Below are 144,179 nucleotides of genomic sequence, written 5' to 3'. Positions count from 1 at the left end.
GCAGTAGTATACAGAAGAATCTATTGAAAGTTCGCGTGCAATACAGGAAATATGTTGTAATGTAAAACCCAATAAATTGGAGTGTTGTAATGTATTTGCATTTATTAGCAAAACTTTAAGATATGACGAAGCCACAGCTCGAATTTTAATGAGCATAAATCTGAAGAACCGAAAGTCCCTACCGAGAATATGTTTGATGAACATATTAAGACAAATATAAAACTTAATCAGACTTGTCATATTGCGGCAAAATAAACGTTATTAGAACATATCCAACAAAATTGATATCAACATGTCAGATTTCTTTGAAAAGACAAAATATTTACTCAAATACGACTTTTTAATAAGAGATCATTGAAGACTAGTTTTTGGAATCATGAATATGACTTATACAAGACAACATTTGTTTTGTAAAACTTTGAAACAACTGTTATGGGAAAAAATGATTAGTTTAAGACTTCTGATTATGTTTTCGGTGTTACTTGGGACCGTCAACATTGCACAGGGAACCAAAAGGAAGGGGCCTGGGTGTAGCTTTCCATCCTCAATGTGCAATTTTGAAGATTCAAAAATTTATATTGACAGTACCGGCGCCGGCCACGTCCTTACGGTCATCGGGGAAGGGAAGGAATGTTGGTGTGACATCCGTTGCTACTAGACACCGTGTGTACCTCCGCATCCCCACGGTTATCACAGGAAGGAAGTTTGTTAGTGGGAGGGGATAGATAGTTACATAGATCTGGATTAACATTGGTAAGCGATGTGAGCTATGCAACCTTTGTTACATAGGTTAAAATTCCCGGTAATAAACAAACAAACAACGACCTCTAGGCTCTCTTCCTAACCCCCTTGAGCCCCCTGAAAGCCCCTGAGATTTCCAGTTACCCCCTAAGACATCTTGAAGCGCTCCTGAGGCCTCCAGGTACTCCCCTGAAACCTTCAGGGCTCTTGAAACGCCACTGAGACCCCATAGAAGGCCCCTTGAAACCCCCTGAAACGGCCCTAAGACCCTGACGTGACCGGAAGCGCCTTTTAGAGCCCCCATTGATCTCCCTGATACTTCCTGAGACGACCCTGAAACACCACAAATGTTCCTGAGACCTCCTGGTACTCCCTGAAACTCCTAGGGATCCCCTTGAAAAGCTCCTGGGATCTCATGGTACCCCATGCCTTGGCAATTGGCCTCCTGGCTGCATTTGCCATATTTCGTTTAGAAGAAAAGGGAAAGCAATGACAAGTTTTATCATTGCAGTAGAATTGGGAATTGCAATATTGAGTGTACAAAAATATATCAATGAGTTATTCTCTTGGCCAGTGGCGTAGCTGGGAATTTGTGGGCCACCATAAAATTACGGATGTACAGTGCATATTTTACAATGATAAATCTTTGCATTTAACTCTCGAATGATCGCGCTGTTGTATTTAAAATCTCGCTTTGTAAACTCTGTATTAGTGTGTTGCTGGCAGTGGTAGACAGCTGACTGACGGAAGGGTAGAAGCATTTTATACATCCCGGAGTTTTTTTCTAAGAATTATGCCGAAAAATCCATTAACGATTTATTTAGGAATTTCACCAAGCATTATTAGATATTTCTTAAAAAATGGCTTTGTCGTTTTCCTTAAGAAATCTTTCTTGAAGAATAATTAGTCTTCAAAAATCGTTTAAGTACAAGGATGTCATTTAGTAACTTCTTCATGAATTCTTGTCTCTGAAGATGTTTCCACAAATACTTCAGAGTACTTCAAAGGATTGTTAAAAAGGCTTCACCAAGTATTTCTCGAAATATTTGTTCATGAAGTTTCATGATTCGTCTAGAAAATTATCCAAAAGTTCTTAAGAAATTCCAGAAAAAGATACTACAAACAATTCTCTAATGAATCTTTCGGAATCATATATTTTCCAAGAAATTTCAGAACTCCACCTAGTAGTCCTAGTAGTAGTAGTAGAAATTCTTCTAACATTCTTTCATGGTTTCTCTCAGGAGATTTCCAAATATTCCTTTAATGATTTTTCCACGGAAGTCAAGTATTTCTGTAAAAAATCTTCAAGGATTTCACAATTATTCCCTCACATCACTCTTTCAAATATTTATCTTGGAATTTCCTCAAGCATTCACCTTGGCGTTCCTTTGAAGATTTTTTAAAGAATTCCTTCAGAAATTCCTCCAATTGCTGCAACGATTTCTTGGAAAAATTTCTGCCAAGATTCTTCAAAGAGTTTCTCTAAGAATCCATTGAATAATAATTCAAAAACACCTCCAAGGATTGCTATATAAGTTCCTCTAAGAAAACCTATAGGAATCCCTTCGAAAATTACTTCTGGAATTTCTCCAAAGATTTTTTTATTTCAGTACAGGGTGCGGCAGGAAAAAATGCAAAAATTTCAAGGCACTATTACACCCTAAATATGCGATATATATGACTATTTTTTCATGATAGTGTATCAGTCAATGTCTATATTCTAGCACTACAAAATAAAAATGAATATATTTGATGTTTAACATGTGATAATATAAGCCTAAAAAGTGGGTATCAAAAAACTGCGCGCCCAATGGTCATAAAACAAAATGGCTAAAACAGTAAAAAATTAGCTTCATTTCGATGAAAAACCAGACCATACTGATCCAGAGCCATGTAGTTCTACATATGTACTAGATGAAATAAGTACATATATATGATGATATTGTAGAGAAATATATATTTTTTTGCTTTATGAGATATGAAATTAGGCGACCCGTGTACTTTTCTGTGGTTTAAAAAAATTGATTGTCTTCAGCTTCAGGCGCCTTCCTGTAAAGGTTAGTGACCAAAATGGGAAAATTTTTATTTCATTTTTGAGAAAACTAGCCTGTTAGAGATCATGGAACGTTGAAACATAGATTGGTTATCGTCATGTGGACGAAAATGAGGTTTGAAGTTGAAAAACACTTTCGCCTTTTTTCCTGCCGCATACTGTATACTCTAGGAGTTTCCTCAAGGTTTCCTTTGAAAATTTTTGCTAGCATTAGTCAAGGAACTCTCCTCAGTTCTTTTAAAAAACGTTTGAAAAATCATTCTAAGTTTACATGAAGCATCTCAGTCAAAAAATTCTTCAGGATTTATTGATCTTTCCTCAAGAAATTCAAAAAAAATCGTTTAAAAAATTTCTTTGAGGATTTCTGCTAGGGTCGCCGTTCCCTTAATAATCATACGATCCCAAATTCATCTCGTAAATAAAGCTATTATGGCACCGATTGGTTCATGCAGATAATACGAATTTAAAAAAATAGAAGATAAAAAAAATAAAAACAGAAAAGTAGCAAATACCCGATCTTAACAAAGATACAAATAATTTCTTCATAAGTTTCTCCAAGGATTCCTCCAGAAATTCCTCTTAAAACTGTTTGTCACTTTCTTCAGGAATTCTTTTACCTTTCACTTGTGTACTTTTTACATCAGCAGTCTTGCAAGAATTTTTACGGGAATGGATTACTTGAGTATTTATTCCAAAAAATCTTTTGAAAATTATCCAAAGATTTTTTCAGAATTCCTTCAAGGATCTTGTTAGAAACTCCTGCGAAGGTTTCATCAATGGGATAAGGCATCCTTTGTTTAAAGCAGCGTTTCTCAAACTATGGGTCGCGACCCATTGGTGGGTCGTGGGCAGATTTTTAGTGGGTCGCGAAGGTTTGGGAGATATTGAAATAAATGCCTTAATAGGTCTTAATTAACTTTAACTCTTTATTAACATCGAATCGGCAGAGTTATTTCTAGATACAATGACACATATTGCCCATTTTACTGGCACTTACCAGATTTGCTGATATGTCTGAAACATACTGGAAAATCTTGTAATTAGAAGGCACGAAATGTTGCTAATTCAGTAACAAATTTTGAAAACGACGTATAATCAATGCTACACCATTGATTACACAGCGTAACAAAAATTAACTTTTGGTCTGTCTCAAGAACAAACTTATGTGTCTCTGACAGATTTTGGGCCGCTGAATCCGAATCCGGGCTCAGATTTGCTCTAACACGTCACAATTTTGAGCTATACTTCAATTTATAGGGCAAAATATGCGATTTTGGGCTTTTTTGACTGCAAGTTATTAAGCATGGAAATATTTTTTTTAATCAATCAAAAGGTTAATTGGTCAATTAACATCTAAATTGACGACTCATGCTAAATATTTCGTTTTACCAAATCGAATTTGATAGATACAAGTCACCCTCCAAAAGTTGCATGCAAGTTTTCATACTTACATAAAATGATTAAATCTATCAAATTTGATTAGGTAAAACGAAATATTTTGCATGAGTCGTTAATTTAGATGTTAATTGACCAGTTAACCTTTTGATTGCTAAAAAAAATATTTCCATGCTTAATAACTTGCAGTCAAAAAAGCCCAAAATTGCATATTTTGCCCTATAAATAGAGCTATAGCTCAAAATTGTGACGTGTTGGAGCAAATCTGAGCCCGGATTCGCATTCAGCGGCCCAAAATCCTTCGGAGACACATAAGTTTGCTCTTGAGACAAAAAAATGTTGCGCTGTGTTATACGTCGTTTTCAAAATTTGTTACTGAATTGACAAATTGAGAGATGAAATTTGTGAAAAAAAAAATCGCGTTCTGGTGGGATTCGAACCCACGACTCCGTATTCGCTAGACCGGCGCTTTGTAGTTAGTGGGCACAAACAGGAGTGTGTTGTGGGTTGACATCTAAGCCGAAAGAGAGAAAAGTTTGTGAATTAGGAGTGTTCAGTCAGAGTGTAAGTTTGGCTTTCTATTCCGCAAAACCTTTACCTGTTCTGTGGTTTAGTTGGTTGAAGCGCCGATCTAGCGAATACGGAGTCGTGGGTGCGAATCCCACCAGAACGAGATTTTTTTTTCACAAATTTCATCTCTCAATTTGTCAATTAGCAACATTTCGTGCCTTCTAATTACAAGTTATTTCTAGATATTCGGTTTTCATTGATTCTATTCAATTTTTGCCTTTCTCGTACACCAAGGTGTACCGAAAGGCTATATGTTCACTCCAAAAACGAAAATTTGATAGAGCCCCCGGAGGGGTCAAGTATTATATACCAATCGACTCAGCTCGACGAATTGAAGTGATGTCTGTGTGTATGTATGTGTGTGTGTGTATGTGTACAAAAAGGTCACCTCACTTTTAGATAGTAAATATGAACCGATTTCAACGACCGATGGTTCATTCGACGGGGTACATTGTCCCATTGTTTCCTATTGAAAATAATTCAGATCGGTCCAGCCGTTCCGGAGTTATGGCCATTTAGGTGTTCCGGACCGGTACCCCAGGAAGGGGCCAGATATGAAAATGCAACAAACCCATGCATGCGACCCATCAAACCACGGCATTTACGATTATCTGATGAACGGGAAGTAGGAAAATAGTCTATATCTGAACCGGTAGTGTTCCGGAACCGGTTCCGGGTGTCCCGCCGGAAGTGGCCAAATAAGAAGTGAACATAACCCATGCATAATGCATGCGACACGTCAAATAGCGGCTTTTTTGATAACCAGTTGAATGGTAAGCAGGGAAATAGTTTCAGACCATGCTTGAACCGGTAGTGTTCCGGAACCGGCTCCGGATGTCCTGTCGGAAGTGGTCAATTAAAAAAGTGAACCAAACCCAGGCATGCGACACATCAAAGACCGGTTTCTTCGATAACCAGATGAACGGTAAGCAGGAAAATAGTTTCAGACCTCGTTTGAACCGGTAGTGTTCTGGAACCGGTTCCGGATGTCCTGTCGGAAGTGGCCAATTAAAAAAGTGAACCAAACCCAGGCATGCGACACATCAAAGAGCGGCTTTTTCGATAACCAGATGAACAGTAAGCAGGAAAATAGTTTCAGACCATGTTTGAACCGGTTGTGTTCCAGAACCGGTTCCGGATGTCCTGCCGGAAGTGGCCAGTTAAAAAAGTGTACCAAACCTAGGCATGCGACAAATCAAAGAGCGGCTTTTTCGATAATCAGATGAAAGGTAAGCAGGAAAATAGTTTCAGACTATATCTGAACCGGTTGTGTTCCGGAACCGGTTTCAGCTATCCCGCTGGAAGTGGTCAATTAAAAAAGTGAACCAAACCCATGCATGCGACACATCAAAGAGCGGTTTTTTTCGATAACCAGATGAACGGTAAGCAAGAAAATAGTTTCAGACCATATCTAAACTAATTGTATTCCGGAACCGGTTCCGGATGTCCTGCCGGAAGAGGCCAATTAAAAAAGTGAACCAAACCCAAGCATGTGACACATCGAAGAGCGGCTTTTTCGATAACCAGATGAACGGTAAGCAGGAAAATAGTTTCATACCGTATCTAAACCGGTTGTGTTCCGGAACCGGTTCCAGGTGTCCCAGGTGTATTTAATGACCAATTAAAAAACTAAACCAAACCCATGCATGCGAAATATCAAATCATCAAAAATGTTCGTTAACCAGATAAACGGGCAGCAAGAAAATAGTCTCTGACCACTCTTAAGATTACCGGCAGTGTTGCAGAATCAGGATTGGATCCATTGCTGAAATTACGCAGGTGAACAAAATCGAGGCAAGCGATTAATATGTGTAAAAGAACAAAATCTTGATAAAAATTTAAGCGATCCTGTCAAATTACATCATTATAGATTCTTGAGGCGTTATTATGCAGTAGGATGGATCAACGTTGTATGGAAAAATTTAAATTTCATAGCACCAATCCCCTTTTGCGTCTAAAGTTACTGCGAACACTTTTGATGCAACTGTATCTCTTTATTGTTGATATTTCTCGGTTCATAAGTTTCCAAATTCAATTAAGGCTTTGATAAAATTCTTGCTTTTCTGAATAAGGCTGACACAAATTTCGATTTTCTCTTATGGTCCCCCCTTGGAAATTTTGGTCGGAATTCAACATTTTGAAGAAGGGCAAAAATAAATAAACCAATATTTTTTTTCAATTTTAAAGTGGAATTAGAGTCTTCCAGAAATTTTTTTTATCAAAACCGATGAGTTAAGCGGTTTTGCTTAATTTTTTGAGATTTTTTTCATCAAATACATTTATTATTTATCAACTCCACCCCCCATTGACGAGTCAACGAGCACAGTGACAAAAGAAGAAAATGAGATTCATTCCGTTCAAGAGTATTCTCAGGATTCAGGAACACTTCGGCTTATGGCAGGAAAAATATGTTGAGTACATATTCGTTGAGAAAGGCACTATCACCACTAGGTGGATTAATCTGGGTTTTTTTATTACCACTCTTAGTCTGGAACTATATTGAATATTGAAAATAATGTCTGAGTTTTGAAATTGATTCTGAATTTGAGTTTTTAAACAGAAGGTTTAAGATTGGGGTTAACTTTAAGATTTTACTTGTGTTCTAGAAAATAATAAGTTCAAGTTGTTGTTAGCAGTTTGCATTTTCAGTTAGAATTAAATTCAAAAGTGCAGTTCAAATATTCAAAAAAATTTGAAATACCAAATATCAGCAAAAAATTATGAAACTCACCTTTACCGTACTTCAGTAAAGCTAAACTTTGGTAAAATTCTGCTGGATGTCGATAATCTGAACTTTTACAGAAATCAGAACAAATGAATAGTTATTTCAATAAATAGAGAAATAAAATAAGCGTTTATGAAGATATGACTTAAAATTTCAAGTGGATTCGTCTGTCCATCCAGCAGTATTATTATTCTAAAAAACTCTACTTGATCCACTCACTGTAGATATTTATAGCATTTTCAACCCAATCTTTTATTTCAAAGACTTCGTAAAAATGCATGTTTTTTGTTTATAACTAGAATGTGTAAGAGAATTACTGAAACATGGGCTGTGTTGCATGAATCTACACTCTGTTCCATAACTATAGATCCATCCAAAATTTATTTTCTATTTATTCAAAGTGCAACTGATTATTTCATGCACTACACCATAATGATTACTCATGTGCCTTACACACACTACCATGTAATTTCATTCATGCACATGATGTATACACAGATAAATGAAAAAAACTAAAGTCCCTTTGTTTCATGACTATAGATCCAATACATGTAAGTGATTCGTTGTACCTAACCAACGTGTTGTTTTAGGTGCTGTGCTTAGTTTTATTTCGGCGATTGTTACGTGTAAACTTCAATGTATAATATGCCGCATGCATAATACATATCTGAAGCTGAAATTACTTAAATTGATGGTTGATATTACTTTATCTCGATATCTCCCTGTGTTTATGCGATCTCGATGGTTTTTTTTCTAGATTTTCTTTCGATTTGTCGATATATTTTTTTACCTGGTTTCCAAGGTGCAAACTACTCTAAGAAGGTGAAGTTTTATCTGTTTAGTAAAGGTTATTCCTAGTTATAGAGGTTTGAAAATTGGTTCTTCATTTCGATCTCTTTAAAAATTACAGTTCTCTCTGCGCATCTCGATATTTAAGAGACCATCGAGATAGGGTACGGCCTTTCAAGATGCAGAGACCCAACTGTTATTTGATTAAATATTTATTTGATTGGCTTCTTAAGACATATAAGTATCTGCCGCCATTTTTTGCAGCAATGCCGTTAAAAAAAAAATTAAACGTTTCATCAAGATAATACACCTGTTCACACGGTTTAAGGAATCATGACTTAGTTTCGTGAAAAGCATATTCAGATAAAGGAATGGTCAGTTTCTTATCCTGACCAGAATTCAATTGAGAATATGTAGGGTTGATTATAAAGTAGTGTATGAATAAAATAAACCGTACGGAAGTATTCCATATCTAAATCGTGCAGTTGTTTGAACGTGGAATAAAATCCAAGCATCTGCCCATTAAGGTAAAGGTCACCAGCGTTCACTTTCCAAACAATCGTTTTGATCTAAAATTACTCGGTGCTACTCGGTGCTCAATGTAAGTGAGCAAGCAACAAGTAGCATTTTCAGATCAATTTACCTGACGGATCACCGGATTTGTGCTCCAGAAATTCAGAGAAAAATTAAAAGTAGTAATTTTAACGGCAATCTTTGTACTCTAGCAACCTCGTCCTAAAAGTTGATTTAAAATATTCTGGATACGCGGTTTGAGCTTATTGAGATCAAAAGAGAGCCTACTCGTTATTAATATGTTGAATGTATTGCGTAGCTTTAATTAACTAGAATGAATTCTCGCTTGGATCTATTGTTATGAGACAAGGGAGTTTATATAAGGTTATAATCAGATTCCGAGAACACATGTAATATCGATATTATTATTTTTCTCATATCTACTCAAGATAACGAATTAAACAAGAAAACAATATGAATCGAATTCATTCTACATATCCGATTATTCAAAAATATTGATTGGATCTATAGTTATGAGACATAGTGTAGACTGGTTAAATATATTAGAAATTTGGAAACTTATTTCAAATTATTTAGATTTTAGAAGAGTTAACTGCAGCTGAATACTTGAGCACCTTAACCTTACTAAGACATTTCCGAAAATCGCAAAAAGCATTGGTAGAGATTTTTAGGGCGAGTCTGATTTTGGGGCATACACCTAACGATTGGTGTCAAATCCGGGCTGGCTTTATTCAGAAAGCAGGAAAGAGAGATAAAACCAACCCCAAAGCATTCAGACCTTTTATCCATTCGACCTATTGACCTTGACCAAACTGAAGTATTATCGGAAGTCGGGTCAACCTAGGGTCAAATTGTTTCTAGTTTGGACCACTGTTGGACCCATAAGTATTCAGATGCCTGCTTTTTGACCAAATGTTCATTCGACCAAATGTACTATGAGCTTCTGGCAGAACTTCCGTGTTACTTGAGAACGGCACAACAGCTCTATTTCCTCATGGGCTTTAATTCTCCCTAAAGAGTTGAGAAAATCTTGGTAAACTCTTGAACTAGCAAGTAAAAAAAAAACTACAGTTGCAATCGACCGATTTGTAACAGCTGCATATCCAAAATGACGTTTCTCACTTTAGCTATAGTCATAACTAGTGCAATTGTTGGGTCCATAGGTGTCCAAACTTTTTTAAGCGCGATCCACCCAGCAGTCAAATAGATTTTTTTGTGACCCACCTATCATAAAAATGCTTAAAGTTCAACTTCAGTATAGCCTACGAGTATGGAACTCAAGATAATCTTATCAATATTTTATTAGATTTATTTTTTTATTTTTTTTGCAATTCCTTCGCTGATGATTCGCGACTGCCCTTGTTGAGTCGCGACCCACTGTTTGGGAGTCTATGGTCCAGACACATGTCTGTCTAGCAGCGAACACTTTTTCCACCTGATCAACGATTGAAAAGAAAACATTTTCAGCCGCAATCAATTTCCAAACCCCTAACGATGCAATCTTCAGCGGCGTGCAGCTCCTCAATCACACACAACTACTGGCGGAGTTTGGCGAAACATTCGATTCGATTCGTGGCGCCGGCCGCAGCTGTTAGGTTCGATTTTTCTGCAAAAGTTCAGTCACTTTCCTTTTCCGAAGCAATCGTGCAACCACCGCACCGCCAGTGCGATTCAATTTCGTGGATGATGCAGCCTATTATAAGCGGGAAGGAAAAATTCACTTTCCATCCACTACTGCACTGCACTGTCTGACGATGGTGGCAACAAACGGCTGGCTGGCTGGAGACCGGTGGTTGCCCTAAACTTGTTTCTATTTCCATTACCACAGGCCAAGATTAGGTACGATTAAAGTGGCAAGACGAGTTAGCTTTTTAATACATAATATTTAATTACGAGACGACAGATCAATGACTTCTTCTTCTTTCTCTTCTTTATGGCTCTACGTCCACACTGGGACTTGGCCTGCCTCGCTTCAACTTAGTGTTCTTTGAGCACTTCCACAGTTATTAATTGAAGCGCTTTCTTTGCCTGCCGTTGCATGAATTTGTATATTGTGAGGGCAAGTACAATGATACTCTATGCCCAGGAAGTCGAGAAAATTGTCCCGACCGGAACGGGAATCGAACCCGCCGTCTCCGGATTGGCGATCCATAGCCATAACCACTAGGCTATCTGGAGACCCCAATAGCCCAGATCAATGACATTCGGGTAATAAGTGTTGCACACCTGGATCTGGTTGTATTATTAAGATGAAGTAAGGGAAGATTATCTTAACTATTTCTGATGATGAATAGCGTACTCCATTATGACGATTTTATTTGATCGACTATAAATCAACTGTTCGGGTTGCTGTTCAGTCTAGCGGTAAATCAATACAAGTGCTATTAGTTGAATATCCGACATTTCGGCCATTCGACTCACCCTTCTTCAAGGTATTTATTAACCCTCCAACGCCCAAAAAGGAACCAATGGAGATAAAAGATTTTTTTTGAGTGGGAGGTGAATTATACCATTCATTTCACCAAACCGGTTCATTTTACCGGTTCACTTTTGAACCGGTAAAAAATATTTGTCCCGATTAGGAATCGTGCAGTTTTTATAATTTATTCTCATGGGAGATTGAACACTTGTATAAAATATGTGTTTGTGTGAACCGGTTTTCTCAACCGGTTCACTTTTGAACCGGTAAAACCAATAATTTCGTGAAACTGGTATTATGCTGATGTTCTACATATTATGATGATAAAAGAGTGGTGAATCTATTATTTGTTGAACCGGTTCGTTTAACCGATTCATTTTTGAACCGGTGAAAATAATTTAATTATCTCGCTTGGCGATAGTTGAAGTTTTATTACTTTTGATGGCTGACCTTCCAGAAAAATAATAAAATAAATGATTTGAAAAACCGGTTCGCTAAAACGGTTCATTTTTGAACCGGTAAAATCAAGAATTTCATCCCACTAGTATTATGGTGATATTTTGCGTATTACGATAATAAATGGCTGACCATTCAACAAGAAAACATGATTTTGGGAACCGGTTCATCAAAATAATAAATGATGAACCGGTAAAATAATTTTGCTGTCCCGCTTGATAACCGTTGGAGTTTCATGATTTATTTTAAGAAAAAAGATTAAACATAGGACCAAAAAAGTGATAAGGAAAACCGGTTCGCTAATCCGATAAGCTTTTGAAAAGAAAAAAAAAGTTCCACTTATGCTGTGTAAATAAAAAAAAATGAAGAATGATAGATCAACGAGCTAAATTATTCTGCAAACTGGCTGGTAATACCAATCTAGTTATGAACCGGTTAAAATATACTATTGTCTAGTATGAGAAACGATGAAGTTCTCTAATGGATTTTTTTGTAATTGTTCATGCGACAAAACTAAATGATCGGAAGAACCGGTTCGTTTGACCGATACACTTTTGAACCGACTTAAGACTATATTTTCACTTATAACTACAGTATCGGACAATAGAAATGCATAAAGGCCGTTTTCCCTTACAAACTATGTGGTCAACTGTTTTGAGGTTATGGCTTTCAGTCTTGGGAAAAAAAACTCAAAAACGGATTGTTAAGTCTTCATCCGACGTTTCGGTCACTATATTGTGCCTTTCTCAAGGATTTAACTATGCTCCGTTCTCTCGTAACATAGGCCCACAGCATAGGTCAACTTTAGATTCCACATTTTAATCTTCAAAAACTATTGAAAAATTTCGATGTTAACCATTGATGCAAAAATCACAGTTAGGTTGAATTTTGACAATTAAAATCAATACAAAAAAAAAAAACAAAAGCAAAAAATTGTTTTGTCTTATCATTATGGTGTTCTCGGCAAATTTGTTCCTTGTATGATGACGAATAAATTTGATAAAAAATAAAAGCTAAAAAAATACCATGAATCAGAAATTATGCTTATGCGGTTCGTTATAACGGATACCTACAACAGTCATTGCAAAATTATGGGTCACTCTGTAACAATAATTAGTCAGTCAGTTCGCCATGCTATTCAAATGGAACCGACCCATAATTGTGGGTGTATTTAAAATTTAATTGTTTAAATTTTTAGACTTCAGCTAGTTAAATTTTTATCCAGTTAGTCAGAACAGTAACGTACATAAAAAAAAATACGGACACGATTAATGCTTCCAGTGAGTTATTCAATCTTTGAAAGAAGCACGATACTAGACAACGAACTAACTTGCAATGCCCAGTGGCACAGCCGAAATCTTTTCCTACGGCTGCGGCCGGAATCGAAACCATGCTCCTCAGCACGATGCGACTAAAGGCTTGCTGACACTAGCCTCACGACTACGAGGCCCCGAACTTAGTTTCGAATTGGTGGGAGATTGATCGTTGAAATAAAAATAATGATGAAAACTGTCAAAGCCTTTGTCACGTGAAAGATGTTCCTTCTTCTATGAAATGAACAAAAAGTAACTGATAATGCCCATGGGTTTGCCAGTAATTCAACTATACGACTATCTGATCGATTATGTACTCGTCATAGTGTGAATTGTTGGATCAAATCAATTTGAAAAGAATCAGGACATTCTAGTTATTTATTAATGAATTACCCATGTTTACGGATATTCTGAATTCTCTGAGGACCAAACAAGTACAGTGGTCACAGGTTTATGAGTCGAAACACCCACCAAGTAAGAATTCAAATGTGCTTTTGATCGTTTTTTAAATGTTTATGAATGTTCCACCTACTCATATATAAGCCTCAGGGGTCACTAATAAATCAGACGGAACATTGTTTCCTTCCTTAGATTACTAAAATAAATGAGTTTGGAAAATATCGTAGCGCTCTAGCACAATTTTCATATATGAACTATTTTTACGGATGTTCCGGATAACCCAAAGGTAACCCGTAACGTGGGTAGATCACCTTAGAATGGTGCGTTGCGGTGTAAGATCTATCAAATCAAATTTTGATCTTGATATTTACCGTATTTATAAATATTCCAAGATCAAAGCTTGATTAACTATTTTTTGTGTTTTGTAGTTTATTTTGTTTTAGTGTACTGCTAATTAATATTTTATTTCAGCAGGATTCAGGTAAATTTATCGTATGATATAAATCATATTACAAAAATATGTAACTGTGGCGAGCGTATCACTAATATGTAGCTTATTTGACGTACGATGTTAATATTATTTTACATTTCAGATTACCAACCGAAGAATCTAGTAATTCAACCAAATACCATCAAGATGACGAGAAAAACAGGATGAATTGGCAGACAACTGATTCGAAGCAGTCTAACAATGGTGTGCCTGAACGGTGACCAAGCGTATCCTTTGGAGTTTACCCTTTCACTAACAACACCCAAATTCCCGTGACATTCAGGCCTGAGAGATCGTAGAGTTGTCTACATTTTTCATAGGTGTCCAAAACTAACCATCCTTTCCCATTCCTCAGCAGTCGCAAGGACGTGGCCAGGATAGTGCTCGATAATAGGAGGATTGCGTCAGTCTTGTCTAAGAGTCAGAGATTAGTCCCAAATCTTTGTGCTTTGGTTCGGTCGGGAAGGGGGCAACCCTCATAACAGCGGTCTAGGACTGTAACACCTACGAATTTGTGCGACTCGCTTAATGCTAATGCTAATGCTTATGTTCCGGATAACCCAAAGGTCCATCCAGTGGCCACTTTGATTTACAAAATTCTCACAAAAGTGATTTTATTCTTAGATTATTGAAACAAATATGTTTGGAAAAAGTCGCGACGCTCTAGGACAATTTTCATGAATTGACCACTTCTACGGATGTTTCAGATACCCCAAGGGTCCATCAAATGGGTCCTCTGACTTATTAAGCCATCACAGTCATAATTTCATCCATAGGACTTTCATACAAAAAAGCGTTACGGAGGGGGTAGGGGGTCTTCAAAACCAGCAAAAATCGTGCCACTCTAGCATATTTTTTTTTATGAATTGACCACTTTTACGAATTTTCTAGATAAACCGATGGTTCAACCAGTGGTCTTTTCGATTTATAAATCAGAAGTAATATTGATTTCAATCTTAAATTGCTGAAACAGATGAGTTCGGTAAAAAAATCGCGACAATCTAGCACAATTTCAATCTAGCACAGTTTTCATGAATCGTCCACTTTTACGGATGTTTCGGATACCCAAAAGGCCCATCCAGTGGTCACTCTGAGTTACTAACTAATCGCAATATTCTTAGATTGCTGGAACAAATGACTTTGGAAAAAAAAACTGCAACGACCTAGCACAATTTTTATGAGTTGACCCTTTTACGGATGTTTCAGATAACCCGAAGGTCCATCCAGTGGCCACTCCGTATTTTGAATCAGTCATTATATAGATTTCAACTTTTGGTTGCTAAAACAAACGAGCTTGGAAAACACTGCGACACTGTAGCACAATTTTAATGGTTTGGCCATTTTTACGGATGTTCCGGGTATCCCGAAGGCCAATTCAGTGGCCACACAGGCTTACAAACCAGTCGCAAACATGATTTCATCCTTAGGTTACACAGCGCAACAAAAATTAACTATTGGTCTGTCTCAAGAGCAAACTTATGTGTCTCCGACAGATTTTGGGCCACTGAATCCGAATCTGAGCTCAGATTTGCTCCAGCACGTCACAATTTTGAGCTACACCTCAATTAATAGGGCAAAATATGCGATTTTCGGCTTTTTTGATTGCATGCCATTAGGCATGGAAATATATTTTTTAAGCTATCAAAGGGAAAAAAGGTCAATTAACATCTAAATTAACGACTGATGCAAAATATTTCGTTTTACCGAATCAAATTTGATAGATTTAAGCATTTTATGTTAATAAGTAAACTTGCATGCAATTTTTGGAGGATGACTTGTATGGGAAATATTGTACCTAACATAAATCACTTAAAAGTATAATATTTGATTTGGTAAAACGAAATATTTTGCATAAGACCGTTCGCAATGCTGTTTTATTTTGTATGGCGAGTTTTAAAATTTTTAAAACTCGCCATACAAAATAAAACAGCATTGCGAACGGCCTAAGTCGTTAATTTAGATGTTAATTTACCATTTTACCCTTTGATTGCTTTAAAAAAAAATATTTCCATGCTTAATGGCATGCAATCAAAAAAGCCCAAAATCGCATATTTTGCCTTATAAATTGAGGTATAGCTCAAAATTGTGACGTGCTGGAGCAAATCTGAGCTCAGATTCGGATTCAGCGGCCCAAAATCTGTCGGAGACACATAAGTTTGTTCTTGAGACAAAAAAATGTTGCGCTGTGTTATTGAAACAAATCAGTTTAGAAAAAATCGTGACGCTCTATTACATTTTTTGTCAATTGACCACTTTTACGGATGTTCCGGATCTTCCGGCGGGTATCATATTGGCCATGTTACTGACTATGCTGATCCATGGTGTATTCTTGCACTGACCTAGCTTATTAGCAACGAAATAAAATTGTTTTGGCTTTTTTGCACTTAACAATTGAATATAATCACTGCTGTTTGACTGAAAACACGTTAGGTACTATTTGGGGGCTCCTGGAATCGGTTCCAGGTACCAGAACCATAGCGGCAGTGGCCATTTATGATTTTTCTATACATCCTATATTCAATATGCATCGCTTCCTGCAGTCAATATTTTGAAACAGTTTAAATATTTTGCTCAGTAAATTTAATTAACGAAAATTTTCCAAAACTGATAAAATCGGATTATTGAGAACATACTGTAAAAAACTTTCAACTACACCAGATAAACTTGAAGCACATCTAAAGTCAATATAAATGACGCTTAGTTTGAATCATAATGTTATTTCGTCTTTGTGTTATGAAAGGTTATAGAAAATTGCCTTATTCTGCTTCTAGTCGATTCCCGGTGGCCACTCCGGATTGACCTGGACCACTTCTGCCAAAAATCAAAATAGACTAGTATAGCTTCATTTAAAACCAGTTGCAAAAGATTTGATCAAGGATTTGAATTTTAACAATCAAAACAAATCAGGTGTCACCTAGAGGTGACACTGGGCGTTGGAGAGTTAATTTATTTATAGAACATAAAAACTAACTGTTATCTACTGTTATAATTATAAAGGTGTACTGTCCAGGTAAAGAACCTAAAAAATATATGACAACTCAGCGCAAAGCTTTTAGTAGCATACGAATACGAGGGGCGATGCAAGTTTATGAGATTTTTTTTCTGGCCAAAGTCTACGCTCCATACAAATTTCGAAAATTTTGTACGAACAAAAGTCTACGAGGGGGGAGGGGGTGGCCTGATATGACCGAAAAAAAATCTACGTGCCCACCCTCATGGTGGTCCAATTGGTTCACCATAATAATGCGATCGTTTTGGAACACTCGAATACTAAATATGGACCATCCTACTATCCATTTTGGGCCACCGAAAGGCTGTTTTTGGGCCACTTTAATGTAGATTTTTGATGGAAGTTCAACTCTAGTTGAAACGACATCAATCAAAATAAAGCAATTATGGGGCGGATTTGGCGTTGATGGTTAAAACACTTGACTATCACGCCGAGGACCTGGGATCGAATCCCAGTAAAGCCTGGGGTTCCAAGGGGGTCTAGAAATCTCGATAAATACAGATAAAAAAAAGCAATTTTATCTTTTTCTGAAACAAATATATGCACTCCAAAATGCACTGATGGGGTAAAATGGCCCAACTTATAAAATCAGTTTAAAATGTGATTTGATCATTACTAAAGGTGAATGGTGCCAAGATATGTTTGCATAAAACATCCTTCTGGATATCAAGGCAGGCAAACGCATGGAAAATCTTTTGATTTCCCAATGGAAATTAGCAACTTCCGGTTTTTCTTGCTTGCAATCAAAGTTTTATGTTGATTTTGTTATTAGTCGCAGTTTCCAAAGAGATCAAGAAACACATGGAGGCGCATGACCGTTGATGCCAACGCTATCCATGTTAGGGATCATTCAAATATGATGACCATCGATTAGGGGGGAGGGGGTCTGTAAATCGGAGAAGTAAACTGAACAAGCAATAATGCTCTACAAAGCACTACGATCCCCAGTGAAATGTTTGGGTTGGGAATTACTACTATGGACATGTAATAGAATACTTCCCCATAGGAACTAATGTTAAATTAACCACCACGATTTTTAGCGGGTTTCCGAGACGTCTCATAGGCATCTTCAGGAGTTTCAGGAGCGTTACATGTGATTCGGGGCGGTTTTAGGGGGGTTTGGAAGCATTTCAGGAACTTTCAGAGGATTTTCGGCGGCTTTCTGAAACGCTACAGAGACGCTACTTAGAATTTTTCGAGGTTTTCGGTGATATTCAAGTGCGTTACATGGGATCTTAAGGGGGCTTTGGGGGGATTACGGAGGCTTTTGAAGAAGCCTATCGGGATTTTCGGCGGATTTCAGAGACGTTATAGAGGCATTGCAGATGCGTTTTTGGGGGTTTTAGAGGGTCTCAGGTGTGTTACAGGGGGTCCGACAGGATTTCAGCAAGATTGAAACGCCCCTAAAATCCCATCTGAAACATCCTGAATCCCTCCGAATCCCCCTGAAAGTACCTGAAATGCACCAGAAACTTCCTGAAACGTCCTGTAACCCTTTGAAACGCTTTTGAAACACATTGAACCGCTCCTAAAAGTCCCCGCGAAACATCTTGTTGCCCACAGGAACACCTGATACCTCCTTAAACGCCTCTAAAACCTCCCTCAAACGCCCCGCATTTCCTTGAAGCTATAGCTGAATATATTCAGAAACGCCCCTAAAAGCCCCCTGAAACATCCGGGAACCCCCTGAAATCTATATTTTTTTATTTTTAAAAGTTTTTCACCATCTTAGGGTTTGTGGTAAATTTGGAGGCTTTCAACAGAAAAAAAATAAAACAAAATCAATGTTCAAGGTTTTTGGATAAACAAAATTATATGACATTGATGTAGATAAGCCGTGAATGTTACCTACAGTGTACAGGGGATACTCAAAATAACTGGGATAGGTAAAATTTTCACTTTTCTAAAAATGTTCAACTCGCTGTAACTTTTCGAAAAATGCATCAAATATTCTCAAATTTTTACTGTAAGTTCATCAACTTGTTGTGTATCAGTGGCCAAAATTTGGAAAAGATAGAGCCATTCTACACGAAGTTATAAAGATTCTAGAAAAAAGGTATAATTTACCGATAGCCAACTTTGAGCTGTTATATCTCCGGATTCAATGAACCGAATGCAATGAAATTTTGATCATTTATGACTTATATAATGAGCTAATAAAAACATTTGACTAAACTTAAAATTCTTTACACGAAAGTAAATTATTACGATTGGATTATTTTTCTAATATACCACCAATTTATCCAAAACTTCATCATCGTTTCAAAATTCGAGATAATAATTATAGTTCATTTAAATTCCCTCTAATTGACTTCAATATGAATATGTTTTGAAAGGAAGTAACAAAATACTCGGCATTAAATTGAAAAAGTAATGAGATGCATATGAAAAATAGATAAATTTACTAAAAAACATACTTTTATTCTAACCGCCATAACTTTTTTTCTTATTCATAATTTTAAATTGAGTAAACTGTTTTTCAAAGTTCATTATATGAGTCATAAATGATCAAAATTTCATTGCATTCGGTTCATTGAATCCGGAGATATAACAGCTCAAAGTTGGCTATCGAATAATTATACTTTTTTCTAGAATCTTTATAACTTTGTGTAGAATGGTCCGACCTTTTCCAAATTTTGACCACTGATACACAACTAGTTGATGAATTTACAGTAAAAAATTTGAAAATACTTGATGCCCTTTTCGAAAAGTTACAGCGAGTTGAACATTTTTTAAAAAGTGAAAATTTTACCTGTCCCAGTTATTTTGAGTATCCCCTGTATTTTTTTTCTAACAGTCTTTTAAATATCTTAAAACATCTGCGAAGGCATCATTTCAATTCATACCTTTAACCTTTATCGAGTTGTTTTTCTTTTAGTTTTTTGAATACGAAAATTGCATTTTCTTCATATGCCCTTTTTCTAAATTTAGATAAAGAAAATTGCAAAACATAGACCAACATGTAAAAACGGCGTAACAACCATTGCAAAATTCTGCTTCTCCCGTCCTTCATTCGCGTATCTCCAATTGTTTTGTTTTTTAGTTTTGAAAAATTTAATTATTTTTTGATTTATACACTGAAAGACGGCTTGCGGTAAAGACCAACATAAAACTGTTTTTAAATTTACCACGGCAAAACGTGATTATCGACCAGCAAATGCTTCTTGTGTGCGTTTTGTTTCCTTCCATTTCAGCCGGTTCGATAGCTGAGTAGTAGCGTGCGAGCCTGGTGATCTCAAGGTTTTTGGATCGAGTGCGGTTGCCAACGGAAACATTTTTAATTGCAAATTGGGTCCGATAACATTAACCTGTTGAATTGAATCGAAACTCAGTCTGCACAAATTTAGTGGCGTTGTGTATTTATCAAATTGACCCTCAGAGTAGTAATTTCAACCGCGAGCCGTCTTTCAGTGTACGAAAGAGCACCTTTTTCTGAGCCACTATGATTTTCCGCCCTTTTCACATGTTGGTCTAGAAATGGCTTATACATGAGCAAAATTTCATTTGAATTGAAAAGGGGGCTACACGATTCCTGCGTTGAGCTGGAAATGCTCTGCATATTTTTAAAGTATACACAGCATACTGTAACTTACAGCCTGTAAGCGTGAAACTTCACCACGCCTTTAGTTATACAACATGCATGCCTTGCACGGAGCCAGAAATAAACCCAAGTATAGCTTCATTTCACGTAGGTACCTAGGTATACCTGTTTTCTGTGCGATACGAATTTGGCAAAAGTCTGATCCCGTCATTTCTTACCATCTCATCGCAACTTTGTTTATACTCTGCATTGACTTAAAAAAAAACACCTAGTAGGTTGAAAACGACTAAAACTTGTATAAGCTCCGTTGCAGAAAGGTCGCCTAACTCTAACCTGGACTCTAACAACTGTGTGTTTGATATAAATTCACTTCAACGCACTATGGGGCAGCTCCATATAAACAGGTGACCAAATATATGTTAATTTTATAATGTCTTGCTCCTATCAGGCTTGACAGAAACTCCCTCGCGAGAAAATGAGGAAGCGATTTTGGCGATTTTCTGAGGAGTGAAAATAAAACTCAGAAATCACAACGCAAATCCTCAACAGCACCGAGCGCGAGCTTGCCGCGCAGCGAGGAGTTCGTCCAACACTCATAATTTCTTGTTGTGTTTCTCACGTCCACTCACACTCAAAAAGCTCTCGCGAGTTCCACTCCCATACAAAGAAAGACTCTCGAGGCGAAAATCGCACTCAAAAACCCGAAATAATCATCGGCTCTTTTTTCGTTCCCCTCTTCCTCGCTCAGTTTTTATTGCCTCTCTGTTTGGGGTGCGTTCGCTCCCTCGCGACGAGGCAAAAGCAAAACACCGCTCTAGAGCATGTTGCAAAACTCTTTTGATTTCGAGGAGGATTATCAAGCCTGGCTCCTATTCGTAGGGCTTATGCCTTAAATACATGAAAAACACACCATGAACACTTTTAAGGTCTCCAAACTCCTTGGAATTCAGTCCTACTATATCTACAAAAGTTGTATCGATATATGTTCTTCCCAAGACCGACACGTGATAATCACCTTAATGTGTCGAAGACAAAGTACATGATGGAAAAGGGCTCCAGGGAGGAATCACCGCGCCCGACACCCCGAATTTATATCGACGGTGATGAAATCAAGGCAGTTGAAGAATTCGTGTACTTTGGGTTCACTGGTGACCGCCGACAACGAGAAATTCAGACACGCATTGTGGTAGGAAAGCGAGCTTGCTTTGGGCTCCACAGAATTCTTCGATCGAATAAAGTTCGCTTTCACACGAAGTTAACTATCTACAAAACGCTCGTTAAACCGGCATGGACCCTACGTGCAGAGTACCAACGCGCCCTTGGAGTTTTCGAACGGAAGGTGCTGCGTATTTCCAAAATCGGTTGTAGAGTATGAATCAAGGTATCTCCTAATTTTTTTCCAGATGGAAAATGTTTTTCGTTTTTGAAGAAACCATTTTTAAACAAAATTTCACAAAAAAAAATGGTTTCTGCAAAAACGAAAAATGTTTTCCACCTGTGCACGAAAACCGGTTTTGAAAATATTGCTAGTTATTTTATAAAAAATCAAAAACCAAAAAAAAATGAGGAAATGCTTACAGTTTCGCCTAAAGGAATTGGGTTTTAAAATTAAGAAAAAATCAATGATTTCTTATTTTTAAACGAAAGAGCACCTTTGTTTCTGAGATGAACCAGCCTCGGGCTGAAAATCTCATAAATAAAGACACAAAAAAAAGAAAGTGCACCTTTTTCTGAGCAGCTATGATTTTTTTTCAGACTTTTAGAACTTTATTTTGGTACCTAAAATCAATTTCAAAGAGATTTTTTGAAATCACCTTTTGACAGCTGGGCAACTGCTTGACAGCTCTGCTCAGTACAAAATGCGACGAGGGGTGGTTCGATAAATCGCTCCCATACAAATTTCAAATTGATTTTTAAATAGGTTCCCGGGCACCAAAATTGATGAAAATTTGGATTTCGGCTCGGTTTGGCATGCAGATTCAGAATATGGAATTATCTCAACACCACTAAAGAAGCCAACTACGGCAAAATTCCTCCCAAAATTACTCAAGGAACTCCTTCAGGAATTACTGAAGGAACTCTGTCAGGAGTTCCTTGATAAATTCTTCCTGGAATTCCACCAGGAAGTTCTTCAGGAATAAGAGGAATTATTTCTCTAATAATATCTTCAGGAATTCCCCCCAAGAATTCCTCCAGGAATTTCACCAATTCAAGGAAACCTTCAGAAATTTTTCAAGAAAATACTCCTGCACTCTTACAAAAAATCATGTAAATTTAAGTTCACTTGGATGCACATAAAAGGAGCGGCTCGTTTGACACAAATTTACGTCTTCTATCACAATAAAGTCAAGCTAGCAATCGCTAGAGCCGAAGCGAGAGATAAAACATATGTAAGTAAAATAATGAACTGGATTCGAACTCGGGTCCGTTGATTCAGAGGCACGTACTATGCCTCTCGACTGTATCACCGACTTGACAAACGATAAATGTAAAACTGCTTCTACCTATTTGGTCAGATAGGTTTGTTGACATCTTGTGCAACCAACTCGAACTTACATGATGGATGTAAAATTGAGTCAAATTTGCCATTTAGTCATGAAATGTTTACGTACGTTAATGGTTTACGTCACGTGTAAATTTCTAATTTTTTAAGAGTGTGGGACAACTCCAGGCACTCCTCCGTGGAACTGCTCCGAGACTTCTTCAGAAATTTCTCCAAAAATTCCTCCAGGATTTTTTCCAAGAATTTCTTCATTTATTCCTAAAAAAACTTCTGCTAAGAATTTCTCCAAGAATCCGTCCAGGAATTCCTCCAGAAATTCTTTCAGGAATCCCGACAGTAGCTCTGTTAAGAATATCTCTAAAACCTGCTCCAATGCTTCTGTCAAAAATTCCTCCAAGAATCCCTCCAGGAATTTGGGCAGGGAATACCTCTAGGGATTTTTCAATAAATACCTTCAGGAATTCTTCCAGAAAATCCTTGAGAAAATTGACCCAGAAATGCCCACAGGAAATTCCCCAGGGATTCCATCAGGAAATCATCCAAGAACTCCTCCAGGAATTCCTCCAACAATCCAGAATTCCTGCCAGAATTACTTCCATGAATTACTTCAGGAATACCTTCAAGACTTCTTTCAAGAAATCCACCAAGATTTTCTCTGGGAATTTCTTCAGGAATTCCTTGAAAATTTCTTTCTGGAATTCCTCCAAGAATTCCTACAATAATTCTACCAGGAATTTGTCCAAGAATTTCTTGAAGAAATTTCTGTATAAATCCTGCAGGAATTCCTGGAGTGCTTTCTGGAAGAATTCATGTGGTGTGAAGGAATTTTAAAAGAACATCCTGGGGGAATTCTTAGATGAATTCCTGAAGGATTTACTTGAAGAAGTCCTGAAGGAACTCCTGGAGAAATTTTCGGAGTTATTTCTTTATACATAATTTTTATCTCTTGGAGTAATTTCTGAAATATTCCTTGTAGGAATTCCTGCAGTACTTCCTGGAATAAATCTTGGAGGAAATCCTGGAGAAAACTTTGGAGTGTTTTCTGGAGGAATTCCCGAAATATTTCTTGTAGGAATTCTTGGAGTATTTCCCGGATTAATTCCTAGAGGAATTCCTGTAGTAATTCCAGAAGGAATCCGTAGAGTAATTCCTGGAGGAATTCGTAGAGTAATTCCTGGAGGATTTCCTGCAGGAATTTCTGGAGTACTTGATGGACGAATTTCTGGAATATATCCTGGAGGTATTCCTGGGCGGATTCTTGAAGAAATTCTTAGCAGAAGTTTTGGAGGAATACCTGGAGACATTTGATGGAGGATTTTATGGAGAAATTCTTGGAGAAGTTCCTGATGGGATTCTTGGAGGAATTCTAGGAAGAAGTCTCGGAGCAGTTCCTGGAGAGTTTTCTAAAAAAAAATCTCGGAGAAATCCCTGGGATTGAAAAAATCCTTGGATATATTCCTGGCGAAAAACCTGAAGGGATTCTTGGCAGTAGTTTTAAAGGGACCCCTGGTGAAATTCTTGGGGAAGGCCCTGTAGGATTTTTTAGAGGAATTCCTTGAGGGATTCTTGAAATAATTCTAGCCAGATGTCTTGGAGGAATTCCTGGATAAATTCTTGGAGATAGTCCTTGGGAAATTCTTGGAGGACTTCGTGGTGGAGTTCCAAGAAGAATTTTTTCCAGGAATACCTGAAAGAGTTCCTGGAGGAATTGCTGGAGTAATTCCCGAAGGAGTTTCTTGAGGAATTTCGGGAGGATTTTTTTTTGCGTAATTCCTCAACAGTTTTCGGAGGTATTTCTGAGGAAATCCCTGAAGGAATTTTCGGACGATTTCTTAGTGCTATGTGAGGACTTTTTTTTGAGGATTTACTAAAGGTTTCCTGAAGGAGCCTAGGGATGTTCATGGAAGAATTTGTGGAGGAATTTTTGAAAAACTTTCCAAAAAAATCCCTGGAAGAATTCTACGAAGAATTCCTGCAAAAGTTCCTGGAGGATTTCCTGAAGTAATTTCTGTTGGAATTCCTTGAAAAAAATTATTCACGAAATTCTGGAGGAATTTCTGGAGAAATGCCTGAAAATAATCTCGGATAAACCCCTGGAGGAATTTTTGGAAGAGTTTTTGGACGATTTCTCGGAGGTTTCGGAAGAAATTCTTTGAGGGTTTTCTAGAGAAATCCCTTGAGCGCTTCTTAAAAAAACCATAGTGGAATTCTTGGAGGAATTTCTGGAGGAATGTTTGGAGAATTTCTAAGCAGAAGTCTATGAGGAATTCCTGGAGAAATTAATGGAGGAATAACTAAAGGGATTCTTTGAGGAAATCTTGGCAGAATTTTTTAGAGTAATATCTGGAGAAATTCTTGAAGAAATTCCTGCTGGAGTTGTTGAAGAAAGTTCCTGGAGGGGTTGTTGTAGGAATTTCTGGTAGAATACTTGGAGGAACTCCTGGAAGAATTTCGAGGAATTTCTTGAAAAATTCTTGGAAGAATTCTTCCAGGTTTTCGTGGAGGAATACCTGGAAAAATTATTTGAAGAATTCTTGGCGAAAGTCTTGGAAGAATTCCTGAAGGATCTTTTGGAGGAGCTACACCGATAAAGTAAAGAGATTCAGTAGAGCTTGTGGAGCTTGAAGGTCTTTATTCCAGAATAATTAAAATGAACTAGATCACCAAGTGAATGTTGCTAAGTTATCAGAATTGCACTCCGAGTCTCTAAGAGTAGCACAGATTATATTCCACGAGCATTCGCTACAATAAATATATCATAAGATTTACGGAGGATATTGCGACCCATACTTCAAAATACATTGGGTCTATTTGAATACCAGTGGACACCCAAATTGCAACACATAGAGATACTCGCAATATTATGAGGTGCAACAGACACAATCGTGAAAGAATTATGTCTATAGAATGAGCAGAAACAAGAGTAGAGCCTGTAGAACTTGAAGGTCCTAATTGCAAAATAGTTTGGTAAGCCTGGAATACCCCATAAATGTACCAAAAGCATTATAGTTGTGCACTGAGGCTCCATCAGTAGTATAGACTACATCCCACGAATATTTTTTACAATTAAAGCATGATACAGTATATCGAGTAAAGTGGGGCAAAAGTTCGAGTAGGGCAAGAGTTTCTTTTGAAGTTTTTGAGCGCAATTCAAATTATTTCTTTCGGGTGTCAAGGTTGTTCGAAACCTTTTTGAAAAAAAATCTTCCACTCCAAAAATTATGAAAATTGATCAATGTTTCGAAAAGTTATGGCAAATTGTTGATTTTTGATCAAAAAAATGTAATTTGCGATGGTCCTTCCAATGCATGGATTGGAATTGTAATGCAGTTGAACTCGGTCCTTTATTTTGGGGCGTAACTAGGTATATTCTGAAGATGCTTTAGCATGCATAACTTTTTGCAAAAAAGATTTGGAAATCATATTTTACCCATAGTGGGGCAAAAGTTCGAGTCATATGGCAACTTCAGGTAAAAACCTAAAATTGTGTAAAATGTACATATTATCTCTATAAATGATGTAATTAGTGAGAAAATACGATCAAAGTTGAAAAACAATGTTATTTTATCTAAATTTGGCGGAAAACTACTAATTTTTGGTGTAGTAAATTTAACCCTGATTTGGGTAAAATCCAGATCGAACTTTAAAGTGTATTCCAGTTCCAACATCAAATATCAATTGGTTTCAATTGTTTCTATTACCAAAGTGTCAAAATAGTGTGCTACGGTTAGCGAAATCCCACAAACACTAGATTCGAACTTTTGCCCCAGCGGTGGGGCAAGAGTTCGAAAAAGACGCACACATACAAAAGGTGTTGTAACTCAAAATTGAAAAGACATTTGGCGTAACTTTTTTCAGCAAAAAATTAGCTCATAGATGGTAGAATAACCACACGGTATTCATTTATTTTTATTTGCTTCGACTTTTTCAAAAAATTTGAATTTTCAACTAGGGTCGAGCTTTTGCCCCACTTTACTCTAGATATCGTAACCCAAACTTCAAAGTATTTTGGAGGCCATTATTATTTCACGGAATGTTCAACTACCACAATATCGAGTTGCTCGTAGCATTGCGAGGTCTAATGGACATCAACGTGACTAAATTTCATGTACAGAGTGAACACAAATGATGGTAGATGTTGTAGATCTTTAGAAAATGAATTCCAGAGTAATTTGGATGACCTAGATCACCCAATTCATGTACCATGAATATTCTAGGAGTGATTTGAGGCTTTCTTTCGTGCATAAAATTTGGTATAGGATGTTGGATTTGTCGCACAAACTTCGGAGTACTTTGGAGGCCTTAGAATAGCTCTGGGATCAAAACTTCAACAGACTATGATGGGTAGTAATACACTGCATGTCAAGGATCAACGAAAACTATTGATACTTTCTAGGTTTAATCACCGCATGACTTTATCATAATTGAATTTTATTGGCTTTTCTCGGTGAACTTAATACTACTCAAAGAAGGAGGGAGTAACGAAAGTAATGAAAGAAACGGTGATTAAACCTAGAAAGTAAAATCCAGTTGGCAAGAAAGAATGAAACTCGGTTCGAATAAGATCATTTGGACACAATAGGAGCATACGAGATGAAAGCGCGAAAATCAAATAAGTAACGTTCGCTCGATATGAATCTCTGAACAAGTGTCACAGATCGATAGAACCGAAAGCAAAGCCGAACAACATTTAACAGATCACAACCACGATCTTTTTGCCTGTCTAGGGCTAGTAGTCATCATCAAACTACTAGTACCTAGCCGTTCAACACGAGAACGTTAGGCAAAGGGGTCGTCGTTGTGATTGTGTTGTTCAATTATGGCCCTCTGTTAATTTTCAACTTCTATTCAATTTCTCTCGTCGCACACTTGCGATTCTATCCACCGTTTCTTTCATTACTTTCGTTACTCCCTCCTTCTTTGAGTAGTATTAAGTTCACCGAGAAAAGCCAATAAAATTCAATTATGAAAACTATTGATGCTTGGCAAAAAGATGAAATTTGAGTATAATCATGTAGAATTTATAAAAAATACAAAGAGCCACGTATTTTCGACTATCACAAAAAGGGGGAAGGGAGCAAAGGGGGGAGGTACCACGCATTTCTTAGCACAACTACTCCCCTTGACTATAAAAAAAAATCCAGGGTAAAATGTTGAAAAACAAAGAAGATATTGCATTTCTGCCAAAAATAGATCGTCCGGGTGTTTACGGGTTAATAGAGTTAATAAACTATAGAGGACGAATGTCGCTGGCTGAATTATAGCTGTATTAAATATTAAAGATTCCAAACTACCAAAATGATTAAAACTCAAATGATTGATTGAAACCAGTGTTCTGCTTAGTCAAACGATGCTTCTAATCTCAATCTGTATTCCATTGATCCAAAAAGAAATTGATCACGTATTTCAACACAGCTTTAAACAATCCGCTCCAAAAACCACGTTTGTTTCGTCCACCAGTTTCCAAGTTGGCAACGTACTGCCGGACGCGTTCCAACAGCTCACTATCTTCCGATACTTGTCCAGTGGTTCGGTACATCTCCAAAACAGCGGTGATGTCCCGTTGTAAATCATCCGGAACGTACTGCAGCGACCACTCGAGAATGTGATAATTGATACGTTCTTTCAGATCGTCCGACAAGGTTCCATCATCGCTGGTTTCCAGCTCGTTGGCCACTTCCTGGCGTATCGGTTCCGGCACAGAAGCTGCGACTAATTCTTCGAGCACTTCGAGGGATCCGTCCGGTTGCGGTTGACTCGTTGCGGCGTAGATGTCTTTCAGAAAGTCGGCGCTCTGTTGGCGTATGACTATGTCTACATCTCCGATGTTGGTGTCAGGGGAGACATCTGGGTTCGGTGCAGCAGCTACGGCAAGGACTAAAGCCATAGAGGCTACAATTGCTCCGTACAGTTTCATACTGTTTTGGAACATTGTTCCAAATGTATACTAATTGGGTCAGTACGTCTGCGCGATTTTATATAGTGCAAGTGCTTGATAAAACTACGTTTCAAGTGACGAAACGTAACATTTATCGAATACTTAAGATAAATACAAAATTGTACCGCAGAAAGTACCGGTTGAAATGATAATATTTGAAGAAATTCATGCAAACAAACCAGTTCAAGTGGACTCTGTGTAGAGCAGACTACACAGTTGTAAAATAGTTCTCTGTGGACTGCAAATACCCAGATGTGAATGAAAACTGTGGCTTCGTGGTCGTGCGGCTAGAGTTATGTCACCAATCATTTAGTCGCATTGTGCTGAGGAGCGCGGCTTCGATTCCCCCCGTAGCTGTCAGGAAATGTTTTCGGCTGTGCCACTGGACGTTGCATGCTAGTCCGTTGTCTAGTGTCGTGCTTGCTTCAAAGAGCGAATAGCTCCCTGGAAGCATTGAACGTGTCTGTGTTTTTTATACTTTAACGCACTTGCGGCTGATAACCGTTAACGAGGACTGTTCTAAAAAATAAGTATTTTATATGTCTTCTTCTTCTTTATGGCGCAGGGTTCGAACTGAGCCAAAGTCTGTTTGCAGGTTAGTATTCTATGTGCACTTTCCCAATTATTAACTTAGAGATTCTTCTGCTAATAACCATTCTGCATGTGTGTATATTGTGTAGCTGGCTCGAAGACATTCTATGCTCAAGAAATTCATGCAAATTACCTGTACGTGAAATTCCTGGAATGACCGGAAATCGAAACCGTCACCCTCATCATGGCCAGGTCATGCTGCATACCCCCATTCTTGGTTTGGTTTACCTAAAAAGATTCACTGACACGTTTAGTACTTCCAGTGAGCTATTCGCTCTTTGAAGGAAGCACGACACTAGACAACGGACTAGCATGCAACGCCCAGTGGCCCATCCGAAAACTTTTCCTGACAGCTGCGGCGGGAATCGAACCCGCGCTCCTAGCACGATGCGACTAAATGCTTGATGACACTAGCCGCACGACCACGAAGCCACTCATAGAATGTCTTCTCAATATCTCGGCGTCTGGTTCGACTCCAAACGCACCTGGGGGAAGCACATTGTGTTTCTGATACAAAAATGCCAAAAGCGAATCAATTTTATGCGAACTGTTACCGGAACATGGTGGGGAACGCATCCGGAAGATCTGATCAGGCTGTACCAAACAACCATTCTGTCGGTTTTAGAATACGGTAGTTTTTGTTTTTAATCCGCGGCGAAAACACACTTGCTGAAGCTTCAACGAGTTCAGTACCGTTGCCTTCGTATCGCGTTAGGTTGCATGAACTCGACTCACACAATGAGTTTAGAGGTACTTGCTGGTGTACAGCCTCTGACAGACCACTTTGCGGAGCTGACGTTCCGGTTCCTCATCCGATGCGAGGTTGTGAATCCATTGGTCATATAAAATTTCGAAAAGCTGCTCGAACAGAACCCTCAAACTCCTTTTATGAGTGTGTACTACTGGTACATGACGCTGGAGGTGAGCCCATCTCCGGCTAATACCAATTGTGACAACTTCTCAGACTTCGACAGTTCCTCTGTGGATTTTGCTCTGTCCATGAAGGATGAGGTCCATGGGATACCAGAATCTTTTCGTTCCATGTGTATTACGCAAATCTTTGCAAGTAAGTTCGGGCATACCCGGGTAGAGCGAAATGGCAAATGAAGGGCAAATTTTACCATTAAAATAGAATGTTTGAATGGCAAAATTTGCTATCAGTTTGTTTGAAATAAGAGTTAAAATAACAAAAATAATAACTGAATTTCTATGGCATAACAACTAAAGAATAAGAGATTTTGCCATTGTAATAACAAAATGATAGCAAAACGAATGTCAAAATAATAACATATTTTAATATGATGGTAAATTTTGTTATTGTTTTGATATTGTGGCAGGAAGGTATGATAGTAACATTTGTTATTATTATGTTATTATACTATTTAGTAATAACTCGTCAATTACAAGTTTTACAATGACAGCATATTTTGTAATTTATGTGTCATTCTGAGCTATTCATAAAGAACTAAAGAATTGCAAATTTAGATATGATGACAAAATAAGTTATTCTTTAGTTATTGGTTTGTTATTCACCTCTACCCGGGCATAGGCGGGGACAGACAGCTCTTCACAGATGGTTCAAAGACAAATGATTCGACTGGTTTTGGTGTCTACAACGATTTTCATAGCGCCGCCTTCATACTTCAAAAGCCCTGTTCGGTATACGTTGCTGAGCTAGCGGCTATATACTACACCTTAGAGTACGTTAGCACTCTTCCACCTAAGCACTACTTTATTTTTACCGACAGTCTAAGCTCTTTGGAGGCTGTTCGGTCAATGAAATTGATGAAGCACTCAGCGTACTTCCTGAATGGAATACGCCAAGCCTTGAGTGATTTGTCCAAACGCTCATACACCATCACCATAGCTTGGATCCTGTAACATTGCTCGATTCCGGGCAATGAGAAAGCGGAGTCTCTGGCTAAGGTGGGCGCTAGCGAAGGCGATATTTACCACTGAGGATAACTGACACTGAGGAAGATTACAAGTGGTAGTCGAAATACGCGTATCTGTCAAAGGATAAGCAATTAGGGCGGAATTAAAAGGTACGAAACTGATTACACTCATTCGAAGAGGGTATTCTGCCTAGAGGGTTCGAAAAGTCGGTACAAGATAAAATCACTGTGTTTTGCACTCAGTACTCCACAAATTCATTTTTATATGTAGAATTTTGTGAAGAAATCGTTCGTGCTTCGGAAGTGTGTTTTACGCGGTGGTTAGACTCGCTCGCAGAGTCAACCATGCTGATGGCGGCCCGTCGAAGCTGTCGTCAGTTGCTGGATGGTCGTCGTTTATAGTAAATATTGAGTAACTACCGAATGCGGGTGGGCGATTGCTTGCTTTCCGCGTGAAGCGAGCAATCGCGCTGCAGTCTGCATGTCATGATTCAACTTCAAAAGGTCATATTACTTATCAAAGTGAATCCAGACCCAACGAAACCCTCCCGAATAACAAACATTCCATCCTGCCTTTGGTTGAGTCGCAGCGGTAAACGCGGTCTTTTACAACAAAGGTTGCTACTAACATTCTTTCCCTCTCACAACTTGACTGCAAGGACGTGGCCGGCGCCGTTATTGCACCATTAAAGAGAGCCTCTGAAGCGTGCACAGTGAGAATGTTGACCACTTCCAGTCAATTGTTCAGTTGATTCATTGTGCAACTGTCATTGGTTCGGGTCTATCACGGAGTAGCAACCATAGATATGTGCAGTCAGTCTAAGCTAAGCTATGAATTTTGTGAAGAAATCCATATGCTCATATAAAAATTCAATCTAATATATTTCACAAGGCTTCTTTTATCATGTTAATACTCCTAAGATTTTAATCTGGATTTATTTTTTAAAATATGATGTGTTTATCAGGGCACTATCAAAGTAACCCCAAAATTGAAAATGCGATTCTTGCTCATATGAAAAATTAAAAGTCACCCAAAATATTTCAAATTATTGGATCTTTCAATTGCAATTAAGAACTGATAACCCAGTACAGTCAGGTCTTTTTTTACGCGGTTTTCATTTACGCGGCTGCGTAAAAAAAACTCCATACAAAAAAAATTTCATCGTCTTATTTTTGCATGATTCGTCGAGAAATGGTGAGACTTTTTTTCACGCGGTTTTTGAATTTTGAACTGAGTTTATTTTTTACGCGGCACGTATCCCCGCGTAAAAAAAACCTGACTGTACTTGTTTTAAAAATATAAAACTAGGGAAAGTACTGTTACATGGAAAAATATTAAGAAAATTAGCTGAAAAAATATCAAAGTTACCCTGTTTCACGGTAATTATTGACAAAGTCATAGAAGATTAAAGATAGGGTAAATGCTCCCTTAGTGGAGGTAGTATCAATAGTGGTGGTAGTGGCTATTAAGCACTATTTCGTCCAAAAAGCTCGCAAATGACCTTTTTAATAGATGCATTATACTTAATTAATGACATTAATTCGGTTTTGTGTTCAGGAATTGTCGAAAAACCTATTTTAAACAATTATTTTCTTTAATTTTTTTTGCTCCTTTGCACCTATAGTGGCGGTAGTGTTCTTATAGTGGTGGGTCCCATAAAAATTCAATGGGATGCGCCACTATAGAAACCAATGTTAAATTTTTCCAGCACAATAGGATTTATTAGAAAAAAACTGAAATAAGCGATGGATTTTATAATTTTCCTAGCAAATATAATTGAAAAACTACCGATTAACGTTTCAGACTTTTTAATTTATGGTATTATGTACCAATTTTATTCAATAGCACTATTGGTACGTTTACACTAACGCATTTTGGTAGCTAAACTTTCCTCTTTTTTTCAACTTAGCATGTGCATATGTATTAGAGTGGGTCAACGTTGTATGGAGGACCTTTTTATTTGATCGTATCAACCCAGAACAAAGCTTTTTCAATCTATATTAGCGTCCAAAACAATTGTGCAAAATTTTGGAGCGTATTCCGCTTTGCGATTGAAATTTGTATGGAAGTTAGTATGGGAAAACGTACTTTTTTGTATTTTACTCATAAGCTGAATTCTTTTGTCTAATACATTGTAACTAATCACGTTAAAGTGTAGCCTAGGATATGCCGAAAAACTTTGCCGAAGACCGCAAAGCGCCCCGACGCTTGTGTAAAAAGTTATTCGCCTGGTAATTTAGGCCAAAAATTGAGATTTTATTATTGATGTTATTCCTTTACATGTTAAATGTTAAGCACCACCCGGCAATCTGTACGTTATAACTTTTTTCACAAGTGTCGGATCACTTTGCGGTCTTCGGCAAAGTTTTTCGGCATACCCTAGGCTATACTTTAACGTCGTTAGTAAGATCGTTTCTGACGAAAAATTGAAATTTCTGAGAAAAATGCAAAAAGCACGTTTTCCATACTAAATTCTATACAAATTTCAATCGCAATGCGGAATACGGAGATGCAACCAATCGCTCCCAAATTTTGCACAGTTGTTTTGGACGCTAAAATGAATCGAAAAAGCTTTGTTCCGAAAAATCGACTTTGTTGACCCAGTCTAATATGTATATGCAAAAATCCACATAGGCTAATGGGTGACCCATTCCAAACTCAAATGCTAACAGCCAAATACATCGAACTTATTAGTTAGGGTATGTGTGCCATCAGTAATCTCATGCTCCCATATTCATCCTATTCGATAACAAGCGAATACGGCACCGATCGATTCCGTTCTTTTCGTTTTCATGGGTGCTCACTTCTAACAAAAAATACAAAAATAAGAAACAAACAATGCTTCAATCCTTTGTTTTCCGTAGGATGAAATTGGGAGCCACATGCTTAAGAAGGAAACCAATACCCTATTTAACTGTTTTTCGTATCGTTTTGACCCATATTCTGGATGACAGTGATGCGGAACAGGCGAGAACCGGTAATTTGTCCTTGAAACTAAATTGCTTGCTTAGTTAATGGCTCCAACCACTGCATCTGGCACTCTATCTGGTTGCTATATCAATGCACGAACTTTTTCATTGCTTGGCAACAATAAAGTAAAATCAATCTTAGTCCATGACGGAATGCAGTTTCAATAAACACTGCCTTCACCAGTGTGATGTGATCACTGATCTAACTATGCACAACCAGCGCAGTTTTCCAATAAGTCGTTGGGTTGATTTTACGTTTTCGAGCATGTGTTTGCTAAACGACCTGTGTTTAACAACGGTCGACACGGTACGTCAATCGATTTTAATTGTCGTATACGTTCGGCTGTTCGGTGGTGGTGTCATTGAGCCGGTAAAATCTTCATCTCATACGTGATGATGGTAGTAAAGATTTCCGTTGCTTACTGACAATTATTTGAAAATTAACCTTGGTTTTCGTTCGGCGAAGAACATCCAAGAATCGTACTGTCACCACATTTTCAATCGGAAACCCCAATCAAATTTTATTGCATCACCATAATTGGCTATCAAACGGCTTCCCCGTCACTAGGTAGTGGACCACCGTAGCACCGTAGTTTAGTTTCATCAAGTTGGGCTAATGCAGTTTCATGAAAGGCACAATGGTACAATGGGTCTAGAAATGTTGGTCAAAACAATACTTCTTGATTTCAAAAGTAAAAACATGGTACACTCTGAAGAAGTTCTTACTAACTGACCATACTTCGGACTGTGGGCTTTGCAGTCTTTTGGAGGAATCAAAAACACTAGTTTATGATTTTCCCGACGTTTCGGTTCGTATGGGACCTTTCAATCGGCCATGGTTTCCTACACTAAGAAAAATCCACATCTACTTTCCATGTGCTCACACATATAATTTTGCAATCAAGCTTTGCTCTCGAAAAATAAATGCTCCGCACATAAACTCAAAGAACGCATCTGAAATATATAGGGGTAGGCGGGGCATAATGAGCAGCCTAAGCATTTTGCCACCAAATCCAGTAAATTAAGCGCAATCAATGTGTAATTTTTACGTATAATCCTCATTTGAACCTTAACTGACAAAAACTAATCGTTGAAATTTTGAATAAAGCTATAAATGTTGCAAAATTTAATGTTTTTAAAATCGTATAAAATCGTGGATTGCGTTTTGGGGGTGGGGCATAATGAGCATCCTAGGTGGGGCAGGATGATCAATCCCTGTTCGGTACACAATCAATTACTAATTGACTGTTCTTGTCAATGATAAAGCATACTGGCAACAACCAATGAGAATTTGAGGGGATTATGTTGTTTAATTTTTAGGGAACTGTGGGGTTTAATGGAGTTTACTATTAAGGTATTTTTAAACGGTGAGAATACTGATTTTTTCATGCTAATAAATTGAAAATTAATGACAGAACCATACTATATGCATCGTAACATTTGAACATTTGGAAATATTTTGGTTCTGTGCTACCTGCAGTATTATAAGCAGCGTTATATTGCTATATAGATAGCCTGAAAAAAGGGACCATCAATCCTTTATTTGGGTCAAACGGTCATTTATAACGTATAACGATACAAATATTCGATTGTATATGCTACGTTGATACATTTTGAATGAATTGATCAACCCTTTGAAATTTATGAACTGTAGAAAAAATGCTTACAGACCAAATGTTCTGATACGTTATATATATTGTTTTGGTTTATTCGATGTTTTTTCGCGTCCTAACAAGCAATAAACGGTCTGTTTGAAAAATAATTCCAACCAAATGAAGGGAAAACTATTGCTTCATAATAGTCCCTAAGACATCGAACAGATTTGAACCATATTTTGAATTCAAAAAATCCATGTTCAAAAGTGTCCAAAGTAGCCCCGCATTTCAAAAGTAGCCCCGCACGACGGTATCGGGTAGGTAATGGTGTAAGATTCCGAAAACAGTGACCGCATTCTAGACCGCACGATAGGTAGAAGATAACTACCAATACTTTTATCAGATTTCTACTCTATTTTTTTGTGTTACTTCTTAAATCCCTAATACTTACAGACTAGTTTCTCCGTTATATGCTTTAGCAGTTCCACTAAAGTTTTCTATAAAAGATTTGTATACATACAAGTAGCGAAAATTGCGTAACAATTTGCACTAAGAATATTTTTTTAAAAAATCTCCTAAAAATATCGTTATAAACTTGACTTGAAATTTTTAAAAGTTTGTTACTGAATATTTAGTGGAATGCTCTAGTATATTTGCAAGATTTTCAACGAAAATTCATCAAGGAAAACCTATATGTTCATCCATGGAAATCCATACGTAGAAAATTAAAATTAAATTATCAAAAATCTATCACGATCATCTTTAGCTAGTTGTGTAGAATTAGTTGTAGTTACAATTCACGATTAAAAAGAAACACAAAAATGTTAAAGTTTAATTTCGCGTTTTTGCAAGAAACTTAGGTCATACGCTAAAACTGAGCTTCATATTGAAATCATGCATTAAAAATTACTTCAGAATTTGTATCAGAATGTCATTAGTAGATGTATCCCTAATGTTTACTAAAAGCACCTGACACCTAAGAACATTCTAGACCATCGTTTCCCACACTTGGCTCTCGCAACCCTCCAGTCTTTTCGTCAACTGAGAACTGTCATCTAAACTTGGATCAGCCGGTCACGAGGCACGCGCACTCACCCGAGCCGACGGAATGGCTGCGACTAACAGCGATAGAGAGTGAGTGCCGTGAGATTATGTCGTGGAGTGCAGCAGCGAACCCCACCGTTGCAGCCGTCATCATCCTCATCATTAACGACTCTCGTCGTCGTCGTCGCCCTGCAGGTATCAGTAGGTCGGCTCTAGAGGCACGTTCTCCTCCATTCGGGAAATTTGTGCCATCACCGCCCTGCAGGTAGCGTGGTGATGATGGTTTTTTCCGCACACGTCGCGTGGGTTCTACGCGCGCGTAGAGCTTTCCGCGTGGTTCTTGAATACCACATTAATGGGTATATATATATATATATATATATATATATATATATATATATATATATATATATATATATCCCTTTCGGGACGGAGCGCAAAAAGTGAAAGGTCCATACAAATTGCTCGAATTTGGCTCTCCAGAACTCTCAGACTTTTTAACATATCTACACCTTTTCTTTAGCATTTGCATAAACTACTATTTATTTTTTTGATTTCTAGCTTTGTCCACCTAGATAAATCGGAAATAAAATATTTGCGACACATAAAACTTTTTCATGTTTTACAATTTTTGCTCACTTTTTGTTTAATTTGTTGTGGTAAATCTCACACATAACATAAACATAAAGTTTGTTTGCACACATGCAAGTAATGGCTCAATTTTCAAAACAATTTACATCAGGTGAGCCAAAGACTAAACAGTTAAAAATACGCAAAAACGTTATTGCTCAACAGCACAATTGTGCTGATTCGTCACGAAAGGGATATGCGAGCCGTTTCCAGTAACGAGTCAGTCTTAATTGAAAAGTGATCAAGTTACAAGCGTTCGCGTGACTTGAACAATGCGAAGTGAAACTAAGTAAATGGAACTGTAAATAGCAAGCAGTTAGAGAATAAAATAGTGAAAGTGTGAAAGTGATCCAGTGATTTTTCTTCCCTATCCGATACCCATCCGTACTCTACTGTCGTGCCATAAAGCCCAGTTTAGACGTGTGCGCCGCTGCGCCGCGCCGCCGCGCCGCGCCGCCGTTGTAAACCATAACGAATTATCAACAAAATTCTTAGCGGTGTTCTAGTTTGGTTGACAAACACATCGTCCTACATATTATATGTGTCTTGGAAGATTTTCATGGCAATTTACGAATGACATTCTTGTAGGCATATATTCCATGCAATCTTCAGAAATTTCCATAGAAGTTTTGCCATGAATTCTTCTAAAAACAATTCCATGCTTAAGAAACTCTTTCATGAATTCCTGACATTCAAACAGCATTTTAATTTAAAAATTAAGAGTCCACAATTCTTTCAGGTTTTTCTCCAAGGATTCTTAAAAAAATCTGAATGTCCCTTCAAAAATATTTTTTGGAGTTGTTTAAAGTTTCTCCATAAATTTTCCAAAGAATTTCTATGGAGAACCCCCTGAAATGGCTCCATTGATTTATTAGAAATTCCATAAATAAGGTCTCGCAAAAATGATCATTTTCACCCCCTCCCCCCCTCCGTTCTATGGCACACTTTTTATATAGGACTCCTCTGAAATTATCACTCTTCGGAACCCCTAACTTCTCAAAGCGTGGCGTAACTTACGGACGTTTGCCCTTCAGAAATAACTCCAAGAATTATATTTACAAGTTCTTTCATGATTTTGTTTAGTAATTCCAGTAGATATTCTTTCAGGGATTTCTGAAAAAAAAAAAAAATCAAATAGTTCATGTGTTCTTCCAGGCATTTCTCTACGTATTTCACCACTAATTCCTCCTGAAATTCTTACAAGGATACCATTAGATTTTTTTTTCTTCGGATTCTTTAAGAAATTTAGAAATATTTTCAATAACAATTCCTAGAAAGTTTTAAATATATTCCTTTTGAAATTTCTAGGAACCTTTACAGAAGCTAGATTGATTGATTGATTTGTCTTTATTTAAGAGACTTTCAGCCTAGCTTTCAGCCCTTGGCTGGTTCGTCTCTAAAACAGAAGCTAGAGTACTTCTCCAGACAGTCTTTCAGGGATTCTTTTAAAAATATGTTCATGAATTCCTCCGGGAATTCTTTCCGAACATCCTCCATGAATTTTGATAAAAAAATTCTCTTGCAATTTTTCTAAATGTTTATTAATGAATCCTTGTAGGAATTCTACCAAGGGTTTCTGAGGGAGAGTTTCCAGAAGTTTCTTTAACAACTCTTTATAGAATTATTTCAGAAAATTCCTTGGAAATCTTTCACATAATCTTCAGAAATTAAAAAAACAATTTATTCCAAAATTCCACCAAGGATTCTTTCAGAAATTTCTACATGGATTCCACTTAAAGCTTACTGAAGAGTTCCTTCTTAAGTATAACTTAAGACTCCTACAGTAGCTTAAGGATTTTTCATAAATGTCAGTAAGAGATTACCTCAAACATTTTTCCATGAGTTTTGTTTTCATTTTCAAAATTTTCCTCCGGGAATTCTTGAGATATAACTCCGGGAATTCTTGAAACATTACTCCACAAATATTTACAGAAGTATTTTATGAAATTACATAAAACATGTAAGAGTTATTCTTCGGGGGTTATCTGATAGAATTTCTATAGAAATGTTTAAAAATTTCCTGATGAGATTTAATTTTATTGAAACAATTCCAGAAACAATCGTTGGAGGAGCTCCTGGAAAAGTCCCTGGGGGCCTGAGATTCACCACAAAAACTCGGTTAATTGGACGCAGTGGTTTAATTTCCCCAACAGAGGGGTGAAATAAAAAACTCCTGAGATGGCTTTGAGGGATTATCAAGAAGAATTTTATGAGATTTTTTTTTGGAGGAATTCCAGAACAGAAATGCAACAAACATTTCAGATTTTACTATGACATCATTGGTCAAAAATGAGCTTAAGAAAATAATATCCTTAGAAGAGACGTGCGACGTTGTGAACTTCTATCTAGAGGAATCCTTTATACATTTTCTGTTAAACGTCCTCAAGGATTCTCTCTAAAATTTATGAGAATATTATTATTACTTTATTATAGGTTTTCAGTCCTGTGTCTTTATGAGGATAGTTTTCATTGTTTTTCATTGCATAGTTTTCTGATCTACATACGTTTAAACTTTTCACTCAAAATAGATCCAGTACTATTTATAAACGCCGCTGCCGGTGAAAACTGTTTCGGCGCACACGTCTAGTCCAGTTGTAGGAAGTAATAGCCTTGTAGTTGTTTCTTTACAAAGGTTTATTACAGAATGATTCCTAATCTTATTTTGTCCAAGTTATAACATACTAGACTTTAGATTTATTCACCTAAGCCTACTACACCAGTGCTTACGCCTAAATTACCTGTGTTCATTGCCGAACAAATTTCAAATGCTATATTTTTTCTATGAAGTTTTTTGAAATGATCTACATAAAGCTTTCAGAATTCCTAAAGAAAGTCCCAATGGAAAGTCCCAATAGGTTTTCTCCACGGGAATACGAAAGATCATCCAGAATCGTTCGGAGATGTGTGTTAGGAATTTTAAAGAAGTAATTGAAACTTTTTCATTAAAATCATTCAGAACTTTAAAAATTTTCATGAAGCAAGGGAGCATCCATTAAGTACGTCACGCTAAAATTGGGAATTTTTGACCCCCCTCCCCCCTCCCCCTTCGTACGGGTTTTCCTATACTTAATACATTGCTTGTCACACTTTTACAAACCCCCTCTCCCCTAGGACCGTGACGTACTTAATGGATGACCCCCGGGCTTGTTCACAAATGTCATAACGCTGGAGGGGGTGGGTGGGTGTACTTCATGGTGTTACATCTCGAACAAAAAAAAATCTTCCCATATAAACATTGTTACGAAGGGGTGGGTGGGTGTCAAAAAATGCCAATTTTGGCGTTATGACATTTGTGAATGAACCCCCCCAAGTACAGGGCAAAGAAGTCATATTGTAGTTTAACCTTTAAGGGCGCGCGTCATCAAGCAGCTAAAACTGCACCGCGCTCGCGCTATATACGACGATCGAGGTTTTCTGATAATCTAATACTTTTTACAACGGCGCGAGTACTGAAGGGTTAGGGATAGCTAGAGGGTGAGTTAGGCGCCATCCACAAATTACGTAACGCTCTAGGGGGAGGGGGGGAGTATGGCCGAGCGTTACGGCTCATACAAAAATTTTCGGGGTTTCATACAAAAAAGCGTTACAGAGGGGGGAGGGGGGGGGGGTCTGAATATGACGATTTTAGCGTTACGTAATAAATGGATGCTGCCTTAGGTAGTTTCAAGGAAGTGAACGGGGTCTAAGGTAGATTGCATATCCTCTTGAAATTTCTAGGAAACGTCTACGCAATCCCTATTAAACCCTCTAAAACCCATTTGAAACCTCCTGAAAATCCCCTGCATTCCTTGAAGCTTTTTTGAAATCTCTTCGCTACTAGCAAAAGTAGCTCATAACAACCCCTGGAACAAACGCTTTCGGAAGAAAGCTCCCCTAAACTCATATACAGCAAAACATGTTAGTTGGGTTGAGACCCCTTGAAACCCTCTTGATACTCCGGTGAAATACGCCTAATGAACCCCTCTTCAACCCAATCCCTAGAACCATCATCAAAATTTGAAACCCTCAGAAATATCCCTGAAACCTTTTTGAGCAACTCTGAAGTTAATTGATATCTCTATGAAACTCCGTGGAATCCCCCTGGAACCCCCGTAAACTTTTGAGATCCCTCTGAAACCCTTGAAAATTCGTTAACATCGCCAAAACCCATTGAAAAGAAAAACTGAAACCCCTCTCAAACTGCAGTAAAATCCCTTAAAACTTATAAAAGACTCTGAAACTCCTTTAAACCTATCTGAAACCCCTCCCAAACCCTTTGAAATCTTTCTGGAATCGCTAGGAAGTTGAACATATCTGAATCTGGAAACCAGTTGGCGATATCGCTACTGGATGTCCGCGCGGTACGCAAATGGAAGTTAACAATTTCGTTTCAAGAGTGTTGGAATTCGTATCGCTTGGGTGAGTTTGGTCTTCCTTATCGTTTGAAACACTTAACCTCTCTCTAACAACACCCAAATTCCCGTACACCTAGGCCTGAGAAGACATAGAGGCCTGTACACCTTATTTTTTGAAAACAAGGACATGGTCAGTACAGTTCTCGACCGGTTCCGATATTAACCAAAAAAAAAATCATAATTTCTTGCCAGTCCACCGTTCGACGACTCAAAATTCATGAAAAATCATGATTTTTCGTTTAGGGATCAATAGGCACTGTGTCTACGACCAACAATAGGGGTGGTGGGGGTAAAGTGGACAACCTAAGCATAGTGGTTGTTTCCAGTGGAAATGCGGCAAAATCCATCTGCTTTTCCGAGTAACATGGAAGGTAATGATATACTCTAGAAATCTTGTAAGGGATTACATTTAAAAAATATTGTTTTTTTTTATTATTTTCTTCACCAAAACGTGCATAAAAATAGCGTAAAAAAATCGGTGGGGGTAAAATGGACAATCAATGGGGTAAAATGAACAAGTCGTTAAAAGTTATATAACAGCATATTATTTCTATGCTTTTAAATGCAAACTATCAAATTTCATACGATACCTTTATTTTGTTGTTTTCAAACTTTCAATACAAACTTTGAAACACACTTAAATAATTATTGTAAAAATAGTGTAAAAAACAAGCACTGTTTTGGATGAAAATGTAGATATAAAATATTTTTTATAACTTTTTACTTCAACTATCTCACGACATGTATGACGGCTGATAATTCTGGAGTTTGCAGAAAAAAATTATGAAATTTTGGTGAAATTTGAACCGATTGTCCATTTTACCCCCACCGTCTGATTATGTTAAAATTATTTCCAAAACTTTTTTTTACAAAACCTAAATTTTTATTTCGTTCAAATATATTCTTCTATGTGGACTTTATTAGTTAAGAGTGTAAAACTTGTAATAATTTGAAAATAACTCACGAAAAAACCTTAGCAATGATAAGCAGATTTTACATCATTTCCGATTTTTCACGTGAATTTAAAGTTTTTGTCATTTTGAAGAGGTTTATTTGATCTTAATGTTCAAGATCAGCAAAAGTATAATGATTCATGCTTAGGCATATGCTTCAATCGTTAAAACATTTTGAAAACCAATAAAAGCCATGAAACTGTACCCTGTCCACTTTACCCCCACCACCCCTAGATCTGGCTACTTCTAGATATCACTGAACGGCGGCTTACGGTGAAAATTACTATTCTGAGGGTCAATTTAAATACACATCGCCACTAAATTTGTGCAGACTGATTTTCGTTTCAATTCAACAGAATTATGTTTTCAATTTTACCATGGACTCGATTTTCAATTTAAAAAAGTTTCTGTTGGCAACCGGATTCGAACCAAGAACCTTGACATCACCAGGCTCGCACGCTACCACTCGGCTATCGAACCGGTTGATATGAGAAGAAACAAAACGCACACAAGAAGCGTTGGTGGGTCGATGATCATTAGTATGGGACAAACATCAAATTCTCGCTTCAGTCGACTTTTTTGATTCCATTTAGGTCCCATATGAACTGTGCAAAATTTCAGCGCAATCGGTGAAACTATAATTTAGCGCAAGCGGTTCAAAGTTTTCATAGGATTTACTATGGGAAAAGTTACACTTTCAGATAAAAAATCCCAGAGGTCGTCCCTAGTCTCCTTAATTCAAATCGATCAATGCTTCTTGTAGAAAAATCATTTACGAAACTTTCTTTCGAGACCCACAAAACGATTGGATGCTTGTGGAAAAAGTTATTGATTTATTATCGATTAGTGATCCAACGAACGGCTTTTTGTTTTGTTTTATTAGCAGCACTGTAGCTGCTGCCTTGGCTGCTACTGTTTCTGGGGGTGGTGATGCCTCCCGCCACCCCATGCAACAACGGCAGCAGCAGTGCTGCTGATAAAACAAAACAAAAAGCCGTTCGTTGGATCACTAATCGGTAATAAATCAATAACTTTTTCCACAAGCATCCAATCGTTTTGCGGTCTTCGAAGGAAAGTTTCATAAAAGATTTTTCTACAAGAAGCATTGATCGATTTGAATTAAGGAGACAAAGGGTGACCCCTAGGATTTTATGTTTGAAAGTGTAACTTTTCCCATAGTAAATCCTATGAAAACTTTGAACCTCTTGCGCTAAATTATAGTTTCACCGATTGCGCTGAAATTTTGTACAGTTCATATGGGACCTAAATGGGATCTAAAAAGTCGACTGGAGCGAGGATTTATTTTTTTTCCATATAAGCGTGTCCCATACTAATGATCATGTTTTGCCATGGTATATTTAAAAACATTTTTATGCTTGTCCATTACTGCAAGCCGCCTTTCAGTGTACTGTGAAACCGGTTCAGGCAGGGACAGTGAAGAGAATTGTCAGACAAAAGAGGCGCAAAACAAGCAACAAAGAAGGTGCGACGATTACTCTCTAATTCCTACTGGTGACAGATAATGACATGATCTCGAAATTTTTGGTTGCAGATAAAACGGAAGCTGAATTTGTTGCGTACTTCTCAACTCGTGAATAATCAATTATTACTAACCCCAAGTCGAAACTGTTTGACGATAGAGCTTCACCAGAGTTGCAGTATTTACCGACTCGAAGTTACCGTTCGAAAATCGCAATACAAGGCTTAAAAATCTCTAAACTCGTGGTGTACGATGTAAATCCAATTATTTTCAAGTTGGGACAAACTTATGTCGCATGGGTTGTTTTGTCGCAACAAATACAGGTTGCGACATTGTCATTATTGTTGCGCGATGGTTGAATTTTGATTCACTGGTCAGGTACCCAAAAGGGACTCTCACAGAATTAATCGCAACTGCACTTTTCGACGGCTTTAAATTCATGGTTTTTAATCCAGAAATAAAAAGGCACAAACATTCAAGCAGACCAACAATGGATCTGTCCGCCGCACTCCGGAACCGGTACCGGTTTTCATGATTTCTTGAAAACTCATGAATTTTGAACCGTCGGACGGTGAAGAAGCAATACATGCTGAACATGGCCCCTTTGGGTCCTTACCAGAACAGGTTCCGAAGTATCCGAGAGGGGTCAGATCCATTGTTGGTAGTTGGCACAGTGTCTTTTGACTTCTGGATGAAAACAATCATACATTTTGAGCCGTTGAACGGTGGAGTTGCAATAAATACCGATAGTGTCCCCTTTGGGTCCCTACGGCAACCGGTTCCAGCTTGCTCTGTGGTCGGAACAGGTCCACCCGTCTAAAAACGGTCCATATCAATGCGTGCTGGAATGAAGATTAAAAATAAATTTATTTACTGTAAACTTTATCATATGTTTTGGACATCAATCGTAGGGTAGTGAAGTAATTTTCTGCTAGTCTGAAAAAAAAAAAAAGACAATGAGAAAAGACTTGACGAAATCGACCAGGACAAAGTAGGGGAACATGGCCTAAAATACACTGGTGAGTCTAAATGGCCCAACGCATGAAATCACATTCCTGAATGTGATCTGATCATTACATAGGTGAACAGGTGGAAGTTTTGTTATCAACCATGTGTTTCCCATGAGATTGAGAAACACCTGGACGCGCATGGTAGTTAGTAACTATGCTATTCATGTGAAGTGGCATCTTCATTAGGTCAGCTCCAGAGGCACGTTCTCCTCCATTTGGGATAATTGTGCCATACATGTGGCATCTTACCCCATGGGCCCTGGACTGAAAATCTCTTTAATGAAAATAATAATAATACCCAATGGTTTATGGCATTTTGCACCAAACTTATTTTTCGACCAACTTTTAAAATTGCCAAAAATCAATGAGAACACAATATTTTTGTGATGGTTTTTATTGCAGTATCAGGCAAATATTGTTTAGTTGCTGCTGACATTTTGAATGCCTTAAAACTGAGACCATTTATTACTGAAAAGAAAGTTTAAAAAATGGTATCTTACCTCATCTCACCCTACATGATTACGGGTAGAGACAGAGGCAGGTCAAGTGGTGTTAGTGTTGGTGATGAGGTAGTGATCGATGGTGATGTGTTAGAAGCTGCTCCAGAATTTGTTTTTCGCTGAACACTTCTGACATAAGCCAGGTAAGGTCACATGACTTGCACACTAAAATCAGACTCCCTCTGTATCAAATGTTCGGTTACCCTCTGTGGCCATGGGGCGTGAACGTTAAAGGAGTCTGACAGAAAAAAAAACTTTGAGCGTCAAGTACTGTGGACAATTCTCGGTGGAAAACAAAAAAAAAATGTCAACTTGTATGTCTTATTCAAAACTTCAAACTGTTTCTTTTTTACATTTTAACCACCCTTCTCTAAGAAGCTCTACCAATGTGCCTCCGATCACGGACGAAACTGCTGATTTGTTCTAATCGTACCACCCCACACAGCTTAAGTCGGTAGTTGATCACGGTGGCTGCGGCTGTGAATCATTGACCATCCAAGCCTGCTGCTTGCTACTACTAGAGATCACGGCCATCGACTTGTCTCGTTTCGGGGAGGTAGCACTGTTTGAAAAGTGGAATTATTCCGTTTTTCCATTTGGCTAAAGCTGGATAAGTCGTCGTCAGCTCACGCGTACGAGGTGGGGCGTTTTGGGGTCGCGTTTTTTTTGATCGAAACTGGTTTTTTTGCATCGATAAATATTCAAGACAGGTCAATTAAATTAATTCTATATCAATCTTGTTGCCGAACGGACATCCGATTTTGCGGTGATATTTATCTTATTAAGAGGGAGTTCATCAGACCAGATGGTGGTAGATAATGGTTTTATTAGTTTTTTGTCACTTACGTCTAACAAGTTTCCTTAAATTCTAAAGCTTCACCTTAATCCAAGCAGGTATACTAAAATTCATTACATTTCGGTTTTTTAGCATGGATCGCATTGTAACATACATCTATAATAACGAGATTACGAGAGAAAAATATCACCTTTAGTATTCACAAAACGAAGATTGTTTTACTTCATCAAATATCGTCTAATCGACTTCCAGCTTCCGGAAGCTGCCGATCATGCCACTGTCCAGATCGCCACGGCACGTGTCCGCGTAGAAGGAGGAAGATTTGGTGATTTCGATGTGCATCTCGTCCATGGCCAGCAGTTGGGCCCGTTTGGCCCGACAGCGCTCCTTGAACTGGGCGATCATGTCCGACAGGGGCCCGGCCGTGCCACCGTACTCGTTCGGGAGGATTCGTTTGTTGAACTTGGCGGAGAAGTCGTTCACGGTGCGGAAGAGCTGGAATGATTAATTGAGATATTTCTTTATTAGTATTTTATCCATACATCTTCTTTGGAGATCGACAGGTCTATGTTATATTCGAATTTCACCAGAATACATTATTTAAATAATGGCCTTTTAGTTCTATCTATCTAAATAAAAGGCCCAGTCTAAAAAATATCAAAACCATCAAATTTACTGCATGTTGCTTAAAACATTTGCGTTATGCACATTGTTTTCACTGACCATATTTCCTCTTCAAATTTTCCATCTGCTCTTGGCATTGAAAACTCTTTCTGAATGTGAATGACAACGCTAGCTATCCCAAAGCAGTATGTATAATTAAAGCTCAGATGAGGTGCTCGTGTTTTGTGCCTAATACGCGTGCAGTAGAAGCTATTAGTGGCGGAAAAGTTGGTCTCGACATACCGTGCCACTACTGGTGTGAACATAGCTAATTTGTGTGTTTTTGAACTTGAACTTAATTTGACGTGGAATCATATGCGCTCTAGTGAAGGTGGTCTACTTGTGACTAATTTTGAAGTGTTGTGTACCTGTCTGTGATTCCATTACATGATATTTTTTATAGACGTAGAAATGGGTCTGAGGGATCTCTGGACGGGCTTGGTGGTCTAGTGGCTACAGCTTCTGATTCGTATGCAGAAGGTCATGGGTTCAATCCCTGGCCCGTCCCTTTCCTCCTGCTTTGTATCTTTCTATCTACTTTCTCTTTCTCTCTCTTCTCTACATATACAACTCATGTATATCCATTATCTATATGTTCATAGCCATCGCTAGAACCAGAAACGAATTGAAAAAAGTAGTTTCCCTTCCTTCCAACTTCCACAGCACAGTGTATATAACGCCTGCAAGTTATGCAACCAAAGCGAACTGTGCCGCTTGAGCTTCATATTCACCACACAATTTATCACCTAACGAACACTATTAATAATCCCCTATCCATGGATCGCATCACCGACCCAACGGTGACTCCCAGATCTCCCATCCTTCCCGCCTAACAAATACCCCAGTCCGTGCGGGTTGTGGGGACGCAGAGGTGCTCTCGGTCTTTAGTAGCAACAACCAGTACACTCTAACATTCCTTTCCCTTCCCAGCTGACTATATGGACTTGGCCGGCGCCGTTATTGATCAAAAATGCATGAACTGCTACAATTGCACTTTGAGAATAAGTAGTAATTCGCCAATTGTTGAACGGTTAGTACCGGCATTTTGGTTTTCGTTTGTTTTTCCGTGCATAATTCCACTTTAGTTGAAAAATATCCAGTAAACGTCTAGATCTAATTATTCCTTATACTGCCCATTGAATTTGTATTCCCTTAAACTTCATTTTCTAAGAGAAAATAGAACATTTGTATGAGAAGTCTGTAACCCAAATGTTGAACGCTGCCTTAAGCTAGCTCATCCTAATGTTGGACGGTTCTCGCCAATTGTTGAACAGTTGAAGCTTTGTTCGTAATTGATGACGTATAACCCGACATCAACCTATCATTCAACTGTTTTTATTTTGGCCACCAAACCCAACATAGACCCAACAGTTATCCAATGTGAGTCCAACAGTGGTCCAACATTTGATAAAATTTGACCCGACTTTGACCCGACATCCGATATTTTTTCACTCTGGCGGTTTTTTTTCGGGTTTTTCGTGTTTTGTGCCCAGCTAGTTTGAGCTAGTGACAAATAATTTAAATGACAAGGAATCGCACATTTGAAGAGAGCTCTAGTGGTCTGAAATCGTTTTAAACATGACTAGATGCAAAAATGGCTGAAAGATTTGATTTGAAGCGAAAACGACAGAAGAAAAGTACGCCCTTAAAAGCCCCTGAAACTCTCCTGGAAACCCATGGGACCCACTCAACCCCCAAGAACACTCATGGAACGACCCTGAAATCCCTTGAAAACTCGTTGGTTGCTCCTGAGCCTCCTGGAACGCCTTGAAATACTCCTGGGACCCCCTTAATACTCTGAATTCCTCTTGAACACCTCTGAAACGCTCTTGAAACCCATTGAAAACCACTGGAATCTTTCTGAACCCCACTGGAACATCCCTGGGACGCCCTTGAAACCCCATGAAATGCACGGTTAGGTAAAGTGAAAAACAATTCTAGCAGTCATGCTAACATCGTAGATAATGGCAGTGTTCAACAATTGGATCATGGATGCATAATGATAGTGTGATATGAAAAATATTTTTTCAAATTAAATTACAATGAAAATGTGATTTTAAACAAAGTTAAACTTTTAATGACATCCTTCCAGTTCTTGTAACTATGGTGTGCCTTTGATATTTGTGGTCGATTTGCCCGCAAAGCTTATTTCGTTACAGCAATTTCTTAAAATTAATTTTAGGAATTGTGCAGTTTTCGTGTCGTTAGCGGTACAAAATTTTCAATAAATTTTTTTGACGTAAAATTTGTATAATTTTGTAACTTAATTAGAGCAATATCGTGACCCACATGTATATGCATCTACATCATACGTTTACGTTGGATGAAAATTACTTAGGTAAGATTTATGATAAAATATTCAGAAACTGTTCAACATTTGGGTAGTGTTCAACAATTAGCGAATTACCCTAGAATGTCCCAGTCCCTTATTCAGTTGGATCTCAGTGCAATTGGTACCAGTTCAGATCAATCACGGAGGAGCAACCATTGACATGTATAGTCAGAAATGATCGTATGATCGTAATCGTAGAAATGGGTCTGAGGGATCTCTGCATCTCAAGAACATTGCATCGTAGAAACAAAGTTTTTTTACGAAAATATTAGAAAATTTTCTCAGTAATCTGGTATAAGTTATGAACTAAAAAAAATGTCTATCGTTTCCACACCAAAAAAAAAAGGCAAGCAAATTTTCTCAGCAATCTGAAAAAAAATGAACTGTAAAAAGTTTTCCTAGGAATTTTCCACCTTAAAGAAAATATCATAAAGAAAAGCTGGTAAATCTATGCCACAATTCGCAGAAATTAATGAAAAAAAAAGGGAATTTCATAAGTTTTAGAGACATTTTAGAGTTGCTCTGTTTTCGTTTCTGAGTAGTGACCTATTTTGTAAAAAAAAACAGAATATATAAATTATAAGGAATTATAAACCATTTTTTGAAAGATGCAAGATTAGGGCGACTTTGAGTATTATTGGCAGGTTTGTTCTCTTCGCCAACAATGGGAAAGATTTGACGCTAATTTTGAGTTCAACAGGTTTCCAAAACCCCCCATGACGAAGAGAACAAAACTGGCGAATATGCGTAAGTTCCCCTTTATAAGAAGCAAAGTTTTTTTTTTGAGGGAACGAAAACAATTTTATAATAGTTATTTATGTAATGAGTTGCAAAAAGTTGATTTTTTCAGCACGAGTCGTACATTTATCCAACGAGGCTTGCCGAGTTGGATAAATACGAAGAGTGCTGAAAAAATCGAGTTTTGCAACGAGTTCCATACAAAATTTTATGAAATGATTTTTTCATAATGCAACTCATTTGAGTTGCATAATGTTCATAATGCACCTCAAATGTGTTGCATTATGAACATTATACAACTATTTTTCATTATGTAACTCATTTCAGTTGCATAATGAACTAGTTCGGAAAAAATGGCCATTATGATATCAAAATGAGTTAGATAAAATGTAAATTATGATACTGAATTGCATAAAAGTTATTTATTTCATTACTATTAACTAAACATTTTTAAGAGGAAAAAAATTGTTTACGTGACTTGCTTTTAAAGTATTTATCAAATAGGTAAAAAAGCTCTCCACTTAAAAAAAAAACAGAAGTTAACCAAATCCCCTACAATCAAAAGTCAAATTATTTTCCTAAAATCTTAATATGATATAAATCCTCCTGTGTTACACTTTGCAGGACTGCTAAAATTTTGTCAATCATGTAAATAGAATACTTAGTTGATTTTCTAAGGAGATTTTCGGGAACCCCTTGAACTCCTTTGGATTTTATTCAGATAATTTTCATAATATCTTGATGCTAATATAAATTACTGAGTAAACAGCTGAAAGACCTGTTCGAGGAACTCTAGCAAGAAGTTCTGAATAAAGATTCCGGAAAAAAGACCAAATCAATTTAAAGTACTTTATGGATATTCCTCGATTTTCAGGTGACATCTCTAAAATAATTCCCGACGAAATTCTGCTGGTGTAACATTTCCTTAATGGATTTGTCATTTTTAATACTGAATCTGCGTATTGATTGCGTAAATTGTAAACGATTTTTAAAAACATAATAGATCCGCTACAAACAGCTGATAATCGGTAACTTCATGCGACCTCGATAAGTTCAACGCACGAATGGCGGCCAGGTAGTGCGTGGATCACGAATGACAACAAAAACAGTTTTCGTTTTTTTACCATCGAGCGTTAATTCCAATTACCACATATAAAACCGCCCATTGACGCATCAAGATGTTGGAACTCGCCTTCTGGGTTTTTCGTTATTCAGGCTACCGTGTTCATTAGAATAAACTAGATAAAATTTTCGATTGTTGGTAAATATTTACTGCAAAAACTTCCATACTAGGTGGAAACCACTTTGATTGCGTCTAAATTTTCCTATCCAAATCAAACAAACGAAAAGACCGCTTGCTTTTAGGCTCTAATAGTTAAAGATTAGCCAAGGGCAAATCCATGACTTTTTTATATCTCTTCATAAAGTTCGTGCAAATCTGATCTGGAATGATAAATATTATTTCCAATACGCTGTGCAGAACATTACAGATTAAAATACGCCTCCATCCGGATTTTGTTTTCACACGGTCGAGTGAAAACACTACTTGAATTTGCTCACAATTTTTATTCTTTTGGTTTATCTTCATTTCAAAATCTCCATTAAAACTCCCTTGCCTTCAACTCTTCTTGCCCATTTGATGCTTTTTATGCTTCTTTCAATCCGCATTTGACCGTTTCCTCTTAACACTTCTCTGAAACTCTTCTTAAACCCCCTGAAGCTTCCCGCGTCTTGAAAGTTCCCTTTCTCTTTCTTGAGCTCTCCCTCTTTTTTGACTTCCCTCAAGCCGGTTGCAATCCTGTTGAAACATCAAAAGCCCTTGAAATCTTCCTCAAGCATTCCTTAAACACTTATCTGAAATCTCTTCGAAACCCCGCTAAACACCCTGGTTTTTTTTTGAAACTCTCTTCAATCTTCCTTATACCCTTTCAAAGTCTCCTGATGTGCCCTCTCTATCTCCTAGAACGTTCCTGAGCCCTGCTGACCTCTTCTTCCATTAGGCATAACATCCCAAGGGGCCGTCCATATACCACGTGGACAACTTGGAGGGGGGAGGGGGTTCGAGAAAAGTCCACGCTTGTCCACGGAGAGGGGGGTGGGGGTTTGTCAAATGTCCACGTGGACAATTAAGAATTAAGAAACAAAGATTTACAAACGAAATAAATTATGTCGCATTGCTGATGAGATTTTCTTCAATAATAGTTACATACATTTTATATTATTATACATTGTTTTTAGTCGGACGTGACTTCTTCAAGGAAAAAAAAATCATGGTGATTGACTCATCAACTTATTTGTTCTAAATTATCACAACTTCTTATTCCTTATTTTTTCCATCGAGGAATAATCCGGAGATTTAAAATGGAGTGTAGACCATGCAAATGTTGGTGATTCAGTCAGAAAGTTTTCATTGAAATTCTGTGTGGATTTCTCGAAGTTTCAAAATATGTACATGTTAAGATTTGCAGGTTTATCTCAAACACTTTTTTTTGAGCTTCCTTTAGAATTTAAGAAGTTTCTACAGGTTATTGAACTCTAAATCTCAGCAATATAATTTAGTTTCGACTACTCTATGCATTGTTGCATAGAGCAAAAGTTGCTGTAATTACTGTTTGCGTAAGACACTGAGAAATATAATCTTATCTCAACAATAATCTAAGAAAAAAAAATACTTTATCTTAAGTTAAGTTAAGATTCTTAACAGAACAAAACATTTTATAAAACACCGTCTTCAACCAGAGATTAAACTGTCTGAGCGATCACTAACATCAGGCGATGGACATCACACGAAACACCCAATGTTCCAGTGGAGAATTTTCAGTTTGACGAAAATTTTTCACCGACTGGAGCGGAAATCGAACCCACACTTCCACAAACATTAGGCTCAATTAAAAACAATGTTTTCATTTTTTGTTAAATTTTTTGTTTGTATTTTATAAAAATCTATAAAAAAATTGTTATTCATGAAGTTATTAATTATAGGTATTTAAAGAAATGTTAACGAAGAAAAAAAAACATTATTCAAAAAAAAAAAAATAAAAATAAATTTTCCGTTTATTTTAGAAATATAAAAAAAAATTCGGATGTCCACGTGGACATCGGGGGAGGGGGGTAGGGGTCAATGAAAAGTCCACGCTTGTCCACGGAAAGGGGGGAGGGGGTCAAAAACTCTGAATTTTCTGTCCACGTGGTATATGGACGGCCCCCAACTGGGACAAAGCCTGCTTCTCAGCTCATTGAACACTACAACAGTCTTAACTGAGGGCTTCCTCTGCCAATGACTATTTTGCATGTGTAGGGTAATTATTGTTCCCTTCGTTGTGGTAGTACCTAATGTTGCGGTAATGGCAATTGAGCACTTTTTCGACTAAAATGTTACCAAAGGGCATTTTTAGTAGATGTATTATGCATAAAATATGAGATTGAACTTTTTGTGTGCTTAAGATTTGCCCATACATCTATTTTAAATTATTGCGGATTGTGCCCCGTAATAGACTCACGCGCGGAAAATTTTGACCCACCAAAATATTCTCCCACCGCTTTTCCCATAGATTGGGTTTTGTCATTGCTAACGAAAACAACATTGAACGCACGCTCTTGGTTGGTGCAATGAATACATGGTTCGTTTAGCTGCTAAATGCCATGCAAACTGACGTGTGAGTATTTTTTTTTTCTTCGAAGATTTGCTCGAAGGTCTATCAACGAATAAAAAACGCAATAATATTTTCCTTAATATTTCTGCTGATGTGTTGTGGCAAGCGATTAAAGATCGAAGACAGTGAGAAACGATAGTTTTCATATTTTTCCAAGCAAATTTTGGATAGAAAACTACCGACTAATGTTTTGAAACCCTTCATTAGATGGTACGATCATATTTTTTTTTGAATTAATTTACCTTATTACTACAACGATCGCACACTTACCCTAGCACTCACGATGATTCTCTATGCACAAAGAAGTGAAAGAAATTCCCATTACCTGGACCGATCGTGAATAGAACCTGTCACCCTCAGCATGGTCATCTCTCTCGTTTGTCGGGTGAAGATCACTGCGTCCAGATTTTAGAACTATTGTGATATACCCTTTTGCTGTGAGGTACGCAAGTTATCTCAGTAACATGTTTGTCACTGAGATACCTTGGTATCGACTGAACTCAAGACCATCTATTATTGATGAATAGAGATCCTGAGTTACAGTATGTGACTCCCCCATTATGGCGAGACTAGCTTTATGAAGCCAACCACGTCCTTGGGAGATTCAGCATGGTCATGCTGAATACATACGCATTTTTCGCTTTGGCTATATGGGCCTTCTGTAACTCTTGTGCAGAGTTTAAAATTTTCATTTTCATTGAGTGAAATTCAACGTGAATTTTAAAAATTCTCAACTGAGGGATCAAAATAAAATTCATTTTGGTGAATGAATTTTTTCACCTATTCATTCATTTTTCTGTCACTGACAATTTTCACTGAGAAATAAAACTGGACCGTAACTCCCGATTATACTTCTAATCACCTCAAAACTTGTGTTTAGTAGTTAATTAGAATATTAATTTTGTTCTCTATCTGTCCATTAAGCCGAACTGTGCGTCTGTTAACAGAAATGGGACATTTTACGATGTGCGAAAAAATATTCGTGACAGAGAATTGAATGAAAAAAGAGAGGCATTCAGCTGACAATGAAAGTGGCCAAACACGAATGAAAAAATGAGAATGTCAAAATTCACTTTCAATCTTCGATTTTTTTACTCTCTGCTCTTGTGTGATTGATTTTGGTCATATAGGCTTGATATAAAATCTACACCATGAACTTCATAAAAAAACGGAATCCCTTATGAAACTCTGTTTGCTCCTTTTAAACCTCCTTCAAAGGATTTTCTTAAACTCCTCCTCCTTATAATATCCCCTTCTAGTTAGAATTAGTTTCAAAATATCGTGATCACTTTCATAAGACAGTTTCGAACGCCAGCCTCGTGCCAGTGAAGGCTTCCTGCTACAATAATGGTCTGTAACTTTCATTATAGACAAAATATTGCTCCAATCTTTATGAAATTAGGAATTTATATTGTAGGTATACTTTCAGAATATGCAATAAAGTTTTCATTTTATTTTTCATCCATCTAATCCCTTGGTAAACCCTTAAACACATATTTAGTTCTCGAAACAAACCCCTAAACCCCTCGTTAAGCACTTATGATTCTCTTGTAATCCCCCTACGTTCTGCCTAGGTCCCTATCAAATCCAACTGGAACCTCCAAAGGTCCCCTTAATATCAAATACTATAAATCCACTGAAACCCCCCTTATAATCCTCTTTCCAATTATCCTCTTTAAACTCATCCAAACCCCTTCATCATGAGTCGTATTTGACCCCCTCCACTTGAGATCTCTTCCTGGAATACGTTTGACTTCTACCCATAAACACTTTTTGAACCTTCTTGAAATCATACACTACCCGTGATAAGTACCGACTCGTTTGAAAGGTATTGCAACACTCAGAATCAGATCACATCACAACCCCCTATAGCGACCCTGAAAGACCCCCTGAAATGCCCCTGGATCTTCCCGCCCCCCATCCAAACCTCTTTTGTCCCCCTGAACCCCCCTAAAACGCCCATGAGACCCCCTGAGGCACCCTAGAAACCCCTTGAAACGCTCCTAAGACCTCAAAATACCCCTGACACCCTGATGCATTTTCTACAGCACCCTAGAGATCTTCTAGAACCCCTCTCAAAAGTTCCTGAGACCTCTAGGTATCACCTTGAAATCAACTGGTACCCCCTTATTATTATTATTATTATTATTATTATTATTATTATTATTATTATTATTATTATTATTATTATTATTATTATTATTATTATTATTATTATTATTATTATTATTATTATTATTATTATATTTTATTAATGACACTTTACCAACTAAGTTGGCATTCGGGTCCACAATGAGGTATCCTCTTAAAAACCACCGAAACACTCCTGAGATCTCCATGTACCCCCTGAAACCCGCTTTGTCCCCCTGAAACGACCCTGAGACTCCCTAAAACGGCCCTGTAACTCTCATGAGACCTCAAAGTACCCCCATTAAACCCTCTTGGACTCCCTGGAGCGCCCCAGAGACCCCCTGGAAACCGCTTGAAACGCTCCTGAGACCCCTAGGTACCCCTCTAAAATCCACTGGGACACCCCCTAAAACACCTCTGGAACCTACCTGAAACCCCTGAAACACCCCTGACACCCTCTTAAATGCCCCTGAGAACTCCTGGAACTCCCCTGAAACCCATTCCTGAAGCGCCTATGAGGGCCCCATGAAACTCCTGAAACCACCTAAGATGACTGAGATCCCCCTTAAACGTCCCTGAATCCCTTGGGATAGCCTTTGAAACGCTGCCTGAGAAATCCTGGTACCCCTATGGATCCCCTTTGGGCCCCCTGAAATGCTCCTGAAGCATCCCTTTCTCTCAACGATCAACGATCAAATCTGACTATACATGTCAATAGTTGCTCCTCCGTGATTGATCTGCGCTGGTACCAATTGCACTGAGATCCAAATCCCTATTGGTCTGGGACACTCCACTTATTCTCACAGTGCAATTTAAGCAGCTCATACATTTTTGATCAATAACGGCGCCGGCCAAGTCCTTTTAGTCAGCTGGGAAGGAAAAGGAATGTTAGAGTGTGCTGGTTGTTGCTACTAGTAGAGAACGCGAGAGCATCTCTGTGTCGTCACAACCCGCACGGACTGGGGTATTTGTTAGACGGAAATGATGGGAGATCTGGGAGTTATCGTTGGGTCGGTGATGCGATCCATGGATAGGGGATATTTATAGTGTTCGTAAGGTGATAGATTGTCTGGTACCTATGTAAAAATGAGCATATCCAACTAGTTCTGTCTCGCGATCTCGATGAGATAGAAAGTTCGAGTCTTCGATAAGGCTGTTGAGAAGGTCATTATTATTATAAAGGCAATTAGTTTGGATCGCAATTCTACCGTTAGGTGACGCTAGTAAGCACTGTCTATCTAGTTCTATCTCGCGATCTAGGTTGGATAGAAAGTTGGAGTCTTCCGTACAGTTGTTCAGAAAGTCATTGGTATCCAAAAGGTAAGCGATTTGGTTCGCCATTCTACCGCTAGGTGGATCCCAAATAACGCAGAAAACCACTTTTAAAATCATAATTTCAAAAGATGTATTACAACTGTGATATAAGTGATTCAAAAAACATGTAGTGTAATTATTGGGCTTTATTAATGTTAGCCGACAACAAACAGTAGAAAAAATAATACAGGCTGCGTCTAGTATTAGATGTGTACGTTTCACAAAGATATAACATTAATAGAATAGAACACCATGCAAATAAACCCTAATAGCAGTAATGTTTACATTTGTTGTTTGTTGTTGTGAATGTTGCGAAGAGTCTTGAACATTTTCAAATTATATTGCACGCATGTTGGATGTTGATTCCCAAACGCAGTAGACTAAAGCCTGTATCCGCAATAATCGGGACACAAAAGTATGGCTGTAGCTCTGCAATAAATTAGTGAAATTGGCCAAATAATTGACTGAGAACTCTTTGGTGTATGTTTATTATTTGTGCCAAATTTCATCAAAATCGATGCATTACTTTTAACTGTAGATGAAAAACAAACAGACGTGGTTTTAAGCATTTTGTACAATCATGACCAATTTTCATCCGCATAATAGATGGTTCTTTTAAGCTACCGTTTCAAGTTCTATGATGATAATTATGAAATTTCGTCAGCAGTTATGATACTTATAGATACACTTTCTTGAAAAATTTCATCAACTTTGATCAATTGGTTTGAAAGCTACTGCTGTTGATAGGTGTTAGTGTTAGGGAAAATTTTTCGTGTTTTTCATGTGCGATGTTTGCCTATTCATAACTTTTGAATTTCTCTGCTAATTTTCATGAAATTTTGACAGAAGGCAGTTGATTATGTGTATATTTTGCTCGCAAAATTTTAAAATTATTGGTATAGAACTTTCAATAGTACAATCAAAACAATGAAGGGTGTTAACTAATTGATTTCGGAGGGGCTAAAATCACATTCAGTCCCAATAAATGTTTCGACTATAAAATTGTTGATAGTGCATCGATTTTTTTGAAATTTTGCCTATGCAACAAATGTAGATTGAGAGGTTTGTGTTAAAAATTTCAGCCATTTCCATTGCAAATTTCAAAAGTTACAGCGCTAACAAGCAAAACTAGGGTCTGTACAAAATTCATTGGCGCACATTCTACTCTCTCATTGCTACAACAAAAAGTACTACTCCGATTCACATGAAATTTTGTAGGTGAAATGAACACATCTTAAGATGTTATTAGGCCAAATTTGAGCAATTTTAATGTATATGTTGCAGAGTTATAGCTGTATTTCTGTGTCCCGATTATTGCGGATACAGGCTTTAATTAAATATGGATTGCAGCGAAGCTGCCGTGATTTGTAGTTGAGTCGGTAACAATCAGAAAGACCCCTGATGGGACTAGATTCAGAGATGGACCCAACCAACAAATTGGTTCACATTACTCAAATATAACTAAGTGCTAAGTAAACCCTTACTCGATTACAGGAGATCGTTTAAAGCTGAGACGAGACTCGCGAAGACGGTCTTCTTTTTGTCCACTTTGTTATTGTTTTCTTCTTCCTATCTGTGTTGACATTATGTTTTGGGCTGGTGGTTCAAACACGTACGTGACCGCATCACCTCACATGCAGTGTGACTGAATCCCATTCACGCACAAAATCATGTTGAGGTCAAATTTTGCATCGCCAACAATCGCCAAGCAAAGTAATCATTGGAATATTTTGTTTTCAATTTATTTTTGACAGTACAGGAGAAGAAAATGCTGCTCGGAGTGAATTTTGGCTTCAGAATTTATCTCGGATAGCAATACTTTCCTCGTTTTAGGTAACGTAATCAAACGGGCTACAACTGACAGCTCAGTTGGGCTGCACTTGACGTTGCTCTTTTTCCTCTTCGCGAGTCTCGTCTCAGGTTTAAAGTGCTCAGATTTGCTTTATTCGGACATACGTGCATTTTGCGAAAACCATTCTGCCATAAACAACTGCAGATGAATTGGTCTGAAGTAAAATATAACTTCAATTATAACTGTGTTTTGAGACCAATGTGATTTCCTTTTCACAAACAATAAACATTAAAATAAGAAAAGGAATTCATTTGCGAGACTTGATATTTCGACCAACAGCTCTGTATCCAGATTCTTTACCACTGAGCCGTTTATTTAATGTTGTAGGTCGCTGAATTTTAGCAAATGTAAGTATTTTACGGACTGGCCAGTGGACACTTGGTGCACTCAGGCAAATAAACCTAAGATTATCAAGGTCTAACTTATGAAATGGCCTTTAAAAAATTCATAACGGCTAGAATGAATTTCATAATGTCGATTTATGGCGCAAAATCGACTCACAGTTTGGCTTTTATACACATTTAGCAACACGAGATTCTCAAGCGTCGATAGCCGCGTGGGTTGGGCACGAGCTCAGTGATCTCGACGTTCATGGATCGATTCCAGTCTGCATCATTTCACGATTTTTCTGCTCTTTTCATAAGTTTATCTTATGTAATTAGGTCGTAATAAGCATGTTCAATTTTCATAAGGTATTCTTATGGCATCCATACTTTACAGTTATGGCTAAATTTCATAAGGTATTTTGATAAATTTCGGTAGTTTACTTCGCTGAGTGTGGGTGCGGATTAATCGAAAAACATATCAACACAAAACCGAACCGAACTTGTGTCAATATATACGATCGTCCGGGAGAAAAATCTTACCTAATATCGACACTAATGGAGTTGCACAATAAGGCTAGCACTGGCGTGGATCAGCGGTAAAAGTAACCTGGATACCCAGGTAGGAAAATAGATGGACTATCAGTTGAATTCACTTCGATTTCAATTTCAAGTCTTTGCGAACATCACCACCGCAGTCTTTGCCGCCACAATCAGATTCCCCCTGTATAATTTCAGATTTACAAATATGAACCTATAAACAATCTAACACTATATATACATTACAATATAATCGCAACAAGTGCAGATGAGATTATATAAAAGTGCTATGTAGTTTGAAGTTACGTAATTGTTCATTTGTAGTTGAAGTCTTGGTTGAAGTTATACATCACGTAAGTCATAATTGGATGAAATAGCAGGCTTCGTAAACAATTTAATTTGATCTGTTGTTGCATCTTTTATAATTTCAACTTGATCTGCATTTAAAAACAATTTTAAATTAACATCCTTATGTGATCTCTGGTTTGCTGGGGAGTCACGTTGGCTGTCACCATTTCTCAGGTTGCCAAAGACGTCGGCCAGAAAAAGTTGATGATGTATTTGATCACGCAATCCGTCGGATTATTTAAGTTGAACATGTTGTTGATCTATTAAATATAACTTGAAAATGGCTTTTTCAGTCTCGACAAAATTCAAATACTGCTATTTAATTTCGTCCAACGTTTCGGTCGCAAAGCAATGGTGATCGATCAAGCGCGAGGTGTCAAATTCCAGTGCGGTAAAATTCCGGAAGGGTTTTTCCACAGTTACCGAATTCCAACCGTTAACTGCTGTGAGGGAAATTTCATTCCGCTGGACAACCTTTGTTCAACAGAACACATTGGACGAAGAATCTGTGATAATTGAGTCCCTGATGAAGGTCCTATATGCGACCGAAACGTTGGACGAAATTAAATAGCAGTATCTGAATTATGTCGAGACTGAAAAAGCCATTTTCAAGTTACATTCCATCACAGTCGCAACCAAAACTGATCTATTTAATATGCCAATTCTCCCAAAATCCCTTGTACAGTTGAAATTGTTGCTCACAAACTATCCCGGTCGTAACCGATCTGCCATTGCTGGAAGTCCACTCGACACTAGCTCGTTCAAATCGGATATCAATTTACATAGTCTTCAGCCGCTTTTTGGCATGTTCAACTTGTTCTAACATGTAATCCCGATAAAATGGAAGTTTCGAGTTTTCTAAAAAAATATATATGTGAATATCGTTTACATTGTAGAATACCTACCAAAAGCGGCTGAAATGCGAACCAAACTGCTTGGATCTGGTTCGAAATTTTACCGCTAAGGAGAGCTAATAATCATATCAAATTGAATATTTTAAACTAATTTTGATCTCGGATGAAAAGTCTTACGAGACAAACAATTTCACAAGGTTGGAGGAGACTTGGTTTCGAAAAATCGGGAAAATTGCCTTACGTAATAAATGAGCAGCCTTTTATTGAGGGGTTATATATGTTGAGGTGCTTGAAAATAAGGGAAAATCCTTAATAGAGCACCTTGTGGTGTTTTTGAACGATTAGTGTAATTGAAATTGGTTTTATTTTGGAAACGGGAACGGGTTTTCCGTTCTTTTCGTCCAAAGAAATGTATTAAAATGTGAAAATTCATACGAAAAATATTGTGCGTTCAAGGACAAAACACATAAATTGGTTAATATCGGTTAAGAAGTGCTTCTGCAATCGTTATCACCGCATCGACGTTTTTGGAAAAACATTATGCCGAGATAATTGCGTTTAACATACGTTTAACAAAAATCTATTTCATGGCACCAGAAATCCTATTGTTTATCTGGCTTTTGATGTTTAAGCCTCTAACTCTTAAGAAAACGCCGCTATCTTGAATTTTGAGCCTCCATTTTGGATTTAAGTCCGCAGTATTGGATATTCTGGTCGCCATTTTTGGACTCCGGACATCTTCCCCATACCAAATATACCCATATTGTATGGTTTTAGAGCCTAAAACTCCATTAAACAGCCTCCATCTTGAAGTTGGAGCTGCCATCTTGAATTTTAGACCGCCATCATGCATATTCTGGTCGCCAGTTTTGGACTCCGGAGTCCGGACATCTTCCCCATACCAAATATACCCATATTACATGGTTTTAGGGCCTAAAATTCCATTAAACAGCCGTCATCTTGAATTTGGAGCCGCCATCTTGGATTTTAGACCGCCATCTTGGATATTTTGGTCGTCATTTTTGGCCTCCGGACATCTTCGCCGTACAGAATATACCCATATTTCATGGTTTTAAACAGCTACCGTCTTAAATTTGGAGCCGCCATCTTGGATTTTAGACCGCCACCTTGGATGTTTTGATTGCCAATTTTTGACTCCGGACATCTTCCTCATACCATATATGCCCCATATTGCATGGTTTTAGAATCTAAAATTGTATTAAACAGTCGCCACCTTGAATTTGGAGCCGTCGTGGACTACCCAGACAACCAATTTGCACGTATAATGAAGTTTATGTTCATGTTATACGTACTTTTATGCGGTAAAGTTACATCGCATAAGATGCAGTGAAAGTGCCTTATGCGTACAAAAGTGGAGGCGCTATACGTGCATTGACGGAAAAATAATAACGCTATATGACTTTAGGCGATATCTTATGCGATGAACGGTGTGCACTATTGCGACGTAATATAGCATCTTATGCGACTTAATAATAATCGAAAAAAAAAACAATTCTTGTCACCTCAGTATCGAGCTAAGAACCTTTGGATTATCGAGCCACACTTCACACTTAACACCAAACACCACTTATGTAACACACTGAGTAACCCTTCAGCGCGCGCGCTGTTGTAAAAAGTACAACACTCCCAAAAAACCTCGCTTTTCGTATACAGCGCGAGCGCGATGCAGTTTCGGTTGCTTGATGGCGCGCGTCCTGGAAGGTTAATTTTCATTACATTCGAACTCACCTCAGTGTTTGTTGGAATGCACTTTGTTTCCCTGGGATGTACCGAACAAGCGATCTGGAGCTCAAATGACGAAGCGTGATTTCTCACACAGGTATCACCTCTGTTAATTATTAGGTCAACAAGTCAAAAATTATGACTTTTTAACTTGTTTTGTAACCATAATGCTGACTGCTAACTTTCTTGTAGCTTTTTGGCACTCAAACAGCACCTCTTTCATTGTTATCACATATCACATCGCAATATACCAACGTTAACAATTCTAGCTTATGCGAGTTTGTATGCACATTTTAACGAGTTTATTTTTACTTCTATGCTATTTAGATTGTACACTAATGCGAGTTTAACTGACATAATAATAAAAGTACCAAGCGAAGTCGTATAATCATCGCAGTACGCAATTATGCGAATTCAATTGACACTTTGCGAGTCCGCTCGAACTCTTTTGCGAATAAGTAAAGTTCGTCACAATAAAACATCAGAGTATAGTCTACTACGATGTAGTTATACATTATAAAAGTTAATTTGCACTTTTATATGATTTTACCAGATACATCGCAATAAGTTCAAAAAATAACATCATTTGCGATGAAAATTGTCCCTCAGCCGTATATGTATGCGATAGTGAGTAAAAATAGTACTTTATACGATGTACAGCGTACATCCTTATGCGATTTCTGGTTGTCTTGGTATCTGGTCCGCACAAAATTCGTCAACCATGCTAAAGGTTACAAAAATCACCGCAGTTTGATGTGTCGTATGATTGGGCTTGGTTCAGTTTTATATACGGCCAGTTCTACCGGTGCTGGTTCGGATCACTGAAATGGCCATAGCTCCGGAACGCCTTGACCGATCCGGTCCGGACCATTTTGAATAGCAAACAATGCGGTAAAATTCTGGTTCGATTCGAGCTATATGTAATCCGAAAAATCGGCCAATGGGAAGTGCCCTAAAAGTGAGTGACCGTTTTTGTACACAGACATACATACACACACATACACATACATACACACTAGAGTGGGTCAACGTTATATGGAGAAATAGAAATTTGATCACATCAACCAGGTACAAAACTTTTTCAATCTAAATTAGCGTCCAAAACAACAGTGCAAAATTTGGAAGCAATAGGGCACGATCGGTGAAGTACTAGATTTGAAGTAATGAGCTGAATTTTTGTATGGTGAAAAAATCAATTCTCCGTTTCTGCAATTAAGTGGTGGGAAAAAGCGTGGGTATTATGATTCCTTGCCTAATTTGATTTTGATTTTGATCAGCACTTGAACGACGTGGAGAACGTAGGCACGGGAGCCCACGGCAACGGAGGAAACGACGACGCCAGTGCAGCGGAGAACGGAAATGAACCAACTCCCACGCTGAGGGAAGTTAAGGATGCCATTCACCAGCTCAAAACCAACAAAGCAGCTGGTAAGGATGGTATCGCAGCTGAACTCATCAAGATGGGCCCAGAAAAGTTGACCACCTGTCTGCATCGGCTGATAGTCAATATCTGGGAAACCGAACAGCTACCGGAGGAGTGGAAGTAAGGGGTAATCTGCCCCATTCACAAGAAAGGCGACCACTATTTTGAATGCTGCCTACAAAGTGATATCCCAGATTATCTTCCGTCGTCTGTCACCTAAAACGAATGAGTTCGTGGGAAGTTATCAAGCCGGCTTCATCGACGGCCGGTCGACAACGGGCCTGATCTTTACCGTACGGCAAGTCCTCCGGAAATGCCGTGAATACCAGGTCCTAACGCATCACCTGTTCATCGACTTCAAAGCGGCATACGACAGTTGCGTCCCCATATTCCGCATTGCGATTGAAATTTGTATGGAATTTAGTATGGGAAAACGTACTTTTTTTGCCGCTTGTACAATTTAATCACTTACGAATCTTATTGTGCTAGTTTTCCTTAGTGAAAATTGTTTTCCTCGAGATTTGTTTAATTATACTGGTAGTTCGGGTGCTACGCTCGTACTAAAAGTGGCTGTATCGTGTGTTTTGTTGCACATTGTGCAATCGTTTGGTGGAAAGTGTAGAAATGGGCGCTTGAAATCAGTTTTTATGAATTTGATTTGTGTGTTATGATGTGGGTTTAAAATAGTGGTTGTCGTTTTCGTGTCGTCCGATGTGGTTGTTATCTTTAGCGATTGAAGCTAAAACGGATATTAATTATGAAAAGTGAAAGGTTGTGCCATTATTGTGCCTGCTTGATTGAATTCCGGGTTCCATGAGCGAGAAAAATCTGACAAATCTGGCATATTTCCCGCAAAAGTACTTGGTAGGCTAACGGAAATTACAGCTCTCAAGAAATCAAGAATAAAAAAAACAATATTTATTCAACACAAATTCTAGTGAACGCAAAAGTTTGGCTAAGTTACTTACATCAAGTATTTTCTTGCTTTATGTCCGCACGGAACATGAAACATGCAACCAGACGATGTGCAACCAGATAATTTGGTGAGTTCGTTCCAATGTGGATCAGATTTTTTTATCGAGCCATTACCATGCATATGTTGTTAATTTCATGATAAACCAAATCGCATAACTTAACCATACTGAATTCCAGACCATTCCCGTATCAAAATCCCATCTCTTTTCTTTTTAAGAGGGCGTCGGTGAGTCGCTGGCATCTCGATAAATAGGTATCATTCCTTCCCTACCATCCCTTCCCATCCACATAACGTGTTTCTTATCGTTTCAAAGAGCGATCAATGGCGCTTAAGCCTAGGCTTGTTAGCCAGGACACAGTGGCCATCTCTGACGCAAAAAGGCCCACGGAGTGACAAAATCTCTTAGCTATGTCACTCTCAACGTTGGTGTTTAAATACACTAAAACACTTACACTCACACCTACACATCTACATGATCTACTTAAATACACTTACACAATCTGAATCTTGCCGCATCACTTCCTTATAGTGAATCCCAAATCAACCTATTCCAAATATCGTCGCTGACCTTTCATAAAGTAGGTGTCATAGCATCACATCATTTCCTATCCTCGTAACGGAGAAGATGGACGTGGCCAGCAATGGAAGTTTTCATGTCTTTTTTACTTCAACCTCTGATTGGATAGCTGTTCCTTCCCAAATAGCATTCCATAAGCAATCGGAATGGAAGTATTAAAGATATAACATGACAACTTTTAGTATGCAATCTACGAATTACTCTGTTATTTACCACGCAACGCAACGAAACGCAACCTCAACATATATAGCTCTTTAACTTTAAGTAGAAGAAAATCGGGTTAATTACTGTTTCTTTTAATTCCACTGAGAATTTGCATCTTTTGACAGATACGTATTTCGACATATTTTTAGAGATGTGGTTCATTTTTTGTGAACGACTACTTCAAACGAATTTTTTGTGGTAACTTTTTCTGATTTTTTTAATGATCTATATCTCTAAAAATGTGGCAGATAGAATAAGCGCTGGTACGGTTAGTTTTTTTTCCATTGCGTTGTGAAACCGTCAACTTTTCACTTAGCAAAAGAATGATAAATCGGCCTACTTTTTATTCACCAAAACAAAAGTGCCGAAAAGTACTACTTTTCGACTCTTGTGTTGAATAGTTGTACTTTTCGGCACCTTTGCCACATACATTTTTCGTACATTATCGTGTCTGTAAAGAATAGCAGGATGGACTGCGTGCTAAATATAGATGATTAGCCATGATACTCAATCAGAGATTGTTCTATTGAAGTATGTTACCTAAAAAAGATTCTATTCAAACAGTATTTTTCGCAATAGCAAATAAATTTGTATGCAACTCGTTGCAAAATGATGATTTTTTCAGCACTAGTCGTATTTATCCAACTTGGCAAGCCTCGTTGGATAAATGTACGACTCGTGCTGAAAAAATCATCATTTTGTAACTTGATGCATGAATAACTACAGGGTGCGGCAGGAAAAAATGCGAAAAGTTCAAGGCACTATTACACGCTAAATATGGGATATGTATGACTATTTTTTCATGACAGTGTATCAGTCAATGTCTATATTCTAGCACTGAAAAATAAAAATGAACATATTTGATGTTTAACATGTGATAATGTAGGCCTAATAAGCGGATATCAATAAACTGCGCGCCCAATGGTCATTAAACAAAATGACTATAACAGTAACAAAATTAGCTCAAATTCGATGAACAACCAGACCACACTGATCCAGAGTCATGTAGTTTCACATACCAGATGAAATAAGTACATATATTTGATGATATTGTAGAGAAAATCAAAAATTTTGTTTTATCAGATGCGAAATTTAGCGACCTGTGCGATTTTCTGCGGTTTGAAAATTCTGGTTGTCTTCATCTTCAGGCGCCGCCCTGTAAAGGTTAGTGACCAAAATGGGAAATTTTTTAATTAACTTTTCAGAAAACTAGCCTATTATAGATCATGGAACGTTGAAACATAGTTTGGTTAATGTCAAATGGACGAAAATAAGGTTTGAAGTTGAAAAACACTTTCGCATTTTTTCCTGCCGCATACTGTATTTTACAATCACATTCTTTACAACTTTGCTGAAGACACCAACATGCTATCATCAATTGTGATAAAAATTTAAATTTATTTTCACTTATAAGGTTTTTGACCCCATTTCCGGCACCACAGGTAAACAAAATTGTGCATTACTTAAATTCACAACGAAACGACCGTTTTCGTCCACGTCTTTCATCTGAATCAGATACCTTATTGCATGAACTTGTTGTTATTGTTGTGAAGTTTTTCTGCCGGAAAGTTGATTTTGAACGAGTTCACTACACCTAGTCCAGCACCAATTCTCGGCACCAGTGCCGAACTTCTAGCAGAATCAAATGGGAAATCACTTCGGCACCCATGTTTGTGCTAACGAAGTGCACTCGCCTGCGTGTGATTAATCATAAATTTAATCATGATTGAAGATTAATGATTAAGATTAATCAAAATCATTAATCATAATCACAAAAAAATCTCATTTAATCATTAATCATTAATCTTAATCACACTGTTTTTGCAATTTAATCATTAATCAGTAATCATAATCATAAGAAAAAAATATTAATCAATCATTAATCATTCATCACCAAAAATGATTCATCATATAACATATATGATCCAATTTAAATTGGTTCAAATGCTGTTCTAAATAATTTAATTTTTGATTCTGTTTTTCAAAAATCTCCCGGACAGAGTAACTTTTTACTTTTGAAACTCCAAAAACATGTTAAACAATGAATATATTTTAACCATTTTCAGTTTTTTTTTTGTGATTGATTAATCATGATTAATCATGATTTTTAATCAATGAGACATTTTTAATCATTAATCATAATCAATAATCACAGATAAAACCAATTTTAATCATTAATCATAATCTTTAATCATCCTAAAAATCAAATTAATCATAATCAATAATCACCAAAATTGGAATTTTAATCATCAATGATTAATCATGATTAAAATTTTTGTTAATCATGAACGCTCTTGAGGTGCCGGGAATTGGCGCGGGTGCCCAAGTAGTTCGAAACCCTAGGTGAATTAATCACAAGAGTGGTACAAATACCAAAGAAGGACATTAACTTGACAATTCTTGAAAAATTAGCTAATCAGGATCTACTTACATTGAATCGCTTCCTCAGCTTATCACTCAACAGTGACACACAAAACTCCAGCAGCGTCACCGCCGACGAAGGCAGTCCAATAAAGTTAAAAGACCGCATCCGGGTGGGAATGCCATGCTGTATACTTTCGGCAACCTTTTTGATATCGACCAAGGACCAGAGTGCCATCAGCTTCAAGGACAACTGCCGCTCGTCAATGCACTGCACATAGCCGCAGATCTGCGCTTCCTCGTCATCGGCCAGCACCTCTTGCACCAGGAAATGTGCCCTAGCCAGCAGGGCCGAGTTCACCCGAGTCAGGTCCAGGTTGGCCGCTACCGAGAGTATCAGCTGCTGGCCGTTCTCGTCCCGCTGGGCGATCGGCACGATATATCCACCGTCGATGAGAGCCTCCAGTTCCGGGTCTTCGATATCACAGTTTCGGAACCACTTCGGGTAAGTCTGACGAATGGAGAGGTACTTCTCGAGCATCTCGCAGGACTGCGTTATGGAAAACTTCTTGGTTCGCAGGAATCGCAACAGGAACAGCGGATCCGTGCGGCACTTTTTGATGTGGGGGTTTTTGGCGATCCATTCTCGCATCTGCGCCAGGGCTTGCTCGCGAATTTTGTCATCCTCCCGTAGTTCGGCCTTGGCGATTTTGCGCAGTTTATCACTCAGCGTACATCGGTACGGTTCGTACTTGGAGGGGTTCTTACAGTTGCTGTACACAACACTGTCGACGTCCATTGTGGCTGGAATCTGCAACAGAAATGTTCAAGCGGTTGGTGATTTGTTTTCCAGATACCTGTATTTTTGTGACAAATTGCCTGCTCTGTGTGTGAGGATTTCATTATGATTGTTACCATATCGATTGATTCCCAGCTAAACTTTCCGCTACGTCTTTAGCGATCAATTATGACGCGTTTCACCCCGGGCGGAGAAATGTAATAGTTTTTTTTTTATTTTTTTTTTTATTTTTTTATTTTTTTTATCTGTATTAACGAGATTTTTAGCCCTAGGCTAGTTCATCTCGGGACCCACGCTTTACTTACCTTCCGAAGGAAGAACTCACATTTTGTGAGTTTGTCGGGAGTGGGATTCGATCCCAGGTCCTCGGCGTGATAGTCAAGTGTTCTAACCATCACACCAGGTCCGCTCCACATGTAATAGTATGATAACTATCACTTTATTACAATCAACGTTGAAAAATGATTGGAAGAGTTCATTGGTGAGGGCGTTCCTTAACATTTTTACTGATATCAATGCATACGAAATGCATATAAAAACTGAACATTATCTGAATAGTAACTGCAAACACATAGTTGTTCCATGCCATGCCAAGATCAAATGGCATGGAACATCAACGATTTGTTGTAAATTCAATAATTAACAGTATTATGATACAAATGACAATCTACAGAAATGAGACATGTTTCTCGAGTAGATGCCAGATATGTTTTTTGATACAAGTTTCAGAAAATTCTGGAGAACCGCTGATGCATTTGATAAAAAAAACGACAATATAACATCCCCAATGTATCCCACCATATTGCTCGGGTACCCATGTCCCATCTATATTTAACAGGCTGCTTATTTTGCCAACGAATTCTCGTGATGTGCCACTTATTACCAAGCGATATCTAAAGCGCGGTCTGGCGTAGACCAGATGGTGTTAATTCGATAGGCAATCGTATCGATCAGCAGGAGGCACCCAATTCGATCCATCCCACCGAGATTTTGCAGTGATATGGCGCGTGGTTGGTAAATACATCTGTGATGCACCTCCGCTCAACATGTGCCGACGAGCCATCAACGGGCAGAAAAGGTGGTAAGTTCATACCTACCACAGCGCGATAGAATTCGAACAAGGTTCGATATCATAAACAACATTATTTATAGACCGCTTCGACCGCCGGTATAGTGTGCGTGATTAAAAATGTAGAATTTTGAAAGCAATTTTCATTAAGAGGTGTTACATGCTACGCAACTGCGCATAGGATGCTAATAACCGGAAACGGTTTACCCGGCCTGTTCCTAATGCGAAACAAGTTTCATTTTCTATGGATCCACTTCAGAAGCTTTCAAAACATTTGTGTCACTCCCGATTAACAAGTTGTAGTGAGCGGATGCAGGATAAGTCTATACATAAGCTGATTTTTCGAAAGTGAGTTAGAGAGTCCAATCTAATAGTTACACTATTTGACCCAAATTGACAAATTATTGTTAACAGCTTGTGTATGTGTATTTGTCCGATGCCAGTTGTTCGTGTAAGGTTTCTTACATAACGGAAAGTTTTGTCCCAGGGTTGACTTTTTAGTTTTTTTTTTAAATTAAAGTTCATCACATGTCCCATAAACTTTGTGGACCTCCGCTTCTCAGCATGTGTTGCAAAAATTAATCTGAATTTGGTCACCGTTATGGATTCGCTATACCGAGAAGAATGTAGCTGGGACCATCCAGCTTGAATTGAACTAAATTCCTTATTACGCATTTTGGAACGGAAGAGTAAATCATACACACACTTGAGTGCATCCCAGCTAAGAAACAGCGGTTTAATCCAGTTGAACAGCTTGCAGGCAAATATCTTTAATTCAAACTATTTGTTTCAACACTCTTGACTTGAAATTCAACTCACTTGAAAGACCTGTTCGACGTTTCTTCATATGGAACAGAGACTGAACTAGCTAGTATGATATTTTCTTTTAAAACAGTGTGGATACAACTCGATTCTGTTTGCTCTGATTCCTTAGCTTGTCATACCGAAAAGATGAAGCAGCCTAGGGCTGAAAATCTCTATAATATAGTAATAATAATAATGATAGCTTGACATACGAAGTATTGTTGGGATGAGTTGTTTGATTTGAATTCAATTTTAAACGTATTTCCTTAAGTGGTTCCTTAATTTTTACAAATGAACCGTAAATGTTACCGATCGTACGGTGTTTTTTTTTATAAACTTACGATGATTTTATGCGTGCGATTGAACTCACGACCTTCTGATCGGGAAGCACACTTGCTACCACTGTACAGTGGTCTACGAATCAGATTTACGAGGAAAGATGCATTCAGCGCCTTCAAATGACTTTTTAGACTAATATGGTCTTTTACAAAGTTGTTCCTAATAATAAGGCCCTCTTTCGACTTTGATAAGAAACTTGTATGTATGTATGTATTTATGTATGTATTTATGTATGTATTTATGTATGTATTTATGTATGTATTTATGTATGTATGTATGTATGTATGTACACTCAGAAATAAAAGTATACACTTAGACCTGTTCACTTTGAAACTTTTGTTCTCCGATTCTCCATGACACATCAAATTATCAATCCACATACAAAACCAAGTCTTCAGTCCAAAATTGAGCCAAATTGATAAAGATTTAAAGGTGTATCAAATCGATTTTGTGTTTTTTTAGCCGTTTTCACAGAAATTTACTCGAAAATCCACAAAATTGCTCCGAAAAGATGCCGGAGATACCGTTAGGATATAGTTAGAACAATACTCTACAACTTTGCCGAAGACACTACGGTGTTTAAATTGCGTATTTCGAAGTTATTCAACAATTTTAGTTAAAAAATCAAGAAAAAACACGATATTTTTACGATTTTACATATAAAAGTCATGTAATTTTACATTATTTTACGTGACTAAATTAATTAGCGATTACTCCTTTGTGTAACGAACATTTCGTCCATACACCGTTTTTGTGTAGGAATTCGTTTTCATTGACTAATTATCAAAAATATGTCACGTTGATACTAAAAATCGCAGAGTTACCAGCACGAATTAAAACAAAGTTACCCATGATTAAGACGTCATGCCATCGTATTCTAATGTCTTTTGATTTAGGTATCAGAAATGGTGCAGATGGTAAGGCTCGAGCCTGCGGATCAGAAGGTCCCAGGTTCAAGCTCAAATACATGATAAACTTTTTTTTCTTTCTTTGTAGCAGTTAGGATGATGAATCTGCCATGACTTACACGCGATCTCCCAAATAATGATGATCGGGACCTGCCAATTAGGCCCATTCCGGGACTAGCTAGATATTTAGTTTATACTTTATAGTTATAGTTATAGTTTATACAATAAAACGTGTCGACGAGATCAGCTGGGCGAAATATTGAGCATCTGTTTGATAATGATCAATTTAGCTAAAACAATTCAATACGATGTTGGAACTGCTTCTGGATGCAACATTTTACAGACAACAATGCTGTGATGCCAAATTGCAAAGAGGTGCAGTGCGTAGTTTCATTAACTTATAGCTGGATCGAGACGCAAAAAAATCCTATTCCAGGACTCGAACCATGAATCTTCGAATCGACAATCTCATGCTCAACCATCTGCACCAAATTTAAACTGATGCAGATGAGATAAAGAAGTGTAATGACGTTTAAATCATGGGTAACTTTGTTTTATTTTGTGCTGGCAACTCTGTACAATTTTTAGTATCAACGTGACAAACTTTTGATAATTAGTCAATGAAAACGTATTTCTACACTAAAATGATGTATGGACGAAATGTTCGTAACACATAGGAGCAATAGCTCATTAAATTAGTTACGTAAAACAATGTAAAATTACATGACTTTTACATGGAAAATCGTAAAAATATTGTATTTTTTCGTGATTTTTTAACGAAAATTGTTGAATAACTTTGAAATACGCAATTTAAACACCGTAGTGTCTTCGGCAAAGTTGTAGAGTATTGTTCCAACTATATTTTAACGGTATTTTCGGTACCTTTTTGGTGCAATTTTCTGGATATTGAAGTACATTTTCGTGAAAATGCTCGAAAAAAACACAAAATCGATTTGATACACCTCTAAACCTTTATCAATTTGGCTCATTTTTGGACTGAAGCCTTGTTTTTGAATGTGGATTGATAATTTGATGTGACACGGGTAGGTCAATAAAAGTGAACAGGTCTAGGGAATTACTATTATTTATGCATTTTGTATCCGCATCTCTCTCACTCCCTTTCTATTTTCATGCTATCTGCCGTTTAGCCTGGGTTGAAGAGAAGTGTTTCGTCAACCCAGGCGAAGCACCAGATAGCATGAAAACAGAAAGAGAGTGAGAGAGATGTGGATACAAAATGCATAAATAATAGTAATTCCGTGTATACTTTTATTTCCGAGTGTAAGAAACTTGAAACCAAAAAGATAGAGCGATAAAACGATTTGTTCTAGTCACCCTATGAAAACTATGGGTAAATGCTCTAAATTTGGTCAAAACAGTTTAAACGCTTTGTCTTTTTTGACCAAATTTCTCATCAAAGTCGTCAAAGAACCACTTTTAGAACTTTCAAAAACGCACAATTTCGTGCGCGGAGAATATCTGTTATTCTGAATCACTTTAACTGAGCTTTATTCCGGATCTGGGCCATCCTGTGGGAAACGTTGACCAGCGGACACAGGTGTAACAGCGGACAACACCGAAAGAACCGAGAAAACTACCGGAAATACTTTCGGTAACACGTGATGGAGAACGAGAGCTATACGTTTTACATGCTTTATTGTCGAACGGCTAACATAGACTAAAAACTAATGCAAAAATGTCTTCCACGAACGCCCTGACAAGAGCTCAGAACGTCACACAACAGTTCATGGATAGAGTGACCAGTTGAAGATATCGCATAGTCTCTACAATTTCAACTGTATGAGAATCGAATACCGTCTACCCCTGTTGGTTTGAACGACACCTCATGCAAACCAACCAACGGGGTTCATCTTTTGATTTCAACTTCTAGTAACCCCATGGACATCAAAAAACACACTGATGGTAACCCTTTATGCTGTTTTGTTTTGATTCTGCGTTCAGTTTTACCCCGTTCCCAGAGCAGAATGACGTTTGAACCATTTTTAGTTTGAACGATGTGCAGATTAGCGAGGACCAAATTAAAAAGTGTTCAGATTAGATGCGGTCAAACCAACGAGGGTACAAGGGTAGAATTAACCAAAATCATGCCGAATAGTTTCGCCCTTTTTATAGAGTGATGAAGGCATACAACTAAAAATAGAAAAAAAAAATCTTCAAAAAATCGGACAATGCAGACATGGTGATCGAAATCAAACAAATATAGAAATCATTCTAAAACATTTAAGTGAAACATATGTGCAATTGTACCTTTTCAAATGGCGCAACCTGTAGCACTATCCCGTGCAAAATATCCGATTATTTATTTTACCAATCAGCGCAGTGGAAATTCTGCAAAATCGACTCTTTGTGCCAATGGATTTCCGTTCTTTCCAGGCCAAGTTATATTTTTAGATCAATTTGATACGTAGGACGCTCAAATAGATTCGCGCCTTATGACGTCTCTAGTTCGCACATGTCTAGCCTGATCGTCAATTAGAGACAATAATGACGCTTCTGTCTCATGATTTGTCGTATGCCAATCATAGATAACGCACAATTGTGACTAGGTCGGCTTATGGCTAGCTACCGAATCAGGTGATAAATTATTCATCATCGATTTCCGCGCGCAAAAATGAAGCAAGACGTTTCAGCAGCTTTGTCGTCGACGGCGGTAATTAACACTATCGGCTACTTATTTTCACCGCGCACATTATTCCCCAGATTTATGGCGTGAAATGACTATGAGACGGTACGGTACGGCAGAGAATTTGTGGCCGACCATCCACTGGTGGCCGCAAATATTCTCCCTCGTTAAAGTCCCTATGTGGCAAACACCGTTTTATGGTGCGTTGAAATGTGAGACGAATTGACAATGCATTTTGGAGGAGAAAAATATTGGTGTTTCTAGAAGATTGTCGAGGCGTGTGTGAGCGCGAAAAATTTACGATTTGGCGATTGCGGATCGGTTTCGTTTTTGATGTATGGTTGTGGAATGATTGACGTTGCGGCGCAGTACAAGTGGAAAATAGTTAAAATGTGTTATTGAATCCAGCTATGGCTGAATCATCATTTAGCGATCGGACAAAGTTTGCTTAATGTTCAACAAGCACTTCTAGAATTATTAACTTTGTGGTAGGGTAAATAGGTATAATATGCCCCCCCTAAGGAAAAATGGAAATATCTTTGCACTCATCACCGTATTTTACTCAATCAATGCATTTATTTATTGACCAAAGTGTTAGCTTTAATCCGATAATAACCTTTTGCACGATATAACAGCGTTTATTCCGTAATAACGTGTTTTCTAAAATCAACAAAATCATAAACTCACAAAAGCGTCGGGGCGAAACGCCCCAGCTACGGTATAATATGATCCGCAACAACGCGAAATGGGAAAAAATAAATTCAATATCTCTGCTCGGAGTGGATGGATTCGAATGAATTTTTGACACAAACTGCAAAAATCTCTACAGTTTCAGATAAGGAGGGTGTCATGCGCTGCACGATGCTGGAAATCAGTGTATTGGGCCAGTTTTACCCCGCACTCTCTCTTGTTCACCTTTTTGGAAGAATCCTGGAGTGCAAAATAAATTTAATTCGTGTTTGTGTAAAAACTTCCCTAGTATCTAAAATATAACTGGTTTGGCTCACCGCACGGCCTTAAAAATTGTATTAACTTCACATAACCCCGACATCCCCTATTTCTTTAAACTTTTTCATGTATTTTCACCCGGAGTGGAACGCAATCGATAAGAGCAGGACCATTCTTATGTCAAATAGCCGATAATATGGAAGTTTTTACATAAATACGAGTTAAATAAGTCATTTACTTTGCACGCCAGTCGGGAATAGATGAGGATTTTCTCAAAAAGGTGAGAAAGAGAGAGAGCGGGGTAAAACGAGCTCAATACACTAATTTCCAGCATCGTGCGGCGAATGACACTCTCCTTATCTGAAACTATAGAGATTTTTGCAGTTTGTGTCAAAAATTCATTCGAATCCATTCACTCCGAGCAGAGATATTGTATTTATTCGCGTTTTATACCTATTTTTTCCCGCTGTGCACCGGGTTAGTATGCCCCTCTGTAGCGGGGCATTACGCTCCATAAAAACGGGGTTATATGACCCTACCGAGTGAATCCAAGCCGGACAAACGTCAAATATCGGAACTGAGGTCAGCTGATGGAATGCATTGGTTGTGAGCCATATTATCCAGCTGACGATGGGGCATATTACCCGTTTGAGTGTGACTATGAAAAAACTTATTAATTACAAAATTTAATTACAATATTCTTATTTTAAGTGCAGAGGTAAGTTATTTTACTACATAATTTAGTGAACAACAGCTTATTTCATTGGTTTTGCTTCATTGGCGCGTGCTAGCGCCTTATTTAACCACATCGATAATTACAACAAATGTGTGTGTTTTCAATTTAAGGTTGTATATTTATTTTGAAGGGTACAATAACCACAAAATTGACATAGTAGACTAGTCTCATGAATATGAAGCCTTATACAATGATTTTATCCATTCACTATTTCAAATTCCCTGGAAATTGAAGGGGGGCGTTTTGCCCCGTGGGGGCGCATTATACCTGTTTACCCTAAGTACAAAGAGACTTTATATTCTAGCAGGTGGAATTTCTATTTATTACACAAAAAATCTGTAATGGAACCCACCTACCTTAAAGGTCATGACCATGTAGAGGGTGACGGGTTAGATTCCCGGACTATTCAGGAACTTTTCGTAAAGGAAATAAGTTTGACTTCCTTGGGCACAGAATATCTTCGCCAATTAGTCTTTCTTCAGTTTTGTTGAAGACTATGGAAAAGGTTTTGAAGGATTTTATCAATTTTTCTTACATAAAAGAGCATCCCCTATCAGACTTCCAGTTTGCTTATCAATCTGGTAAGTCAACGGTTACGGCACTTCATTCGCTAGTAACAAAGGTGGAAAAAACGTTTTCAGCAAAAGAAATAGCTCTATGCGCCTTTTTAGACATAGAAGGAGCATTAGATAATGCCTCCTATTCATCTATGAAGCGTGCCATGGAGAACAAAAATTTCGACGAATGTATCATACATTGGATTTATACTGTGCTTGCAAAAAGAGAAATCACCTCTGAGCTGGGAAGTTCTTCTATAACAGTAAGGGCAACGAAAGGTTGCCCTCTAGGAGCAGTCCTCTCACCACTAATGTGGTCCTTAGTTGTAGACGATCTTCTAAGAAGCTTGAAGGAAAAAGGTTTCGAAGTTGTGGGCTTTGCAGACCATATAGTCATAATAGTGAGAGGAAAGTATGACGAAACTGTTTCGGAGAGAATGCAAAGGGCGTAAAATTATACACATTCATGGTGTATTAAGGAGGGCCTTAGCATCAACCCGTCAAAAGTCGTAAATGTCCCTTTCACTAGGAGAAGGAAGATCAACCTAAAAGCTTTTAGGCTTGGAGGGATACAAATGCATCCTAGTGATCGAGTCAAATACTTAGGTTTGATACTGGATGCTAAACTGAACTGGAATGCTCAAATTGAGTCCGTGATCGGTAAGGCAACAAGTGCGTTCTGGTTATGCTCCAAAACTATTGGCAGGAAGTGGGGCTTGAAACCAAAAATGATAATGTGGATTTATACTGCCATAATCCGTCCAAAAGTGACGTATGCTTCGTTTGTCTGGTGACCAAAAACAAAAGAGGCTACCACGCAATCAAAGCTTGCGAAAATTCGACGTCTTGCGTCCATTGCTGTTACAGGAGCGATGCGAAGCACTCCATCAAAAGCTTTAGATGCGATTCTCAATCTGCTACCTTTGCACGAGTACGTACAATTAGAAGCAGAAAAGGAATTGCTAAGACTTGAACGAGTTGAAAAGTTTATGCCAGGTGATCTTGTAGGTCACCTGAGCATTTCACAATACTTCCAAAATAGGCCAGTAATGAAAATGATTAAAGACTGGATGAAACCTGTGGAGAACCATGATGTTCCTTACAAGTTGCACGAAACAACTCGTGCAGATTGGGAAGTCGGAGGTCCCACTGTTCGTCAAGGGTCAATCAAATTCTTTACAGATGGCTCAAAAGTTGGAATAAAAACGGGAGCAGGAATCTACGGCCCTGGAATACAAATATCAGTGGCGATGGGACACTATCCTAGGGTGTTTCAAGCAGAGATTCTTGCTATTTTGAAATGCACAAATATCTGCCTTGAGAGAAAATACAGATATGCAAATATTTGTATTTTCTCAGATAGTCAAGCTGTACTAAGAGCATTGTGCGCCTACAAATGTACTTCAAAGCTTGTCTGGGAATGCATTCTTTCACTGCGCAGGCTGTGTCAAGGGAATTCAGTAAACTTATACTGGGTTCCAGGTCACTGTGGCATTGAAGGAAATGAAATGGCAGACGAGCTTGCTAAAAGTGGTTCCAATTTACAGTTTGCTGGCCCAGAACCATTCTGTGGTATATCAAACTGTACAATTAAAATGGACCTGAAACGCTGGGCTGAGCAGAGGGTGATATCCAATTGGATGGACGTCAAAAATTGCAATCAGTCAAAACGATTTATAACACCAAATGCTTATAAAACCAAAAAGCTCTTAGAGCTCAACAAGAGAGCTCTATGTACATAACTGGACACTGCCCGAGCAGGTGTCGTTTCTGTGATACGGAACGTGAAACCTCGGAACATCTGCTTTGCAGTTGTGGTGCTTTATACACGCGCAGGCAAAGATTTCTAAATAGTGGTTGCTTGCAACCCAGTGAGATCTGGTCTGCAAAACCTGGGAAGGTCTTGGAGTTTATCAATTCCATTGCACCTGACTGGGAGACGACGCGTCGTGGCAGTAGCTGATTACTTGACACATGGTAGTTAGCTGGCTAGATGCGAATATCAAAACGGGACATGCCACAAAAGTTCAGCCTATTGGACGCAGTGGCTTAATTTCCCCAACAGGGGAGGAAAAAAAATCTTCGCCACGATATACACATCATTAGCAGAGGAAGCTCTCAGTTAATAACTGTGGAAGTACTCATAGAACGCTAAGCTTAGAAGCAGGGTTTCTCCCAGTGGGAACGTTACGCCAAGAAGAAGAAGAAGAAGAACATACTTTCAAAATGGTCTTGTTGGACCGGAGCTATATGAGCCATGACTGGGAAATTTCCATAGACAGTCTTTTAAGGGTTTCTCAAGGCAAGCCCGTGCGCAAGGGGGGGGTTGGGTTACCTCAGTTTCATATAGGGTAGCGAGCCACTTGGGCAGTGGCCGGCATTTTGGGCACTCTTTGCTATAACTCAGTTTATTCCAAACCAATTGACTTGCAATTTTGTACACGGCTAGATACTAGCCGTATCTCACCGTATTCCAAAAATTGTGTCAATTGGTTCAAAATTGGCTGAGTTACAGCAGAAAAGTGCCCAAAATAGGACCCCTGCTGAGATGGTTCCACTTCCCTACTAGGCGCCCCTCCACTTTTTACCGAAAATGCCATTACTCAACGTCTCGTATAGTAACCGCTTGTGGGATGTTTTAGTAAAACATAAAACTTTTTTTGACAATTCTTCTATGGGTGCTTATTGAAAACCTGTACGTATTATAAGGAAAATTGAGTATTTTCGGCAGTTTCGTTCTCTTCGTCAGGCGGGGTTCTTTAAAAGCTGTTGATCTCAAAGTTTGCCTCAAATCTTCCTAACGAAGCTGAATTATGTAACCGAATTTTAGTAAATTTGGCCGACAAAACCCCGAAGACGAAGAAAACAAACCAGCCGATAATACCCATCGTCACCCTATAAGGAACTACAAGCAAAACTGTCCTAAAACCATTTTGAGATTTTTCTAGTTATTCCTGCACGGATTCTTATGAAGGATCCTCTCGTTTTTTTTAAAGAGATTTATATTAAGAAAATCCCTTCGGAAAGCTGAGGGAGTACCCTTCAAGGGTTTGGCCAAATAGCTAAAAGTGATTATTTCGTGTGTTATGTATTGTGTTTGAGAGGCCCCCGCCGAATCTGTTCCTGGTGTTCCGGAGCGGCTATATCAGTTGATACATACTTCAGTTACTTCAGTCAATATTTTCTGTCTCATTCTCTCGAAGTCATGAAGATTGATACGTCACTCGGCAAGTTTTGGTGGCAATCCAGAAATGTCCACGATGACACTCCCGTGGAACCTGTGCTAGATGTTCCGGGGTGGCCACATTAGATGATATAGATTTCTGTCTATCGTTTCTGACTCAGTCATTCGAAATCATGAAGCTTGATATGTCGCACGGCATGTTTAGGTTAAAAAACCAGAAGTATCCCCCCCGCGGAACCTGTCACGGGGATTTGGATGGGTCAACTTATTCAAATCTGGTTACCGCATTTGTTTTTCACACTTCGCAACAAAACTATCGCTGAAAATCGACGGTTCAAACACAATATCACACGACATAATTACTTCTAGCCATTTTGGCAACCCGCTGATCCTAGTACAATCCGGAACATCCCCGGTATAGTTCCGGATATTGCATGGCCACTTGAGTATAATAAACTAGCACCAATTTATGATCGATGGAGGGTGACTTCAAAAAAAATCGGATGAAAATTGACGGATGAAATGCCGGCATTTTGAAAATGTTACCGAGGGTCGGGTATGTGAAGGTTAATATTCTCCAATAATTACTGAGAGAAGCTTACAGCATGTAATTCCCCCAGAAATTTTTACAAATATTTTTTAAGAATTCCTCCAAGAATCCTTTTAAAAAATCTTTCTAGAATTGTTCTAGCAATTTCTACAGTAAATCAAGAGGTTCTAGAGGTCTAGAAATTCCCCTAACAATACTCTGGAAATACTATCAAAGACTGCTCGTGGAATTTCTTCAGAAGGTTTTCAAATTTGCTTTGAAATTTCTTTAGAAAATTCCCCAAAAATCCACACTGAATTTTTTTTTTAAAGATTCATTCTGGGACTTCTCCCAATAATTTCAACAGGGATTCTTTCATAGATTCCTGCAGCGATTTTACCAGGCATATCTCGTAGAATCCTTTGGAAGATTCCTAGGGGCCGTCCATATACCACGTGGACAGAAAATTCATGGTTTTTGACCACCTCCCCCCTCCCCGTGGACAAGCGTGGACTTTTCATTGACCCCCACCCCCCTCCCCCAATGTCCACGTGGACTTCCGAAAAAAAACGATTTTTTTTATATTCCTAAAATAAACGGAAAATTTATTTTGAAGTTTTTTTTTAATAATGTTTTCTTTTTTCTTCGTAAACATTGCCTAAAATACCAATAATTAACTACTTTATGAATAACAAATATTTTATAGAGTTATATAAAATACAAACAACATCAAAAAATAAAAAAAAATACAGGAAGAAAACTTTTTGAGTGACTTCATTTTAAAGACTTTCTCAAAGAGGAACAAAATAGGTAGCTACAAGTTTTCAACATTGTTTTTAATTGAGCTAAATGTTTGGACATTTGACGAACCCCTACCCCCCTCTCCGTGGACAAGCGTGGACTTTTCTTGAACCCCCTCCCCTCTCCAAGTTGTCCACGTGGTATATGGACGGCCCCCTACGAGAAACTTACAGAATCACTAGATATGCTCCGAAGACTTCTCCAGTGAATCTATTCTTACTGTGATGTAGTTGTAGACTACCGCACTGCCGTGTGCAGTATAGTTGTCCCATTTTCTATGAGAATCCCTATTAACATGGGACAACTATGCCGTACACGGCAGCACATGGCTTCGTGTTTTTTCAGAAATCTCTGAATAGGTTCCTCCAGACATGGCTGCAAGAGCTTATCTGATAATCTCTCTGGGGATTCCTGCAGAAATTCCTCCAGAATTTCTTTCTCGGGTTTCTCCAATAACTTTTAAGCGATCCTTCCAGAATTTTTTACGTAGAGTTCCAAAGATTCTTACGGGAATTCCTGTAGAGTTCTTTCAAAGATTTACAAAAAAAAAAATCACAACGAATTTTCTTTAAAAACTAAACTGTTGCAGAGATTCCTTCAAAAGTTGCGTAATGAATATTACCAGAAATTTTTTCGGAGATTGTTTCAGTGGTTACCCCAAGATTTCCTAAATATTCTTACAATAATTTCTCCAGAGCTTATTACGGAGCAACCTCCGAGAATTCTTCTGAGATTCTTTTGAAAATTCCTACAAAAACGTCTCCTTTTTCCAATCCCTGGAGCTTATCCAGGATCATGTTTAGGCATTTCTGCAAGGAATTACATTCTCGGATTTCTTCAGGAATTTGTGCGAAGATCTCTTCAGAAATTTTTACAGATTCTTACGAGAATTCCTCTAGGAGTTCTTTCAAAGTTTCTCCAAGAAGATTCTCAACGTACGTTTTTCAGAAATCCTCCAGAAACTTCTTAATAAAAACTTAAAATAATTTCCTCAAAAACTTAACTTTTGCAGAAATCCCTTCATAAGTTGCGTAATGGATTTTACCAAGAATTGTTCAGGAGATTACTTCAGTGCTTACTTCAATAATTCTCCCTGGGTGCTTACTTCAATAATTCTCCCATAAATTCCTCCAGAGAATTATACGGAGATCCCTCCGAGATCCCTCCAGGGGAACATCCGAAAACTCCTACAAAGATTTCTACACATATTCCCTCATTGAGTCCCTGGAGCTTATCCAGGTACAGCACTAAGCGTACCAGTAAGGTTTTTTTTTCTCAGGGTTTTATCTGGGGTTTCTTCCCGGTCGTTTATCCAGAGTTCCCTGCAATTTTTTTTCAAAAATTCCCCAAGGAATTCTTTTAAAACTATCTTCAATATTGCTCTAGAAATTCTTCTAGGGATTGCTCGAGGTTTCTTCAGACAACTTACTGCAAGTTACAATCTGTATCAAAACTTCACCAATAAACATCTTCTGGAATTCTTCCGGGAATTTATCCTGAGGATTTTCAAGGAATTATTCATAAGTTTTTTTTAGGAATTTTCCCTGATTTTTTCAGGGTTTTCTTAAACGATACTAGCGACTATTTAAGGCGAAACTGGAAGCATTTTCTCATTTTTTCGGTTTTTGATTTTTTATTAAATAACGAAGCAATATTTTCAAAATCGGTTTTCGTGCACATGTAGAGTATGGATCAAGGTATCTTCTGAATTTTTTTAAGGTGGAAAATGTTTTCCATTTTTGCAGAAACCATTTTTTTGTGAAATTTTGTTCAAAAATGGTTTCTGCAAAAACGAAACATATTTTCCACTACAAAAAAAAATTCAGAAGATACCTTGATCCATACTCTACATGTGCACGAAAACCGATTTTGAAAATATTGCTTCGTTATTTAATAAAAAAATCAAAAACCAAAAAGTGAGGAAATGCTTCCAGTTTCGCCTTAAGGCATTTTATTTTAAAATTCTTCCAGAAATATTTTTAGTTTTTCCATGAATTGTCCAAGAGTTTTCTCTGAAAATTTTTTGAGCAATCATTTGTACAGATTTTTCAATGATTCTCCCAGGAATTCGTACGAATATTCATTTAGGTGTTTCCACCAGTTTTTCCAGGGTTTTTAAGCTGTCCTTCAGATCATCTATAAGGGAATTTATCCAGGAATTCTTTCAAGCATACATCTAGACTTGCTCTAGCATTTTCTCTAGGAAGTTTATCAACAATTTCTCAAGAAATTCCACCGTGAATTCATCGTATGATTTCTCTCGTGACTACTAAAGAATTTAGATTCCCTCGATATCTGAACTATTCAGTAATTCATGAAGATATTCCTCAATAATTTAAATTTGAATGCATATTACAATGTATTGTACATCTGGTAAGAAAAACCAATTAATGGTATTGCAACCTTATGTTGAATAAAAAAAGACATGCCTATCTGATTTTTCGCATTTCATTTGCGTCTCCGAACGTAAAAGAATAAATATTGGTGGGATTTATTCAAGAGACTCCTTCAGAAAACCAGAAATTCCACCAGTAATTTTTCCAGAAATTCGTCAAAGGAATCATTCAGAAAATCTACTAGAACTGATTCCCCTGGCAATGCTACAAATAATTCTTTGCATAGATTGCTTCAGAAATTCCTGAGTAGACTCTTTGCTTGTATACCACAGGTTCTCTCTGTGGCCACAGAAGTGGGCGCCAGATCTACTTGTCATATTAATTCAGCAAGAAAGATCTTTGCGACTGGAGCACTCAGCAATTTTAGGGGTTTTCGGCCTTTTCAAAATCAACAAAAACTATTTTACCTCTACATCCGACGGTTTCGGTTGTTTTATTCAACCTTTTCCAAGAATGTTTCTTTATAATTTAGTAGAAGAACAATGGGGGGGGGCTGGTGGGGTTGGTCTAGAAGAATAGTTGCGCATCGACTTTTAACTCTACCCTAAATCCGAAACCCTCCAGATATTTTTTTTCAGAAATTCTTTCAGATATTTTTTTAGAAATTCTTACAGAATTTTTCTTTAGAAATTTCTCTATGCATTCTTCATGAGATTCCTTCAGAAATTGTTACATAAATTCATTCGGCAATTTCTCCTAGAAATTTTAAGGGAATTCAATCATAAAATTTATTAGGATTTTATTTACAGGGGTTGCTTAAGGCATTCTTTCAAGCATAGCTTCAGAAATTACGAAATTTCTAAAGAGGCCAAAAATTTCTTCCAGTAGTGGATTAAAATATTCCCTGGATTCCTATCGAATTTCCACCAGCGATTCTTTAAACAAATCCTCCAGATGTTCTTTATAAAAACCCTTCAGGGAATCATTTGCAATTATTCTCCAGGGTTTCCTTTAAAATTCCTTAGTGGTTCTCTTCGAATTTTATCAGGGTTTCCCCAAAAAACTTTTTGAAGAATTATTTTATAAAAAAATACAATAGATTGCTTTAAAAATTTCTCTGAAAATTTCTTCAGAAATACCATCAAGATTTTTTTTTGGAAATTTCTCAAAAAAATTGTTCAGAGTTTTTTTTTAGAGATTCATTTACAAATTTCACCGAAAGTTTCTATAAAAATTCCTTGAAAATACTTTCCATGGATTTCTAAAGTAAATCCTCCGTGGATTCCTTTTCAAAATCCACCAGGGACTCCTTTAGAAATTCCTCTACTGTTTTTTTTTTTGTAAATCTTTCAAGGAATCCTTCGAAAATATCTCCATGATTCCTTGAAAACATCTTCCAGGGTTTCCTTAGGTATTCCTACAGAGATTTTCTCTGGGATTTTTTTTGATAAAATCTCCCATAGCTTCCTTTAGATATTCTCGCACAGCTTCCTGCAGAGATTCCATAAGAAAAGGCTCCAGGCACAATTTCATTAAAAAAAAACTTCTAGGGATTCCCATAGAAATTTCTCTAGGAATTCCTTCAGAAATTCGTCTAAGGATTCCTGTAAAACTTTCTTTAACAACTCGTTCAGGAAATCTTCCTCGAACTGCTTCAAAAAATGCGGCATAAATTTCTTTAGACAACTCTCTAGAAATCACTTTCTGAAAATCTACCACGGATTCTTTCAAAAACTTTACGGAAGTATTGGAAATTTCTCCAGGAATTTCTTCAGAGTTCCCTTCTAAAATTTCTCTCGACATTCCTCCAGATAATTCTTTAGAATATTCCTCCATTGATTCTTCCAGATAATCCTCCAGAGATTCTTTCGGAAAAGCGTTAACAGATTCCTTCACAAGTTCTTCCAACGGTTCGTTTAGAAAATCTAAATTTCAATAATCTTTATCAAATTTCTCTAAAGCTTTCTCCATAAATTCTTGCAGGGACTCTTAAAAAAATCTCCAAAGATTGATTCTCAAATTCCTTCAAAAACTTCTCTAAATAATATCTTCCATGAGTTTCTTACAATTTTGCTTCATAATTTCTATAAAAATTTCTCGAGGAGTTCGTTCAGAAAATCTTCTAGAAAAAACACCAGAAATTCCCTAAAAAAACTTCCAATGATTGTTTCAGAAATTCTTTTAGGGATTTCTTCTTCACAAATTCACAGAAATAAATTCGGGAGCGAAAGTGGAGGTGTGTCTGCCACACTCTACGCAGGAGCGAGGACGAAATCTGCAAACAAACGTTAGATTGAAACCCAGCAGGACATTGCAGCAGAGGCAGACCCAGAGGCTCATGGCGGCGCAGCCTCAACAAGGAAATAAAGAAAGTCGACAGAAGTTTGATCAGGCCACAGATCATGGCGATGGCTGGCAATCACCCAGGATGGAGATCTTTCAATTTGGCCCTCCACATCACCATGGGTGCTCCAGACTGAAAGTAAGGTAGTAAATTCTCCACAAATTTCTAAAAGGAACAATTTTCAAAGACGTTCATGAATTCCTTAAAAAATTCTGTATAGATTCGTTCAAAAGATCTTCCAAGGATGTCCGCAGAAATTTCTCAAGGAATTTGTTTATGTTTTTTGAGAGAATTTTCCAATGATTCTTATGGAGATTCCTACTGCGGATTCATGAGTATATTTGCTAAGAAATTTCCCCCTGGAATTTCCACATAAATTGATTAAAGTTTTTTTTTGATTTTTCTGGAAATATTCACAGATGTTTGTCTGTTTGTCTCTCCAGATATTACTCAAAAGATACCTTTAGGGGTTGCACCTTGATTTTTTTCTTCCAGGGGCTTCCCATGGAGTTTCTTCAGGAGTACCTGAATCCGTGAATCTCTTCTAAAATTCTACTTTGTCAAGAATTTCCCTTGAATTTCAACAGAAAAGTGACCAGAAGTTTCTTCATGAAGTCGTTTGGAGCTTCATTTAGAGATTTCTTCAGAAAATCATTTAGAAATTCCGCCAAAAAATATTTCTGAAATATCTTTTTCAGAATTCCAAGAATTTCTTCAGGATGGGACAGGCGAATTTTACACTTAAAAAAACATAAAAAAATCTTAAATTTTCTCTGTAAGTTTATCAACTAGTTGTGTATCAGTGGTCGAAATTTGGGAATGATCGATCAATTCTTCATGAAGTTAGAATGATTCTTCGAAAAGGTATAATAGGACAGATCGGTGGAGTACTAGATTTGTTATAATGAGCTGAATTTTAGTATGGTGAGAAGGTTAATTCTCCGTTTCTGCAATCAAATGGTGCAAAAAGCGTGGGTATTATGATTCCTTGTCTAATTTGATGCTGTTTAAGCAAAATTTTGAGCAACAGTGTTGTTGTTTTCTCCATTTCTTGCAACATAAACAACATTGTTAAAACACCAAGTGGCTACACTTTCTTTCAGCTTTGTAAAACCGCTCAAGCTAGAATATATTTCCGTAATTAGAAGAATTCAAACAATTGTGCAAGGTACTTACAATTTGGTGTAGGCTTAGTATTCTTAGGATTAATTTGATTTAATGTGTGTTTACTGGACGCTGTAATTGTAGAAGCTTTTTAAGTTTAAATACGGCCAAGGGTAATCCCAGTCTAACTCACTAGCTTGATATAATGCCCTTTTCAACAATTATGCGGCTCGAATATTCTAGAACTTAGCTTCCATATACTGCCTATAGGAACAATTCAAGGTTATTAAATCATCGATATTTATCTATAATATTTAACGTTTCACCTTTAGCATAAGATAATCCACAACGGCGTATGAAATAGAATTCAGTAGGATTAACAAATTGTAACTATAACTAAGGCTTTAGAATAATAAATTTAGGTTTAATCTGGTTCAAATAAACACTCGTTGATCACCACGTTGGAGTAGATTTCGATTACAGTTTTGTTGTCATCTCATTATCATCGTAGCATCGCTCTGTCATCGATATCCCCTTATCACGTAAGTTAGTGTGAGTGACCTTATCAGAGCCGGACTCAGTCAGCGGTACAGTGAGGCCAGGCGACGCAGCAACAAACATAGTTATCCGAAGTTTTGCTCAAACAGCATCAAATTAGGCAAGGAATCATAATACCCTCGCTTTTTGCACCATTTCATTGCAGAACCGGAGAATTGACCTTCTCACCATACAAAAATTCAGCTCATTGCTACAAATCTAGTACTACACCGAACGTGCCCCATTATCTGATAGTTAACTTTGAATCTTTTTTAATAGGACAGATCGGTGTAGTACTAGATTTGTAGTAATGAGCTGAATTTTTGTATGGTGAGAAGTTCAATTCTCCGTTTCTGCAATGAAATGGTGCAAAAAGCGTGGGTATTATGATTCCTTGCCTAATTTGATACTGTTTGAGCAAAACTTTGGGCAACAGTGTTGTTGTTTTCTCCATTTCTTGCAACATAAACAACATAGTTATCAAAAGTTTTGTTCAAACAGCATCAAATAAGGCAAGGAATCATAATACCCACGCTTTTTGCACCATATCATTGCAAAAACGGAGAATTGACCTTCTCACCATACTAAAATTCAGCTCATTACTACAAATCTAGTACTACACCGAACGTGCCCCATAGCTCATTATATAAGTCAAAAATGCTCAAAATTTCATTGCATTTGGTTCATTGAATCCGGGGATATAACAGTTCAAATTTGGCAATCGGATAATTATGCCTTTTCTAGAGAGAGAGATGTTACATTAAGAATAGCTCGATCTTTTCCAATTTTGGACCATTATTACATAACTAGATTAACTCATAGTGAAAATTTTAGATTTTTTTTGTACACTTTTCGAAAAGTTACAGCTATTTGATTATTTTTGAAAGGTGAAAATTTTGCCTGTTCCCCTCTAGATGATGTTACCTAAAATAATATAATATAATAATATTCTTGAGACGCAATACTGGAGACATACCCATGGGGGCGAATCAGTAAAGGAGTGCTGAATTACTAAACCTTGAGTAACCAGCTCTGATTTTACCATGACAGCACTGGTCTTAGATGTTGTTGATTTGTATTAGGGATCAAACAAATTAATCTACAGAGCGATATCCGCTTTAGTTGAAATAAACAAATCACTCCAAACACAATCCAATTTTGGAAACACAAACACTTAATGTGAAGTTCATTAGTAGCTCTCGTGACCCTACAATCACTTCTAAACGATATAATTTTCCCTCGCGGAGAGCTAATCGGCTGGTTAATGACCCAGATCACCAACAAGATTGGGTCACCCCGGCACCTCGGCAAAGCGCCGCCACAACCACAGTGTTTCCGTTTGACATTAATATCTGTGTTCACCTTTCCCTTGCAACAACGCGTTCACCACGCTGCTGCTAGCTGCATCGTCTCAGTTCCGATCCGAAGGTTGTGCTACTGGCTCTACTGACTCTACTGACTTCACTGGAGTCAACACACTACTGGGCACTATACTGTGTTTATTGTACCTACGAGCGCGTATGTATATTTCTTTTGGTCTTGAGAAAAATTATGCAATATCTATTTGCAAACATGAAGTGGTAGCTCGAACAACTAGCCTGGCCAGCAACTCACGAAATCACCGTTTTCCATCGTCCAGATCAACCGGAGACCTAGTGCAGGCCGCCTGGGCGATCGTTTGTAGTATCTACTACCTAAATGAAGCTGTATGGGGAGAGGGAGATGAAATGTTTTCTATCGGGAAGTTTTTATTCAGTATATGATAAATCCTGAACATATTTTTTTAACTACGTTATTACACAATGTATGGATACTTTGCAGATTTATTCAATAACTGCTTTAGAGTTTTCAAAGATTACATAAGAAATTCTACTAGGAATCCTGCTGAAAACTCTACCAAAAAATGCCTTTATTATACTTATTATATTTGAGATTTTCGCATGCCATCTTTCAATTATGCTGAAGTACTGATGCAATTTTTTGTTGAAGATCAGATAATTAAGATTTCGTTCACTTAAAATGCTATTCTGTTTGGTTAGAACAGGCTTAAACCAGCACAAAAGTACAAACATTGTAATCTATGATGAAATGCCAATCGGCAAAATTTAAATCCTATTGATTGTTGCAACCATGTTCGTTTTCATTATCTGATTTAAATTGATGTCCGTTTCACACCAAACTCTCCCAATATTTACTTTGTGAGATACAAACTCGTCGTCACGCACGCCATCTCCTATCGAGACCCTCTGCGAGCATCATATACCTATTTATGCGAGCAGTCAGCGATGGCAAAACCCTCAACAAGATCGCGACAACGCGGCTTCACGGCAACGCGCGCCGCCAGCGTTTCAATCACATCTGATTGAAGTTTCTTAATCAAAAAGTTGCTCTTTTTCGTTGTGCTGCACTGCATTGGAGAAAAAAAGTCATTGAGCTCATCGAAAGTGGACTGCACACAGAAATGATTTGGGGACTGCAGTGTTTGGACACGAATCTTTACCCATCGGAAAAGTAGAGCAATGCAATTATCACCGGCGACGACGGTTGCAAGGATGGTTTTTGCGACAGTTGGAATTATTGTCGCATCATCAAAATTGTATAAGTCGGTATGGATTTACCGAAAATTAAACTATTACTGTATTAGTAAAATTCACAATAATATAAACGAAAAATAAACATTACAATAACTGTCCTTGAGAGAGCTTATTTGTAGGCGGAACACGAGGTGCTAAATTACGACTTGTACAACAACAGCAGGAAAACAACAGTGCCATTATTTTATTAGATATATACCAAAAGAATTGTAAATTTGATTGTAGCTCAAGTTACCTTGTAAAATTACGACAGTCCAAGTGTCCAGGGGATAAATATGAGTGGAACGATTTTCACACTCGCAAATGTGCTCCCGCCACTCCGAATTTCTATCGACGGTGATGAAATCGAGGCAGTTGAAGAATTCGTGTACTTGGGCTCACTGGTGACCGCCGACAACGCCACCAGCAGAGAAGATTTCGGCTCAGTTATGCCCATGAGGCGCCCTAGCCTTCCAAATAAACAAATAAGTACAGTGTATCAAACATTTATCCGTACAGCAATTTGTTTGTCATAATAATTTTTCATTCAAATGTATATAACTTTTTTATGCGTCAATCAAAAACGCTGAAATTTTGACCAATCATGAATCATATATTAGAGCTCCATTGGTAAAATTTTGAGCGAGATCGAATAAGTTTTCTGAAAGTTATACCGTCAAGGCGCCATTCACCGTGGGGGCTCCATTCACCGTGTGCCTTCGAATATTTTTTCATTATTTCCATATTATGATTGAATGATATCTCGCGCTTAGTATCATACGGGCGTATCTACAATGATCGATTTTGTTTTTATTCTTCAATCACTTAACCTAATTTTACAGCTCTATTGTCCACTAGGGCACTGCGTGAGCGATTCCAATTGGAAGCTGTACATACACTTTGTACAGCGCCTAAATGTATTCTATTTCTAATTCTAATTCGAACTGGTAGCCTTTTGCGCTGCTGTCAACTTTTCTACCCTGTCCATGGTAGAATGATGAGCACGATGTTGCTGCTGTGTGGCTCTTGTTCCAGTTCCATTTCCAGTCCGATTGAGGGTCCATTATGAGTTGCCGTTAGCCGATATCCAAGTTTCCGGGTCCGTTAGAGCATATGCTCAGAAGAGGGTCAGGTGTCAGCTGCTCTCGGGGGCAAGAGCAACTGACGAAAAATTGCAATTGCCGGGTCTGGGATCGAACCCATGACCATCCACTTATGAAGTGAACGTGTAGCCACTACACTACGGGCCCCGGCAATGATCGATTTCTCTTCATCGATTTTCTCTTTCATTAATAACTTTGCCGGTAAATCATTTTCGGTTATTTTTGTTGTTTTAGATGCTAGTCCTAGTCGTCCTTCACCGAAATACACCGAGAGATCATCCAAATATTGGTCGTATTTTCGGAAATACTCCGAAGAGAAAATCGATGAAGAGAAATCGATCATTGTAGATACGCCTGTATGATACTAAACGCGAGATATGACAATTTCCCTTGAATTTCACCAATACAACATTGTATTGGTGAAATTCAAGGGAAATTGTCATATCATTCAATCATAATTTGGAAATAATCAGATAAGATCAAGATCAAGATCAAATCTGACTATACATGTCAATGGTTGCTACTCCGTGATTGATGTGAGCTGGTACCAATTGCACTGAGATCCAACTGAATAAGGGACTGGGACACTCCACTTATTCTCAAAGTGCAATTCTAGCAACTCATACATTTTGGATCAATAACGGCGCCGGCCACGTCCTTATAGTCAGTTGGGAAGAGAGAGGAATGTTAGAGTGTGCTGGTTGTTGCTACTAAAGACCAAGATCACCTCTGCATCCCCACAACCAGCACGGACTGGATATTTGTTAGACGGAAAGGATGGGAGATCTGGGAGTCACCGTTGGGTCAGTGATGCGATCTATGGATAGGGGGTTATTTATAGTGTTCGCAAGGTGATAGATTGTGTGGTGAATGAGGTGAATAAGGTCAAGCGGCACAGCACGCTTTGGTTGCATAACTTGTAGGCGTTATATACACTGTGCTGTGAGTGGAAACGACTTTTTTCCAATTAGTTTCTGGATCTAGCGATGGCTATGAACATATGAATATATATGAGTTGTATATGTAGAGAAGAGAGAGAGAGAGAGGAAGTGGATAAAAAGATACAAAGTAGGATGAAAGGGACGGGCCAGGGATTGAACCCATGACCTTCTGCATACGAATCAGAAGCGGTAGCCACTAGACAGACCACCAAGCCCGTCATCATAATATGGAAATAATGAAAAAATTTTTGAAGGCACACGGTGAATGGAGCCCCCACGGTGAATGGCGCCTTGACGGTAGAAGTTTTAATAAAACTTATAAGATTTTTGAACACATTTTTCAAACATTATATCTCAATATGTACTCGATGGAATTTTTTCATGTTTTTTTGTGTTTCATCTTATACCTAAGGCTTTCATATGCAGCTACAAAAAATATGAAAAATGTGCTTATGTAGTTGACGATGTTTAAAAATTTACCATATTTTGCACATATAATCTGCCAAAAGTTTTTCACCAATAAAAGTACATTAACTGAACGACAAATCCATAGGACCTACTCTTCATATGTAGTTTAGTAGGTCCTGTTTAAAAATATTACATTAGGAGAGTTTAAAAAAGTTGAAAACACTTGCCACTTTTATTGATCAAAATATGATAAATTTCCAAATGACACTCTGAACATATACAGATTTTTCATATTTTTTGTAGTAAATATAAAACCTCAAACGAAGCTGCATATGAAAGCCTTAGGTATAAGCTGTAACACAGAAAAAAAATGAAAAAGTTTCATTAAGTACATATTGAGATATAATGTTTTAAAAATGTGTTCAAAAATCTTTTAGGTTTTACTAAAAGTTCAATAACTTTCAGAAAACTTATTCAATCTCGCTCAAAATTTTACCAATGGAGCTTTAATATATGGGTTATAATTGGTCAAAATTTCAGCGAATTTGATTGACGTATATAAAAGTTATAAACATTTAAATGAAAAATTATTTTGATCAAAAAATTACTGCACGGACAATTGTTTGATACACTGTATAAAAAAAACAGCAGAGAAATTCAGAGACACATTGTGACAGGACATCGAGCTAACTTTGGACTCCGCAGAACTCTACGATCGAATAAAGTTCGCCGTCACACGAAGTTAACTAAGGTCTTGTTCCATTTGGTCAGGTGTACCTATTTTGGGCACTTACCGCTATAACTAAGTCAATACTGTACCAATTTATATCAATTTTTATGTATAGCTAGATAATGTTCGTATTTCACCGTGTGCCAAAAATTATGTTATTAGGTATCCGGTATGACTTAGTTATAGCCTCAAGTACCCAAAATAGGTACACCTGCCCAAATAGTACAAGACCCTATCTACAAAACGCTGATTAGACCGGTAATCCTCTATGGGCTCGAACCATGAATTCTACGTACAGAGGATCAGCGTGCCCTTGGAGTTTTTGAACGGAAGGTGTTGCGTACCATCTACGGTGGAGTGCAGATGGAAGACGTTACTTGGAGCTGGCGAATGAACCACGAGCTGCATCAGCTGCTGACAGAACCAACTATCATCCACACCGTGCAAATCGGGAGGATACGCTGGGCGGGTCACGTCATCAGGATGTCGGGTAGCAACCCGATCGGAATGGTTTTCCAGAGCCATCCGGCCGGTACTTAAAGACGTGGTGCGCAGCGAGCTAGGAGGGTCGATCAAGTCGATTTGCGGACCCTTCGCAGAGGGCGGAACTGGAGACACACAGTCATGGACCGAGACGACTCCTACGTACAGCAGAGCAGACGACAATCAGGCCTTAGTCTGAACGGTAAGTAAGGTGTCACGAATCTACAGCTGTTCTAAGATTGGTCAAAGTGGATCATGCCTCGTGTTTCATGCTCTAAATGTCAACTTAGGCTTGGATGGTTGAGAAGTACTGTCTGTTCGAAAAGCACTATATAGGAAATTCACAAATCTGAATCCATGCATATTCGTATAAGACACATTCTACCGTGACGTTACAACGTTTTGACGCCTTTTTGGTCAGATTTTCTACTATAACTTGTAAATTTTAGCCGGGGCCCGTGGCGTAGTTGGTCACACATTCGCTTCATATGCGGATGGTCATGGGTTTGATTCCCAGCCCCGGCACTTGCAATTTTTCGTCAATTGCTCTTCACCGAGAGCGGCTGACACTGACCCTCTTCTGAGTACCATGGCTCAAACGGACCCGGATACCTGGACATCGGCGAACTGCTACTCATAAATAATGGACACCCAATCGGACTGAAAAGGAACAACGGCCACCTTTCATCCTTGTGCTCATCATTCTACCATGTATAGAGTAGAAAAGTGAATGCAGCAGAAAAGCAACCAGTTCGATAAAGTATAATAGAATACATCTAGGCGCAGTACAATCTGTAGGTACAGGCGTACAGCTGTCAGTTGAAATCGCTAACGTAGTGCCCTAAAAAAAAAAACTTGTAAATTCGACCGTAAACCCTCAAATATTATTGCATATTTGGATTCCTTGTAAAATTTCCAATAAGTATGATCTGTTGAACAGTTAGTTTTCATAGGAAAAGTAGGATAAAATGGGAATAAGTAGCGAATTTACGAGTTATATTGAAAAATCTGACCAAAGAGGCGTCAAAACGTTGTAACGTCACGGTAGAATGTGTCATATGTAATATAAAATGCCTACCGCCTACCAAACAAACAATAATAAACATTTTATTTTAAGGCACATAGTTGAATATTGCAGATCTCTTTGTGAAATGTTCTGGAGGAGCTACTGATGGAGCCCCTAAAGAAATCTGAGGAGAAATCTTAAGAACAACCCTTGCAAAGTTTTTAGATGAGCTTTTGAAGAAACCCTTGGAAGAATTCCTTGTAGAATTCCTACGCAAGTAAATGGAAAAACAAGGGTCTTCAGTTACCCTTGTGGATAAGGTTTTGGGTTGCTAATCTGGAGGCAGCGGGTTCGATTCCCGTTCCGGTCGGGAATGTATGTTGACTTCCCTGGGCATAGTGTATCATTGTACTTGCCTCACAATTTACACATTCATGCATTGGCAGGCAAAAAAGCCCTTCAATTAATAACTTTAGAAGTGTCCAAAGAACACTAAGTTGAAGAGAGGCAGGCCAAGTTCCAGTGCAAACCTAAAGAAGAAGAAGATGAATGGAGAAATCCTTATAGGAATCCCTGTAAAAATAGGGTATTGTACCATTTGGGCAGCTGTACCTATTTTGGGCACTTACCGCTATAACTAAGTCAATATCAAACCGATTGATTTGGATTTTTGTTCAGGGTTAGATACTGTACGTGCCTAACTCTATGCAAAATTTCAAATCAATCGGTTTGAAATTGACATAGTTATAGCGGCAAGTGCCCAAAATAGGTACACCTGCCCAAATGGTTAAAGACCCTACCTAGTGGAATTCCTGGATAACCCTTTTGTGACGAACCAGTGCAATTGTACTGTTAAGCGATAACAGTTTTGCATATTTTTTTCGTCAGTTAAGTCTTTCTTTTATGTGATGTAAACTGTTTTGATAATTCAGTCATTACTTATACTTGTATGTGTGTAAACAAACTTTTTTTAACGTGTCCTGTGAGATTTAGCATTACAAAATAAACAAAAACTGTAAAACATGAAAAAGTTTTATCTGTCGTTTATTTTTTATTTCCGATCTATCTAGGTAGTCAAAGCTAGAAATCGAAAGATAAAGAGTAGTTCTTCCAAATGAGGAATAATAACTGTTGTTTTGTTGGGAAATCTAAGAGATCTGGAAAGCCAAAGTTGATCCATTTGTATGGAGATTTCACTTTTTTGCGCTCCGTCCCGAAGGGGATAAACTTCTGCGGATTTCCTGGAGGAATATCTGGTTAAATCCCTAAGGAGAAAATCTTACAGGCATTCGTGGGAGAACTCCGAGTGGATTTTCTGAAGAAATTTTTCGTGACATTCTTGGAAGAATCATCGGAAGGATACATGGAATATTCATACAGGAATTCTTGGATAAATCTTCGATGGTGTGTGGGGTCGCTGGGGAGCCCCTGTGGCTCTTGCAAATCCCTCGAGAAATCCCTAGAGAATTCATAAATATGGTAAATCGCCAATATTGCACACCTTTTAAATTCGCCAATTGTTGCACACACTACATGCTTTTCTTATGAGGTGTACAACAATTAGGTTTTTAAATTAAGTAAAATGAAGTGATTTTTTGATTTTATACGAAAGAGCACTTTTTTCTGAGCCACTATGATTTTTTTTCAGATTTTTAGAACTTTATTTCGGTACCTTAAACCAATTTCAAAGAGATTTTTTGAAATCATCTTTTGACAGCTGGGCAACTGTTTGACAGCTCCGTCCAGTACAAACTGCGACGAGGGATGATTCGACAAATCGCTCCCATACAAACTTCAAATTAATTTTTAAATAGGTTCCCGGGCACCAAAATTAATTAAAATTTGGATTTCGGCTCAGTTTGACATGCAGATTCAGAATATCGAATTATCTCAACACCGTTAAAGAAGCTAATTTGGTTTTTAAATTTAGACAAATTCAATGATTTTTTTATTTTTAAACGAAAGAGCACCTTTTTCTGAGCCGCTATGATTTTCTTCAGATTTTTAGAACTTTATGTTGGTATCTAAAATCAATTTCAAAGTGATTTTTTTAAATCACCTTTTGACAGATGGGCAACTGCTTGACAGCTCCGCTCAGTACAAAATGCGACGAGGGGTGATTCGACAAATCGCTCCCATACAAATTTATAATTGATATTTAAATAGGTTCCCGGGCACCAAAATTGATGAAAATTTGAATTTCGGCTCAGTTTGGCATGCAGATTCAGAATATGGAATTATCTCAACACCACTAAAGGAGCCAATTGGCGATTTACAATCCATTATAGATTTTTTGGAGAAATTCCTGGTGAAGATCGAATCAACCCTTTGAGTGATTCTCTGAAAAATTCGCTAGTGGAATCTCTGCATGAATTTGTGTTTTCATATGTTGGAAAGGGTAAAAGTAGTATTTTTTTACTTCCGATTGGGTTGTTCATCATATCCATTAACCAATCCAAAGGCTCAACGGATACATAGTTCTTAGCTAATTGAAAAACGTTGCCGCACATGGCATAAATCTATCTTACCAAGATTCGGAGATATAGGATTTTTTACAGTGGAGGTTTGCCGCGCAGCGGACTAATCTCGAACCAAATTCACTGTTGCCAGATAGTTCTGTACATGCTGAACAATTTTGCTGAAAACGGAATACTAGAAGCTCATTAGAGTTTCCAGCAGTGTAAATTTGTCAAATTACAGTCATCCGCACCAAAGCCCAATGGCTCCTGTTTTTTTTTTTTCATTATCGTACAAATTGGGCCGAAGGGTCTCAGATTTTCATGAAACTTTTTCCACAGACAGGGTTTATGGATACATGAACAAAAAAAATTAGAAAAATTCAAGGTCGCCTATTTTTCCGGAAAACTCAGATGGATTGTTTTTGTTTTCCCGTGACACCACTTACTTTGAAAAATTATAACTCAAAAACGAAGCATGATAGATCAAAGTTTTTTTTTAGAAAATGAAAGTACTTTTTTTCGTTTTTGAGTTATGACTAATTTTGTTAAAAAATGTCCAAATGTGCCATATAAGACTTTTCTTTGAAAAATCATAACTCAAGAACGAAGCATCGTAGAAAATTTTTTTTTCAGAATATAAAAACAGATTTTCGCAAAAAAAAAATAGCTGGAAAAAGTTTTGAACAAAATTTTTCACCGTTGAGAAAATTCATAAAGAAATGCCGGAAAAAATATGCCTGAACGCAGGATAAAATGTCCCAAAATATTTTTGAGAAGGTTATTTTAATTTTTTGGAATGCACTTTTTTTCTTTACTGAGTTATGGCCAATTTTGTGAAAAATGACCATGTACGCATATATTATATGGTCTGGTCATTTCTCAAAAATTGGCCATAACTCAGGAACAAAAACAAAGTGCATTCGAAAAATTGCAGCGATCACAGCTTATAAAGTTACCTTCTCAGAATATTTTTTTTTTTATTTTCCGTAAGTTCGGGCATAGTTTTTTCGGTTTTTCTTAATGATTTTTCTCAACGGTAAAAAAATATGTGGAAAACTTTTTACACTTCATAATTTTTTTAGAATCCTTTAGAAAATTTCCTTTATTTTCATTAAAAAACATTGTTTCTACGATGCTTCGATCTTGAGTTATGACTTTTCAAAGAAAAGGATTATATGGAACATTTGAACATTTTTCAACCAAATTGGCCATAACTCAAAAATGAAAAGAAAGTGCATTCCAAAAATTTCAGCGATTAAAGCATATAAAATAACCTTCTCAAAAATATGTTTTTGAAAATTTTCCACGAGTTCGGGCATAGTTTCTCCGGCTTTTCTTTGCGAATTTTCTCAACTGTGGAACATTTTGTGAAAAACTTTTTGCAGTTCATATTACTTTTGGATTTTTAAGAAAATTTGCTTTCATTTTCCAAAAAAAAAACAATGTTTCTACAATGCTTCATTTTTGAGTTATGATTTTCCAAAGAAAGTAGTGTCAGGGGAAAACAAAAAAAATTCCACCTGAGTTTTCCGGGAAAATAGGCGACCCAGAATTTTGTTTTGTTCATATATCCATGAGCCCCAGGGATGCCAGATGATTTTTCTGAAAATCTGTATCAGGATTTTAAAAAATCTGTATTTAGAAACTGTGACTGAAAGCCAAAAAACACCAAGTTTCCGTAAATCCTGTCAGACCCCGTTAGAAATCTGTGGGTTCAACATGTAAATAACATGTTTGTGTCCCGAATTTTGCATGAACATTTCTATTTGTAGTAAGTTTTCACTAAACGGTGTAAATAGCAAAACGTTATGGTTTTGAATAGTAAAATAAATATGTCTATTCTAAATAATTCTGAACTTTTACGTCGCCGGATTTTTCTGAAAATTTCTCCAGGGATTCTTCCAAGAATTTTCCCTGAGACTTTCCTGGGAGTTTCTCAAAAAATATCCTGAAAGTGATTCACGGGTTTCCGCAGAAATTCTTTTCGAAAATCCTCATGGGATTCTTTAATGGATTAAAGAGAAAATTTCTTCAGGGATTGCTACATAAGCTATGCTTGTATTTCTTAATATATTTTTTTAAATATTTTTGGGGAAATTCCTCCAAATTTTTTTCAGAAGTTTTTCTATAGCATTACTCCAAAAAATTATCAATGAATTTCTCCAGGGGTTTCTCCATGAATTTCTTCTCACGTATGTTGAAAAATGCAATTTCTTTAACAAACATTCAGAGATTCTATCAGAAATTTAGAAACTTTCAGTTTGTATGAAGAATTAGCATAAGTTAAAATACACAAAAATAGAGAGATTATAAAAAATAATCTTTATGAACCGTTCCAGAAATTTTTGCTTGAATTTCTACCTAAAGGATTACTCCATTTTTTCAGAAATTTTCTCGGGATTTTTTTGCAAATTCCTCTAGAAATTCTCGAAAGGTTTTTCTGTAAAGTTCCTCCAGGAGTTTATCCAATAGTTCCTTGAAGTATTCCTCTAGGCATTGCTTTGGATTTGTTCAGACCTTTCTTCAGGGATTTTTTTTTCATATTTTTTTCCAAAAGATTTTATCAACAATTAGTTCTGCAGCAATTGTTGGGAGAATCTTTTGGAACTACTAATAAGCTTTATTCAAAGATTTTTTCTAGAAATGTTTCAAAGTATATTTGTAGAGGGTTCTCCAGTTCATGTAGGTTTCTCAAAGATTCCTTGAAAAATCTCTTTTTGCCTTTCTCGTACACCAAGGTGTACCGAAAGGCTATATCGCCCCCTTAATGCTAGAACTAGGTAACTCGGTTTGGAAAGTACGGGTAAAAATGGCTGGTAAAACTTATCCTGCTACAAAACAAACACTTTGTTGGTCTTAAATGAAGCATCATTATGTGTTTTAGTAGTTTCAATCGACAAACTTTTGTTTATTGTGGTGAACGTTCAGATGTAAACAAATTGCTCGCGATTTCGTAAAACCAGTTACCTAGTTCTAGCATTAATGGGACGATATGTTCACTCCAAAAACGAAAATTTGATAGAGCCCCCGGAGGGGTCAAGTGTTATATACCAATCGACTCAGCTCGACGAGTTGAGATGATGTCTGTGTGTATGTATGTGTGTGTGTGTGTGTGTGTATGTATGTGTGTGTGTGTGTGTATGTGTACAAAAAGGTCACCTCATTTTTAGATAGTAAATATGAACCGATTTCAACGACCGATGGTTCATTCGACGCGGTATATTGCCCCATTGTTTCCTATTGAAAATGGTTCAGATCGGTCCAGCCGTTCCGGAGTTATGGCCATTTAGGTGTTCCGGACCGGTACCCTAGGAAGGGGCCAGATATGAAAATGCAACAAACCCATGCATGCGACCCATCAAACCACTGCATTTTCGATTATCTGATGAACGGGAAGTAGGAAAATGGTCTCAGACTATATCTGAACCGGTAGTGTTTCGGAACCGGTTCCGGGTGTCCCGCCGGAAGTGGCCAAATATAAAAGTGAACATAACCCATGCATGCGACACGTCAAATAGCGGCATTTTCGATAACCAGTTGAATGGTGAGCAGAAAAGTAGTTTCAGACTATATTTGAACCGATAGTGTTCCAGAACCGGTTCCAGGTGTCCCGCCGGAAGTGGCCAACTAAAAAAGTGAACCAAACCCATGCATGCGACACATCAAACAGCGGCTTTTTCGATAACCTGATGAACGGTAAGCAGGAGAATAGTTTCAGACCATATCTGAACCGGTTGTGTTCCGGAAGCGGTTCCAGGTGTCCCGCTGGATGTTGCCAATAAAAAAAACAAACCCAGGCATGCGACACATCGAATTGCGGCTTTTGCGATGACCTGATGAACGGTAAGCAGGAAAGTAGTTTCAGACTATATTTGAACCGGTAGTGTTTCAGAACCGGTTCCCGGTGTCCCGCCGGAAGTGGCCAACTAAAAAAGTGAACCAAACCCTGGCATGCGACACATCAAATAGTGGCTGGATTGATAACCAGATGAACGGTAAGCAGGAAAATAGTTTCAGTCCATATCTGAACCGGTTGTGTTTCGGAACTGGTTCCAAGTATCGCGCCGGAAGAGGCCAACTATAAGTGTACCAAACCCTTGCATGCGACGCATCAAAGAGCGACTTTTTTGATAACCAGATGAACGGTAAGCAGGACTATATCTGAACCGGTTGTGCTCCGGGACCGGTTTCAGGTGTCCCGCTGGAAGTGGCATATTAAAAAAGTGAACCGAACCCAGAAATGCGACACATCAAATAGCGGCTTTATCGATAATCAGATCAACGGTAAGCAGGAAAATAGTTTCAGACCACATCTGAATCGCTAATATAGTAAACTGACCAAGCTGAAGGGGTGAATCCTGCTGATTGCTTCTGATGATGACCGAAGAATAGTAGGTCGAAACGCTTAACGCTAAACAAGCTGTATATCACCGATAATCACCAATCAATCCTCTAAATAACATATCTGAACCGGTTGTGTTTCGAAACCGTTTCCAGATGTCTAGCCGGAAGTGGCCAGTTTAAAAAGTGAACCAAACCCATGCATGCGAAATATCAAATCATCAGAAATGTTCGATAACCAGATAAACGGGCAGCAGAAAATTGTCTTTGACCAAGCTCTGACCACACCTAAGATTACCGGCAGTATTGCAGAATTAGGATTAGATGCATCGCTGAAATTACAACAAAACAAAATCGATGCAAAAAAAAACAAATTTTGATAAAAATTCAAGAGATCTTGCAAATCACACCATTTTCCTGAGGCGTAATTATACAGTAGGATGAATCAACGTTGTAAGGGAAAATTTTAATTTTATAGCACTTAAATTACTGCGCACAATTTTGATGCAACTGGTTGAGCCATCGCGCTCTGTAACACGGTTGAAATTTGAATGAGTTTTATTATGGGAAATTTTACTTGCTTGCACTTTTTTGTCAAATTTTACATGAATCTTATACTGCCGTTCCACGCCCAATTGTCCCATGTTACATGGGAATCCTGTATACCATGGGATAATTATCCGTAGAACGGCAGTATAACCAATGATAACAAAGTAAAGGCTAAACTGTGCAGAAAAAAAACTGCTGAAATGTCTTGATAATGTTCGGCATCCAGTGCTAGTGAAGGTGGTCAAGCAGTCAACTGAGTGAGAGGTTTAATATGTTTCTGCAATTTCTCATCGTAATAGGCTGTTTTCCCTCACACAAATCTGACAGGAAAAGGCTTTCCCACACCAAATTAGCAGTGTGGTAATAGTTCATTACAGCACAGATTTGCGTTGCGTAATGAACCACTACAGCACTGTTTTCAGTTTTGATCAACTTCTTGATGCTTCTGGACGCAGGTTTAAAAATTTCTGACAACTACACCGCATAACCTGCTATGATCACACTTTCTTAAACATGGTTATGAACATCAGTGTGGAGTTTTATGAAAAAGTTTTGTTTAAAATTATCCTCAAATCTTGCCTCAAGTAGTAATTTATGAAATTGCGAATAACGTTGTACGAAACTCGGTGCAGAACTCGATTTTTGCAGCACTCATCGTAATTATCCAACTCGGCAAGCCTCGTGGGATAAATGTACGACCCGTGCTGTAAAAATCCTCATTATGCACCTTGTTACGTAAACTACTATTTCAGCTCTGCTTATACGTTTAACATAATACATAACATAGGAATAAGAGCCATCAATAAGCTTCCAAATTCGATTATGGCTTTGATAAGGTTCTTGCTTTTCTGAACAAGGCTGAAACAAATTTCGATTTTCTCTTAAGTCAAGAGGGGTCCCCCTTCGAAATTTTGGATCGGTATTCAACACAAATGAATAAACCAAAAAAAAAAAAAAAAATTTTAAGGTGAAGAGTCCTCCAGAAAATTTCTTACCAAACCCGATGAGTTAAGCGGTTTTGCTTAATGAACTAACTACATCGGCTGTTTTCCTACTCTCCGCATCGACCAATGTGGTGCTAGCTTCTATGCGCGAAAAAACGCTAAAAGTAAATCGCAAAAATATTGTATGGCGAATAGCATCTAAAGGCAAATTTATCGAAGTGGAATACATTATTCGAAAAAAATATTTGGTAGTGGTTGTGCACAATGGTGACTACTATTAAGCCTACCAAATATTTTTCCAGTAAAAGCTTTATATTTCAAGTAATTCAAGTTTAGATGCTTTTCACCATAAACAATAAAATGGATTAACTCCTGCTGATCAACTGTGGGTGTGCGCCAAGCGGGTAGTCCATTGTTTGAGTATTTTTTTCATCAAATACATTTATTATTTATCAACTCCACCCCCTCATTGACAAACGAGCACTGTGATAAAAGAAGAAAATGATATTTGTTCCGTTCTAGAGTATTTTCAGGATTCAGGAACACTTCGGCTTATGGCGACGGAAATATCTTAGAGTACATATTCGACGAGAAAGGCGCTATCACCACTAGGTGGATTAATCTGGGTTTTTTTTATTTCTTTATTGGTTCTCTAAAATATTCTTCCAAGACATCTCTTCATCATCACCACGAGTTTTTTTTTCGATGAATTCTTCAGAAGTACCTCCAGCAGTTCTTCCAAGGATTCCTTCAGAAAATCCTCCAGGGAATCATTAGAAACTCAATGAAGGATTTCTTAAAACAAATCCGCAAGTACTTTTGTCTGCAATGTCTGCATTTTTTTAAGAGATTTCTATAGAAATTCCTCCACGGATTTTCCAGAAATCACTGCAGACATTTCTCAAGGATTCTTGCATTGATAGAGTTACTCCAGAAGTCTATCAAGATTTTTTTTCATTTTTTCTAAAAAAACACGAAGGAGTTTCTGCAGGAATCAATGAACGAATTTCTCAAAAAATCTTGGAGATCCCTGGGAAGAGTTTCCGCACAAATTACTTTAGGATTTGTGAATAATTTACTTGAAGAATTTCAGAATTTTTATTTTTTTTCAGGTATACTCCATGAAGGAACTTCTAAATTTTGAAATCTTGATGAAATCTCTGGAGATAAATATATCTTCACATACGAATTTGTAAAGAAATCAAAGCGGAAAATTCTGAAAGAAATCTAACTCTTAAGTAGAGTAAAGTTAGTGGTAAGTAAAAAGAACATCGGGTTAAGTACTGTGCCTTTGAATTCCACTAAAAATTTGCATCCTTTGACAGATACGTATTTCGACCTGAACTGTAAGGTCGTCTTCGGTATCTCGTACTTGACTCGACTTCAGTCTTGTCCAGTCGAGTCAAGTGCGAGACACTGAAGACGACCTTACAGTTGAGGTCGAAATACATATTTATCAAGGGATGCAAATTCTTAGTGGAATTGAAAGGAACAGTACTTAACCCGAATTTATTTTTTTACATCATAGAAGAAGTACCTGGAGAAACATTTCGGGAAATCCTTGGTGGAACGCATTACAAAACATTTGCAAAGATCCCAGAAATAAATTCTTCAGGTATTGCTTGAAGAATTTTCGTAGAAATTCTTTGGAAATATTCCTGAATGAATTTCTCAAAGAATTCGTGGAGATATCAATGGAGTTTTCCGTCACATAAAAAAGAATCTGCAAAGATATAGTTCATTCGATTTTTCCTTATACTAACATAATCTTTGAAAACTTGCTAAAAAAACTTCATTTTGGGCGAAGGTTAAAAAGTTTTATATTACAAGATTAAGATTTCAACGTGATAAAAACATAAAAAACGCCCTTAACGTATGCTTATTACATATCTAGGACGTTTTATGTTTCGTAATACTTGTTTTATTTAATTCAACTCTTATTTCCTGTAATGAAATGATTGAAAATTTAGTTCAAATGTTAAAAATATAGATAATTTAATGGGTTTGTACTCTCAATCATTATTATTACTTTATTCTCCATCTTGCATGAATGTATGAGGAAAAAAATATGTGGAGGAAAAATCTGTATCAAGATCATAAAATCTGTATTTTTCTGTACTCTGTATCCTGTCTGTATCAACCTCTAAAAATCTGTATACTACAGAAAAATCTGTATATCTGGCATCCCTGATGAGCCCTTCCTGTGGAAAAAGTTTCATGAAAATCTGAGAACCAAACCCGTACAGTAATAGAAAAAATGCACCATAACCATAACTGGTACACTGAGCCGGTATCCACACTTCGGGATTCTATGTGAAAGTTTAAGAAATACTGACAGAAACTCCAATGTCCCAGAGAACCAAACACAATAAATTGCATCATCACTAGCGTTCAACTAGGTATATGGTTGTGGCTCGAACAGTATTGCACTCACCCAACATTTCAATGGAGGTGTTAGTGTCCGATGGAACAAGTGTGGTGCAAATCCCAAAACGACATTCCACCGTTTGATCAATACGAATTACAAACAAGTTGATTCAAATCGAGCTCTGATCAAGATCATCCAAAGGATAGAAACGTTGGCGATGATTTGAAATAATCACCCACTTTGAAAAATCATAACTCAAGAACGATTCATCGTAGGCACAATTTTTTTGTGTAATTATAAGCAAATTTTATCAGTTATTCAAAAAAATATTAAATGCATAATAGTTTCAAATATTTTATACGATGAATTTTGCTTGGCAGTAGACAACCTTGTCTCTCTACCGAAATATTTCTAATTTGTGTGATACATAATTATATAATTAAACGAGGTTTTTTTATAGTGTTGTATTTTTTATAATGGTGCGCATCCTAAAGGGTTAAGAGAATCTTAAAAACAACTCTTCAAAAGCATCTTAGGATAAGCAACTTTAGTTTTATAACTGGTTTAATGTTGAGTTAATGTCGTTTTGCAGATTCTTCTTCTTTTTCTTTATGGCTCGACGTTCGCATTGGAACTTGGCCAGCCTCTCTTCAACTTAGTGTTCCTAGAGCACTTCCACAATTATTAATTGAAGGACTTTCTTTGCATGAATTTGTACATTGTGTGGCAAGTACAATGATACCCGAGCAGGAATGAATAACTGCCACATAACTGGAGCATACCAAAGTCAGGTATCATACCAAGACAAGGTATTGGTCGGTTGTCCAGGTATTGAAAATAACTTATTTTGGTATTTTGTGGGTATTGATACAATACCTCAATGAGTTATTGATTTGGTGTTAAGGACTGCTTGAGGTATTATTCAATTATGGAAAAACCGCCATTTGTATGGAAAAATCGCAGATTATTATTTAGGTATTGCCATACCTGATGTCATTATTAACGCGTTATGCACAGAATACACACCAGTTATTATTTTAGGTATTTTACCTCTTATGCAGGGCTACTTAACCCTCTAATACCCAAATTTTTGATTTTGATCTAAATATCATTTTTCGTTATCTAAAATCGATTTAAACATGTTTTGGAAGATGATTCTTTTTAATTCTCGATTTCGTGAATTTCAGTTTTTGATTTTTCTAATTTTTATTTTTGAACATCCCCACACTTTTATATTTTTCCTGGAAGCCAATTTGAGGAACGGATTTTTTGAGATGAAAACATTTTGAGATTTTATGATTATTGTTGAAATATTATTATTTTATTTTTTTTCACAGAAGATTTTATTTTCCGTGTAATTTTAAGGAAAATAATTTTAGAGTGTATTCGATCCCCTTAAACTATAAAACAAGGATAGAATGATTTGGGAAAAATTTAAAATATGTTAATTGTAGCGATTCAATACAAAATAAACGATGACTTCTAAAAGGTGACTAAAACATCAATTTTTCAATGATTTTTAAAAAATGTAAATACGCTTTAAAATACACCGAAAACCATTTTGAGATATACAGAACAGTCCTAAATATCAGCCAAAAATATAAAAAAAAAGATTTTCCACGAAACAAAAAATACAAAAATGCTCAAACTATACCCCGTCTAAAGGCGGGATTGGGTATTAGAGGGTTAATACCTCATTCAGGTTGTAGGTATTCGGTTTTCCATACCTGAGTTAGTTATTCTTCAGCTATTTTCTCCTGCTCGGGTACACTATGCCCAGGGAGTCGAGAAAATTTCCCCGACCGGAACGGGAATCGAACCCGCCGTCTCCGGATTATCGATCCATAGCCTTAACCACTAGGCTAACTGGAGACCCCTATTGCAGATCTTATTGGTTTATGTTTGGCTTCGAAAAACAGGTGCTGAAGAGTTCTTCAAAAGCATTTTAAAATTAATTTTGCTTCTTGAGTTTTGTCACAATCCAAGAATAGGGTGGGACTATAATTTCAAAAAAAAACTCTCCGATATATGATTTCCCAAATGGAAAGTGATCTACTAGTCAAAATAAGTGAGCTGTACAAAAATGAGAGATTTTGGTTGCTATTTAGGAGTGGCGCAAAGGGTTCAAGTGATATTTTTGCTAGAACAAACCACAGACAAACAGACGTAATTTCCATCGACCACGCTTTTAACGATCATTTTAAATTTTCATAATTGTGGCTTTCACAACCAGAGGCGCGCACATAGTTTTTCTATGCGTTTGACGTTTCACACTAGCGCCTTCTGTTGACGATATTGCACAACACAGTGATTCGCGCAACTTTCCCACCAGGTGATGGTAGTGTGAACTGGGCGTGAACAAACTTTCAAAAAACCCGGATTGATCCACCTAGCGGTGATAGTGCCTTTCTCGTCGAATATGTACTCATGACGTTTCCGTTGACGTGAGCTGAAATGTTCCTGAATCATGAGAATACTTTACTTAGAATTTTATCAGAGCCATCATTGAATTGACTTTAAACTTATTGATGGCACATATTCCGACGTTATGTTCAACGTATAGGCAGAGCTGAAAAGTATCAGACCTCTCAGTTGACACCTTGACCTTCTTCACTATCACTGGAGACCGATCAACACCAAGACGATACAACTTTTTCACAAACACAGATACCTTAACGATTTTCTACACACTTCTACACACGCTATATTTTGTTATCATTGGCTACAACATGCATGTAAAATTTGACAAAAACATGCAAGTAACTGAAATTTTTCATACTGAATCCCATTCAACTTTCAACCACATTACAGTGCGTGAGGGAGCAACCAGTCGCACAAAAATTTTACGCAGTCATTTTAGACGCGAAAGAGAATTGAAAAAGTTTGTTCGGAGTTATTACGATTAAATATTAATTTTCCCATACAACGTTGACCCATCCTTCTGCATTATTACACCTCAGGAATCTGAAATGGTGTGATTGGATGAGATCGTCTTAGTTTTGTCAAGATATCTATCACTTGCTTTAATTTTTCTCACTTTTGAATTCCGACGAAGCACCCAACGCTAGTTTTGGAATACTCCCGTTAGTTTCTTATGTGGTCTGAGACTATTTTCTTGCTTACCGTTCATCAGGTTATCGGAAAATCCGCGATTTGACGTGTCGCATGCATGGGTTTGGTTCGCTTTTATATTTGGCCACTTCCAGCGGAACACTCGGAACCGGTTTCGGAACACCATCGGTTGTCCCAAATATGGTCTAAAACTATTTTCTTGCTAACCGTTCATCAGGTTACCTTAGGAGCCGCGATTTGATGTGTCGCATGCATGTGTTTGGTTCACTTAAATATTTGGCGGTGAAGCGGGCCTGGTTTGATGGTTAGAACACCAGACTATCATGCCAAGGGCCTGGGATCGAATCCCACTCCCGAAATATTCACAAAACGTAGGTTCTTCCTTCGGAAGGGAAGGGTCCCGAGGTGAACTAGCTTCGAGTTAAAAATCTCGTTAATAAAGACAAAAAAAAATATATATATGGCCACTTCCGGAGGGAACCCGGAACCGGTTCCGGAACACCATCGGTTGTCTCAAATATGGTCTTAAACTATTTTTTACTAATCATTCATCAGGACGCCTAAGGAGCCGCGATTTGAAGTGTCGCATGCATGGGTTCGGTTCACTTTTATATTTGGCCACTACTGGCGGGACATACGGAACCGGTTCCGGAACACTACCGGTAGAATCTTAGGTTGTCTGAGACTATTTTCTTGCTTATCATTCATCAAGTTATTGAAAAAGCCGCGACTTGATGTGTCGCATGCCTGGGTTTGCTTCACTGTTATATTTGGCCACTTCCGGCGGGATCTCCGGAACCGGTTTTGGAACACCGGTAGTTTCTTATGTGATCTGAGACCATTTTCTTGCTAACCGTTCATCAGGTTATCGCAAAGGGCGCGATTTGACGTGTCGCTCGCATGGGTTTGTTTCATTTTTATATTTGTCCACTTCCGGCGGGACGCCCGGAACCGGTTCAGCAACACTACCGTTTCAGATATGATCTGAGACTATTTTCCTGTTAACCGTTCATCAGGTTATTGAAAAAGCTGCAATTTGAGGAGTCGCATGTATGGGTTTCGTTCACTTTTATGTTTGGCCACTTCTGGTGGGACCTTCGGAACCGGTTCCGGAACATTACCGGTTCAGATATGGCCTGAGACTACTTTCTTGCTTACCGTTCATCATATTATCGAAAATGCCGTGGTTTGATGTGTCGCATGCGTGGGTTTGTTGCATTTTCATATCTAGCCCCTTCCTGGGGTACCAATCCGGAACGCCTAAATGGCCATAATTCCGGAACGGCTGGACCGATCCGAACCATTTTCAATAGCAAACAATGGGACCAGATTCCGCGTCGAATGAACCGTCGGTCATTAAAATCGGTTGAGATTTACTGCCGAAAAGTGACGTGAGTTCGTTTGTACACATACACACACACATACACACACACAGACATCACCTCAATTCGTCGAGCTGAGTTGATTGGTATATATGACTCGAATCTCCGGGCCTCCTATCAAAAAGTCATTTTTGGAGTGAACATATAGCCTTTCCAGTACACTTAGTGTACGAGAAAGGCAAAACATTTCAAATTTAATTTTCAAACAGAATTTTTCTAGACTAAATCGGTGATTGTAGAACCCAATTGGGCTAAACTTGTACTCCACTGGTTTCTGAGATATTTGAGAAAAAATGTCGTTTTTCAGTATTTTTGGGTTTGATACAAAAATATGACTCTCTTTGACTTTTGAAATCAAACGCAAATTGGCGGAGATATGGGCATAAAAATACGATATTGAGGGGTTGACCCCAAACTTATGACCGTATAATAGCAAACGTGGGACTGTGCATAAATCGCGAACGGAACGTTCGGTTTAAGGCAGGTTTATAAGGCAAAAACACGAAGAAAATGATCGATTTTTCAAATATGAACTTGGACATGAATGTAAAAATACGCTCAAAGCTTGTAAGTCATCCTAATCCTAAATCAAACTGCAGTTCTGCACAGTTTCATGAGTTGATATTTCAATTCTATTTAATCTTCATGAAGATGGTCAAATAAGATTTGTCCCATTTTTGAATCATTATTGCTCTACGAATGGCTTCGAATACAAATAGTACAATTTTCTGAAGTTATTACATTAACACGTTATGAACATACACAAATATTAAACAAACGTCATTTACAACTGAAGTGTTTCTATTTTACAAGACCACATGATGTACGCAATTACCATCAATTCTAATCATAAAATCACAATTTCTCAACCGAAATGAATTCTCCTTTTCACATGCTGCCCCACATCTAAAGTCAATGAACCGTGGCCAGATCGACAACTGGGACAGTGGTCAACAAAACTGTAGGTATCGCAATCTCAGCATAAATCACAACACACAAACCCAAAGCAGCAGTTGCAGCCGCACCGCGCGGCCGAAAGTGTATCGTAGCAGAATATGGTGCGCGGCGAGCTCGTGCAGTTGTCGGCAAGTTGCGTCCAATAAAAGTGAAGTTAATCACTTTTACCTGGAACCTTGGTTATCTAATAGACGCGACCGAACGTTTGAGTGTCGTTGGTTGCGCGTAAACGTTTTCGGTTTTTGTCAATGACGCCGATGACGACAACGACCACGGCAGTGTGTGGGGTACTGGCTGGCAGGTTCTCCAAAATATTGTTCCTCTTTTTGGCACTTCATCGGCAGCTGTCCCATGGCCATTAGAAACGTATTGGTGGGCGCATTGCGAAATGTTTGTGCAACAGACGAGCCATCTCGCATCAACAGCTGTGGCGCGTGGGAGGAAGTCAAGCGTTGCAACTGGCATAACCATAAATCACTGAGATAACTTTTCTTAATGAAATCCTTCACTAAACTAAAAGCATTAACAACAACAATCACTCACTTGTCACGCCCGGATCAAACTTTAACGAACTGGGGTATCAGATGTCCTGCGATGAAAACTGCGATTGAACTAATGTGCGAGCTTCCGATCGCTGTGAGGTACCGCTTGCGACTGATGATTGTTTGGATTCGGTTGTCCCCTACCCTCTCGCCATTCATAAGACATTGGGTAGTCTGTAGTGTAGATACAAACAAGTCGACTCGCGTGGTCGACTGGTCCGCTGCGCTAGGCTATAGAGCTATAGCTACAACTTTGGAAGGTGGGAAATGTATTGATGATTGCGAATTTTCTGCGCGCGAAGCAATCTCGCTGAAAACCGGTGCGGAGAGCGGCGAATACCTAAAAAATAGTGTTTTTCTTCGCTCTCTTCTGGACTGAATTGGCAGGCGTGCGCCCATTGATTAGAATTCGGTAGCTAATTAGTGTGTAGGTTTCCACTGTCGGTGATAACTAGCAGACTTCCGATTCGGTTGTGGTGAAATATTTAGAACTTTGGAACGATTAGTAATGGGAATTACAGATTTTCTAAATATATGTTGCTATGGTGATTCAAAGCTTCATACAGCGTGGACCATAAACATGATTTAAGATGTTCGGTTTATGGTTGTAGCTTTTAACAATGATCATGCTCAACCCCTGCGCAGAAAATGTTCCACCTGATCCTTGGACTGGTTGGTCATCTTGGTCGTTGTGTTCTACGCTTTATTGAACCCCAGAAAACGAAATGCTTTGCAGTGTTGTTGTCCTACATTCTCATGCCATCCCCTGCTCGCCATATCTTTTCAGCATCAAGCAGCTTAAAGATGCTGAGTTCGCTGTAGAGTCCAGTAAGCTCATGGGCCCATAAAGCAACAGGTGTGAAGGCGTGGGTATTCAACATGACCATGCTGAGTTTGTGGGTGCGATTTCTGGTCGGTTCATAGACTTTTCGAAATGGAAATATCCTTGACTTCCTTAAGAACTTAGTGCAGGCCACACGATAAACGGATGCTAAATGACCATTGATAGAGGATGCCCTCAGTTAATAAGTGTTGTGGAAGTGCGCTTAAAGCCTGTATCCGCAATAATCGGGACGCAGAAATACGGCTGTATCTCTGTAATGAATCGGTAAAATTGGCCAAATAATTGATTGAGAACTCTTTGGTGTATGTTTATTATTTGTGCAAAATTTCATAAAAATCAATGCATTACTTTTAACTGTGGATGAAAAACAAACAGACGTAGTTTTAAGCATTTTGTACAATCATGACCAATTTTCATTCGCATAATAGATGGTTCTTTTACGCTACAGTTATAAGCTCTGCAATGATAAATGTGAAATTTCGTTAGCAGTTATGATACTTATAGAGACACTTTCTGGCAAAATTTCATCAACTTTGATCAATTGGTTTGAAAGCTACTGGTGTTGATAGGGGTGAGTGTTAGTGAAAATTTTTCGTGCTTTTCATGTGCGATGTTTGCCTGTATATACCTTTTGAATTTCTCTGCCAATTTTCATGAAATTTTCACAGAAGGTAGTTGATAATGTGTATAATATGCCTACAAAATTTGATGATTATTGGTACAATACTTTCAATAGTACAATCGAAACAATAAAGGGTGCTGACTACACTGAAGTTTTTTTTTACGACGGTAATGGTCCCGCGTAAAAAAAAACCGCGTAAAAAAAACCGCGTTATTTCAAGACCCGTCGTAAAAAAAAACCGCGTTATTTCAAGACCCGTCGTAAAAAAAAAAACCGCGTTATTTCAAAAAACGTCGTAAAAAAGTCAAGTCACGTTAGATGTGGTGCTGACTATTTTACGCGTGTTTTTGAAAAAACGCGGATTTTTTTTACGACGGTTTTTGAAATAACGCGGTTTTTTTTACGACGGGTCTTGAAATAACGCGGTTTTTTTTAGGACGGACCGCGTAAAAAAAACCGCGTAAAAAAAACCGCGTAAAAAAAAACTTCAGTGTACTTGCTGTCTGAGGGGCTAAAATCACGTTCAGTCCCAATACATATTTCGACTATAAAAATGTTTATAGTGCATCGATTTGTCTGAAATTTTGCCAATGCAATAAAAATAGATTTAGAGGTTTGTGTTTAAAATTTTAGCAATTTATTTTGCCAAATTCAAAAGTTACAGTGCTGACATGCAAAACTAGGGGCTGTACAAAATTGAATGGCGCACATTCTACTCTTTCATTGCTACAACAAAAAGTACTGCACCGATTCATATGAAATTTTGTTGGTGAAATGTACACATCTTATAATGTTATTAGGCCTAATTTGAACAATTTTAATGTATCTATTGCAGAGTTACAGCTGTATTTCTATGTCCCGATTATTGCGGATACAGGCTTTAGAACACTAAGCTGAAAATCAGGCTTCCCAGTGAGAATGTTACGCCAAAAGAAGAAGAAATTTGTTTGGAGTCTATCCACGGAGCGATGAGTACGGCAGCGCGAGAGGTGATAATAGGCACTGCTCAAAGGGAATCTAGGAACGGGTGGCTTGACGAGGAGTGCTAGAGGGTGACGAATGAAATCGACATAGGGAAGGCGTCGAGGAAAATGCGATTGCTCAGGCGCAAGAGAGTATGGAGCACAATGATATGCGAAGATTTTACGAAACTGTCAATGGCATGAGAAGAAAACCAGCAGATTCTCCCGTTGTGTACAACAACCATGATGTAATGTAAACTTGCTGACAAACAAAACAATGGTGGCTGTCAAGTGGAGAGAGCACTTCGAAGAATTGTTTAAAGGGTGGGAATGGAAAAGCGACAAGCAGAATTCTACTCGATGACGACGGACAGGCTGTGGAGCTTCCAACGCTAGACGAAGTCAATACAGTGGCGTTTCGGTTTTATCACTAGTCGTTTTAATCACTACTCTGCCCGTGTAGTTGCCGGCTTAGAATAGCACTACGGACCCCCTGTTCCGGGGGTAAAAGTCCACCAAACAGGGAACCCCAATCCAAGGTGTCAGGCGACCCGTGCTGAGGGATGAATGGTTGAGGGGGTTTAAAACATGCTCGATCTTTAACGGAGCCCGTTACGTGGGTAGATCTCCCTTTTGGGTTGCGTTACGGAGTAAGATCTACCAAACTGAACCCTGGTGACATCCAACTTGTTAAGCTAGGGTAATGTGTTTTGGTAATAAGGTTTCATGGTACAAAGCCCTTGTTACTAGTGACAGTTTCCAAAATTGCATTTATTTTGCCTTACGGATAGTTAAAATCTCGGTTTGTCCTCGCCGAGACTACACTTGATTTAAGGAAAACAAACATGCTTTGCGTATCTAATTGCGTAATAACCTACTAAGGACTGATAAGTACTGGTGATACAAGGACTCACGTGAATTCTTATTACCGAACAAATTCTCTAATTTGACAGCGTTTTGCAACTAGCCAAAAGCCCCGGGTTTTTCAATGTTGTCCTGGGACTAAACTAGAAGCAAGACATGGATGAAGTCAGAGTTCCGATGCATGGACAAATTTCAGTTCTACCGTTTTGTTTTTCTCAGAAATAGAATCGATTATGTGTGATTAAGGGCGCACTTTCGCTGGGATTTGTATCCCTGTGAAAACGGTACTTTTTCATGATATTCAATTTCTCGAACCTCTGAGGTAACTAAACAAGATCTGTTTGGAAATCGATGCTCCATTGCCTCTCAATGACAACGGAGTAGTACGACATGCACTAAATACTAAGGATACGGGTATTGTCACAAAAGATCTATAAATACTGGTCGCAGTGGCTCATCCGAACAGAGAAAAAAATCACTACTCGCCAGAATTCACGGTTTTCATTTCAATTTTATCAAGATTTTCGTTTCGTTTTTATCACACTTGTTCTAAAACATTCCGAAATCAATATAAAATGGCGCAGTCCACTTAAACAGTTAAGACATGTGAACTACGTTATGACCCGTTTGACTACGTTTTGCAGTTGATTGATTTAAAATAAAAAAAATACATTTATTTCTCGTTTCGCCAAATTCCGAGCCCTTCAAGCTAGGTAGTGGTCAGCTGTATCAATTCCTAAACCATATTATATTGAATACCGTCGTTCGGGGTGACATTGAGCCTAGAGGGTAACATTGGTCCATCGATCCCATGTATTCAATGTGAGTCAGAGATTCCGACGGTGGACGTAAAGTATCTTAGAATTATATATTCTAGTAGTCTAGCGCACAATGTGCATTCTCGTATATGGGAAGAGGAAGAACTGCCTGCTGGAGGGTTGGCTGTTCACATTTGCTCCTTCTCTATACAAAAAAGGGAAGACTAGAGTGCGCGAATAACAGAAGAATAACACTTCTAAATTCTGCGCGTAGAACTTTGTCAGGAATTCTGTTTAGGCTGAAGCCGATTGAGGAGTTCTTCGTCGGCAAATTTCAGGCAGGTGTTTGTGATCCTGCGACAGATTCTCCACAAATTTCGAGAGTACAATTTGCAGATCCATCATCTATTTATTGATTTCAAGGCGGCGTACGATTCAGCGAAGAGAAACGAGCAGATTATGATCGAACATGGTTTTCCGGCGAAGCTTATCTCAGACTGATTCGTACGACGCTTGATTGATACGGGTTGCGTTACCGGTCGTAAACTTAGACAGACTGAGAAGAAGGCCGATGCTCTTTCGAACTTACTGGGCTGCGCGGATGATATCGACGTCATCGTCCGCACAACCAGTTTTCACGTATAATGAAGTTTCTAACCGTGTTATACGTACTTGTATGTGGTATAAAAGACACTACCTGGTTGCACAGACTGAACGATCACAACACACGAAACACCCAGTGGTTTAGTGGAGAATTTTCCGTTTGACGAAAAGTTTTCACCTACTGGAGCGGGAACCGAACCCACACTCCGAGGCTTATGAAACAGTCAGACGACTGTCGCCTCGAACCGCACGGCCACGAAGCCCACTCGCATGAGATGTAGCAAAAGTGCCATGGGTCGTTTTCAGCGGTTGTCAATTTTTTGTGGTTCAAATTTATAACAGTTTAGAAAAATGGAACGCTAAAAATAGACCAAATTCTGCTCAGTTTCACAGGTGTTTATTTTAAATTTCAAATCACGCATGTTTGGTCAATGATGTTTTGAAAGAGGATTAATTTGTGCTCTGAAATAAATCAAATTCATAAAGGTATCGGAGTTTCTGAAGATAACTTATGGTTACGGAAAGAATCTAGGAATTCTGGGGAAAACTATCAGTTCCGGGAATTGCTCCAGGAGTTCATCCGAGAATTCCTGCAGGAGTTACACCAGGCATTGCTCCACATGTTCCTCCAGGATTCGCTTCATGAGTCCCATAGGAAAGTTATCCAGGAGTTCCTCCGGAAATTGTTCCAGGAGTTCTCCGGGCATTGCCCCAGGAGATCCACCGGAAATTGCTCTAGAAGTTCCTTTGGAAATTGTTGCACGGGTTCCTCCCGGAATCCGTGCAAGAACTTCTCCGGGATATGCTCCAGGAGTTCTTTCGGGAATTGCTCCAGCAGTTCCCCTGGGAATTGCTCCAGCAGTTTCGTCGGGAAATCCTCCGGGAGTTTCTTCGGAAATCCCTACAGCAGATTCTCCAGGAGTTTCTCCGGGAAATGCTTCAGAAGTTCTTCCGGGAATTCCATCAGAAAATACTTGAAGAATTCCTCCGAGAGTTCCTCCAGGAATTGCTCCAGAGGTTCCACCGGGAATTGCTCCAGTAGTTCCTCCGGAAATTCCTCCAGTGATACTCCTGTGATTTTCTCCAAGGGTTGCAATGTGAGTTTCTCCAGGAGTTACTCCGGAAATTGCTGCAGGAGATTCTCCAAGAGTTTCTCCAGGGAACGCCGAAGGAGTTTTTCCGGAAATTCCTCCAGGAGTTTCACCAGGAATTGCTCCAGTAGTTCCTCCACGAGTTCCATTGGGAATTGCTCCAAGAGTAGCAATGTGAATTCCTCCAGGATTTCCCTCGGACATTCCTGCAGGGGCTCTTTCAGTAGTTCCTCCGGGAAATGCTACAGGAGTTCCTTTCGGGAAGTGCTCCAGGAGTTCTTCTGGAAATTCCTCCATAAATTGCTCCAGGAGTTTCCAGGATTTTTTTGAAGTTCCACCAGGAATGGCTCCAGTAGTTCCTCCGGAAATTCCTTCAGGAGTTCCACCGGCAATTGCTCCAAAATTAGCAATGTGAATTCCTCCAGGAGTTCTTCCGGAAATTCTTACAGGAGATCCTCCATTAATTGCTCTAGGAGTTCACTCGGATTTTTTTTCCTGGAGTTGCTTCGGGAATCCTTCCTGGAGTTCCTTTCAGGAATTGTTACTGGAGTGTTTTCTGCAGTTAACTCCTTTGGGAATTTTTCTTAGAATTTTTCCGAAAATTTTTCTAGAAGTTCCTCCGGAAATTCCTATTCCCAGAATTTTTCCGCCAGGAATTTTTTCTGGGAGTTCCAACTCAAATTCCTCCAGGAATTCCGGTCATTCCTTTTTGAGTTCCTTCGGGTATTCCTTCAACTGTTCCCCCGGGGATTCCTCTAGAGAGGTTCCCCCGGGAATTTCTACTGGGAATTCCTCTAAAAGTTACACTGGGAATTTCTCTAGTATTTTCACTGGTCTTTCTTCAACAAGCTTCTCCAGAAGTTTCACCGGGAAATTACACTAGGAGTTCCACTAGGAGTTCCTGTATAAACTCCACCAGACTGAATCTAGGAGTTCTAGTGGGAATTTCTCTGAGTCCTTCTGGAGATTTCTCTATGAGTTTTTCTGGGCATTTTTCTAGCAGTTCTACTGGGAAGGTCTTGTCAACAAAGTTTTGAATGAAAAATTTCTCTGCGCAAAAAATCCGATGGAGGTTCCGCTAGAAATTTGTACGAAATGTACTGGGAGTTCCAATGGAAATTTCTACAGAAGTTCCTACGGAGATTTTTCTAGGAATTCCACTGGGAAATCTTCCAAGTGTTCCACCCAATGTTCGGGGATTTTTCTAGGAGTACCACTGGGAATTTCTACAAAGATTTCTGTAGGAGCTCCATCGGGAATTCTTCCAGGAATGAAACCGAAATTTCCGGAAATTCTTACATGAGTTCCACCGGAAATCATTCTAGGGGTTTCACCGAGAATTCTTCTAAGATTTGATTTTTTTTCAGGAGTTTCACCAGGAATTCCTCTGAGATTTACCGGAAATCACAAAAGAAGTTACACCGGCAATTGAAGTGGAAGCACCGATGAAGTACAAGTTTCACTGAGAATTCTTCAAGGAATTCCACGAGGGATTTCTCTAGGAAATTCATCACAAATTCCTCTTGGACTCCTATCGGGTATTCACGTAGGAGTTCCTGATGAAATTTTTCCAAATACTTTCGCCGGACATTTTTCAAGGAGTTTAACTTGAAAATCCTGTACACCGCCAACTTCTAATAGATTTTCACTCTAAAAGTTCTACCATGAAGGAAGAGGGAATTTCTTCAGAAGTTCCACGTGTTTTTTTTTTCAATCAGATCATCAGGATATTTCACCGGGAGCTCCTACAAGATGTCCACTGAGAACTTCCATCGGGCACTGCGAATTTCTCTTGCAGTTCCACTGGGAACTCTTCTGGGAGTTCCATAAAGAATTCCAATGAGTTTCACAGTGAATTCTTTCAGAAAATCATCTGGGAATGTCTATAGGAGGAGAAAATTTACTCCTGGAATTTTTCAAGGAGTTCTATCGGGAATACTACCAGAAATTTCACCGACAAATTTTCGAGTAGTTCAACCGCAAATTCCTCCAAAATTTTAACAGGGAATTAATTAGAGATTTCCATCGAGAATTTTCCCGAAAACTCTTTCAATAATTCCTGTGCGTTGCGTTGAACTTTTTTTATTAGAAGGAGGAGGGGTTACAACGAGAAGTTCTTCAAAAAAAAAATCCTGGTATTCCTCCGGAAGTTCTTTTATGTGCTTCTCAACAGGTACTCTGGAGATTAATTCAGGAACATTTTCACGAGTTGCTTCGGGGTTTACAGGAACTCCGAAATTATTTTCTGGCAATGCTTCCAGGAGTTCCTCCAACATTTTTTTCGAGAGTTCCCTTGGGATTTCTTCTAGGAATTCCTTCTTTTTTTGTAATGTTTCTCCGAGAACCTTCCAGGAGTTCGTCCGGAAACTACTCTAGAAGTTATATCAGGAATCACAATGGAATTCACGAAGGAAACTCATAGAGGAATTTCCATAATACCTTCCAAAATAGTTTTCACCAGAAGTCCTGAGTAAATATTTTGAGGAATTCCTGAAGAAGTGAAAATCTTGAAGTAACTTTCGGAGGAACTCTTGAACAAATTTCTGGAGGAACTCCTGAATTTCTCGTCGGAAATACTGATGGAATTTACGGAAAAAATCCAGGACGAATTTTCGGAGAAACTTCGGAAGAAGACCCGACGAAATTTTCAAATAAAGGCCCGAATGGATTCGCAAAGAAACACCTGAAGGAATTCTCGGAGGAACTCTTGAAATAACATTCGAAAGAACTCCATAAGGAATTCCCGAAGAAAATTTTGAGGAACTCCAGGAGGAATTACCAAAAACAAAACTCTTCAAGGAATTTCCAGAAGTAAACTTTTGAAGGATTTGCCAAAGAGCTCCTGCAAAAACTGGTGAAAGAATTATCAGATAAATTCCAAAGTATTTATAGCTCTCAAAAGGAATTTTCTGAGGAATTCTTCAAGAAATTCCCAGAGGAACTCCAGAAGAAATGCTCGCCGTATCTGAAGAAACTCTGAAGAAGTATTCGCAAGAATTCCTGATGGAATTCCTACAAAAACTCATGATGGACTCGCTGAGAATCTCCTGAAGCAATTTTTGAAGAAAATCCTGAAGAAATTCTAGGAGCTATTCTCAAGAGAACTGAAGCAAGAAATTCCTGAATATCTGGAGGAACTCCTTAATAAATTCTCGACGCAAACCAATTACTGGTAGAACTATTGAAATAATATTTAGAGAAACTCTTGAAGGTATTTATAGTGTAACTCTTGAAGAAACATCCGTAAGAACTCTTGAAGAAATTTTCATAGGAACTCCTTGAGAACCGGAATTCCTGAAAGAATAGTCGGAAGAACTTAAGAAGAAACGCACGGAAAAACTCCTGATGGAATTCTCGGAGAAACGAACTCCTGAAGAAATTGTCGAATGAAGATTTTAAGGAATTACCAGGGAAACTTCTGAGGGAACTGTCAAAAGAATTTTCAAAGGAACTCTTGAAGCAGTTCCCAAGGAAATTCCCGTTGTCATGGTTTTCTTCGTGGAGCAAAGGTCGAATATGTAGGAGATATACGGTAGATATATCATTCCCAACAACATTGTTGAAGTGAAGTGTATGGGGGCGGACAAGTGGGATTCCGTTACTTCTACGGTCTCCCGAATCGTACTTGAACTACAGAAACCCCCACACCTCCAGAAGCTTGAGTCCAACGGATAGTCTATAATACTAGCCAGGACCCAAGCTTCCAGACGAGAGAGAACAACTTAAGGGGATAACTGGTGGAACAATTTCCTATAGAGGGTTTGATCAGAAGTTTTTTCTGTCAAAAGGTGGCGCAACTTTGCTGAAGACAAAATTGCTCTATCTCCTCTAACCTACGAGCTATTACTTAAACTTGAAAAACAGACACTTATTCAAGACGCACTGACCAGATTATTTTTAAAACAATAGTACACTACTAGAATATAGGAAAAAAGTACAAAGCCGATTTTAATAAATTTCATACTATTTCATTGATGCTATGATAAGAACTTCGAGACCAATTTAATGGCACAAATACCCTCAATGGAGGACGTGCTTCTGGAGCCGACCTTCTGGAAAAAAAAGTTATACATAATTTTTCGTCTCTGCGTGTTTCTTAGGAACTACATCCAAATTGGATGATCCATTTGTAGGAAACATTTGTTATGAATAAATAATTTACAAACTCAGTATGAATGGGCAACTAGGCATCCAGCTGGTTATGATTGAAACATTACCCAAAAAAGACTCCCCTCATGCATCATGGCAGGTCCATTGGCACGGTTCCAATGCAATAGCATAACATGCATGAAATGAACAAGAGAGCATTGTACAAGCTATAGCGAATAGTTTTGCACCAGGCAATAAATGTGTCCAGCAAAGTTATGCAACAGCTTACACAGCTTCATTGTTGCCAATCAGGAAGACTTTTCTACCCGTACTGGACTGAGAGTCGCCAAGGAACCACGGTGAGTAAGCATTTTCAACTTGTGCGATGAGTGAATTGAGAACATTACCTCAAGTCATAGGCGAACGCGACTCTTGCGGTTGTTACTTGCCTGAACGAAAACATAAGAGGCTCGTCTGTTTTCGTCAAGTGCTAAAACAGGGCTGCCCAACGTACGGCCCGCGGGCCGGATCCGGCCCGCGAGGACATTTTGTGCGGCCCGCGGCACGATTGGACAAAAATGATAGAATTTAGCCCGAGATATTATTATTCTGAATATGTTCCTTTTTCAATGGAAATGTATTTTAATAATTTAAAAAAATAAAATGGCTTTTTACAGTATATTTTGTAAAATTTTTAAGATTTAAAAATATGCAAGCATTTGGTTTGAGTGCCCTACAGAATTGAATAAAAGATTCTTAACAATAAAATAATGTGTAATGTGCAAATTCGTTTGATAAGATTGTAAAACAAAATTGAAAGATTACCTCATAAGCTTAATTTAGGAAAAACATGAACAATTTATCCACAATTTTTGAAGCTTTCAGAGATTTTTTTTGTGCCATTCAATAGCTCTGTCTGGTACTACATTGAAACATGTTATTGAACCTTTTTAATTACTTTGTCAAGCTCCAATATTCTGCAAGAAATCAAAAAACATTTCGAATTTCATTAGAAACATTAAACTGCAAAAAAAGTTCTTTTCTATTATCTAGCCATGCTCAGAAAGATAAAAAAAATAATGTATTATTAACGAATTTTTATTTCTGGCCCGTCGACTGGTATGCAGTTTCACCAGTGGCCCTCGGCTGAAAAAGGTTGGGCAGGCCTGTGCTAAAACATTGTCAGCTTATAAACCGCGACCTTTGCTGAAGATTTACGATTCCCATCGAACCCCAGCAGCAGCAGCTCAGCAGCAGCTCGGAAATGCGAAGGTCCGGTAGCAGTGTATAGTAATCGTACTTATGCTGCTTCTCCAACCGTCGACGCCACAACTAGCGGCGTGTGATTCATTCATTCATATGTGGAGCTCCTCCGAAACTTCAATCGTAAACATTAAGCAGATGCGCCACATTCTTTTGGGGTTATTTTGTATACAGTGTAAGTTCGGATCGGAATGAATAAACCTATCTATCTCACCACGCGGTGGCGGCGGCGGCGGCGGCGTACGCACAGAGTTGCGGATTGAGCACGCGCCAGGGAAATCCACACTACTGACTGTAGCGTTGTGGTTGCGTGATAGGATTGTATTTTGAATTAGTAACCTTCAGAATTTGTATAATTTCTACCGGGCCGGTATCCGTTTTGCCTGAGCTGTGTGCCAAGGTCAGTGTCAGCAGCACGCTTCATTCATTCCTTTCCCAGTTGCCTTCTTTCCCCTATGCAAAATGGTTTCTTGACGAGACGGATTTTTTTTCGTGATCTGCTTGAGTCGCCCACATTGCGTGGTGTTTGGTTGAGGAATGCGATTTCCGACTTTTGTGCACTGATTGTTTGTAGATTGTTTATAAGAGCAATTAATTTATGAAGAACAGGTGAGAAAAGATTCCAGATCGGTTGGGTTTCGTACGAGATGAAGTCATTGTCTCCTTTCTGTGACGCTTACAAAGATGCACCAACAAGTACATAAGTAAATGAGTAGCAGAGTAAGTAAAGTAAAGTTGAATTGGTCAAACATGGTCATTTTTTTGGAATTAAATTAAGGGTACTGTAGTCGGTAACTGTCTACAAAACGCTGATTAGTCCGGTAATCCTCTATGGGCAGGGCACGAAGCATGGACCCTACGTGCAGAGGAACAACGCGCCCTTGGAGTTTCCGAACGGAAGGTGTTGTGTACCATCTACGGCGGAATGCAGATGGAAGACGGGACTTGGAGAAGGCGAATGTATCACGAGCTGCATCATCTGCTTAGAGAACCAACCATCGTCCACATCGCGAAAATCGGGAGGCTACGGTGGGCGGGACACGTCATCAGGATGTCGGATAGCAATTCGACTAAAATGGTTCTCGAGAGTCATCCGACCGGTACAAGAAGACGTGGTGCGCAGCGAGCAAGGTGGGTCGACCAAGTGGAGGACGATCTGCGGACCCTACGCAGTGTGCAGGACTGGAGACTAATAGCCATGGACCGGGTGGAATGGAGACGGCTACATACTATGTACAGCAGAGGCCACCCAGGCCTTAGCCTGATCAGTAAGTAAGGTAAGTAAGTCGTTCGGTCAGTGCAAACGGCTTAACTGCTATGCTTTTAAACTGCAAGTTCGGTAAGCGTAAGTAAGTAAGTAAGTAAGTAAGTAAGTAAGTAAGTAAGTAAGTAAGTAAGTAAGTAAGTAAGTAAGTAAGTAAGTAAGTAAATAAGTAAGTAAGTAAGTAAGTAAGTAAGTAAGTAAGTAAGTAAGTAAGTAAGTAAGTAAGTAAGTAAGTAAGTAAGTAAGTAAGTAAGTAAGTAAGTAAGTAAGTAAGTAAGTAAGTAAGTAAGTAAGTAAGTAAGTAAGTAAGTAAGTAAGTAAGTAAGTAAGTAAGTAAGTAAGTAAGTAAGTAAGTAAGTAAGTAAGTAAGTAAGTAAGTAAGTAAGTAAGTAAGTAAGTAAGTAAGTAAGTAAGTAAGTAAGTAAGTAAGTAAGTAAGTAAGTAAGTAAGTAAGTAAGTAAGTAAGTAAGTAAGTAAGTAAGTAAGTAAGTAAGTAAGTAAGTAAGTAAGTAAGTAAGTAAGTAAGTAAGTAAGTAAGTAAGTAAGTAAGTAAGTAAGTAAGTAAGTAAGTAAGTAAGTAAGTAAGTAAGTAAGTAAGTAAGTAAGTAAGTAAGTAAGTAAGTAAGTAAGTAAGTAAGTAAGTAAGTAAGTAAGTAAGTAAGTAAGTAAGTAAGTAAGTAAGTAAGTAAGTAAGTAAGTAAGTAAGTAAGTAAGTAAGTAAGTAAGTAAGTAAGTAAGTAAGTAAGTAAGTAAGTAAGTAAGTAAGTAAGTAAGTAAGTAAGTAAGTAAGTAAGTAAGTAAGTAAGTAAGTAAGTAAGTAAGTAAGTAAGTAAGTAAGTAAGTAAGTAAGTAAGTAAGTAAGTAAGTAAGTAAGTAAGTAAGTAAGTAAGTAAGTAAGTAAGTAAGTAAGTAAGTAAGTAAGTAAGTAAGTAAGTAAGTAAGTTAGATTCAATGTCAATGAAAGAAACAACAAAAGGCCCTCATTATTCTTGGGCATACGTTTTTGCACATGCTTACAATCCTCACGAATTCTAAAGGCTATATGAACCGTTACTTTGGTAGAGAAAGTGTATCAGATAAATGATTTTTGTATTTGAACCTAACTTCCATCGGACTCCATTGAGTCTACATGAAACGCCAACTATCTAAAGCTACATTTAACATTATCAAATAGGGCCATCACGAATTAGTCTGTTCTTAAAAGTAGTGGTCGAAAGATTAAAATCAAACAAATGGTAACTTTCGTTGAACAACATGCACATGGCCCTTATCGGCTCATTCTGTCCGTAATCCGTACGGTGATAGTCAAGCCGCAGAAAGTTAGTATTTCTTAAAGTTCTTGCAGGAACATTGAAATTCAAACGAGAAAGGATGTTCGGTGCATCGATTTCGCCTTTCAACAGTTTGGCCATAAACATTGTCTTCATTAGGTTCCTCCTTTTCTCTAGAGATGCCATACCTATTAACTGACAGCGGTCAGAGTATGGCGGGAGTTCAGCAGGATTGTTCCATGGCAAGGTTCTCAGAGCAAATCTGATGAATTTTCGCTGAACGCTTTCAATCCTATTAATCCAAACAACCGCAGTAGGGGCCCAAACAACAGCAGCAGATTCTAGAATTGACCTCGCTAACGAGTAATACAGAGACCTAAGACAATATGGATCTCTAAATTCCTTGCTGAATTTGAAGATCATTCCCAGATTCCGGTTAGCTTTAGACAGGATGTTCGTGTAGTGCTCGGTGAAATGAAGTTTTGCATCCAGGAGTACGCCTAAGTCCTTTACAGTATTCACCCTCTGTAGCGTTTCGCCTTTCATCGTGTAGTTCCATGTTAACGGTTGTACTTTTCTGCTAAATGAGATAACCATACATTTCCGTACGCTGATGGTTAAAGAGTTGCGTTTGCACCAATCCACAAACATATCCACTATCCGTTGAAGTTCTCTGCAGTCATCAATTGATTTCACAGCTATGAATATCTTAAGATCATCGGCATAAATTAGCCTACAACCTTCAGGTAGAACGAAGCAGACGTCATTGAAAAATATTGCAAAGAGCAGCGGCCCCAGATTACTTCCTTGTGGTACTCCTGAGGGGTTTGTGAAAGAAGCAGAGACATAAGCACCAACCCTCACGTTCAAACGTCGACCAACCAGATATGACTTCAGCCATTGAACGAATCTCGATGAAGCACCCAAGTGTTCCAATTTATTCAATAGTGCTGGATGATTTACCCGATCGAAAGCCGCCTTTAGGTCCGTGTACACCGTATCAATCTGAAATCCTTTCTCCATGATGACGTAACTACTGGAATAATCGTATTACCAAAATTAATTTCCTTAACATAAATTATAAAGTTAATGTTCGATAATAAATGATTTCAGCTCAAGACAGCACAGTGTGCAGCTTCCCTATGTGGGTAAGCGCAGGGTAAGCGTTACTTTCAACATTTTGTTTGTTGTGCAGTGTGGTTGCCTGTTGAGAGGCGCTAAAACTTCATCGGCAGTTGAGAAAATTTTCTGAAGACATGACACGGGTACCGTGACGACAGTTGGTGTTCCTTTCTAATACGCTAGTTTAAAACAATAAAACGGATGGTTGATTTTCATACTGAGAATTACCTTAAGTTATATTTCTTTGTTCTAACATAACGTTTACAATCAATCAATTACCACAATTCGATATAACGTTAGAAACTTCATTTGTTTCCACAAAATGGGGATAACAAACATGGCCCGGGAACACTCACACATCTTTAAAATTCTTCACATTTCTACAACGAGGAAGATAAAGCAAATCCATCACCCCCCACCACTTTCAAGTGCAGTTTTGGCCGTAGGGGATAACGCGCAGATACTCAAGACATCATCCACGAAAGGTTCGACTTGTGCAGTCGTTTAAAACAATGCATTATTTTATGTTGAAACTACCAAATCTCTGTTTATTTTATGTACATTTATTTTATCAAACAATAGAATGGTCCAGTTTAAACTTGAAATCAGTTTGTTGCTAAAGTAAACTGAAAAACTAGTTGATTTAAACTAGATTCTATCTAAACTGGTTAAAATCGTTTTCTCTGCGTGTATCTTAAATCAATACCTGAATACTTTTATTTAATAATCTTCTACTAATGAACTATTGAATAACTCTCTTTTTATTCATACACACCAAATTTTGAATTTCTCATCCAGCAAAACGTATTGCTGGAACCATATCAGCAAATTAAATTTTACTGAACAATCAGTAATGGTAACTGAAAAATCAGCAAACACTTAAATTGCTGGATAATCAGTTAAACATTTGTCAAACACTTACAATTTTCCAAAAATACTTTTGCACGTTTCCCCACATCAACGCGAGCTAACAGGAATCAATGAAAATTCCACCTAAAAAGGTACTCGGCAGCATCAAATGTAATGCGCCACGTCCACGATGAACATTCCTAGCATTGTAGCGCTGCTTTGGAGCTAATTTGGTGGGTTTAATATTCATTATTGAACTTTGTTTTTTTTCGAAAAGAAAAAAAAAAAACAAAAAATCCGGCCGGAATCGAGCGCGGACAAAATTACTGGTGAACCAGCAAAAAAATCGCATTACTGGATAGCCAGCAAAGTAATTATTGCTGGATGGATTGCTGGATCCACTGCATGTCAAAAATTTCTAAAAAATATTTAACTATAATACTCAACTCCTATGTAATATTTTCAATTAATTATTACTTGCAGGTCGTAGACTGTTAAATAAACTGCTATCTATGGAATCGTGAGAAGATCTCGAATTTCATTTCATTTCCATTTATTCAGTATTACATCAAATTGAAGAAAAAACTGAATCAACAATATTTCTCCATAATACACGGTTCATGACTGCCACTCTCCATCGTCGGTCACGCCCAACGCTCGCCAAGACACGTGACCATCGTGCTCTTTGCGCTCCACGCCTTTTTTATACCAAACGGATAAGTCACGAACACCAACTTTGCAGGGTTGTTGTCCGGCATTCTTGCAACATGTCCTGCCCACCGTATCCTTCCGGCTTTGGCCACCTTCTGAATGCTGGGTTCGCCGTAGAGTCCCGAGCAGACAAGAATAACAACTGAATAACATATCATGGTATTACTCTTAAATACCATTAAATCTCGATATGCCCTTCATTAGTCTCTAATAAGAGGCAAAATAACAAAAACGAATACCATAATTTAGTATAAGGAACACTTAGAAAATAACAAGTCTTGTTATTTCGATAATGAATGCATACCTAAAATTTCAAGTCCAGTTTTTGTTATTTAAAAGGTATTGAACATTTCTTGATTTTAAATTGAACCTTTTTAGATAGCTCTAAGATGTTATAGCAAAACTTGTTCTTCGGTCATTTTCACTGCTAAATAAACAAATACCACACAATATCAAACTCTGCTCAAATACCTCCATTTGTTATTATGATGTTCTCATAAAATTTCGTAGAATAATATAGCAATTACAATTTTAGGTATTAGAGCACAGGTTGCTCTTTGCATGGTATTTGGAAGTTATTCCCCTCTGCTCGGGGTGTAGCGAGATCGTGGTTCATCCTTCTCCGTCACACACCATTCTCCTGCACACCGCCGAAGATCGTCCTTAACACGCGTCACTCGTATACTCCATTGGCGTATCTAGGATTTTTTCCTAGGGGGTGCCTAGGGGGTGCCAGTTTAAGTGGCTTCCAGTTTGTTTTTTTTTTATTTTGTGTAAAAGGAAATACCGATCCACCCTCAATTTCTTAGTATAATGATATATTACGTCGCGGGAAAAATCAGTCCGCAAATTTAAACGCGCTATACATATTTTAAAGAACATTTTGTTTTTTAAAATCCGAACCGTTGTACTGATTAAACACTTTCCCCGCCATGTGAGGTTTGAAAACTTGATAACTTGATTGCGTATAATAAATGGAATTTGTATTTTCAGTTTGAGCAACAACCCCTTTGTTTTATAGATTGAAAACAATCAGGTCCGTGAGAATACGTTTTCACATACAAAATTTGGACTCGATTATCCTTAGTTCCGTTCTAAAGCTTCACGAACATATTATCAATCCAGTTGAAGCCCGGAATTTGGTGCGAGCGAACTTCGATTTTTTTCTTCGGGAGTCTGATGCTCGCACCAAATTCCGATTAAGCTATATGAAGCTAAAATTTTGACTTACTTAAAACCAACGTTGTAGTAATAAGTCAAAATTTCAACTTCGTACATTTTGGATAATCGTGTATGATACAATGAATTTGTGCTTTCGGCAAACATTGTTTCGGTAGTTCTTCAGGGAATATTCCCGGCAAATTATTTGGAAATTGTTTAGCAATTTATTTCTCTCATTAATTACATTGGATTTGGCAAATTTCTTCGGTAATATCTTTGGATCCCTATCGGCAATTTATTTAAGAATTTATTAGGTAATTAGCTTGGACTTTGATACTAAACACCTTTCACGCATCCTTTGAAATTTTCATAGGGAAATTTCTTCGGCGATTCCTTTAGGAGTTTATTTGGCTTTTTATTTCATTAGCAAATCCTTTAAAATGTTTTCTGGGGATTTCCTTCGCCAATTTTTTAGTAGTATTTCAAGCATTGTTTTGTTAATTTTAGCAATACTATTGATATTTGCTTTTTAAAATTCTCCAATTACTCTTCAGGCAATTGCTTTGAGGATTCCTTTAATGAAGCCTTTGGTAATTCATTCGACAATAACTCTAAAAACTTCCTCACATTTTTTGGAAATGACTTCGGCAAGTCATTGGCGCCATCCACAAATTACGTAACGCTCTAGGGGGAGGAGGGGGAGTATCGTCGAGCGTTACGGTCCATACAAAAAAATTCGGGGTTTCATACAAAAAAGCGTTACGGAGGGGTGAGGGGGGTCGAAAATGCCGATTTTAGCGTTACGTAATGAATGGATGCTGCCATTCTACTTTTTTTTTAATTTTCGTCAATTTTTTTGGACTATTATTATCTATGCTATTCGGTATTCCTTCGAAAACTCCTTCGGAAATTCTTTCATAAATCGCTTCTATAATTTTAATAAAAATTCTTTAGACAATTGCTTCTAGATTTATTCATTATTTATGCAAGGAATTCCGGCAGTAGATTATTTCGGAATACCTTCGGCGATTCCGATATTGCATTGAAAATTTATTTGGTAACATTATCAGCAATTCCTTTGGAAATTTTGTGGAAACTTCGATTAGTACTTTGGGAGCTTCTTCGGTAATTCCTTTGGAAATTGATTAATAGATTTCCTTCGGGAAATTATTTGAAAAACATATTTGGCGGTACTTTAAAAATTCTGTCACGGTGATTCAACGGCAATTACTTTTAAAATTCTTTCTAAATTTTCTTAACAAATTCTTTTGATGATTTCGGAATTTTGTTTTAGAATTGCTTTGTTTTTTTTTTGTGAATGTTTGTAGAAATTTTTATAGAATATATTATTATCTTCAGGAATTTCTTTGTTTATTCTTATATGAATTCTTTGGTAACTTTGAGAGTTTTAAGGTAATTTTAATGGCATTTTTCCGGCAATTTCTTTGGGAATTTGTCAGGAAGTTTTTCGTGAATTTCATAGAATTTTCTTTGAGTAAGTCGAGTTGAGGATGTCTGAATTTTCAGTTCAGCAATTTTCGGAAGCAATAAATATAAATACAATTCAATCATAAAGAATTACAAAAAATACGATAAAATTGCCTGAGAAATTTTCAAAATAACTGAGAAAGAAAATACTGAAAAAATTTCAGAGAAATACCCATTGAAATTATAGGACAGAAAATCCTAAGAAATTTCTGATAAAATTCCAAAGAAAGTACCGCAGATTTTTTTAACAAAAAAAAAACAACTATGCCGAAGGAACCCTCAAAGCTATTCTGCGGTCTAGCGAATGCGGAGTCGTGGGTTTGAATCCCACCAGAATTTTTTTTTTCAGAAATTCACATCTCAATTTATCAATTAGCAACATTCTTTGCCTTCTAATTAATTACAAGTTTTCCCCGGACATTCCTATAGGATTTCACTACAGGTTTCCCTAGTAAAACTTCCTAGGATTTCTCTGGTAATTCCAAATATTCTCGAAATTCGTTTAGGGATTCCTCTAGAGATTTCAATTGGGATTCAACTGGAATTCCTTGAAGAGGGCTAAGAGGAGTTCCTGGAGTAATACCATGATTAATTTCTAGAGAAATTAATGAATAACAATTCTAGAGGAATTTCTGGATGTGTCTAGTATATAAAAAAAATCCTTTAGGATTTTCAGGAGGAAACATTGAAGGTATTTTTGCAAGGCTCTTAGGAAGATTGTCTTGAATAATCCCAGCAAGTTTTTGAAGTAATCCCTGGAGAAATTCTTAGAAGAATTCCAGAAGAGTTTCTGCATGAGTCCTAGAAGGAATTGCTGGAAGAACCACAGCAGGAATAGCTTGAGAAATCCAGCTGAAATTCCTGGAGGAAGGCCAAGAGGAGTACCAAGAGGAATTTCATGAGAAATTTATGAGAGAATCCTTGGATAAAATTCCTTGGATAAAAAATTTTGGAGGAATCACTGGAGAGCTTCTGAAGATATCAAAGGAAAAGTCTCAGGAGGTATTCTAAGAAGCATTCTGGATTATATCATTGTATAAATCTCAGCAGAAATCCTAGGAGGAATTGCTGGAGGAAGCTATACATGAAATTCTAGAGAAACCCCATCAGGAATGTCTGGGGGAATCCAAAGAAAAAATACTTGGAATACCTAGAGAAGTCCCTGCAAAGACCGGTAGAGATATTCTAGAAGAATCTATAGAGAAAGCCCTGAAGGAATCGCAGGAGGAATTTCTGAAGGAATCTCAGGAAGATTTCCCGGATGAATTTGATTCGTATAGGAATCACTAGAAGAATTTCTTAACGTATAATTGTAAAAATTTTTGGAGGAATTGCTGGAAGAATCGCAGGAGGAGTTTGAAGTATTCTTGGAGGAAGGCCAAAAGTAGTTTCTGCAGGAAATCCATGATGAATTTCTGGTGGAATCTTTGGATAAAATCTCTGAAGGAATTCCTGGATGAGTCCTTGGAGAAATCCCTGGTAGAACAACCAAAGGAATTTCTGAAAGAATTCTAGGGAGGTTGCCTGGAAAGATCCCAGTAAAAAAAGCCAGGGGAAAGCACTAGAAGAATCCGTAGCATAATTTCTGAAGTACCACAGTTAGTTTTGCAAATTGCTTGGGGAATCCCAGCTGAAATATCTGGAGGAATATTCCTAGAATTCCGGGAGGTATCATAGAAGTATTTTTGTGAGAAGTCCTAGAAACAGGAATACCGGAGGTATCCTAAGAGAAGTTCCTCTAACAAATTCGTTGAGGAATATCTACAGTTATCCTTGAAAGGATCGGTAGAAGTAAAAGGAGGAACCCCTGATGGAATCGCAGGAAGATTTTCTGGAGAAATCCCAGGAAGATTTCCCGAAAGTATTGCAGCAAGTAAGTATGCCAGGAGAAATTCCTAGAAGTATTTCTGAAGGAGTCTTAATGGGAATTGCTTGAAGAATTCCAGCTGGAATTTATGGACAAAAGTCAATAGAAGTTCTTGGAGAAATCCCCTGTGGAATTTCTGGAAAAACCCTTGAAGAAATCACTGGAAGAATCACCGAAAAGATTTTTAGAAAAAATCCCTGGGAGATTTTCCGGAAGAACTTCTTTAGTAGAATTCCTGAAGGTATTACAGTGAGAATCTTTGGAGGAGTTCTTAGAGAATTCCTGGAGGAATGCCATGAGAAATTTCTGAAAGAATCTCTGAACAAAATCTCTAAAGGAATTCCTGAAAGAATCACCGTCGGAACTTCTGAAAGGATCCCAGGAAGATTGTCTTGAATAATCGCACCAGAAACTCCTGAAGGAATTCCAATAGAATTTTTTAGAGAAATCCCTAGAAGAATTCCGAGAAGTATCATAGTAAGAATTTCCAAAGAAATTCTAAGAGAAATTGCTGGATCAATCTCTGCAGAAATTTCGTGTATGTGAAACCCCATCAAGACTGCCTGGAGAATCCTAACGGAAGTTTATTCAAGAAATATCGGGAAGAATCCATAAAAGAAGCCTAAAAAATTACTGTATTAATAGATAGATGTATTTTAGGAGGAATCCATGGAGAAGTCTGTTGATTGTTCTTACCAATATCCAAAACGTAAAAATGTACATAAGTAATTTCGGAAGTGCTTTAGTTTTGTTTAAATGTTCCATTAATAAAAGCTTGTAATTGTTGTGTAAAGTTTTAAATCACACTGACAGTCACCTGTCAAGTGTCAAGGAATGTAAATTCTAGGGGGTGCCAAATTTGTTCTAGGGGGTGCCTGGCACCCCTGGAACCCCCCCTAGCTACGCCAATGGTATACTCCGAGTGTTTGCAGGTCTTTCTCGAGCATGGTCTATGCATCTTGTCCCTAGAAGACCCCTGGTCTTATCAGCGTCTTGTACAGGGGATAGACAAAATTATCGGGACAGGCAAAATTTTCCCTTCTCAAAAAAATTTCAAAAAGCTGTAACTTTTCGTAAAGTGCATCAAATATTCTCAAATTTTCACTGTAAGTTGATTAACTCATTGTGCATCAGTGGACAAAATTTGAAAAAGATCGAACTATTCTGCACTAAGCTATAAAGATTCTAAAAAAAGCCACAATTATCCGATAGCCAACATTGAGCTGCTATATCTCCGGATTCAATGAACCGAATGCAATGAAACTCTGCCCATTTATGACTTATATAATGAGCTCTGAAAAGCTTTTGACATAACTTAAAATTCTTCACACGGAAGAAAATTATAACGATTAGATTATTTTTCTAATAAAACACCAAATTTTCTTAAATTTCAACATCGTTTCAAAATTCAAGATACTAATTATAGTTCATTTAAATTCCCTCTTATTGTCTTGAATACAGATATGTTTTGAGAGAAAGTAACAACATAGGCGGCAATTCATTGAAAAGGTAATGGGATGCATATTAAAAATAGACTCATTTACTAAAAAATCATAAAATTTATGAAATCGCTATAACTTTTTCTCTCGTTAATAATTTCAAGTTAAGTCAAACGCTTTTCAGAGCCCATTATATAAGTCATAAATGGACAAAATTCCATTGCACCCGGTTTACTGAATACGGAGATATAACAGCTCAAAGTTGGCCATCGGATAATTCTACCTTCTTCCAAAATGCCCACAACTTCGTGCAGAACAGCCCGATCCCTTCCAAATCCTGCTCACTGACACACAAATAGTTAATCAACTTACAGTGAAAATTTGAGAATATTTGATGCGCTTTTCAAAAAGTTACAGCTAATTGGACATTTTTTGAAAAGTGAAGTCCATAGCACGTTTGCCACTGATGATGTGCCTTCGAATTTCACGGCTAGCATTATTGGCAGCCGTCAGTAAGGATCCGACTTAGACGAATTCCTCCACCATCTCGAAGGTATTCCCGTATACCGTCACATTACTACCTAGACGGATCCGGTCGTGTGCGGTTCCGCCTGCCAGCACATGTAGTTTGTTTTGGGCGCATTCACCAACCGTCCGACCTTTGCTGCTTCGCGTTTCAGGCGGAACCGTTTCAAATGTTCTGGCGATAATGTCCATGTCGTCCGCAAAGCACACAAATTGACCGTACCCTGGCTGTTGAGTCCAGCTCGTCGCATTACACCTTCCTGAGTGATGTTGATGAGTAGACATGAGAGTCTGTCACCTTGTCAAAATCCCCGGCGAGATTGAAATGAACTGGATAGATAGTTCACCCGAAACTCTTACGCAGTTTTGCACACCGTCCATCGTTGCTTTAATCAGTCTTGTCAGCTTCCCAGGAAAGCCGTTTTCGTCCATGATTTTCCATAGCTCTGTACGGTCATACTGCCGTATGCCGCTTTGAAGTCGATGAACAGGTGTTACGTTGGGACCTGGTATTCACGGCATATCTGGAGGATTTGCCGTACGGTGAAGATCTGGTCCGTTGTTGACCGGCCATCGATGAAGCCGACTTGATAACTTCCCACGATCTCATCCGTTTTAGGTGACAGACGACGGAGATGATTTGGGTAGCACTCTGTAGGCAGCATTCAAAATAGTGATCGCTCTAAAGTTCCCACATTCTAAATGGTCGCCTTTCTTGTGAATGAAGCAGATTACGGTAAAGAGCTGATTTCTTAAAAAAAAACAAATCGTTTGGGTTCAATATTTATGTTAAGTCCCCTAGAAAAATACTGCGAGGAAAACCTTTAAAAGTTCAGAAAAGAAACAGTTCGCTGTATTGATTATCATTATATTTTTTGTCTAGAAAAATGGATAATTGTGCAGAAACTTCAACAAATAAAACAAAGCCGTTAAACAGTTAGCTCATGTTTTATTCAACTAAATTACAGCTTTTCATTTGCACTAAAACACCGTCAAAACAGTTAGAGGTCAATCAGTTTGTACCTTAGTTCGTGATGCACACAATCAAAAGCACACATACAGTAACAAAAACAACACCCCCTCACGTTCAGCTCCGCCTCCCTGTCCTCTATCTAATCCACCGTCAGTTGACGGAAAGTTCCGACCGCACCACTTTCCAGCTCGGCATCCGAATTTTCCTGCCAGTACTTGGAGTCCTTGCTGACTTCGATTTCCATCTCGTCGACCAGCTGCATGCGGCCACGCATCCTCTGGCAGCGCTTCTTGAAGCCGTCGAGCATTTCCGCCCGGGGAGTCTTACCGCCGAATTCCTGCGGCAGCAGGTTCTTGTCCAGCTTGGTGTAGCACTCGTCCCAGTTTTTGTGGCACTGTTTGTTGGAAAAAAAAAGAGGTTTAGTTTGATAAGGTAAGAGTCATTAGCGTTGATTAGATGTACAACACTTGCGATCAACAGTTTGGAGTCACCCCTCAAAACATGGTTTTTTTTTCATGCCCGATGACAAAGAATTTCCAGGTGAACAAACAACAAGAACAACAACATATTTTTATTGTGAAAATATGTTGAAGGCTTTTTAATATATTTGAGACTTTTATATAATTTATGGAAGATCTTGAGATCTTCAGAAACATATAAATCTCTGAGACATCGTGATAACTTTATGAATAACCCTTCGGAAAAACAAAATGAAGAAATTCTTGAAGAGTACTGGATAGTAAATTTCGGAAAAAGCAAGTACTAAGACCATTTTCTAAAAATCTTAGGGTGTTCCCCTTGTGTTCTACTGGAAGAAATGTCGAAAATTATGTGAAAGGTTCATCAGGAAGTTTTACAGGGAAAATCGTTCAGCCGCTTGTACTTCAAATTTGTACAAGAGATCCATAGTGAAGTTTACAGATGACGATTTGAGCAAATTCTAAATAAGCTTTTAATGGAATTCCATGAAAATGTCTGGTCTACAAGTATATATGTACTAGTAATACTTCTATTAAGAACTTCAGAGGAAATACTGAATGAGTTGAGATAACAACTAATATTCGCTTTCACCTTGTTGTGTTTAGTCATAAAAAATAGGATAAAATTTACTCAGAGTACTCGCTCCTCCCTGACGGAAAATGTGGGTATGCCCTTGCAGGTGGGTTTGCTAATCATACGCCTGATAGCTAGAGGGGTCGCTTCCCGAAAAAGTTTGGGAACCTATGATAGTTAAGAATGTACGTAAGACCCAAGAAAATCAGTTTTTGTTTTTTGTCCATGTCTAACGAAACCAACTACTGAAACGATAGTTGTTTTCGCTGTGACAGTTGAGTTGGCTACAATCTGGTAGCGGTGAGCGACAGCTGGTTTAGTACATCAAGTCCTGAGTGATTAAGCTGAGATGTGCAATACTGTAGTATAGCTGAGTTACGACGATCCAGCATTATCCAAAAGCATATACAGAACAAAGCCCTTTTGTTAACATACAGCAATTTCATCGATACACAGCAATTCACATTACTGAACGCAATTAGCAGGAAATATCAGCAAAATTTGTTGATAGCCGAAGCCCGTGGCGTAATGGGCACATATCTTGGCACACATTCACTTCATAAGTGGATGATCTTGGGTTCGATCCCAGCCCCGGCACTTGCAATTTTGCGTCAGTTGCTCTTCCCCCCGAGAGTGGCTGACACCTGACCCTTTTCTGAGCATATGCCCGGGAACTTAGATATCGGCTAACGGCAACTCATAATGGACCCCCGCTGTACAAAGTGTAAGTGCAGCTGCCAATTGGAATCTCTCACGCAGTGCCATAGTGGACAAAAAAGCTTGAAATCGAATAACTGTCCCATATAAATAGGAAACTCAGCAAAGATGGGCCGTATATACGTTTACATGCATTGTAGATGTCCAGGACTGTTTAGACTACACTTGAATTTCCATTAAGGTTTCAGGAGAATTAACGGGAAAGGGGGGGATTTTTAAGCCGAGTTTAGGTTGTAGAGAGGATGGTGACCAAGGGGCTAGTCGCTCAGCACACCTTCATTTGTGCCTACTTTTCTTAGTGTACCAATAATCATCGAAGTGTGCCTCAGTGAGCCTCGGTGTGCCACTGTGGTGCCGTTGCTGAGTATCTAATGTTGATTTTGATTGTACTTTGCAGCCATCAAGGCATCCAGCCGCTTATTTTGATTTTGCAGGCCATTTGCACATTGATGCCTAGATTTTCCATCAAAATTCAAGTGCAAAAACTGTGAGTCTATGTGCTTCGGGGTGCCGTACAGCATGTATGAAGGTGTGCTTGGCATATCTTGGCACAATGTTCCATGCGACTACCCCTTGATGGTGACACTATCTAAGAAATCCCTTGGATATAGGGCATTAGATCTACAAATACATATAACTAATGTTCATTTGAACGAACAAATTCCATGTTCTCCCAACGTCATACAATAATGTTTTGTAAAGTGGTGAGTCCAATGACTGTTTAGTGTCCAATAGTTCCCTGGAGTATAGATCATCAAATCTAAAAAAAATAAGTGGTAATTTCTTATAGCTTCACGAATAAGGTTTGTACTCTCATAGACTCATACAACCCCGCTCAAGTTTCTCGGAAATGCCTTGAAAACTCTTGAAAGTCGTCTGAAACCTTTCTGAAACCCCCTTAGATTTCCGTATATCTCTTTGAAAATTGAAATGCAAAATTCATTCGTTTTTACTCCACACCGCTTATTCGATTCGTAACCAGATTCTATGCCTCTTCCCAAAATTTGAGCTGATTTGGTTGAAAATTGAGACTGTGCAAGCTCTTCAAAGTTCGTATGGGAATTACAATGGGAAAACGATGTTTTTCATTCAAGTAACCATAGCTATCCCTCAAGTATCCTAGAAGGTTAGTTAACCCCGGATACTCCTAGGCTGCTCTATCAGCTACAACTTTGCCGAAGACCGCATTCAATTCGCACGGCTTATTAATTAATTACCGGTTTTTAACCAGAATGAAAATCTTTGCTCATGATGATGAAACTATTCGATGGGCATCAGTGCAATTTGCAGTGAAACATAGTAGCCTTGATTTCTGTGTGCTATCTTTGGCGCCATGTGCAGCAATATTGCGTGCTGAGAAGCTGAAGAATAACTGTAAAAGTTTCTCCAGTTGGATAGAAATCGATAACAAATTAATAAAGCGTCCGATTTGAATGTGACCTAGAATTACCAGGGGTCAACTAGCCCTTAAGGACACTTAGGAAAATGCTACCGTTGATTGAATGAAAAATATCGTTTTTCCATACAAACTTTGAAGGGCTTGTGCAGTCTCATTTTTCAACCGAATTAGCTCAAATTTTTGGAGATGGCATAAAATCTGGTTAAGAATCGAATAAGCGGTGTGGTGCATAAACGGGTTTTTGAACTACGCTATTGAAAAGCCTTGTAGTCATCCTGAAAACCTCTTAAAATCTTCGGATACTTCTAATAAACCCCCAGGAGCCGCCTAAGATTCACTGAAATCCCTCTAAAACTCCTTCGAGACGTCCGTAAACTTTTCTCAAACTCTTTTGTAGCCCCATGATATCTTCTAAAGTCTAAACACTCACCCCAAGTAACACAGAAAACATCTTTGAGAATAAACTTCAAAAAAGACGTTGTAGTATAGTACTATAATCGTATTTTTACACATATTATGTTGAAATCATGTTATAACTGTGTTTGGCAATAACAAGTTACTGAAAAATGTTATCATCCTCACTACAAGTTGAAATAACGTAAATTTAACGTTGGTTACACAAGATATTTGTGTCATCGTTTTGCTTCAATTGAAGATGATATGTATAACATCAGTAGTACATAGTTATAACCTTTGAGCTCAAACATGTTATTAAAACGTTGTTTTCACGTACTAAATACGTTAATGTACAACATTATCAGTTTGATAGCTCTTGTCACTGACTTGATCACTATTTTAAAAACATCTCTTTCACTTAAAAATTCAAAGCAATCCAAATACGATAGCAACTTTAATTTTATGCTATGCGGTTTGATCCCGCTAGTTACAAATGGGTATGTTAATAGCCTCTAGAAAATTTGGCGCAGACCACCAAGCAGATCACAGTCACCATGGCTCGAAAGATGGGCGCCACCATTCAATTTTATTTGCATGGCAGGCCTCCCGTCACCTAAAAATCACTGGGGGTACTTATGTGGCGGCTAAATCTCACTTACCAGCACAGTTTTTACACTATTTTTGATCCCGCGAAACATACTAAAACAATTAATTGGTATTCGTTCTAGGAAACTCACTCAAACTTTGTTATTGTTATACCTATGTTCAAAACAGGTCATCCAAAACCAAAAATGACAACGTCGTATGCTATTGAGAAGTAGATGTTCAAAATACGATGCTATGATGTTTTTTCAATGTATTTCATTCGATTCTAGTGGTATTCGACAAACATTGTTATTGAGATGTATAATAGTCGTAATTTGAACGTATTTCTAGAACTTTGAGTTTTTCCGTATATCAGGCCAGACCAATTACAGTGCCTGCTCAAAAGTTTCACACTACCATTTTTATATATAGCCGTTTGTTCATCTACTGATAATTCTGCCAATAATTATCCATCTGGAACATTTTAAATATGTAATGAAATAATATAATTTCCTTATTGATAACGAAGACAAATTCTACAGTCTAAAAGAACATCATTTATAAATCATAATTGAAAATAACATCCCAAAACATTCTGACGGTACTTTGACAAGAAGCCACCATGTTGCATGTCTGAAAATGTGTTTGAAAATTTGTTACAAACCACAGAGATGTCAAAAAACTTTCTTCTTATTTCCAATCCGATGGAAAGCGAATGAATTTATGATGAGGAAAAGTGCTGATTTCACCATAAATTTTGAACGGCACATGAAATTAAGTCATAGTGCCCAAACATCGAGATGGTAAATTACAAACGAAATGTAAGGCCCGATAATTATTTTGAGCCATCACTAAATACTTCATTTATAATAGATGCCATATTTATTTGCTGTGCGTGGCTAAAAAATATTAATTTCGTGCCGGCAATAAGTAAGTTGTTATGATGTTGCTGAGAACATATTCGATACATAATTTTATGTTATAATAATGTATTGAAAAACATCTTCAGTAACATCAAAGATGTTTTATAAGCCGCCATTTTTTGCGCTTTTTCGGTTATATAAGTGAATGAAAATACGTTTCCCATATTTGAAACGAAACATGGATGTTTGTATGAAACAGGTATTATATACAGAATTATAACAAATTGTGTTACTTGGGACGAAACCCATTAAACGCCATCAAACTTCTCTGAAACCCCACGGAAACCCAACTTAGGCCCCTGTTAATTTATCTTAAAATCTCCTGAAACCCAATGAAAGTCCCAAAAACCCATTAAAACACTATGAAACATCTTATAGTACACCTAAAACCTCCAAAAACCCTCGAAAAGTTCTTTTTAACTCCCAGAAACCGCCCTGGAAGCTCTTGAAATCTCCTGAAATCCAGTGAAAGGGTTTCATCACCTTCCCATCCCTCACGCAACTGAGAGGGGAATAAGCCACTGCGTCCAATTAGTTGAACTTTATTGACAAGAGAAAACATTCTTGAATTGAGTGTCCCTGGGGAACTGATAAAGGGGGCTGATTCTCCCTAAAACCTCTTGACATCCCCTGAAAATCTATGAAACGCATTGAAACCCCTCTGAAACCCCCTTGAAGCTGTCCTGGAGGAACTTAAAACCCCTGGAACCTCTCACTGAAACCCAATAAAGCCCTCTGAAACGGCTTGCAACATTTTTTGTAACTTTCTGAAACTCTCTGAAAAGCCGTTAATTCTCGTGAAATCTCGCGTGACATTACCTTAAAAACTTCTACAGGTTTTTTTTGGCTGCTGTCACAAGTCCCAAGAAGCACACATGCCACAGAAGAGTTTCGGCAGCGCTGGTTTTGGTTGTCCAGAAGCCGCTGTGACTTACTTCTAGCAAGTAAGTGCTGATTTGTTAGTGACAGTCACTTTTGCGCAGCCAAATCCTCCGCTGCTGTGACTTTTCTGTGACAAGTGTGTTGCATGGGGTGTAGGCCTGAAGTTCTGAATTCCAGGGTAGTGCATAACTATAGGGGCAGTCTATGAACTACGTGGTGTTTTTTTCTAAATATTCCGAAATGATTTTCTGTAGACAAAATATCACAAAATAATACTCACGAAAACACGTTCCCGCAACTTTTCACTAAGCAGAGCAAGAGCAAAATTCGCAATCGTAAGCGTTGCTGCTGGAGTATTGACGAAGTGGAACTCCTGAATTCTCAACGGGAAAGCTTTGTTGAGGAACGAGGCTAGCACACGGATTTCGCTCAGCGTGATCAAGCTCAGCTGCGACATGGTCATTCCGGAGAGATCGTAAACCAGCACCAGCCCGGCGCACTGCACTTCGTTGGTATCGAAGAAGGATTCGTTGACCAACATGTGGATACGCATCACGTCCGCAGCGGTGAACTTCGTTGGATCCAGCTGGGCGGTATCGTTGAAGATCAAGGCACGGCCTTGGGCATCTCGTTCCGGAAGTGGGAACAGATACCCCGTGTCAACCAGGGCTGCAAGCTGTGGTTCTTCGATGTCCAGCTTGGTGAACCACTGCGGGTACATCATGCGAGCCACCAGGTACCGCTCCAAGGTTTCCGTGGCCGTATTGATAGAGTACTTCTTGCCACGAAGGAATCGCAACAGGAAGGGAGCGTCCGTACGGCACTTCTTGATGTGAGGGTGCTTTGCGATCCAGTCGCGCAATTGCTCCAGACCCTGTTTGCGCATGGCATCATCCTCACGCAGCTGCTCCGAAGCAATATTCTGATAGAATCCGCTCAACTCGGCCACACGATCATCGTACTTTTCCGGAGCCTTTTCCACACTTGGGATCGCAAACAGATAACTATCTTCGGCGCACATTTTCCAACCTTTGATCACTCGATTACGGAACGACGCACGTTTACACCGCCGAGGCTTATCACAAAGAGACAGGGCTGGCCGTTTGAAGTGAGGATCGACAACCGACTGACTGCTGCCCACTGCTTGGATTTACTATTTATTATTGAGGTGCCGCAGGGGCATTTCTTTACGTTTGAAGTGCTTTAGTTTTGATAGTTTTTCGGTTGATGGCACCTAGTGGCCATGTGCGCACGTGAAGATGGACACACCACCGTCCTGCAGTGATCACGGTTAGTTACATTTTGCCTTCGATATGCGGGGGAAGGACGGACGTTGAATTGGCTGAACGAAAAAAAGTGCGTAATATATGATGCTTTAATTATGTGTTGTGGAGTTTATGACACCTCGTTTTAATCGCTTTAACAAGTCTGGCTGCAATTAGAACGGAGAAGTGCTGGACCTAATGGAGGCAACTTGTAATGGTTCTGGTCTAGCTGACGTAACAGCTTTGAAGACAGTTTTTTGCATCGCACGTCGTAAGACTGTTGAAAAAAAAGTAGTGAAGTTTTCTGAGCAGAAGCGATTGTTATGTTTCCCAACCTGCGTAGGTGGATTTTGAAAATTAGGGAAAAGTTTTTACAAAAGAAAATCCTCAAATTCCATCAATTCAGGTGGTAAGTAAGAAATACTTATGGTGTCGACCGCTCTAATGATGATTATGATTGAATTCCCAACATCCAAGTTTTTCACTACAACAATGTGCTTAATAGTGCAATTGGGAGACATGATCAATATTCCCTAGAAGTGAGATAGATACAAGTTCGGTGTCTTCATTTATCAGATGTTGTTTGTAATTGAAATTGAGACATACTCCTCCACCATCGAACATTGTTTATCAACAGTTTTGAACCGTTTAGGAACTATAGGATGTGGCCACCGGATATAATGTAAAAGGTTATAAAACTTTATTGATTGCCACACAAATACTGGAAAACCTTACATACATACAAGTTACCAAGTTAACCGAGCGACATGGTCCGTTTTTCGCTTCGAAGATTTTATGAAGCCAAGAAACTGCAATTCGGCCACTGCCCTTGTAAAGCGTGCTTGAATCTTTGGATCAACCTGTTGGTCCTGATCATCATCGGGTTCACCGCACTCGTCTACCACCGTACGGAATGCCTTCAGCCAGTCGA

The 144,179-nt window shown here is 38.2% G+C and overlaps 4 protein-coding genes across 4 annotated transcripts in view; all 4 read right to left on the bottom strand.

Moving 5' to 3' along the window:
* Positions 1–28,171: 28,171 nt before the first annotated feature.
* On the bottom strand, positions 28,172–28,900 carry LOC109414011 (uncharacterized). The gene has a single exon (XM_019687737.3). It carries the CDS (start codon positions 28,868–28,870, stop codon positions 28,301–28,303), a length of 570 nt encoding a protein of 189 aa, XP_019543282.3. The 5' UTR covers positions 28,871–28,900; the 3' UTR covers positions 28,172–28,300.
* A 17,844-nt stretch (positions 28,901–46,744) lies between these two features.
* Positions 46,745–112,420, bottom strand: LOC109413982 (clavesin-1). The gene is made up of 3 exons (XM_019687712.3): positions 112,264–112,420; positions 68,836–69,576; positions 46,745–47,229 (listed from the first exon to the last, which is right to left on the bottom strand). Exons 2-3 carry the CDS (start codon positions 69,562–69,564, stop codon positions 46,972–46,974), a joined length of 987 nt encoding a protein of 328 aa, XP_019543257.2. The 5' UTR covers positions 69,565–69,576; positions 112,264–112,420; the 3' UTR covers positions 46,745–46,971.
* A 23,577-nt stretch (positions 112,421–135,997) lies between these two features.
* Positions 135,998–143,296, bottom strand: LOC109414010 (alpha-tocopherol transfer protein). Its single transcript, XM_019687736.3, has 2 exons — positions 142,264–143,296; positions 135,998–136,422 (listed from the first exon to the last, which is right to left on the bottom strand). The coding sequence occupies exons 1-2, from the start codon at positions 143,002–143,004 to the stop codon at positions 136,168–136,170; spliced, it is 996 nt and encodes a 331-aa protein (XP_019543281.3). The 5' UTR covers positions 143,005–143,296; the 3' UTR covers positions 135,998–136,167.
* A 652-nt stretch (positions 143,297–143,948) lies between these two features.
* The window catches only part of LOC115268651 (origin recognition complex subunit 3-like), a 2,227-nt gene continuing 1,996 nt past the window's right edge, over positions 143,949–144,179 (bottom strand). The window contains 1 exon segment of the mRNA XM_062849291.1: positions 143,949–144,179. This exon segment is cut by the window's right edge and continues 1,505 nt beyond it. Coding sequence (XP_062705275.1) covers positions 143,995–144,179 — 185 coding nt within the window. The 3' untranslated portion in view covers positions 143,949–143,994.

This window comes from Aedes albopictus, chromosome 2 (genome assembly GCF_035046485.1).
Source record: "Aedes albopictus strain Foshan chromosome 2, AalbF5, whole genome shotgun sequence".
NCBI lineage: Eukaryota > Metazoa > Arthropoda > Insecta > Diptera > Culicidae > Aedes > Aedes albopictus.
Note: the sequence above shows the minus strand (reverse complement) of the source record. Positions and strands in the feature narration are given on the sequence as shown.

What these genes read in the sequence shown, in the direction of transcription:
- LOC109413982 (XM_019687712.3), bottom strand. Translation starts at nt 69,564, where the DNA reads ATGGACGTCGACAGTGTTGTGTACAGCAACTGTAAGAACCCCTCCAAG. An exon ending in AGCTGAGGAAGCGATTCAAT is followed by an intron (nt 47,230 to 68,835) that starts GTAAGTAGATCC and finishes TAATCATTCCAG; the next exon opens with CTCTTCCGCACCGTGAACGA.
- LOC109414011 (XM_019687737.3), bottom strand. Translation starts at nt 28,870, where the DNA reads ATGTTCCAAAACAGTATGAAACTGTACGGAGCAATTGTAGCCTCTATG.
- LOC109414010 (XM_019687736.3), bottom strand. Translation starts at nt 143,004, where the DNA reads ATGTGCGCCGAAGATAGTTATCTGTTTGCGATCCCAAGTGTGGAAAAG. An exon ending in AGTTGCGGGAACGTGTTTTC is followed by an intron (nt 136,423 to 142,263) that starts GTGAGTATTATT and finishes TCCAACAAACAG; the next exon opens with TGCCACAAAAACTGGGACGA.